Source organism: Bactrocera dorsalis, chromosome 3 (assembly GCF_023373825.1).
Source record: "Bactrocera dorsalis isolate Fly_Bdor chromosome 3, ASM2337382v1, whole genome shotgun sequence".
Classification (NCBI taxonomy): Eukaryota; Metazoa; Arthropoda; class Insecta; order Diptera; family Tephritidae; genus Bactrocera; species Bactrocera dorsalis.
Window position 1 is genome coordinate 32939944 of NC_064305.1, and position 144179 is coordinate 33084122.

General features: G+C 37.7%; 1 protein-coding gene across 2 annotated transcripts; it reads right to left on the bottom strand.

The window, feature by feature from the left end:
* Nucleotides 1-30177: 30177 nt before the first annotated feature.
* LOC125777356 (uncharacterized) lies at nt 30178-115731 on the bottom strand. Of its 2 annotated transcripts, XM_049452114.1 has the most exons (4): nt 112668-115731; nt 31305-31471; nt 31081-31246; nt 30178-30962 (listed from the first exon to the last, which is right to left on the bottom strand). In XM_049452114.1, the coding sequence occupies exon 1, from the start codon at nt 114691-114693 to the stop codon at nt 113251-113253; it is 1443 nt and encodes a 480-aa protein (XP_049308071.1). In that variant the 5' UTR covers nt 114694-115731; the 3' UTR covers nt 30178-30962; nt 31081-31246; nt 31305-31471; nt 112668-113250. The 2 variants fall into 2 exon arrangements, with proteins under 2 accessions (XP_049308071.1, XP_049308070.1); XM_049452113.1 differs by lacking the exons at nt 30178-30962; nt 31081-31246; nt 31305-31471 and adding exons at nt 111807-112439; nt 112521-112595.
* Nucleotides 115732-144179: the final 28448 nt, after the last annotated feature.

The window sequence follows — 144179 nt, forward strand, 5'->3', positions numbered from 1 at the left end:
CAACAGTCGGAAAGCGCTACAAAGTGCTTTAGTGCAGTTCACGTATCAACCGTATCGTTCAAGACCAATAACCGCCATGTTGCTTCCTTTGGTCATGTACTTACAAACGTATTTTATCGATTACACCAAACTGCGATACTCAACATTGGCATGACTTTTGAATGTGAATTAGAAAACAGTGGTGAATATAGTACGATCCGTGTGTTGTCAACTTCGATATTCACTCTTCTAAATTGAAAGCTAAATGTTCTGCCATTGTCGTGTGGTGAGCAACACCGGTAAAGTACAGTACAGTACAGCCATCATTTCTTGTTTGTGTTTCCGAAAGAAAATCACGTGGATAGTGTTTGGTGGATTTATTGTCAGACATACAAATCTAAGTGGGATTGTGATGTCCGCAAGGCCCGAGAACCATAGTGGTTTTCATCACTTCGTATAATACTGGATCTTTTTCTGCATCAGGTATTTCAGCAGAAATGATTTCATCAATTTCATCTGGTGTAACCACCATCCAAAAAGGAATGTGTGCGTGGGGCAAACCTCTCTTTCGCCACTCAACAGAGTACATCTAGTATCTGATCGCCACATATATACGTTGCTTCTAGATAAAGTCCATCGAAGCTGTTACTTGAAAAGTCTTGATGTGACATCGTGACGATCGCTTGCTGATTCACCGCGATCCATAATACCGCACGTATGTATCATCGCATCTTGGGAGTACTCGGTCAAGTGAATTGCGCTGCTAATGTACTTATGTTGATGCCAAAAGAACAACGACCGATATTACAAATTTCAATCTGTAATTGAACGCTTTGTGTGCAACACACATACCAACACATTTTGCGATTCATTTTTATATATTAGATGAAATGTATATTTTTCAATCTTTCTGCGAGATTTTCTTAATATTTTTTTCCATAAGAACCTTGTACAGAGTATTAGAAAACTACAAAAAAAAAAAAAAAATCAGTCAAAGCGGTTCAGCCATTCACGCGTGATGCCGTGACAACCAATGCGTTGTCCTGCGTGAAATTATGTGTTTTGAAATGAAAAAAAGTTGAATTTACGTTGTGTTAAAAATCATTTATTTTCGATTTTTCTAAATTTTTTTCAATGTAACGCAGTTTGATAAACAACATTTTTTGGTTTCTATTCCGGTGCGTAAATGTACAGAGAAGATGGTTTTCCAACTCGGGAAAACGCCACGTATAATTGGCGCGCACCCATGCAATCGTAGTTACGATAATTTGGCCAATTTGGCATAAACATTCGTGATGAGTTCATATTTCGTTGAAGTAAATTGACAAAAGGGAGGTGGAATTGATATCAAACCACTGGAACCGAAATTTGCCTATTTCCAATTCTTAACGAATACGATGTAAAATGTCTTCGGCAATATACTTTTGTTCGTGTTCCATAATTGACGCGGATTTGAAGGCTGAAATGTCGAAATGACCATCGCGAAAAGTGTGCGCAATGACTCAAATCAAACTGAACGACGTACATTTATTTATAGCAACCGAAGGTATTAGCAATCTTAGTTTTTCGAGTGGATTATGTAAATTCGTTCTAAGAAATTAGTTGAGAACACACCTGGATGTCAATCTATTGGTTGGCCTTGCTTTCTGCGTACCTATTTCTTCGGCGATGCATTCCATGCATAATATCAAGGCATCTCCAAATAGAGCAATGTTCTCACAAACGAATCACTGACGCAAGTTGAGAAATGTCAATTATGTTGTTGGAAGTGTTTCCTCTGGCTGTACTGTATTCTCTGGGTTGAAAAATACTCTTTAGCCATTCTCCAAATGAACTGCGAAACGCACAATAGTCGGAAAAGTCGATTTCACCAAACTACAATATCAAACATTGGCATGAGTTTTGAATGTGAATTAGACAATAGTGACGAATATGGTACGATCCATATGTTGTTGACTTCGATATTCACTACTCTAAGTTGAATGGTAAATGTCCTGCCATTGTCGTCTGATGAGCTATGACGATAGAGTGGATATCCTTCATTTCCAGTTTGCGTTTCCGAAAGAAAAGCACGTGGATAGTGTTTCGTGCATTTATTGCAAGTGGGATTGTGGTGTCCGCAAAGTCCATGCACCATATTGGTTTTCAACCCTTTGTAGAATAATGGATCTTTCTCTGCATGAGGAATTTCCACAGAAATGATTTCACCAATTTGATCTGGTGTAACCACCATCCATCATTCAAAGAAGAATGTGTGCGTGCGGAAAACCTCTTTTTTGTAACTCAGCAGAGTACATCCAGCATCTGACTGCACCATACTTGTATTTAGTACATACGTTGCCTCAAGATGAACTCCATCAAACATCGTAGCTGTTGTTTGAAAAGTCTTGATGTGACATCGTGACGATCGCTTGCTGATTGACAGCGATCCATAATTCCACACATATGTCATCGCATCCTGGAAGTCTCATGTAGTTCATGTGTCTTGGGCTGCCATACGTTGATGGCAAAAAAAATGCCGACCGATATTAGCGCGATGTCTTCGTTGCTTCGTAACAAATTTCAATCTGTAATTGATCACTTCGTTTGAAACACACATAAAGTTTTCACTGAATAATTTTCAATAATTTTTCTTTTAAATAGCCGGAATAAAAAAGCAAGCGACCGAAATTGAACGATTCAGATAATTTACCAATCAAAATATTGAAAAACAAAACAAACAAGTAAGGAAGGGCTAAGTTCGGGTGTCACCGAACATTTTATACTCTCGCATGATAAAGTGATAATCGAGATTTCATTATCCGTCATTTACATATTTTTTTAAACGTCAGCTCAAATACCGTATTTGTGTAAAGTTTTATTCCGCTATCATCATTGGTTCCTAATGTATATATTATACAGAGAAGACATCAGATGGAATTCAAAATAGCGTTATATTGGAAGAAGGCGTGGTTGTGAACCGATTGCACCCATATTTCGTACATATCATCAGGGTGCTAAGAAAATATTATGTACCGAATTTCATTGAAATCGGTTGAGTAGTTCCTGAGATATGGTTTTTGGTCCATAAGTGGGCGACGCCACGCCCATTTTCAATTTTGAAAAAAAGCCTGGATGCAGCTTCCTTCTGCCAATTCTTCCGTAAAATTTTGTGTTTCTGACGTTTTTTGTTAGTCGGTTAACGCACTTTTAGTGATTTTCAACATAACCTTTGTATGGGAGGTGGGCGTGGTTATTATCCGATTTCTTCCATTTTTGAACTGTATATGGAAATGCTTAAAGAAAACGATTCTGTAGAGTTTGGTTGACATAACTATAGTAGTTTCCGAGATATATACAAAAAACTTAGTAGGGGGCGGGGCCACGCCCACTTTTCCAAAAAAATTACGTCCAAATATGCCCCTCCCTAATGCGATCCTTTGTGCCAAATTTCACTTTAATATCTTTATTTATGGCTTAGTTATGACACTTTATAGGTTTTCGGTTTCCGCCATTTTGTGGGCGTGGCAGTGGGCCGATTTTGCCCATCTTCGAACTTAACCTTCTTATGGAGCCAAGAAATACGTGTACCAAGTTTCATCACGATATCTCAATTTTTACTCAAGTTACAGCTTGCACGGACGGACGGACAGACGGACGGACGGACAGACGGACGGACGGACAGACAGACATCCGGATTTCAACTCTACTCGTCATCCTGATCACTTTGGTATATATAACCCTATATCTGACTCTTTTAGTTTTAGGACTTACAAACAACCGTTATGTGAACAAAACTATAATACTCTCTTTAGCAACTTTGTTGCAAGAGTATAAAAAGAATTGTATGAAAAGTCACTTTTTTGGAAATTTCCACTTTTTGGACTTTTCCTTAGGAAAAGTATATGGTTTTTTTTATATCTAACCCTTTCCAGATCCCCAGCGAACAACTTCTGATTTCATGGAGATTGGTTCCGCCGTTCTCGAGCGTTAGCGTTCCTAACAAACAAACAATCATTTTTACTTACATATGTATGTACATATGTATGTATGTATGTACATATATACAAAATAAAACGTTTGTATGGGAAAAAGAAAAGGGCTGTTTTCAGGGGTTTTCCGGAAACTTTTGTAATTTTTTCTTACATAAGAACCTTCTCCTAATAATAACAAATACAACAAAAAAAAGATCAGCCAAATCGGTTCAGCCATTCACGCGTGATGCCGTGACAACGAAAACGGTTTCATTTTTATAAAGGGTGATTTTTTAAGAGCTTGATAACTTTAAAAAAAAAAAAACGCATAAAATTTGCAAAATCTCATCGGTTCTTTATTTGAAACGTTAGATTGGTTCATGACATTTACTTTTTGAAGATAATTTCATTTAAATGTTGACCGCGGCTGCGTCTTAGGTGGTCCATTCGGAAAGTCCAATTTTGGGCAACTTTTTCGAGCATTTCGGCCGGAATAGCCCGAATTTCTTCGGAAATGTTGTCTTCCAAAGCTGGAATAGTTGCTGGCTTATTTCTGTAGACTTTAGACTTGACGTAGCCCCACAAAAAATAGTCTAAAGGCGTTAAATCGCATGATCTTGGTGGCCAACTTACGGGTCCATTTCTTGAGATGAATTGTTGTCCGAAGTTTTCCCTCAAAATGGCCATAGAATCGCGAGCTGTGTGGCATGTAGCGCCATCTTGTTGAAACCACATGTCAACCAAGTTCAGTTCTTCCATTTTTGGCAACAAAAAGTTTGTTAGCATCGAACGATAGCGATCGCCATTCACCGTAACGTTGCGTCCAACAGCATCTTTGAAAAAATACGGTCCAATGATTCCACCAGCGTACAAACCACACCAAACAGTGCATTTTTCGGGATGCATGGGCAGTTCTTGAACGGCTTCTGGTTGCTCTTCACCCCAAATGCGGCAATTTTGCTTATTTACGTAGCCATTCAACCAGAAATGAGCCTCATCGCTGAACAAAATTAAAGCGCGAAACACATTTCGAACCGAACACTGATTTTGGTAATAAAATTCAATGATTTGCAAGCGTTGCTCGTTAGTAAGTCTATTCATGATGAAATGTCAAAGCATACTGAGCATCTTTCTCTTTGACACCATGTCTGAAATCCCACGTGATCTGTCAAATACTAATGCATGAAAATCCTAACCTCAAAAAAATCACCCGTTACATATACTAGAGGACCCGTCCACGCTTCACTGTGGCTGATACATAGATAATACTACTACTACCATCTATACGATTTCTATTAGTTGTATTATAACTATTAATTAATGAGATATACCATTTTTGTGAATCAACTTGTGTTAGTTTACAAAAAATGGATCATAAAGCATTTTGTGTGTCAATAAAGCATTGTTTTTTTGTGAAAAATACTGTTGAATTTGGGCTCAGGGAAATCCACCGTTGAGTTGCAAATAGGTGCTCGCAAGTTCATAATCCAACAAAAACAACTCATTCTGAGAAGTGTTTAAGTACTCTCTAATCGCAATAAATAAAGAAATATAGCTCCATCATTTCCCGCTGGAGTCCAGTCGACAGTCATTCTAGTGGACTGCACATGATGAAGTTGGTGGTGATGGTTTTCAGGCGCGGAAAAACGAAAAAGGCGGCTGGAAAGGTTGTGACATCAGTCTTTAGGGATGCACGTGGTATAATACATACTCAACGACTGATTACTGAACCATTTATAATCTATTTCACGGCGTATTTGGTTGCAGTTCTTTTCTTCTATTCCAAATACTTAGCAATTGTATTATGGAAAATGTCAATGTTATTGGAAGTGTTTCCGCTGGCTGTACTGTATTCTCTGGGTTGAAAAACACTCTTTACCCATTCTTCAAATAAACTGCGAGACGCACAACAGTCAAAAAACGTTCATGAATTGCAGAAGTAAATACCCTACAAAGCGCTTTATTGCAGTTCACGTATCGACCGTATCGTTCAAGACCAATAACCGCCATATTGGTTCCTTTGATGACGTACTTACAAACGTATTTTATAGATTACACCAAACTGCAATACTAAACATTGATATGAGTTTTGAATGTGAATTAGACAACAGTGGAGAATATAGTACGATCAATATGTTCTCAACTTCGATATTCACTACTCTAAGTTGAATGGTAAATGTCCTGCCATTGTCGTCTGATGAGCTACGACGATAGAGTGGATATCCATCATTTCCAGTTTGCGTTTCCGAAAGAAAAGCACGTGGATAGTGTTTCGTGCATTTATTGCAAGTGGGATGTCTGCAAGGTCCATGCACCATATTGGTTTTCATCGCTTCGTAGAATAATGGATCTTTCTCTGCATGAGGAATTTCGGCAGAAATGATTTCATCAATTTGATCTAGTGTAACCACCATCCACCATTCAAAGAAAAATGTGTGCCTGGGGCAAACCTCTTTTTTGCAACTCAACAGAGTACATCCAGCATCTGACTGCACCATACTTGTATGTATATACATACGTTGCTTCAAGATAAAGTTCATCAAACACCGTAGCTGTTGTTTGAAAAGTCTTGCTGTATTATCGTGATGATCGCTTGCTGATTGACAGCGATCCATAATTCCACACATATGTCATCGCATCGTGGGAGTCTCATGAAGTTCTTGTGTCTTGAGCTGCCATACGTTGATGGCAAAAAGAACGCCGACCGATATTAGCGCGATGTCTTCGTTGCTTCGTAACAAATTTCAATCTGTAATTGATCACTTCGTTTGAAACACACATAAAGTTTTCACTGAATAATTTTCAATAATTTTTCCGGAATAAAAAAGTAAGCGACCGAAATTGAACGATTCAAATAATTTACAAATCAAAATATTGGAAAACAAAACAAAAAAGAAGTGTATGAAAAGTCACTTTTTGGAAATTTCCAATTTTTCGACTTTTCCTTATGAAAAGTATATGGTTTTTTTATATCTAACCCTTTCCAGATCCACAGCGAACAACTTCTGATTTCATGAAGATTGGTTCCGCCGTTCTCGAGCGTTAGCGTTACTAACAAACGAACAATCATTTTTACTTACATATGTATGTATGTATGTATATACAAAATAAAACGTTTGTATGGGAAAAAGAAAAGGGCTGTTTTTAGGGGTTTCCGGCAACTTTCGTAATTTTTTCTTACATAAGAACCTTCTCCTAATAATAACAAATACAACAAAAAAAAATCAGCCAAATCGGTTCAGCCGTTTATGAGTGATGAAATTACAAAGAAAGTGGCATTGATTTTTATATATATAGATAAGATTTGTTATTTTTTGTTTTTTTTTTATATCTTATGTAATAATGAAAATAAACCTGCATACCCAGAAATATTTTGCAATTTTGTAATCTTTTCTTTTTTTTTGCAAAAAGTTGATGCACATATAATTATTTCTATGAGGTAGAGTATTTAAATGCTGAATAAACAAGAGAGCAAAAATCATCTAACCCTGAATAGATATTTTTAGGAATGTAGTAAAGATTTTAAGAAAAAATATTCAACCGGTTTGAGATACAAATTACAGCAGAGTTCATTTGAATGGAAAAAACGAGAGACAACCGATGCAATAAACGTTTCGTATGTGGGGAATGCCGCACATCGCTGATGTGAAGGCAGGTGGTGCTTTTAGGAGCAGAGAAAGTCGAGGTAGCCAGCTTGGACTTAATTCGTACTCCTCACTGGGTTTAATATCAACTTTATCAAATGGTGGTCATGTTGAATATTCCTAATGTGTTGGACTTTGAATCTTTGTAAATGGATGATTGAAAAGCAATGTCTATGCGTAAGAATTTCGTATATTAGAGTCTTAAGAACGCAGTTGATTTTTTTAAATGTTAACTCTCGTATCTTTGTTATAAGCCCAGTCGTAGACTGACATAAATCTATCATTTTAGATAGATTAACGAGATTTCGTTACTGATCGGTTACTATTCGTGAAAATAACTTATAAGACACGCATTTTTGCTTTCAGAAGTTTGGTTAGAATGTATCCGATTAAAGATTTACCTGGACCAGGGCGACTAAGTAAATGATGGTGTCATCGTACTAATAGTCTGTGTCCTTATGAACCAAGCACTTTTACGGAGAAGATCTTTGCCTCTATAGACGAAAGGCTTACATAAACTATACTGTTTCCCAGCCGGTCGGCCTGATCAGATTCACGGCAATTAAACATAAAGGAGCAATACGAGGTGTGTTCAAAAAGTATCGCGAATTTTGTGTTTTTTCAAAAATTATTTATTTATTCATGAATATCTATTTTGTCCCCTTCAAAGTAATCCCCATGAGATATTATACACTTGTTCCAACGGTTTTTCCAATCTTGGAAGCACTTCAAAAATTTTTTTTTTTTTTTATCTTCTTCAGCTCCTCCTTCGATGCCGTCTTTATCTCGTCAAGAGAAGCGTAACTTCGTCCTTTTATGGGACTCTTCAGTTTAGGGAACAAGAAGAAGTCACAGGAGGCCAGATCTGGGGAATACGGTGGCTGCGGCATCATTAGTGTGTTGTTTTTGGCCAAAAAGTCGCGCACAATCAACGATGTGTGTGAGCAGGGGCGTTATCGTGGTGCAGTTTTTTTGTCAACAATTAAATGAACATTCAAAATGGCCGAGCTTGTCGGCATAAGTGAGAGACATGAGTACCAATATAACGCCATAAAAAATTCGAATATACGTAACCCGCGAAAATTCAAAATTCGCGATACTTTTTGAACACACCTCGTATATGACATATGAAATTTCCAACCGTCGCACATAAGATCATTTTCCTTCAAAAACCGGAAAAAAAGTGAAAATTACAAACTCCAGCGATGATACTCAAAATTAATTTTTTTAGTACCTAAGTAACCGTACTAAAGGGTGATTTTTTAAGAGCTTGATAACTTTTTTTAAAAAAAAAAACGCATAAAATTTGCAAAATCTCATCGGTTCTTTATTTGAAACGTTAGATTGGTTCATGACATTTACTTTTTGAAGATAATTTCATTTAAATGTTGACCGCGGCTGCGTCTTAGGTGGTCCATTCGGAAAGTCCAATTTTGGGCAACTTTTTCGAGCATTTCGGCCGGAATAGCCCGAATTTCTTCGGAAATGTTGTCTTCCAAAGCTGGAATAGTTGCTGGCTTATTTCTGTAGACTTTAGACTTGACGTAGCCCCACAAAAAATAGTCTAAAGGCGTTAAATCGCATGATCTTGGTGGCCAACTTACGGGTCCATTTCTTGAGATGAATTGTTGTCCGAAGTTTTCCCTCAAAATGGCCATAGAATCGCGAGCTGTGTGGCATGTAGCGCCATCTTGTTGAAACCACATGTCAACCAAGTTCAGTTCTTCCATTTTTGGCAACAAAAAGTTTGTTAGCATCGAACGATAGCCATCGCGATTCACCGTAACGTTGCGTCCAACAGCATCTTTGAAAAAATACGGTCCAATGATTCCACCAGCGTACAAACCACACCAAACAGTGCATTTTTCGGGATGCATGGGCAGTTCTTGAACGGCTTCTGGTTGCTCTTCACCCCAAATGCGGCAATTTTGCTTATTGACGTAGCCATTCAACCAGAAATGAGCCTCATCGCTGAACAAAATTTGTCGATAAAAAAGCGGATTTTCACATTTCGAACCGAACACTGATTTTGGTAATAAAATTCAATGATTTGCAAGCGTTGCTCGTTAGTAAGTCTATTCATGATGAAATGTCAAAGCATACTGAGCATCTTTCTCTTTGACACCATGTCTGAAATCCCACGTGATCTGTCAAATACTAATGCATGAAAATCCTAACCTCAAAAAAATCACCCGTTACAATTAACCGATTGAATTATTGACCTTCAGCACGCTATAATGCCACACACGCCTAAACTTCGTTCAGTACGCACGTCTTTATTTTCGATACTCTCTATTGTTCTCGAAATTGCAAGTCGTTTTTGTGTTGCGTGAATTCTGGAAAATACTAAACTAGAAAGTTTCTACTTAACATATAAGCTTAAACATTTTCCTCATCTTTCCCCTCTTTAAAAAAAGTGCATTGAATTAGGTTGGTCACTTGCATAAAATGAGTACTGCTTTATTTTTTTTTTAATTAAATACTCAAATCCTGCTAAATTATTCTAAACGGTTGGTATATAAATGATATAAGGGGACTCTATCGAAACCGGTATGAAAATTGGGCAATGGGCATAGCAACGCCCACTTTCTGGTGAAATCCCATATCTCGGGACCCGACTGACCGATTTCGACAAAATTTGGAACGTAACATTCTTTTCCTATATTCCTATTTCACTCTGTGATAATAAGCGAAATCGGACTAAAACCTCGTCTACTTCCCATATAACACAATTTAATATTCAATTTGATTCTTTATCTTTCCAGTACATAAATTAAGAAGTTATTTGATAAAACGGAATACAATTTTGCGCTAATAATTCCCTTAAAGTATGCCACCTTTTGACAAAAAATTGTCCAAATCTAAGTCGAGAAGAAAATCGTTTGGATATCTGTAGTGATTGCAGCTTCTCGACGTCGAATCTTCCTTGTGTTTGTTGGCGTAGGTTTTTTGCTGCACAGAAACGTGTGGGAATCTTGACTGCAACAAGATAGTGGTCCGAGTCGATGTTAGAATCTCGGAGCGTACGCACGTCTAGAAGAGTGGAGACGTGTCTTCCGTCTATCAAAATATGATCGAGCTGGTTGTTGGTGTTTCGATTCGGAGACAGCTGGGTGTATTTTTTATGCTGGAATCTAGTACTACAGATAACCATATTTCGAGTCCCGGCAAAGTTGATCAGCCTCAACCTATTTGGAGATGTTTCCTTGTGGAGGCTGAAATTACCGACCGTAGTGCCAAAGATAACTTTTTTGCTCACCCTGGCGTTAAAATCGAAAAGCCGATGTGTTGAAGAACCTCACTTTGATGCGGATTGTGGCTAATCATTCATTCACCGGAGTGAATGATAGTACTCGGCGACTCTCTCTCCCACCACGAATCCCACACCAAACTTACACTCCTTTATATGGCCACTGTAGTAAATGCCACAAACCTACTTGTCTCAGTCCTTGTCCCGTCCATCGCATTTCGTGGACGGTGGTGATGTCAGCCTTCACTCTAACGAGTACAACAACCAGCTGTGCAGCGGCACCGTCCCAATTAAGGGACCGAACATTCCAGGTGCATGCCATCAATTCATAGTCCTTAATTCGTTTGCCATGGTCGTCATCAAAAGGGGGGTCACTCATCCGAGGCTTGTTGTTTCTTTTCATTGGGGATGTTTTTTTACGTGGCGGGTCCCAAACCCAGCGCACAACCCTGCAGAGGGAATGTTTCGCCTTCTCACTTTAGCTCACCTTCAAACGGATGTTCTTGGCTACCCAGAGGATACTTGGTCAAAGACCGGAAGTCGTGGGCTACTTGAGCCATATGTAAAAGAATCGTTTCTGGCCACTCCCAAGTGAATGGCGATCACACAACTTTCCTCACTTGCGTGAACTTCTACACATGACTCCATCCTCTTAATTAGCCATTCCTTACTCGTTTTATTTTAATATATTGCCTTATTATATTCAATCATGCATTTTTATAAATTTTCATTCATAAAATCACTTTAAATAATTTTGTCCGGCTTCAGAGACCAAATGCTCCTATGTGCGGTGTCAGGCTTCTATGTATAGTTATGATCACTTTATAATTAGCGTGTTATAAATCTAGAAAATTACGACGTAACACTGATATCTCTTAAGGCAGCTAGTTTTGTGGCCAGAACCTCCTCGGCCGGCTGATGACTTTCAGATAATGTAGATGAGCGTTGCCAGAGTGAAATAGTACTAGAAGCAACTTCGGGCTGAAAAAACGTGTTGCAATAGATGATTGCTTTTAGTCTGTTATATATGGTAAAATCTTCCCAAAGTGGTCTATGAGAACCATTTCACCATTTCAGTATGGGCAAGAAGGATTCATAATCGTCGATCTACCTCGACAGATGACCACCATTTTGATTATATACTCATTTAGTAAAAACATTTATCATACATAGATAACATTGCACATCGACTGCAACCCATCTTAAGTTTTCTCATAGTACCTTGGTCTCTCTCCGTTTACAATAAAATAAACAAATATTTCATATGTTCTTTTTCAAACTTAAATTTTCTTAATAAACACAAACACACACTTACTCCAACATATGTAATACAATATATCATTCGTATTACCGCATATAAAGTGTTTTTCTGCTCCTTCATCAATACACAGCAACAAGAATTCAATCTGTAAAAAGTAAACAATCATAAAACAAAAGCAATCCTTTCGTACTCGAGCACATGCTTATCCTTACTAACTCCTAACTTTTGAATACACAGCTCAACGCAAAACTCTAAAGGCTTTTCAAAGCGAAGTGGGAGCGAAACGAAAAAATCATACAATAAAATACTAGATATTTGTGCGTAAATATTGTATGAAACGCATGCACAGATTATAAAAACCGGCAGCAGCAACAAGAACAACAAACAATCTGCTTTGTTTATGGGCTTAACCGAGTTTCGCTTGTAGACTTGTTGACCTATTGCGACAAGGCTTGGCCGCTGAATTGCTGTGTTTTTGACGCAAGCATTACACATGAGTTGCCGCTTGCAACAACAACAACAACCATAACAGCGACAATGTCACCCAATTCAATATCGACTTATTCCTTTCGACTCGCAAAAGCATTGTTGCCCACTTTGACGGCAATTCAGTGCATTCCTTTGGGCCACTCAACGGTTCACCAGCTGTTTTGGGTGTTCTTTTGTTTTTTGATAAGTCATACTTGCGTTGGTTTATTCGTGTCTGTGCATATGCTTATGTATGTGGGTGCTGTAGAAAAACAAAACCAAAAAACAAGGTTTCGGTCGGACAGTGCGTGTACGTAACTTTAAGCAGGGCGAGTCGGTCTGATCTCTGCGAGAATCAACACTTATTCTTATAGGAAATTTACCGATCTACAAAAGAGGTCCAGAACATTTTTTGGCTGAGTCAACTCATTCAAAGTTATTCGTAGTTAAAGTCCAACAAAAAATTATAAAAAATGATTTCCGCAATTTTTCATCTTATATTACAAATTAATGGCTAATAAACATAACAAATCATATTTTTCGTAAAACTTATATCGTAGAGTGTTTAGCAATGTAACCATAGAATTTTCACAAAATATCGATAATCGTTTAATAAAATTAATTTTTTAAGTACTTAATTTAAACAAAAACTTTGAACTCTACTCTGTGTGAGCGATGACTTAGAAACATTAATCGTAATTATTATCTTGGTATTCACCTACATATGTATATAGAAGGCTCATGTGGAGAAAACACATCTCTAGTAAAATAGCGTGTATGAAGATTTATCTCATTTTTATTTAATTAATTCATAAAAGAAATTCATGCAATCTTGTCATGCTGAACTTAATTGTTAATTTTCATTACTATTTTTGAATTTTACCGCTTAAGTCATTGTAACTATCGATCTTAGCGACACCTATATATTTTTTGTGGTGGTTATGGTGCGATGCGCACGCGGTGGCTGTCAGCAGGAGAAGAGAACTGCTCGTATGATGCGTAGTCCTATATAGTAATAACCGCGGGCGTCCTCAAGCCTAACGGTTAACTATGTATTCCTTGTTTCGTTTTGTGTTGTATTCGTTTCAGCGTTGCTTGTAAGCCAGGCGCAGCTGACTTGCTGACTTGCTGACATGATGTTGCCATGTTGTATTAAACGTTGACATGTAATATAGGGTGATTTTTTAAGAGCTTGATAACTTTTTAAAAAAAAAAACGCATAAAATTTGCAAAATCTCATCGGTTCTTTATTTGAAACGTTAGATTGGTTCATGACATTTACTTTTTGAAGATAATTTCATTTAAATGTTGACCGCGGCTGCGTCTTAGGTGGTCCATTCGGAAAGTCCAATTTTGGGCAACTTTTTCGAGCATTTCGGCCGGAATAGCCCGAATTTCTTCGGAAATGTTGTCTTCCAAAGCTGGAATAGTTGCTGGCTTATTTCTGTAGACTTTAGACTTGACGTAGCCCCACAAAAAATAGTCTAAAGGCGTTAAATCGCATGATCTTGGTGGCCAACTTACGGGTCCATTTCTTGAGATGATTGTTGTCCGAAGTTTTCCCTCAAAATGGCCATAGAATCGCGAGCTGTGTGGCATGTAGCGCCATCTTGTTGAAACCACATGTCAACCAAGTTCAGTTCTTCCATTTTTGGCAACAAAAAGTTTGTTAGCATCGAACGATAGCGATCGCCATTCACCGTAACGTTGCGTCCAACAGCATCTTTGAAAAAATACGGTCCAATGATTCCACCAGCGTACAAACCACACCAAACAGTGCATTTTTCGGGATGCATGGGCAGTTCTTGAACCGATAAACACATTTCGAACCGAACACTGATTTTGGTAATAAAATTCAATGATTTGCAAGCGTTGCTCGTTAGTAAGTCTATTCATGATGAAATGTCAAAGCATACTGAGCATCTTTCTCTTTGACACCATGTCTGAAATCCCACGTGATCTGTCAAATACTAATGCATGAAAATCCTAACCTCAAAAAAATCACCCGTTATTATAATCTATTGTGGCTCGTCCCACAAGTACTCCCCTTCTTGGAGTACGTTATCAAAATTATTGATAATTTAGGAAAATGATTAAAAGTTCAGCGGAATCTAACGCGTCTCTTGGGTGACGGTGTAGATAAGTTGGAATCGGATTCAGATGGGCGGTATGATGGCGACGAAGATCGAGATGTCCTAGGTTCAGATAACTCTGGTGAAGTTAATGTAGTATGCGTAGTATTGTTGTCATCGTCGTTGTGCTGCTCATTCTCGTTGAGCTTATCGTCGGGAAGTACATAAACAGGCTTTAGTCGGTCGATCGAAACTGTAGTGTTTTCGCCTTTGACGTTTACGATAAAATATTTCTCATGCTTTGAAATGACTCGGTGAGGTCCTTCATAAGGTGAAGTGAATGCGTGGTGTGGAGCGTCGCGACGAATAAAAACATGTGAACATGTAGATAGTTCTTTGAAAATAAATGTTTTCCTCTGACCATGTCGGACGATGGGTTGTGGTGCAAGGTCTGCGAAGTAATTTCTCAAGCGTAATGCCAAATCAGATGGTGGCAAACCAGATCATGGCGAAGGCGCTAGGAATTCACCTGGTAAACGAATTGGCTCTCCATAAACAAGATCGGCAGGAGTTGCGCCAAGATCTTCCTTCCAAGCGGCGCGAATTCCAAGGAGAACGATGGGTAGCATGTCGACCCATGAGCTGTTTTCGTGGCAACGAATGGCATCCTTCAAGTGACGGTGAAGGCGTTCCACCATTCCATTCGACTGCGGATGGAAAGTGGTGGTATTTATATGTTTACTGCCGAGGAGACGAGCGAGAGCGTTAAAGAGTTGGCTCTTAAACTGTGTTCCTTGGTCCGTTGTGATTTGTAATGGTACTCCGTAGCGGCATATCCATCCAGCAAAAAGTGTGCGGGCAACACATTCGGCGTCGATACTTTCGATGGGAAATGCCTCTGGAAACCTGGTGAAACGATCGATGATTGTCAAGCAGTAGCGATACCCTTTTGAAGGTACGTATGGACCAATGATGTCCACATGGATATGTTCGAAACGTCTTGTGCGGCTTGGAAAGTTTTGGATTGGTGATAAAACGTGGCGAGATACTTTATTTCGTTGGCAAGCTAGGCATGTTCGGGCCCACAAACGGCAGTCGCGGTTAATGCTGGGCCAAACGTATCGTTGCGTTAACAATTTGGCGGAAGCTCGTGCTCCGGGATGACTAATGCTGTGAAGAGCGTCGAATATTTTCTTCCTCAGTGCGATGGGAACGTACGGACGAATAATATCGGTCGAAACGTCGCAGTATATCGGTTTATTGCAGCCTGGAATGTTGACAGGTCGCAAGTTTAGTGAATCGTGGTGTTCCCTTTGTATTCTTTGCTGAAGTTCCTCGTCCTCAGCTTGTGCTTGTGCAAGTTCGTTTGAAGATACTGCCATTGAAATTTCTTCGATGCGAGAAAGAGCATCTGCGACGATGTTGTCTTTTCCGGCTATATGTTGGATATCGGTTGTAAACTGGCTGATGAAATCTAGGCGGTGGAATTGCCAGGGTGTCGCTCGATCGGGGTCCTGAGAAAAAGCATGTAGCAAGGGTTTGTGATCCGTGAATATCGTGATGTGGCGTGCTTCGAAAATATAACGAAATTTTCGTAAAGCTGCGTAGATAGCGTGAAGTTCACGGTCGTACGGACAGTGTTTTCTAAGAGCAGGTTGAAGCTTTTGGCTGAAGAAGGCCAAGGGTTCCCAGTGTTGTCCTCGCCGTTGTTGGAGGACGGCGCCGATAGCATATTCTGAGGCATCAGTAAATATTGCCCACGGGAGCGTTGTATCAGGGTATGCTAATATTGTTGCTTTACGAAGCTCTTCTTTGCATTGAACGAACGCTGCATCTCCTTCTGGTGTCCAGGGGACCGGATGAGAACCTTTTATTGAAGTTCCTTGAATGTACTCGTGCAGGGGTGTCTGTAACTTAGCAGCGTTTTTAAGAAATTTACGATAAAAATTGATCATGCCAAGAAACTCACGCAGTTTTCGGATCGTTTTTGGTCGTGGAAAGTTAACTATCGCGTCTACTTTACCAGAAAGAGGTAAGATTCCTTTGGCTGAAATGCGGTGTCCCAAAAAGTCCACTTCGGACTGACCAAAACGGCACTTAGCGGTGTTAATTACGACACCATACTTAGTGAGTCGTTCGAAAAGTAAGCGAAGATGACTGCGGTGTTGCGTAACATCCTTGGAAGCGATTAGGATGTCGTCTATGTATGGAAATAAGAAGTCGTCTAGTCCCCGTGTTACCTCGTCGATAAATCGTTGAAATGTTTGTGCGGCATTCCGAAGTCCGAACGTCATGAACGGAAATTCGAAAAGACCAAACGGTGTTATAATAGCAGTTTTGTCGACATCTTCTTTGGAAACAGGTATTTGATTAAAAGCGCGTACTAAATCAATTGTTGAAAATACTGTTTTGCCGGTTAGATTGGCAGTAAAGTCTTCGAGAACACGAAGAGGATATCGGTCTGGCAATGTACGGGCGTTAAGTCGTCGATAATCTCCACAAGGTCGCCATTCGCCAGACTTTTTTGGAACCAGGTGGAGCGGAGATGACCAGGAGCTCTTCGAACGTTGAGCGATTCCTAGTTGTAACATTTTCTCGAACTCGGTCTCGGCAATTTTAAGTTTGTCGGGAACAAGTCTTCGAGCTTTACAGGAAACTGGAGGGCCCGGTGTTGTAGATATGTGGTGCTGCGTCGTATGTTTTGTTGGCTGACAGATTCCTTCGGGCTTTGTCAGGTTAGGAAACTCCTTTAGTGCATCTGCCCATATAGGATCGACGGGCAGTACTTTAATTTCCGAAATGATTTTTGATGGAGATAACTTACATGCGGCTTTTAGTCCAGTTATCGAGTCGATAAGGCAGCTATTCTTGAGGTCGGGTAAGATGCCGAAATGAGCCAAAAAATCTGCGCCAATAATAGGTTTCGTTATGTCCGCTACCACGAAGCGCCATGTAAAATTTCGTCTGCGGCCAAGGTTTAATGTTAGAGTTATGCAACCATAGGTATTAATCGTAGACCCATTTGCTGCTGTGAGATTATAGTTGATTCGTTCTGACGGCCACGGTGCGAGAGATTTAGGAAAAGTGCAGAGATCGGCGCCAGTATCCACCAGGAATTGGATTTTGGTTGCGCGATCTGTTATGAAAAGGCGGTTTGATTCGCGTGAGGAGCCGTTAACCGCCACTAACGGTCCGACGGTAGGTTTCCCTGGAATGAGCACGGCGATCGGCAACGTTTTGCTTTATTGCCGAAATTTTGGTGGTACCAGCATGTGTCGTTGCTCAATGCTGGTGAAGATGTGCGCGAACGAAAGCGCTGACGAGAACGGGTACGAGATATGCTCTGCCGCTTAAAACTGGAAGCTAGCTCGTTAATCGAAGCTTCGAGACGGGAAATGCGTGATTCGACTGCTGATGTTGTTGTTGATTCTTGGAGCGAATTAATTTCTGCTGGTAGTGCGATGTCGTGTATTTTGTCTGCCAGAGACGCGAGTTTCTCAAGATTCATGTCCGCTTGGGATGCAAGTATAGATTGCGTTGACATCGGAAGTCTGCTTAGCCACTTAGTTCGAAGAATGTTGTCCGGAACGGTGTTGTCGAGGCTTCTGAGATGGCGTAGAAATTGCGACGGTTTTCTATCACCCAAGGTTTCTCGATCGAGAAGCTGTTGTAGCCGTGCTTCTCGAGAGAGCGTAAGGCGTTCGATCAGTGTCCCTTTTAGGCGAGTGTAGGGCGTTTCTGTGGGAACGTTCAAAAGAAGATCTTCCACTTCTGCGGCGGCCTTGGCGTCAAGGTGTGAGGAAGCATAGTGGTATTGCGTAATTTCATCGAAAATTCCGGCGAGATGAAATTGTCCCTCGAGTTGGGCGAACCACAAGGCTGGTCGTTCGGAATTGAAGAGCGGACATCGTATAGAAACACGTTGGAGTGGCGTTATACTGTCTGCCACTTGCATGTTTGCGCTATCTGGCATAGCGATTTAGCGAAAAAATGATGAGTTGAAAAGTTGTATATGCTGCTCTCGAGGTTGTACTGATCAGCACTACGGGAAAACTCCAGTTGTCCTCCAATCGGTCGTATGCGTGAGCAGCCACGTACGCAGATGAGCACAAAAACCACTACACAAAGTGCACTGTAGTCGAAAAGTGTTTGCGTACTTTTAATTAATAAACGAGATGCACTGTAGCCGAAATAGTTAACGAATTTAAAAAAAAATACAATATATTAATGAATCGCGGTATAACTATCGATCACGTCAGGCTATCAATCACGTCGGGGTCACCAGTTGTGGTGGTTATGGTGTGATGCGCACGCGGTGGCTGTCAGCAGGAGAAGAGAACTGCTCGTATGATGCGTAGTCCTATATAGTAATAACCGCGGGCGTCCTCAAGCCTAACGGTTAACTATGTATTCCTTGTTTCGTTTTGTGTTGTATTCGTTTCAGCGTTGCTTGTAAGCCAGGCGCAGCTGACTTGCTGACTTGCTGACATGATGTTGCCATGTTGTATTAAACGTTGACATGTAATATTATAATATATTGTGGCTCGTCCCACATTTTTTTTAATTATTTTATTTATTGGATCTGCTTTTTCTTAAAGCCTAACAATAAGTTATAAAATCTTAAATCTATTTAAAAAGTAAGTGATTGAGCTTTTTTGGTGATGCGTCGCTGTTTAATACGCAGGCATATCTCTTCTTTTAAGTCGTGTTTGATCACCGGAATGTACCAAAGCATTAGCCAAAGAGTTTAGGTGTGTCAAGAATGTCCAAATTATGTATTTCAAATCATCAAACGAATACAAAATTTATTTAAAAGTTATTATTGAACGAATTCACAATTTATTTCAAAGAAAATTAAATTAATTATTAAACGCCTGCTTGCGACTGCTCCATTTGCTTGTTCACTAACGAATGCCTCTCACTCGATAAAACTGTCTGTGATAGATGATCTCAAAGCTTAGATATATATTTAATTCTGCTGTCTTCTACTTCTTTCTTTACCATAGGGATACCAAGGTCTTTATGGCTATTTTCGTTACGCATGTACCATGGTGAACACGTGATTGTTCTAAGCATTTTCGATTGAAACCTTTGTAATATGTCAAACTTAGTTGCACAGGTCGTACCTCACAGTTGAATGCCATACATCCAAATCGGCTTTATGACCGCATTATATAAAAGCACTTTGTTGTCTAGGATAAGTTTTGAGTTTTTATTTAAAAGCCAATTTAAATTTGCAGCTCTAATCTTCATACATGTTATTTTACTAGAGATGTGTTTTCTCCACATGAGCCTTCTATATACATATGTAGGTGAATACCAAGATAATAATTACGATTAATGTTTCTAAGTCATCGCTCACACAGAGTAGAGTTCAAAGTTTTTGTTTAAATTAAGTACTTAAAAAATTGATTTTAATAAACGATTATCGATATTTTGTGAAAATTCTATGGTTACATCGCTAAACACTCTATAAGTTTTACGAAAAATATGATTTGTTATGTTTATTAGCCATTAGTTTGTAATATAAGATGAAAAATTGCAGAAATCATTTTTTATAATTATTTGTTGGACTTTAACTACGAATAACTTTGAATGAGTTGACTCAGCCAAAAATTATTCTGGACGTTTTTTGTAGATCGGTAAATTTCCTATAAGAATAAGTGTTGATTCTCGTTTACCAATTATTTGTTTGTGTACATTAAAAATCCAAGCAAAATAAACAAAATTTCCTGTGTTATTTATATGGGAAATCAAAACTGTCGATGAGGCACCTCTTAATATTAATATTAAGAGCTCAGGTCTTACCAGAATTTGTTTTTAGTCATGTCGGATGAGATTTTCATGGTAACTAAGAAAAATAAAAATAAAAAATATTTTTGGCCCACCTTAATGTCTCATGCGCTTGCCTCTTTAGTCGCACGATTGAAAATGGGTTTAGGTGTGCTTATTTTAAATGCTGCTGATCCACTCAGACGCACTAGCGTGCTGGTGTGTGCGATTGTGTTGGGAGAATCAATAAAAAAATACTAAAATTTTACTAGCATAACAAAGGCAGTAAGTGATCGCAGTTGAGCCGGAAAATATGCGCGAAATGGAGGCACAAAGGATCGCGATTAGAGTGTAGAAAGTAATGCAAAGGTATTGCGAAGAGAAAAGAGAGAGAAAGAGAAGTAGGGAACAACTTTTTCGCATATTTGTTTGCATATTTCTGGTGAACACTGAGTGCCACTTGTAGATATTGAGGGCATTTTTTGCATGTGAATCATTTTTTAAGTTTAAATACTCGTAATAGAAACAGCTGAATATTGGGGTTCTAGGAAGTCAGTTTGGGGTATTAAGTGGTAGGGTTCTTTTTGTGTATGAGACGAATTCTGTCAATATTCCCTCTGAAATAGATACAGCTTTAGTGTCTAGTTAAGAGTTAGTACATGAGTTAAGATCCGAAGTCCGAAGACAGCAGCAGTTATCCGCGAGTTATTTGTCTTGAAACTCACCATAGATTCACTAAAGAGTTGATCAAATATGTCAGATACGTTATAACATTTAAGCCTTCACGTTATTTTCAATATGGAGCCTACTTATGTGAAATTATGACCTTCTGGTTCTCTAATGACCGTATTGCTCAACACCCGTTTGTTCAAAGATCGTTAGGTACAAAACATAGTGTTTTAAAAACGAGGCGAAGAGCTAGAAAACTTTTTCAGCTCTGCGATGTCCAAAGAGTTTTAGGATTACAAGAAGCTCAGACCGATAAGGTGTAGAAGTTCCAACTACCTGCGATTTGCTGTAAATTCTGATGTGAACCAGTTATAGCCTCGGTTACTTCATGGCCCGAACACTAGGACTCGCAATAAGTCGCCCAAGTATAAATTTCCTATAAGATACTAAAGAAAACTTATAAAACGGTAAGGTGCTACTAAAAAGCGGGCTTGTGCAGGCTTTAAAGATGAATATATATTCAAAATCGGAGCAGCACACTCCAATGTAGTCTAAGACGTCAAAACTAGGTACATATATTTGGGTGCTTTTTACAATGCGCAGGGCTGTCCATAATTTTGAGAATCTCATATACCTGTTATCTCATAACCGTCGGCTCTACGTAATCGGAACAGTCTCGAATTCTCAACTCGGCGGCATTTCTCCAAATTTCTTCAGGTATTTTTTCTAACGCTGCAACAACAAAATATTGAGAATCTTATCTATATATAATCCCAAAAGAGTCGGGTCTACATAACAAGAACAGATCCGGATTTTTATCCACCCAAGGACTGTCAACTCGGCAGCTTCCTAAAAATTACTTCATGGATGGTTTTTGTCGCTGTAACAAGAACAGCTTGGGAAGGGAAAGGCTATTAGGAAATCCCCTAAATGCATAGTTTAAATATGGGAAAAATGATGGTTCTAGATCAAGCTGAAGCTTTTTTCCAACTCATTATATGTTCCGTACCTTCAAAATAACTACAATAGAGGTTATGCAAAATTGCTTCCAGGTTTCTATTGGAGAAGCTAAAATTCCGCTATGACCCGACACCCAAAGAAGTCTCAAGATGAAGTAGCCTACAAGTAAAATTGACGAAGAGTTCCTTACAGAAAACCGCAATGATGGCAAAAAATAAATTTTATTATACCAAGACCAGTGCTGCCACATTTCGTTTAAAAAATATATATATGTTTATTCTTCAATCCGATACACCTCCTATCCTGAATTATTCATTCGCCCAACGTCAGTTGTTCGATTGATTTCACATAATGCAGGCATAAATATATAAACCGACAGCAGTGGCTTGCCCCCAAACGCAAAAAATACCCCAATGAAACCATTACAAAAATAAAAATAGCAATAAATATGAAAGCATGTAAAAAAAGAAAAAAAAATACAAATTTTGAAAAAATTCGAATGAAACTTTTACTCACACAGTTAATTTGATATTTAAGGATATTTTTACGCATTTGTATTCGTATTTTATGTGTGTGCTATGAGGCATGCAACATAAATGTTATACATGGTAGTTCAACTTTATTTATATATAAAATAAAGTGTGTTTGTATAAATGAATGTACATAAACTTATATGAATATACACGAACACGGGTTATTCTTTGTAAATCGGTTAATGTTTCCAATTTGTTTGTACAATGTCAATTACGACACACTTGAAAGTTTGCGGCTTAAAAAGTTGTTATATAGTATTTATTTAAATAAAAGAAAACAATTATTGAAATTAAAGAATCAAGAAGTTTTCAGCTTTTATTGTACATTTGAATGCTGATAAGACGCTCTTCAGATTCATTTCTACTCACATATATTGAACTCCCTCTAAAATGTAACAGCTCTGTAAAAATACATGTATGTTTGTTTGTTCAAGATGTTTTCCTGTTTTAAGTTTTCTCGAGGAAACAAAATCAACTTCATGCTCTAGTTCGTTTAGTACGGGCTCTTTAGACTTCGATAACTTTTATATATATCTTGAAATATCATATTCAATGTCCCTCCTGTGTTACCAAGCTTTTCTTTATTTGCTTCATTCTCCGAAGAGTACCACAACGTGGTATCCAACTGCGCGTTTAGAAACGGCTTAACTGTCAACCCAAGTAAAACTGAAATGATTTTTGTTTACCAGGAGGTATAAGATCCGAGACGTGCCTCTTTTGTTGTTGTGCTCCAACAACTTTCTTTCTAACACTGTATTGATGCAAAGTATAATCACCGTTACCGAATAAGAGCCTACCAATTGCAAAAAAAAAAACACACACACAAAATTGAGAAGTATGTAGTCAAACGAGATGACACACAACCGAACATGAAAAGGTCTCTTTATCTGGGCAATTTTCAATTCTCCACTCAAGCACAGATACACTCATGAACTGGTTGACTTTTTGACTGTTCGCCTGGATGTTTGTCACCGACTTTTGCCGGTTTATGTACATGAATGGAAGAGTAACTACGATGGCTATTTCGAATTCAGATGCAAATTGATTTTTGTGCTTTGCGCGCTTCAGTGCTGATGGCGCCTTCTGCACGCCTTCCCATTACATGCTTTTTAGGCAGTAGCGGCGTTACGTGTCACTTCCATACTTGACTTTTAGAGTACTAACACCTATATTTAACATCTATTTATTGGCTTGTCCGATGGGTCGTCCATCCTTTTGGGGTAATTTGTATCCGAAATGACACGCAGAGCTGGTGATAAGTTTGAAAAATAATGCTTGTGACAGGGGCGTTGAGTACGTATATAATGAGTAGAGCTTGTGATGGATTTTCACAACGCGAAAAGCAGTTGCATTCATATCCCATACCCAATATATACTAAGAACGCTTTGGGTTTCGGTTAGGTTATATTGGCTGGCTCTCACGCCATAGACCCAAATGTCCTTCATAATGTCAGGTGAACAGTCGTCAAAGATTTTTTAAAAGTTTAGTAAAGATTTGATATCTAATTATGATCTGTGATGATCCTAGATTTCTAATATGGATTCTAGAAAATTTCGGCAGAAGCTGTTTTAGCGTATCTCTCATGACTACTTCCCTGCTCATCCGTCGCGATACTACAAACCTGAAGTATGTATGTTCCTTCCTTCCTTTCCTCCCTTTCATATGCTCTTGGCGATCATGCATGTCTTTAAGGCAGTCCACCCCGCCCTGATCCGTCTGTCAGCATTTCAAGCGGATGCCTTTCTTGGCAATCTAACCATGGATTCACGTCCCGAAATACCCTTGTAACCTGAGATCCAGTATATATGCAGTCACTTCTCGACAGTATCTATATCTATCGCCTTCCTGTTGCTAAGGATATTCTCCGATACATTGCCCTTCGAGATTATTGCTTTAATTTCTGCGACATTGCGACAGCTTGAAGCGTTCATCTGCAATTTTTGATCTGTCCGTGTGGATGTTAAGAGTTATGCTGGTTGGTCGCGTTTCCTTGCGCCATCCACCCAGCCTCTTTTAGTGTAACTTCAGACCTTTTCTAATCCCAGATAAAACGAGAGAATCTTATCAATATATGTCCGATGGTTCACCCAACACTGCATATCTTTCGCTACCGATTTCAATTTGAATTTTGTGAAAATCTTTCTGTTGAAGGCATTAGCGACCGATTACAGACATACTCTGGTAAGCCTTAAAATACGATTCAAAACATATAACGCAAAGAAGTTCGAACAGAAAGGAGATCATGTCAGAATCTTACGCAAAGGAATATTACAGTTCGAAAGCGATCCTAGAACTTTGAACTCTTTTATTAACACAGAGCTAAGACCAAATGGACATAAGCAGAGATTCAAAGAGGTTAAATCAATATCAATATATCATCTATATTTCTTTGGCAGGACTAGATGAATATTTCAACTGCGATCGTCACAGTTTTGTAAGTTCAAAAATTCATTAGTCTTCAATAATTTCCATAGATTCTTTCCATAAGTTGACGCTTTATCCCTTTCCTCAACGGCATTCAAACGCCGACACTGGTCAATACCCATTTTTTCTGTTGCTATTTTCGCACTTTTGCTGCAAAGTAACACTCAGGACTCCGCCAACCGGCCAGCAGACGTCAAAATGATTGTCAAAAAAAAATTAAAAGAAAGAGAGAAACACACACAAATAAAAGTAGAAGAAGACCAAGTTAAAAATTGCTCCCAAAGCGGATTCATGCAAATCAAACGCCACTGACAACAATAGTAGCTGGCCTATGTGTCAGAAGCTTGAAACTTGCATAGAAAATAACATTTTGAATACGAAGTGCAATAAAGATTGGACTGGCAACCCGCTTAACCAAGCCTGAGGGCCAGCGCGACACATGAGTTGTACGGCTTGAGCTCGTACTCGTACTAGTATGAAGTGCGGCGGACCGTTGCTTCAATGCGATTTTAGGTAGTACTTTGTGTTGAAAGCACAAATAGTAGCGCTTTTTGTACCAAAAATAAACATGGCAGCGCACAGCTGTTGGCAGCTGCCTCCTCTGGAGTGAGTGCGAAAGTAAACGGAGTAGCAAAAAACCAACCAACTCCCATTTGGCAGTACGACGCGCTGCGGGTTACTTTGCGCGTACGCAAATAGATTTTAGTGACTCTTTAACAAGAGTGGACAATAGACCTCGGGTATGAGAAATAGTAGGACAATGACCGGCGTCTATAGATTTCATGTAGCAACATGCCAAGTGCAATGAGATTCGTGAATTGATATTTATGATGGGTCGTATGGGGTGGTGCAATAGAATGAGGGTGGTTCAGGCGGTTGAGTTATTGTGATTATGATGATCGCTTGCTAGTGGCGCGAGTGGGTTCTTTGAGTTGAGTTGAATGCTAAAAGATTCGTCATCATCAAAATCGGTCGGGTCCGAATCGGCAGCGCGATTGTTCATCTAAAATGATATATATATATATTGGTAAGGTTTAAAAGTTAGATTTTAACCATGATGAATAGGAAAAAAAAATTTTGTTTGGATTGAGATACGGATAGTTTTAGACTACGCTGTGGAATATATGAGTTATAAACTCTAAATATATAGTTACCGAAACCGGAACTCAGTGTTATCTGCAATAAACCTCTATGTATCTCTTCCAATTGTACTGTGGGATTTCTTATAAACGGGACAATACTTCAGAGTTCCATTTTAGAGCCGACCTCATACAACAAGCATGGATGGATCAAGTTACATCAGCTGAATTGTTTCTGCATGAACCCGACAGTCGAATTTGTTCAGATTCTCTAGCTCTGTCAGTTTTTAAAACGGAATAAAAAAGGAACTCCACTGCATTGTAAAGATTAAGATGGAAATGAGAATAAACGCTAACTGACGAAGCGAGATAAGCCCCGGAACGTATGTGTGTACGGAAGTTGAGTAGTTTTAGGAACACTTATTCAGTTCTGGTTGTGGAATGGCACTCGAATAAATCTCTACTAAGGTAAGACCTACCTACAAAATCTTTATAAATATTGTTGTTTCTATTTAAAAATTAACTCGATACACTTGTTTATATGGTTCGAACTCTTAGCTCAAAGGTAAAACTGAGCAACGCCACCACTTTGATTGTCAGCCAAAAATTTACTTAACGATCTTGAAAATTAACTTTAGTATATTTAAGAACTTATTCATGCACCCCCAAGCAAATTTGATGTTTTAGATTCCACAAGTTTTACGCCGCAGAACTGCCTGCAACTTTGAACTCTATCCAAGTCGACAAGCGCAGGCGACAAACTCAGACCAAGAATCTAACCAAAGCTGCAAACAAGCGGCAAGGGGTGGATGAGAAGCGCTAGTTTCAAGTTTCATCGACAGCATTTGCCAGTTTGAAGTGAGTTTTCTGCATTAATTCAGCATCTTTTTGCGAAAGGGCAGGAGGAGGAGAGCAGCCACAGCACTTAGCATAGAAAAACACAAACAATGCAAAAAACAACAAAGTACTAATAGAGGCAGGGAAAAAGCAACAACTGAGCAAAAGCAAATAAAAAACGACAACGCGAGGATAACCATTATTTGGAATGCAACAGCTTTTAGGGACGAGCTGTCAGTGTGGAATATGGGTGGTGGTTGTTGTTTGTGAGGAGTCGCGCGCTTGCATCAGCAGACGATGTGGAAATATCAAACAAGTTATCTTCGCATGCAAAAAGGTTTTCAATGTTCTTGCTAACACCGCGGGGCGATACTAAAGGAGAGCGACAGGAAACAGCTGAGCAAAGATTCCCATATAAGTGACGCGCTCCGGCTGACGTAGCGGAAGAGGAATATTGATGAAGTAATGTACTGATGGAATCCACCTTAAGATTTGTTGTTGCTTAGTAACTCTTTGGAATTATGGAAATTACGACGACGGCGAAGGCGTCAACAGCGACGCCCACTAACTGACTGCCTGGCAGCAAGCCCGATAAGGAAAATTACAAAAGGAAGACATGAGAAAGCATACTTATTTCAGATATATATTTCATAAAGGGACGCCCCTGCAGTTCTGTAGTTTACAGGGGCAGACGATTGACATTGCGTAGAAGTGCATCAGAATTACAGGAACTAAATTTAGCTTGCTGTTCACAGTTATTTTGATCATGTCATTAGGAGGCACTAAGTTCAAAGGAGGAAGGAATAAAAAAAAAGTTTGTGAAAAAAGTGTTGGTGTGGAATTGAGTTAGTACTCGAATCAATCTCATTTTACTTTTTAGCGCGGTTTCATCATTATACTCGTATTTAGTACAAAAGTTTGGGCGACGGCGAAATTGCGGGTTAGCTGCAGGTTTTATTGAAAGTAAAATCTTATGTTATTCATTACTACGTCTGATTAATACTTATACGGCTAGCTATATTGAAGAAAGTCTTGCAGGTGATAGTGGGAAACGAAACATACTTCCATTACGGGTTAAAGATACAGTGAAGAAATTGTTTTACCTGTCAGCTCGTACCCGTTAGTTATTTAATCCAATTCCATTTAAAAGCCAGTGTGTTATGATCCAAGAGGCAATAGCTGAGAAATACCCTAACGTTGGTTTTCAACAATATGAACTGGAAAATGCTTTGATACGACAGCAACAATATTTCATTTTGTTCCATCTGAAGATATATGGAGATTTTTGTTAATGAGATTAACTTAAAAGGACTCAATATCAAAAAATAATCGCTAATAAATTATGTCTCAAAGTCAAGCTTACGTACTAGTTTAGAAACTAGGACAACAAATTGGTTAAGTTAACATAAACCGTACATACTACTAGTGAATAAAACATAGTTTCGAAATGTATTGATTCGGTCTTTCAGAGATCTGAGCAGTTAGGAGGAGTACGGATTAGACTTCAACTACCAATAAGCTAGTAGTTTCATGAGAATAAAAATAAATGGCTTTGAACTTTAAGGGCTAACTAAGGCTTTAAGGGCTTAACTCACTCATATTGAGATCAGAAAGCTTAGGATGAGTAGGAATCAGATTTTAATACTACAAAGATAGTGGCTCCAGGAAAATACAAACAATTTATGTAGTCCCTCTTTGAGTTGCGATTTACGAGTTCTGAAGTCATCAGACATGAATAGTGTCTTGACTCCGTCTGTGAAGAACTAGAGAGGTTAAGATTTCTACTACTAATAAGCAGAGCGTGGTAGACAGAAGTTGAAGTGAGTACTCGTTGGCTTCCAAACGCGACGCCGAAAAAAACTGTTCCCGACTTATAATTGTTCTGATTTTAATATTTTGTTCTAAAGAGTGATAAAAATTCTAAAAAAAATATTTAAATTACTTAAAAAGTAAAATGTTCTCATATTTTTTAATTTTGCTGCTGTGAGAAAATATATTTGCACGCAACTTATAATTGCTTTAGCATATTTGTCCGTTTTGTTAAATAAAAACTGTTCCCAATTATTAAAAATTAGTTTTAATGTTTTTGCTAGTATATTCGTTAAAATGCTAAATAATTGATATTACTTACAAGTGTTCCCAATTTATTAACTTTATTACTGCAAGAACATTTATTCACATGCAATTATAATTGTTTTATTTTTATATATGTAGTTTTGCTTACAAGTTCATAACATTTGTAATCTCTTTTGAAATGGTAAACCGTTCTCAATATCTTTTAAGTATATTTGAGTTTAATACTACGAGAAAAATTATTGTGAATTAATTAATTTTCTTATTGAAAGAATATTAATGCTCTAAATGAGCTACAGGTAATTCCTTCAAGAATTCAATTCTAAAGGTTAAAAAAAAAACCTGAAAATACCTATTTTGTTTTTTGTAACTATCACATATTGCAAACACTGTTTTTTGATTAACTTTAATAGAGCATAAAGATTAACAAATTTAAGAAGCTTTAGAAGGTCTGAGTGTCGATTAAAATAACAGAAAATCTTGACATTGATGTGAGGGATCACTCATTCTCAAACTATATAAATTAAACTTCAGCCGCTTTAGTTTTTTGACCCTGAATAAGAAATAAATAATGAGCGTATAAACACTTCAAGAAGAATTTTTCCCATATGTCCCATGATTTTTGTGCCAGTTTTACTTTCCACTCAGTTCTCCTATGCTGGATAGAAGGTAAAAGAAGGGATCTTTTGAAGTCGTTATAAACTGAATAATAACCCCTTTAGCAACACCGCTAAACTTTGTTGCGGTAAAAATGCCACTCACCTGGCACAAAGGTTTGTTATTTATTCCATTCACTGAGTCAATGCGCACACAGAGCGAAATGGCCCGTTAAAATGCCCTGTAAATTAGAACAAAGTTTAGAAGATTTCTCTTCAATTTCTCTCCAATAAGATGTCCATCTTATTATTATTGGATATCTCCTTTTAATAAAAATGTGCAGATAAGACGTGAAACTAAGGTGAATACCTTTTCAATATAATTTAGAAGATGACGCGTAGAATTTAGATGAAATCCTTTTCACTGAAATGTAATAGATAACCTATAAAACTAAGGTGAAAACCTTTTCGATATTATCAAGAAGGTGACCCTTAGAATTAAGAGGAAACGCTTCTTAATAAAATCAAGTAGCTAAAAAAACTTATAATTCTTATAACACTAACAGAAAATTAACGGTATTTTTACCAATATTTTTTGATTTTACTAAGAATGTCTTTTCTCGAAAAATGTGGATGATTGTGCAGTTCAAGTGTAAATTCAAGGACTGAATGCTTGTGGTTTGCAAGACATGGAAGTGGATATTCATCACGATACTGTAATTGTGTAAGTGGCTGTTGTGAAACTAAAGATTGACCTAAATCATTATTTACCGAGGAAAAACTCACAGTTTTATGCTTTTCTAAGTGTTTTCGGAACCTATACACATTGTGAAATATTTGATTGCAATTTTCCTCATTTCAAACATATTTTGCTATGGACTGAAGCCCATGATCTTCCTTTAAATGATTTATAAGTAAACATGGAGTTAAGTGGGGTTTGTGACATAAATAGCAAGGAAATTTGGACATTTTGAACAATTAAAAAGAAAAGAAAGAAAATAAAAAAATTAGTTATCTAACTTGCTGAAACTGAATGAAAATCTTCAGACTTAAGCCCAAAAAAGTATTGTTCCAAAAATACCCAAACTTGCTTGCTATTATGGCAATATTCAATTTGGAATACATATGTAGCTTAACTTAATAATACAGTCGACGCATTTCATTAAAATGGGACACTTCCACTTAAGCCCGTCGGAAAATATAAAAAATTCTGATATACTTGTATAGTCCTCACCTACTGCAATGATGTGAGGCTGCAATTGCTGTTTTTTAAACGCGTATTGCTCAATTTTGGACGAAATCTTTGGTAATATATCATTTGGTATAGTTGCTAGTGTTATAAACTCTGATTGAGCGTCACCAATCGTTGGTTTGTGGGTTTTACTCTAACGCTGTGGTTGAAGAACCGCATGGAGCAGTAACAACACAATGCAATATTTAGAATCTGAAATTATAAATTAATTCAATATATGGATATTTTAATATTGTATACTTTTCATGTTTTCTTACTATTTGATAAATCTTTGTAAAGGAGTTACGAAAGTAGTAATTCTCGGCTGGCTTGGTCCTTTACTTCAGCAATTAAGATAGGAAGGATAACTTTATAAAACTTGTCAAGTTTTAAGAACAGCTCGTTTCCAATATCTGGATTCAGGGCATTAAAATCAATATCAACCTGTTAAAATTGAATAATGTTTAATTTGAAAATAAATACTTTGTTCTTTTTTTCTTACCAATTCGTAACCGTTAAAATCATTGTAGCGCGGCCAGTCTGCTAGCAAATCCGATAGCGATCCCTTATATTTATTTCTAAACGTGCATGTATCTACCCAAAACTTTTTAACTTTTTTCCAAGATGTGCAGTTATGTGCCAACCAACACTTTTTTTCCAAAACGTTATCTGCAGTGCAAGAAGTTAACTTAAATATTGTTAAAACAACAAATTATTTTATAAAGTAGGAGTACAAAGTATTGCATACCGTCAAAAACATCTTCATGAGCTTACTGGGTAACATAATTGGTTTTGTTTTCCAACTTTATGACATTAGCCCAACGCGAGAACAATTTACCACTCGGATTCTTTTTTCCCATTTTTCTTTCCAAAAAGTAAAATTCCTGATGTAACGGGTGATTTTTTTGAGGTTAGGATTTTCATGCATTAGTATTTGACAGATCACGTGGGATTTCAGACATGGTGTCAAAGAGAAAGATGCTCAGTATGCTTTGACATTTCATCATGAATAGACTTACTAACGAGCAACGCTTGCAAATCATTGAATTTTATTACCAAAATCAGTGTTCGGTTCGAAATGTGTTTCGCGCGCGTGTTTGGGGTGAAGAGCAACCAGAAGCCGTTCAAGAACTGCCCATGCATCCCGAAAAATGCACTGTTTGGTGTGGTTTGTACGCTGGTGGAATCATTGGACCGTATTTTTTCAAAGATGCTGTTGGACGCAACGTTACGGTGAATGGCGATCGCTATCGTTCGATGCTAACAAACTTTTTGTTGCCAAAAATGGAAGAACTGAACTTGGTTGACATGTGGTTTCAACAAGATGGCGCTACATGCCACACAGCTCGCGATTCTATGGCCATTTTGAGGGAAAACTTCGGACAACAATTCATCTCAAGAAATGGACCCGTAAGTTGGCCACCAAGATCATGCGATTTAACGCCTTTAGACTATTTTTTGTGGGGCTACGTCAAGTCTAAAGTCTACAGAAATAAGCCAGCAACTATTCCAGCTTTGGAAGACAACATTTCCGAAGAAATTCGGGCTATTCCGGCCGAAATGCTCGAAAAAGTTGCCCAAAATTGGACTTTCCGAATGGACCACCTAAGACGCAGCCGCGGTCAACATTTAAATGAAATTATCTTCAAAAAGTAAATGTCATGAACCAATCTAACGTTTCAAGCTCTTAAAAAATCACCCTTTAATAGTGAAGCCACAAACTAGGCAGATGTTATTTTTAGATTAAGACTTTGATGCTCTGAAGAGCGTTGTTCAGTCCTCTAATGTTATACGAGGTATGACAATTAAGTAATGAGACTGATTCCATAAAATCCGTATAGTATTTAAAAATTATTCTACAACTCTACCATCCTCTTCAAAGTAGTCCCCTTGGGCAGCTATACAGCGATTCCAGCGCGTTTTCCATGCTTCGTAACATTTCTGGAACGCTTTGACTGGGATGTCCGCGAGCATCCGCCTGGATGCCCGTAATCGACTCAAAAGGGGTTCCATTGATGACCGATTTTATTTTAGGAAAGAAAAAAAGTCATAGGGTGACATGTCGGGCGAATAAGGCGGCTGTTGCAACACGGCGATCCCTTTAGAGGCCAAATACTGGGACACGCTGAGGTGTGGCACGGCGCGTTGGCGTGATGAAGCATCCAGTTACGAGCGATATCTGGGCGCACTCTGTTGACTCGTTTTCGCAATCTTTCGAGTACTTGGCAACAGTAGACTTGATTCACAGTTTTCCCCGGTGGAACAAATTCTTTGTGGACGATTCCAAGGCTATCAAAAAAGGCAATAATCATCGTTTTCACCTTCGATTTGCTCATGCGAGCTTTTTTCGGGCGGGTGGCGCGAATTTTGTTATTTACTGCCGAAAACGGGTTTAAAAAAAAAAAAAAGAAAAACAAATGCTTATTTTTATTACAGCGAAGTGACGCTGAAGGAGTGCAGAAACAGACTGATTTTATTGAAAAGTATTTCTTAAAATGAAAGTTTACAATTTACCATAAGAAATGCTTACTAAGTTCTTTACATTATTTGCTTTTACAATTGTATCAATACCAAGAATTGGTATGGAACTAATTTTATGTTGTTTACATTTCGTTAATAACATTTACAAGTGACAGGAAATAGTATCAAATTACAATTTAGTGAAATACTTATTTCATTGTTTTATTTATTATAGCAATGAATTCGTCTATACCGTCAGCATTTTTATATGTTGACTTTGGAGTGGCTGTATAATTAACGTTGTAAGAAAGTGTATTTGGATTGGTAGTGTTTAAATATGTAACTACTTCCCCCTTTAGATCAGAATTCTCCTGAATTCGTTCATTTAATTTGACAATTACATGTTTGTGTTTCCATATAGCCACAATCGCTATTGTTACAATTATTATTATACATAAGAAATTGCAAATATGTAATATTTTACTATGGATTTTTAATTTAAAAATACTTTCTACGTTTGCTTTATTTTCCTCTACTATTTCTTCTATTGTAATTTTCTTTGTGAAATTTCCCATATCTTTATATTTTTTATTTACAATATTTTCTTTTATGTTTTCGATATAATTTGAAAAATAATAGTCACTAATTTTAATGGAACAATTATTGTATTGTATTAAATAGTTTCCATTTATAATTGGTTGTTCCTGGTTACATGTTTGATTAATTTGTAAATTTATGGCATTTTTAACTATAATAGTTTCTATATCTAGTGCTAATATCTCAAGTTCATTATTTTTTATGAGTTTACAATTTTTTCTTAAAATACAGTGGTTACTTGGTTTTAATCCTTTCAATGATTTATTTTCTTCATATGTAAACGTTTTATTTTCATAAGTAAATATTTCTTAAATTTTTGCTTCTATTTCATTTTGGTCTTTGTTTGGGATTGCAATAATTGTTCTTGTTTTTATATGTTCAAAATTTTTAGGTATTTTAATACCGAATATTAAATAAGTATTATTTAAAATTGCTGTTCCCAATTGTATATATTTAAGTTTATTAAAATCAATATTATATTTTAAAATTTGTTCACTTGTTAATATATTAGGATGTAATATCCCATATTTGGCTGATACTATATTGTCTTGTATATGATCTATTTTACTTTTTAATAATTGGATTTTTGTGTATTGGTCTAAGTATAGATTTGGTTTATCATCATCATATTTATAGAATTAAGTTCTTTTTCAATTTTTTTCCTATCACTTTTAATAATTTTCTTAAGATACTCCAGAGCTGAATTAAAATATGTAGTCATTTACTTCAATTTGTTGATTTATTGTTTCATTAGTTTGTAAAAGGTGTGTTTGTATGTTTTGTCTATCGTCTTCGTCCATTGTACCAAAGAGCCATTTCGACATTGTGCCTATTGCGTTAACTAAACCTTTTTTATTTCTGTTTTTGTTTGGCATGAGTGTCATTAGCTTATTCCTAACTTCTAGTAACTCCCTTTGTAATATTTCTTTATTTTCTACTTTCATTAAAATTACATTATCTGTCATATCATTCATGATATTTTCTATTTGTTGAAGATCTATCATATGTATAACTATGTCGCTGTCTTTAGGTATTTCTTGATTTCTAATTTCTAAATCTATGAATCCAGTTTGGTCAGTTAGTTCTGTCATCCACATTTTTCCATTAGTCGCCTGTATCCATGTCGTTACTATTATAATTACGGATAGAATCTGAAAATTTGTATGGTCGTTTTATGTTACATGTATGTATATTTTTTAAAAGTTCTCTCTTAAATTTTGGTTGCTCCTTATGTCTTACTGCTTTATAATTTTTAATGTATCCTTCCCTTCTTATTTCTTTATAATCTTCTCTATTGATATTTCGTTTGTCTATCATGTTGCGTTTATAATTTTCAATGTTTTGCTTAACTTTGCCAAGGTCTACTTTATTATTTTGTACATCGATAGGAGTACTTCTAATGGTCGTATGATATCTGTTATTATAATTCCTAATAGCTTTTTGCATAATTTGTTTTACTGACAATGTTTTATCGCACTTGTATATTATTCTAAATTTTTCTGCAATTGCATTATGCATCCTTTCAATGTCTGCATTACCCGTGTGACTATTTGGTTTTGTTAAATGTAGATCTATTCCTTCTTTATTTAGGAATTCTTTGAGCCTTGTCGATTTGAACTCATTATCTGCTATTATTTTCTGTGGTTTTCCTAACTTAGCAAAATGGTCTTCTAATTGTTCAATTATTGTTACGTGGTTTCTATCGTTCAGTGGATAGGCTGCACCGAATTTAGAAAATTTATTTATTATTGTCAAAAAATGAAAATTCTTTATAACATATGTATCTGCATGTACTATTTGATTTTTATCTGACGGTATTTCAGTATATTTGAATTTTTCTGTTATTGGTTTCCTATCATATTTTACTTCTTTGCATATCTCGCATTGATTAACAACTATTTGAATCAGTTCCATTAATTTTGGATAATATATTTTATTTTTTAACTGATTATATGTTTCTTATATACCTGAGTGCACACTTTCTCTAATATGATAAAATAAAATCAATATCCTGCGCTCGCATCGTGCATTTAGTGAATTTTATTTGGTTGTCGTTTGAGTACATTTCTATAAGTTTCTCTTGTACGATATTATAATTGTGTTCGGATATTTCCGAAAATATGCCTACTTTCCCTTTTGAAATATATCTTCTAAAAATGTCTGCCATTATATCGAAATCATTTCTGCGATCCTTTTTCCATGTATTGCCTTAAATTCTCCGATTTTGTTATTAGTTAAAATTATCTGCGTTTTATACTTGTTCACTATTTCCTCTTTAATATAAAAATGGTCTTCTAAATCTTCTTCAGCTGAGTGCATTGTTTCAACTGAGTCTCCTTCTTCTTCTATATTATTAACATTATTAATATTATTGAATAAAATCTTTTTTTGTGTTATTTCACTCCCCATCTTTTTTGAAATAGTGTCTTCCCTATTTTCTAATCTACTCAAAAACTCAGCCACTCTATTCTCCTTTCCTTTTAAATAATCTATTTCGAATTGATATTCGCCTAGCTTTAATAACCATCTTTGGTGTCGTGGTGACATATCTTTACCTCTGTACTTTGAATGTAAAAATTTTATTGGTTGGTGATCTGTTAAAATTTTGAATTTTCTACCATAAAGGTACGGTCTGAAATAGTTTGTGCACCACAATATTGCTAAAAATTCTTTGTCTGTTGCGGAGTAATTGCGTTCGTGGTTGTTTAATGTTCTTGATGCATAACATACCGGGTACCCTTCCTGTGATAACACTGCCCCTACTGCATAATTAGATGCATCAGTTGTTAGAGTAAATTGTTTTTCAAAATCTGGGAATCGTAAAATAGGATGTGTAATTATTAAAGTTTTTAATTTTTCAAACGCTTCGATATATGTGGGGTCTTTTATATTGACCTTAGCTCCCTTTCTGAAATACTTTGTAATTGGTTGGGCTACTTTTGCTTAATCTTTGATAAACTTCCTATAGTATCCTGTAGCGCCCAAAAAACTTTTAATTTGTTCCTCTGTTCGTGGTAACTCCAAATTGTTTATTACCTTAATTTTGTTTGGATTCGGCTTCATTTCTTCTTTTGTTAGGATGTGCCCCAAAAATTCAGTTTCCTTTTTCATGAAGTTACATTTGTCTATTTGAATTTTTAAATTTTCACTTTCAAGAACTTTGAAAATATCTGTTATGGCTTTAATATGTTCACTTAAGGATGTGCTAAAAATCAAAATATCGTCTAAGTAGACAACGCATGTTTTATTGATATAATTTCTTAATATTTCATTCATCAGCCGTTGAAATGTGGCTGGCGCATTTTTTAGTCCAAATGGCATCCTTACAAATTCATATAAACCATGTGGCGTTACGAATGCCGTTTTTTCTCTATCTTCTTTTCTTACTAGAATTTGGTGATACCCTTGTGCTAAATCTACTGTTGTAAAATACTGTGCCCTGCTTAGTTTATCTAAAATTGAATCCATGTTCGGAAGCGGATATTTATCGTCTATTGTAACCTCATTTAATTTTCTGTAATCTATTACTATGCGAGATTTATTTTCACCTGAGTTATCTATCTTTTTGGGTACTACTATTAGTGGACTTGAATATCTAGAAAAACTTTTTTGTATAATTCCTTGATCCTCCATTTCTTTGATCTGTTTTCTAACTTCCATTTCATGTTGAGGGGGGTATCTATATAATTTTGCATTAATTTGATGTTGTACAATAGTTTTTATTTCGTGTTGAATTTCAGTTGTATTTATTAATTTGTCACCTTCCTTAAGCAGAAGTATCGTTTTAATAATTTAAGAACTTCTCTATGTTATTCTTCATTTATATGGTCCAATTTTAACCTGTCTAAGTTCAAATCTCTGGTTTCGAGAGTACAAATATTATTAAATTGATAGGGATTATTTAAAAATTTACTCTGCTTTCCATTAAGTATTATTTCCTTTTTTCAATATTTATTTGTGCATTTAAAAAGTTTAGTATATCGATGCCTATTATAAAATCATACATCCTTCCTTTTAATGGTGCTATTTTCCAACGAACCATTGCATTTTTGGCTAGATTAAATTCTTCCAGTGCTTCTGAATGCACTTCATAGTTTATCACATCTTTGTTTGTTAATGTGCTAAATGTTATGGGATGTTTTAATTTGACTTTTGCGAAATCGAATATTTCATTGTTAATTAGGCTAAAGCTAGCTCCTGTGTCTAGTAGAGCAATATATGCTTTATTTTTAATCATTATTTTTAATTTTGGTAAACATTCCGAGGCACTTTCATAAAAAAAACGCTATTAGTGGTTTCTTCCCATAAAGTATAATTTACTTCTGATTCCTTCTGGCTTTGCCTACCGTAGTCTAAGCTATTTTGGCTAAACTGCGTGTTAGGGTTTCCTGCCGTTTGAGGATTATTAAAGTCTCTTTCAATATTATCTATTTCCATTGGTTCGACCTGCCCTTGCCTATGGTGATTCAAGCGATTTTGGCCTGAATATTGTATAGGGTTTCCTGGCATTTGACTTTGTTCATTGTTAAAATGATTTCGATTATTATTAAAATTGTTATTTCTATTTTGCCTTGAATAATTGTCTCTGTACTCTTTATGTTGATTACCATACCGCATTTGGCCTGAAAAGTTATCTTTATTTCCTCTATTATAATAATAATTGTTATTATTTTGTTTAAATTGCCCTGATCTGTCTCTATTTATGAATTTATCAACTTGCTTGTCTTCGTAATAATTTTTATTCTGCATAAATAGTCCATCTGTCCTTCTGTATTTTTTAAATTCCGTCCTGATACAGGTATCTTCGAATCGTCTTCTTGTCATGATTTGTATAATATAGTACAGGTCTTGTTCTTCATATATTTTGTTGAGTAGCGTCCCCTGCGTCATTTCTTTTATTGTGTTTACTAATAAGCTGTCTATATTACTTAAATCTATGCCGACGTCGTCTTTATAGTATATTTTAATTATATCGGTCTAATATTTAATTTTTTTGAATTTCAATAGTTAATTCGCTTACCGTGTTTGCTTTTATGTTACAAATTCGTCTGTACAGCTCATGCGGTTCCACGTCTGGTGTATATCTCAATTTCAGAGTCCTTTTTATCTCTGTCCAGTTAACGGGGTTTGGTAGATTTATTACGACATCCTTTGCTTCTCCTTGGATTATCCTATAGTACACTGCTTTTGTTGCTTCGGCTTTGGTTTCTTCGTCTCTTATAGTGAGTTTATAGTGACATCATCTCTCCCAGTGAATGTAGGTAAATGCGTAATATTTTTTTATTATACGCTGTAAATTATTATCGTTGACTGTCTGCCTATGTTGTAAATCTATGTATGCTTGTCTTAACTGTTCTAGTTGTTGCTCTTTCCTGTTGAGTTCTTCTATCAACTCCACATTGGGTATTTGGGTCTGCTCCAGCGCCATCCTTCTTCTTTGATCGAACGTCTGCTATCTTGTAAGCGAAATTTTGTCAAATTATTACTTTGCTTCACTTCTTTGGTTATGATGTGGTGATAATTCGCCTTTTTATATTTCACTAGGTCGAATTCACTTCACTTCACTTTAATTTTTCATTTGTATTATTTTATACAATTTTTTTTTTTATTATTCCGAAGGTTTTCGTATCACTATCCTTTAAATCTAAAGATTGAAAGGACAACCGACTGCGTCAATTTTGTTAAAAAAAAAAGAAAAACAAATGCTTATTTTTATTACAGCGAAGTGGCGCTCAAGGAGTGCAGAAACAGACTGATTTTATTGAAAAGCATTTCTTAAAATGAAAGTTTACAATTTACCATAAGAAATGCTTACTAAGTACTTTACATTATTTGCTTTTACAATTGTATCAATACCAAGAATTGGTGTGGGAATTAATTTTATTTATTTATTTGTTTACATTTCGTTAGTAACATTTTCAAGTGTCAGGAAATAGTATCAAATTACAATGTAGTGAAATACTTATTTCGTTGTTTAAAAAATGCTTATTAAGTACTTTACATTATTTGTTTTTACAATTGTATCAATACCAAGAATTGGTATGGAACTAATTTTATTTTGTTTACATTTCGTTAATAACATTTACAAGTGACAGGAAATAGTATCAAATTACAATAGTAAAATACTTATTTCATTGTTTTATTTATTGTAGCAATGAATTCGTCTATGTCGTCAGCATTTTTATATGTTGACTTTGGAGTGGCTGTATAATTAACATTGTAAGAAAGTGTATTTGAGTTGGTAGTGTTTAAATATGTAACTCGCGTGGAGACAACCATTGTGAGCTTTGGCGTTTGGTTTGGCACTATCACCATACAGTCTTACAATTTTAGCGAACGTTTCCGAAGCTGTTTCGCCCAATTTGGCGCGACGCGTTGCTCTTGATTTCGTTTTTCCAATTTCGTGACGAGCACTAGAAATACACATCTACTTGACGCAGCAGGCGATCAATAGAGAGGGGAGGGATGTCGGAAAAAAAGAAAGGGAATTTCATGGTCACAGATTTACCACAAGCGCGGCAATAAAATCAGTCTCATTACTTAATTGTCCAACCTTCTACTTTTTATAGAAGCTTAGACTCATTATATTTTCAGTTTCAGGTTTGGTAGGCTTCAATAAGATGGGTTATAAAATCTTATTGAAGCTGGAAGCCAAATAACTAAATTATAGGGTTTGTCTGGGAATTAATAGGACTGAGTCGATTAAAAAAAAATTTACCCAATCGTTACAGTTCTTTCAAAACTTTCAAAATACGCTCCATCTGCGTCCAAGCATTGAAGGCGTTACGGTAGGCATTCTCCGTAAAAGCCTTGAGAGCCGAAGTGCATGCTCTTTGTCTCGGGATCATACTCAAAGATCCATGACTCGTGACCTGTGATTACGTTATTCAAAAATTGGGGGTCACTTCCCCCAATTCCAATTTTCTTTGCAAAATTTTACTCGCCGCATTTTCTGGTCGTCAGTGAGCACTTTTGGGACCATCTTCGCGCACACCTTGCGCCTATTTCAGTGCTCCGTCACAATGCCATGATTTTGATAAATTTAACATCTAGGCAAATAAACAAATACCTAGTCAACGGTTTGAGCTCAAAACTTTGCGCCCACGAGTCAAATTGTCGGTGTTTGTCGAAGTAGCAGGTCTCTTAGCACGGTCTTCATCAGGGACCTTTTCCTGGCCCTCCAAAAAGGCCTGGTGCCACCGAAGCACACCACTTCTTGCTAAAACAACATCTGGGTAAGCCTGCTTGATCATATCAAACGTCTCTGTTACAGATTTACCGAGTTTCATACAGAATTTAATCACGTACCTCTACTCTAACGAACGCTGGCGAAAGACACAACTGACGGAGACAACTGACCAGCCATTCGTTCGTTAAGTAGGAGCGCCCTCTACCAAATCTAGTCGGTGCACATACTCTCCAAAGTACAGTCGCGACGGAATCATAAGCATCTTTTCGGACAACCGTCGACATTAGGTCTAATCTTTTCAATGAATGCTTTCACAATATTCATCTTCGTCCGTGGGTAGTAGAATAGCACTGAACTTAGAGCCGCACTACCTTGTATCAAGGAAAATGTTGAGATCGAATAATCATAGAATAGCTCTTCATCCATTTCCATACCAGAATACCAGAAGAAAGGCCAGCTTTCAATATGGATTAGTCAGAAAGAAGATATATCCTTCTAAACAGTTTATCATGCGGTTCTCAAAAGTATCGAGCTATGATCGCAATTGTTTTTAGTCTCATATATGGTGCTTATTTGCTTAGGCTTGTCGACATCGCATCGAAAATGACACGACTTTCGTGAAGACATCTTGTTAACTAAACAAGATTTGCATACAAGAACTCGATTCCGCTTGTTCAGCTTCATATATGCTCTAGTGGTCAAATGTCGGCGATTCCGATAAATAAGCAGCTTCTTGAAAAGAAATTTATGTGTGCAAAAATCCTCTTTATATCTCAAAACTATGTACTAGACTAGTTTGCGTATATACTCGTATAAGTAGGCGGACATGACAAAATCGGCTCAGCTCTTCCTGCTTAGCGTAATAAATTTTCCGACCTTACAATTGGGTGCTACAAACTTCTTGATAAGCTACATATAACGTAGTTAGGGTATACATATTTCTAATACACTTAACGCTTCTCGAAGGAAGATTCCGTGGTAATCCCAGTTTAATATTGTCTCTATGAAAAGTTTCAATCTCTCCGAAATTAGTTACATATAATGCCAACACGGTTCTTATTTCAACATCTTACTTTTTCTGTCTCTCTTTCCCCATATCTCTCTCCCATTCTCTTAAATCACTTCACTATCGATTTATCTGTCGCCATGTCTCCCGCCTCGCCTCACCGAACTTCATCGCATCACCTTGTATGCTTATAACTGTTATTGGTTTATATTTTACTATTATTTATATATTTACTTAACACTACGAAAAATATCAACCTAAACTTACCACACATCTCCGCATCGGCTCCTCCATCTTGCACCATTTCAATTCGCTTTATCGATTGGCTTGCGGGGTGAGGCAGTGCACTTTGTTGTTTTCTCTACAACATACTAGTTTCAATTTCAATATTTTACGTAAATTTTAAGCGTTCTGTCCTTATGGGTTAAAACCATAAAAATATAAAATGAAAATGCTCCTATTCCCTTAAGTTTTTATACCCTGAACAGGGTATATTAAGCTTGTCACGAAGTTTGTAACACCCAGAAGGAAGCGTCGGAGGCCCTATAATGTATATATATGTATAAATGGTCAGTATGTTGAGCTGAGTCGATTTAGCCATGTCCGTCTGTCTGTCTGTTCGTCTGTCTATCCGTCCGTCTGTCTGTATATATACGAACTAGTCCCTCAGTTTTTAAGACATCATTTTGAAATTTTGTAAACGTCCTTTTCTCTTCAAGAAGCTTCTCATTTGTTGGATCTGCCGATATATAAGGATTTACTGTATTATTAAAATATTACTTAATTTAACAAAAGAAATATTTACTACTAAAACTACTAATATTTATTTTTTATAAAAATTGTACCTTTCTAAATTTTTTTTACTAGTTTTTTCATGTATTATTTTTTTTTTCTAAAGCTTAATATCCAGCGCTCAAGAAATTTAAAAATTTCATATAAAAGACTTCAAAGTAAGTCTGGCAACCTTGGAGCGAAGTCAAGAGAATTGAAGTGTGATAGAATAATATTCAATAAATTCAAAATTTTTAAGATTTACAACAACTGAAAAGCTTGTTTCTACACGGAAGTGCATTTTACGTAGATTGCCTGGAAGTTCCGGTGAGATGATCGAGTGGATAGGCTGTTGCACCTGCTAAAAGTTTTTAAGTGAATGTAAGACAACCTATTATCGTTTTTTTTCTTATTGGACTTTGACCAGCAAAAGGGAATCTGAAAAGTCACTACCTAGTATAAGCTTTATTTATCTAATACAAGAACCAATTATATTTGCATTATTTATAGTTAAGATTTTATCTGTATTAGATCAGCCTAGAAAACCGAAATTGGTAAATGTTTTATCTAATAGTTACGACATAGTAATTTTTACTAAATATTGGCTCATTATGAAAAATGTCCGAACGTCTCCACCTAATGGTGGCAAACCATCTGAAAACCCAGAAACTACGGCAAATAAACTAAATCATTATGAAACAATTATAAACCAACAATCCAGGCAGTTAGAAACAATAGAGCAATTATGCGCCGAATTAAAGAAAGAGATAGCGTTTCTCAAAGCCGAAAATAAAACCTAAAAACAAAGAATTCAAATAACGAAATAAATGCTGAATTGTATGCAACAGATCAAGAAGAGCTTGCCCGAGTTAATACCTTCACCTATATATATAATATATATATGTATGTAACAATATCGCCTAACAACAGCATATCACGCACATACAACGTGAACATTCAAACAAAGAGAGATAACATCATGCCACAAGAATCAACAGCAAATATCATGCCACCTAAAACAACGAATCACAACACGCCACGCTACATCAGTATAAAGCTATAAATACAGTGTATCGGACGCACTGTGTGTTCTTCAACTTAGTTTAGTATAAACCATAGACATAGTTAGATGTATTTTATAATACCTTTATATTAAATAAAGAGAAACCCAGGAGTAATATCCTGGTAAAATATATATTTTAGAATTGCCTAAATAGCATTCTTAATTGGCGCCCGAGCAGGGACCCACTGCTAAAAGGAATCAAAATAAATTCCTTCAAAGTGAGAATACGAGTAGAAAACAAAAAATGTTTCAAAAAGTATTCAAGTGTCTCAAACTGAAAACAAAGATGGCTCAATCACCAGAATTCTTAGCTCTCCAAGCTATCGTGGTAGATTTACAACGCAGATTCGCCGAAGCTCACCTAGGACCAGCTCCAATAGAGGAAGCCAAGGACGAAGTTTGTATCTACAATGATCCAAAGGAGGTAGACTTAAAACTCTTCAAATCAGCCGTAAACGTATTCAGCGGAGACTATCAGGAATATTGTAACTGGAGAAGATTAGCTATTACATTAATGAATAATGTAAAACAATTCCGTGGACAAAATATCTACACGGAAGCATTAATATTAATTCGAGGAAAGATAACTGGGAAAGCGGCCCAGATACTCATCAACAATAACACAAAGTTAAACTTTGATGAAATAATAGACAGACTGGATGACTCCTATGCAGATCAGCGACCACTGTATGCCCTGGAGGAAGACATGATGAAGATACGTCAAGAAAACAAACCTCTTCACGTGTACTTCGATCACCTTAATCAGGCATTAAACACCGTCTTATCCAAAATAGAAATGCAGCACAAAAATGAGAACGTGATCAATGCGTTATCACAAGAGATACAACTGAAAGCAGTGAGGACATTCATCGCGGGACTAAGAAGTGCAGCAACTAAAAACGCACTGTACTCCAGAGCCTGCACCAACATCATGGAAGCATACGGTATCGCGAGAACTATGCAACATGACTCACAATATCATCAGCTAGAATATATACCACGGGTATCACAGATGAGGCAACCCATGATGCAAGGATACCAACAGTTACAGCAGTATCAACAGCAAAGACAACCACCAGTCGAACCAATGGATGTAGACTCATCAGGACGATTTCGTAGGCATGCGCAGCATACGCAAAGAAATCAGCAACAAGAATATCCTCAGCGACAGCTGCCGCCTCAGCAAAGACCCAATAATCCATTCAGGCAAGTTGTACAAAACTTTGGCCAACAGTTCAAGCGATCACGGGATGAGACATCACTCGCACCACAAAGTAAGGCCCAACGAGTGAACCAGATCAAAGAAGGTGAAGACGAGGATGCAGGATCTTTATATAATGAGGTATCTAGCGTTAATTATACTAGTAACAAACAGAAACATTTTTTATAAGGCATCACGGTCTTCCAACACTCCGACGTACTGCACCAGACGGAAGATACGTGTATATACTAATAGATACAGGTGCCATTTGCAGAAAGGATAAGACTAGATAAACCAATAAAATTTAATACACTAAATCGAACTTCAGTAGGAACACATAAAAGAGAAATTAACTTAGTAGGGTTTGATTTGGATTTTTATGAAACTGCAGATCTAAAAGAATTCGACATACTATTAGGGGGAGACGCCTTACGTAAAATGAAAGCTAGAATAGATCTGTTTGACTACTCGGCAACATTTGAACAGGAGAATACTCTACAGAAAAAAAATCAAGAAAGAGTTAATTATACGATAGGGAATAAAACCTATGAAAAAGAAATACACGAGCTAATGAAGAATAATTATAATAATGAGATATTACCGTTTACAACAACGATACAAGCAGAAATTAGGACAGAGACTAAAGAGCCAGTCTGGGTTCGTCAATATCCATACCCTTATGCAGACCAAGATTTCATAAAGCAATAAATAGAAAAATTATTAAAAAACAACATTATTAAAGAAAGCAAGTGTCCATACAACTCACCAATATGGACAGTTTCAAAGAAAGGACTAGACGAAGAGGGAAAACCAAAGAAACGAATGGTGATAGACTTTCAGAAACTAAATAAGCAAACGATCGCAGATAGATATCCAATTCCAGATATAACAATGACGTTACAGAATTTAGGGAAAGCAAGATATTTTACAACACTAGATTTGAAATCAGGATTCCACCAAATATTAATTAAACCAGAAGATAGAGAAAAATGTAAATGGAGCTAAATATGAATTCCTTCGATTACCGTTTGGATTAAAGAATGCTCCGGCAACATTTCAGAGATGTGTGGATGATATTCTCCGAACATATATTGGCAAGTGTGCAAGTAATATTTTTATAATAATTATTTGGTTTTTTATTAATTAATATTCCGTAACAATTAATAGTTTTATTAAACGACACTTATATATATAACGCAACGAACTAAGTTATTTATTTCTTATTGAACCTTCGGGTTGGAAAGATGAAAAATGAGTGTGGCGTGACAAACGCGATTTTACCAATGGTGCCGCTTAATGTGCGGGACCGCTTTCAATGGCGAAAGTGCTGAATTGAAGCAATATTGCATTCGAGACTTTTGCTGACTAAAGTCTCCAATGCGACATTAGGATATGTCACTTGCTTATGTCTATATCGACGACGTCTTGATCTACTCTGCTGACCCAGAGCAACATATCAAAGATGTTACAAATATAGTACAAACACTACACTTATTATTAAAGGAGGGGGGAGTTAATACCTTCACCTATATATATAATATATGTAACAATATCACCTAACAACAGCATATCACGCACATACAACGTGAACATTCAAACAAAGGGAGATAACATCATGCCACAAGAATCAACAGCAAATATCATGCCACCTAAAACAACGAATCACAGCACGCCACGCTACATCAGTATAAAGCTATAAATACAGTGTATCGGACGCACTGTGTGTTCTTCAACTTAGTTTAATATAAACCATAGACATAGATAGATGTATTTTATAATACCTTTATATTAAATAAAGAGAAACCCAGGAGTAATATCCTGGTAAAATATATATTTTAGAATTGCCTAAATAGCATTCTTAATTCCCACGAAACAGATTGGATTTTAAAAAAGGCCCAGTAAAAAAAGGAAAGCTGAACTATCTCCTCAGATTGTGGTTCCAGCGACATCAAATACCATAAGAGAAGTCGGAAGAAATCAGACAGAAAAGAAAATCTCACTACCTCCTCCAATAATGATATCGGGTGACTGTGAATACCAAAAAATATATAAAACTAACTGACCCCGCAGCCGTTGTCCTGCGTGAAAATATGTGTTTTGAAATGAAAAGCAAGTTAAATTTATCATTTCATTTTGTTTTTCAAAGCAACAATAACATTTTTTTGGTTTCTGTTCCGGTGTACAGGAAAGATGGTTTTCCAACTTGTGAGCACGCCACGTACATCTATCTGGGCGTGTGAAAAACATAGCATTTCCAAATTAATGCCACACACTATGCGAATATCCTTGGTTCCTGTCATCTCAAATGCAATTATCACTGGAAACGGAATACGTTTGAACTGAAATGGCAAATCAATAGAACTCAAAGGAATTCGTAGAATCAAGCATTCTGCCTCTTGTATTCGATAGGTGCGTTACAATCAGTCAGGTTCCATTACACAGTTTCGGCGCATGCAGATTGCGAAACATAATAACGACATATCCAACATTGACACACAAATGATGCGGTGGCATACCAAACCTCTCCAAAGAATTTAGAAATTCCACTGAATAATTCACGACATCGTCTTCATTGTCAAGATGAACCATTGATTTGTATGAGCGCAAGTCTCCCGGAATTTGACTTTGAACCTTGCAGTTTAAGTCAACAATGTCGGTATTTTTGGCAGCTAACATTGCGCCCCAGGCCCGTAGCCAGCTTTTCATTTCGGGGGGGGGCTGAAGTAAAAACATATCGCTCATTTGCTGCAAGACCGGCACAAATCAAAAAACGTGATTTTTGAGTTAATGCTGCAGAATTGTTCGTTATATCATACTTCATGTTGAGTGAAAAATTCATATGAATACCTCTTATATGCTCCGCTTGAGAAGAGGTGTAAGGTTGGAGTCACCATGTAAGGTTGTAGTCAGTTGAAAACTTTAAACGCGTTTTCTGGAGAATCGATTTTTTTGACTTATGCCGGTCTTGCAGCAAATGAGCGATATATAAACTTTAAATTTTCTGTTTATTAAAAAAAAAAACAATATAAATTCATATACATATTACTTAAATTATTTGGTAGTTGTAACTTAAATAAGTAATATTTTTATTTTCTTCTTGCTTGCTATATCATTAATTACTTCATCTGGATCTATTTTAATATCCCAGTGCACTGCAATAATAGTAAGTGCACTCAGCCGCTCATTGCCCATCACACTGCGTGGTAAAGTTTTTATTCTTTTTAAGGTTGAAGAAGTTCTTTCGAAGGAAGCGGTCGTCACTGGAAGAGTTGGTAAAATTGTAAGCAGGTAGTGAATATTTTTAAAGTACGTTGCATCGCAATGTTGCAGTAATTTCAACACTTCTATGGTTGGATCTATTGTTGATAAGCTGGCACACCACAATCGATACTCTGATTTTAATGCTGTCATTGATATTTGCTCCTCGAAGTAAATAGTTAAATTTTTTAATTCTTCGGCATTATCAATTGCAGCAAAACCTGGGAGTAGAATTTGAAATGACGACGTATATGAGTATATCCTCATTCACTAATAAACGTTCTGTCATGTTTTGAATCAGAGCATCAACGCATGGAATAAATATTGTAACTCTGAAGTGGCTTTCAGGGGTTGTGCAAGGTGGATTAGCACGAGTAGTTTGACACGCAGTCACTCTAGGCACTACAAGATCTATGTCAAAAAGATCTTTAGACATTTGTGATGCTGTTTGGAAAATATCGTTGAAAAAACCATCCGCTGTTTCTCTTATCTGGTGCAGAGTTCTTATTAATTCTTTGGCTCGGTTCATTGCTGATACAAAATCCATAGATTTTTCGTGGAGTTGCACAGACAGTGGCAGCGTTAAGCTGAACAATTGTTCACAGACGAATAGACTAAGCAAAAAATCGCTTTATTCTACCGCTGCTAAGAAGGCTGATGCTTTAGACGAAATGGACCATGTCTTACTCGAAATTATTTCCAAACTTAGTACAATGAATTTGAAAAGCTCCACAAAGCTTATAATGCTTTCATGCCTTTCTATAAACCTTGTTTCACAAAAGCGAACAAGTCGTCTTTTTTTTGCTTTCTGGTGCGTGCTTCTGTATAACGTCCTGGAAAGTTGTGTTTGCATTTGAATGGTTTCTAAATAAATTTGCTATTTCATTGACAATACCAAGGCAGTTCCGTATTGAAGGTAATGACATAGTATTAGTAAGCGCAAGGTTCAATCGGTGACTAGCGCAATGAACATATCGTGCTTTTGGATACAGTTGTCTTATCCTGGTTTGCACTCCACTTAAATGCCCTGACATGTTTGCTGCTCCGTCATATCCCTGTCCAACCAACTTCGCCATATCAAGATGGAGATCTGTACAACGCTTAAGTATGACTTTTGATAAGTTTTCAGCCCTCGACGTAAATTCGTCCCAATGCATTAGTTGATAACACACCTGGATGTCAATCTACTGGCTGGCCTTGCCTTCTGCGTAATTATTTCTTGAACGATGCATTCCATGTATAATATCAAGGTATTTCCGAATGTCCTCGCAAACGGATCTCTGACAAAAGTTGAGCAAAAACTCGTAAATGTTAATTTTGTTGCTGGCGGTGTTTCCACTGGCTGTACTCTATTCTCTGGGTCGAAGTACACACTTTGGCCTTCTCCAAATTAACTGCGCGACGCACAACAGTCGGAAAAGGCAAAAGTAAATATCCTACAAAGCGCTTTAGTTCACGTATCGACCGTATCGTTCAAGACCAATAACCGCCATGATGCTTCCTTTGATGACGTATTTACAAACGAATTTTATCGATTACACCAAACTGCAATACTCAACATTGATATGAGTTTTGAATGTGAGTTAGACAATAAAGGTGAATATAGTACGAATGTTCTGCCATTGTCGTCTGGTGGGCGACGCCGATAGAGTGGACATCCATCATTTCTAGTTAGTGTTTTCGAAAGAAAAGCATGTGGATACTGTTTCGTGCATTTATTGTCAGACATACAATCCGAAGTGGGATTGTGGTGTCCGCATGTCCATGAACCATATTAGTTTTCATCACTTCGTATAATACTGTGTCTTTCTTTGCATCAGGAATTTCCGCATGATTGAATGATTTCATCAATTTGATCAGGTGTAACCACCATCCACAATCCAAAGAAGAATGTGTGCGTGCGCAAATCTTTCTTTTGCCACTCAACAGAGTACATCTAGCATCTAACAGCACCATATATATGTAGATAAAGTCCATCGAAGCTGTTGCTGGAAAAGTCTTGCTGTGACGTCGTGACGATCGCTTGCTGATTAACCGCGTGCCTTGAGCTGCTAATGTATGTTGATGCCAAAAAGAACGCCGACCGATATTAGCGGGACCTCTTCGTGGCATCGTAGCAATTTTCAATGTGTAATTAATCACTTTGTATGCAACACACATAACAATTTCACTGAATAATTTTCAAAAATTTTTGAAGTAAACGACAAATTTGAACGATTGAAATAATTGAAAAACAAAACAAAAAATTTTGAAAAAAAATTTTGTATGGAAAAAATTAACTTTTTGGAATAAACCAATTTTCCGACTTTTCCTCACGAAAAGCATACAGGTTTTTTTATTTCTAAACCTTCCCCAATTCACACAGAACATTCTCTTGAAAATTTCATCAATATTGGTTCAGCCGTTCTCTTAGCGTTACTAACGAACAAACATTCATTCGTTTGTATGAGAAAAAGAAAAGGGCTGGTTTTAGGGGGTTTCCGGCAATTATTCGAATCCGCAGAAACCATCTCTGAACCTCAACGAACATTTTAAAAAAAGAATTATCGAATTTGGTTCAGTCGTATGAAAGTTATGAGCGTACATATGTACATACATTTTGGCGATTCGTTTTTATTTATATACTAGTTGACCCCGCAGCCGTTGTTCTGGGTGAATTTACATATGTGTTTTGAAATGAAAAGAAAGTTGAATTTAACGTTGCATTTTTTTTTTCAATGTAACGCAGCTGGGTAAACAAAATTTTTTGGTTTTTGTTCCGGTATACAGTAAAGATGGGTTTCCAATTCGTGAGTACGCCACGTATATCTGACCGTGTGAAAAACAGAGCATTTCCAAATTTATGCCATACATCTCTAGCGACTATCCTTGTGTCCTGATGATTGTCATCTCAAATGCAATTTTTACTGGAAACGGAATCCGTTTGAACTGAAATGGCAAATCGTTAGAACTCAAAGGAATTATTAGAATCAAGTATTCTGCTCCCTTGTATTCGATAGCGCAGATTGCGGAACATAATAACGACAGATCCAACTTTGAGACGCAAATGTTGCGGTGGCATACTATCAAGCCTCTCCATAAAATTTAGAAATTCCACTGGATAACTCACGGCGTCGTCTTCATTATCAAAACGATCGATCGATTTGTATGAGCGCAAGTCTCCCGGAATTTGACTTTGAAACTTCCAGTTTAAGTCAACAACATCGGTATTTTTGGCAGTTAACATTGCGCGTGCACTTAAGGAAGTAGTTACGATATTTTGGCATTGGCCGAACATTCGTGATGAGTTCATCTTTGGAATTGATATCAAACCAGCGGAAGTATCAACTGGAATTGACCCATTTCCAAGTTTTAGCGAAGACGATGTAAAATGTCTTCGGCAATGTTATTTTTGTTCGTATCCCATAATAGGTGCGGATTTGAAGACTGATATGTCGAAATGATTATCACGAAAAGTGTGCGAATTTCATTTGCATTCCAGTGATTGACATTTTCCAGCAATTGTAATTGCTGGCTTACTCCTCCAAAACTCGCAGACACCGTACCATTCACAGTACACAATGACTCAAATAAAGTTGAACTGCGTTCATTAATCAATAGTAACCGAAGGTAGAAACAATCGTCGTTTTTCGGATAGATTGTGTAAGTTCGTTCTAATGCATTAGTTGATAACACACCTGGATGCCCATCTACTGGTTGGCCTTGCTTTCTGCGCAACTATTTCTTGGACGATGCATTCCAGGTATAATATCAAGGTATTTCCGAATAGAGCAATGTTCTCGCAAGCGAAAGTTGAGAAAAAACTCGTAAATGTTAATTGTGTTGCTGGCGGTGTTTCTACTGGCTGTACTGTATTATCTGGGTTGAAATACACTCTTCCGCCATTCTCCTAATCAAAAGCGAGACGCACAACAGTCGGAAAACGTTCTTGAATTGCAAAAGTAAATATTCTACAAAGCGCTTTATTGCAGTTCACGTATCGACCGTACCGTTCAAGACCAATAATCGCCATGTTGCTTCCTCTGGTGACGTACTTACAAACGCATTTTATAGGTTTCACTAAACTGCAATACTCAATATTGATATGAGTTTTGAATGTGAATTAAACAACAATGGGGAATATAGTACAATCCATATGTTCTCAATTTCGATATTCACTCTTCTAAATTGAATGCTGAATGTTCTGGCATTGTTATCTGGTGGGCGATGCCGATAGAGTGGATATTTTCAGTTTGTGTTTCCGAGAGAAAAGCACATGGATAGTGTTTCGTGCATTTATTGTCAGATATACAATACAAACTGAAAAGGGATTGTAGTGGATGCAAGGTCCATGAACCATATTGGTTTCCCCACTTCGTATAATAATGGATCTTTCTCTGGATCAGGAATTTCCGCAGAAATGGTTTCATCAATTTTATCTGGTGTAACCACCATCCACCATCCAAAGAAGAATGTATGCGTGCGGCAAACCTTTCTTTTGCCACTCAAAAGAGTACATATAGCATCTAACAGCACCACATATGTATACGTTGCTTCAAGATAAAGTCCATCAAACATCATAGCTGTTGTTTGAAAGGTCGTGGTGTGACATCGTGACGATCGCTTGCTAATTGACCGCGATCCATAATACCGCACGTATGGCATCGCATCCTGGAAGTAAATGGTCATGTGCCTTGGGCTGCTAATGTAAGTTGATGCCAAAAAGAACGCCGACCGTAGCAAATTTCAATCTGTAATTGATCACTCTGTGTGCAACACACATAACATTTTCACCGAATAATTTTCAAACAAATTTGAAACAAACGACAAATTTGAACGATTCAAATAATTGAAAAATGGGAAAAATTAACTTTTTGGAATTGTCCAATTTTCCGGCTTTTCCTCACAAAAAGCATACAGGTTTTTTTATTTCTAAACCTTCCCCGATCCCCACAGAACATTCTCTGAAAATTTCACCAAGATTGGTTCAGTCGTTCTCTCAGCGTTACTAATAAACAAACATTCATTCGTTTGTATGGGAAAAAGAAGAGGGCTGGTTTAAGGCGTTTTCCGGCAATTATTCGAATTTCTTGCCGTAAAAACCTTCCTTGAACCTCAAAGAATATTTTAAAAAAAGAATTGGCAAAATTGGTTCAGGCGTTGTTGAGTTATGCGCTTACCAACACATTTTGCTATTCATTTTTATATACATATAAGATGTACATACATACGTACATATGTATGTAGATTACGAATGATGAGGTAAAAAAAGCATTTACTATTAAGCCTCTAAATAATAATACATACAAAATCAATACATCAGACTCTGATGATTATAGAAAGTTAACCAAGCTCTGTCTACACAAAATTTACCGTGGTTTTCTTATGAAAGTAAGCAATTTCGTCCAATTAAGGTAATGGTTAAAAATTTACATCACTTAAACGTGCCAGAAGCTATAATATCAGACCTTCATAAGAAGGGATTCAAAGCCATAAACGCAGTCAACAAACTGAAGTGGAAAACGAAAGAGTCGTTAGATATGTTTCTTCTTACTTTCGATGCAACAGAAAATACAAATAACATATGTATATGCAATAAAAAAAAAATATTGCATTCAGTTGTTGTCATTGAGGCCGTAAAGCAGTCAAAGCTCATACCATAATGCAAATTGTGTCAATCATATGGACATACTCAAAACTATTGTGATAAGCAAGCAAGATGTGTGAAGTGTGCGGGAAAGCATAAGACCATAGAGTGTCAAAAACCTAATCACAATCAACCAAAATGTTGTAACTGTGGTGAGGCTCACCCTGCTAACTACAGAGGATGCGTAGTTGCGAAAAAACTGCAAAAGATTCGTGACCAAAGAACTGGTACAAAGAAAAACGACCTACGTCCTAAAAGATCGGTTGTAAAAAGTACCAAAAGCCTCCAAAAAACGCAATACGCCAACCAATAGCTGAAAATAAAATTTCAACAGCAAATGAGCTGGCTTATTCGCAAGTTGTAAAAGAGAACACTTGTTTAAATGATGCTAGCATTCTTCAACAAATCTTAGAAAAGCTTACAAAACAAAATGAGTTTACCATTGCACTTGAGAAGAGGCTTCAGAAGAATCAGTACAAAAAAATAAATAAATATGACAAAACTCTTAAAAATAATGCTATGGAACGCAAACGGCCGTACTAAACAATGAACTAGAAACAATACTCGCTACTAAAAAAGTTGACGTATGCTTAATATCTGAGACCCATTTTGGCAATTCAGAATTCAGAAACTTCGAAGTATATCATGCAACACATCCGAAAAATTCTGCACGTGGAGGAGCTGTTATTATAATAAGAAGCAACATAAAACACCAAAAAGAAAACCGCATATCTACAGATGAATTTCAAGCAATAACGGTCGTCATAGCTATCTAGAACTTATCAATAGCCATAAAAACCGATTTATAATGGGTGGTGATTATAATGCGAAACATACTATCTGGCGCTCGAGGCTTATAACCACAAAGGGCAGAGAGTTATTGAAAGCTTTTCAATTGACTGGGTGCAGTATCATGTCTACTGGAACACCAACTCATTGGCCAACAGATCCACTTAAAACACCAGATCTTATTGATTTTTTCATTACAAAACAAATCTCCTCAAATTATATGTGCATAGAAAGCAGTTTGGATATGACCTCTGACCATTCAGTATATTTAACATTACACGAAAGTGTTGTTATTAAGGAACCTCCACTTTCGCTATCAAATAAAAATACTGACTGGGAATACTTTAAGCAAATGCTATCCAATGTTGATAGTCACGTAAGTATAAGTTGTAATTCCGAGCTAGATAACGGAATCATGAATTTGACAAATACAATTCAATATGCAGCCTGGAGTAGTACACCAATTAAAAGAAACGTCACAGCAGGTCATAAGTATATCAAAGAAATGGTAGCAGAAAAACGCCGATTATGCCGAAAGTGGAAAGATCTTCATCTGACAAAAGTTGTCTAAACAAATTGTGTAAAAAACTTACCAATAAGATAAAGGCATTTAAAAATATAACTCTCAGCTATTATCTGAAAAGTTTATCTAACGACCATAGGAATGATTATTCACTTTGGAAGTGTACAAAAAATTTTCTCGACCCTTAACTGGGTATCATCTAATCAGAAAAGCAGACCAGACATGGGCCAAGAGCGATATCGAGAAAGCAAATGTTTTTGCGGCATACCTTGAAAGTGTCTTCAAACCATATGACACATCCAATACAGCAGAAATGGAACCTCATACTTACGAGAATTATACCGAGATCCCTAAAATTGCTCTAATAACTACCGATGAAGTATGTGCAGAAATAAAAAAACTGAAGTCTAAAAAATTGCCTGGGTTTCATCTTATTACCAGTGAAATACTAAAACAGCTTCCTCACAACTTTATATGTAAAATTACCATAATGAATACTACTATAAATCTTCAATACGTATCCATTTATAGGAAAACTGCAGAGGTATTTATGTTCAATAAACCTGATAAGCCAGCGCATGAAATTACTTCGTATCGGTCAATATCTCTCCTGCCAATACTCTCAAAACTATTAGAAAAACTGCTTACTGTGCGTATTAACAACATAATTGAAGAGAGGAAGCTGATATCAGCGAATCAGTTTGGCTTTCGAAAAAATCACTCCACTATGAAAAAAAATATTAGAATATTTTAAAATCATACCTCTCGGACCGTTTTTTTCGCTCAAGCCCTAGCATTGTTGCACAAATCCAACGATTTCCAAACAAAGTTTTAAGATGCACCGTCAATGCGGCTTGGTACGTTCACAGTCACGATGTTGAACGCGATCTCGGAATTGACTCAGTTGCTGCATCAATTAAAAAATGTGCAAAGTCTCATATGGAAAGACTATCTGAGCATGTAAACACTGTAGCCTGGGCTCTAGTTACTCAAAGTGAATGGAAAGAAAGGCTTAAGCGCAAAAAACCGTATCACCTTATACAGTAACCAGATTCTCTGCAATTTAAACGCAGAGCGCCATTAATTATTTTGTATTATACAATTAGCAAAACAAATTGTTCGTTAGTTTATCTTATGTTAACTAGTTACAATGACATTGAAATAAATATATATATATACGTATATATTAGGGTGATTCAAAAAAAATTTTTATTTTTCTAAGAAAGCCTCTCCAAATATGAGTTTTTAATTGTAACTGGAAGGTGCTCCGCCTAACGGTTTTCTATTTTTTCTTATTATCAGATAGAAAAATTTATATCTCGCTTTTACGAGGTATTCATCGTCAAACATCAATGCATATTAGGTGGGATTTTCGTTTGGTACTCCGAAAAATAGGTTCCTAGACACCTCTAAGAAAGCCTCTCCAAAAACCTATTCATAATGATTTTTTTTCCATTGAGTTATAAAATTAATAAGAAATAAAAAATGTTCCCAAAAATTATCAAACTTTAACTGTTAATATCTTTTAAACGGTTGGGTTTACGAAAAAATCATACGAGTCCATATTTTAGAGCATTCAATTTCCTACAAAACCTAATTAACAAGATATTTTTTCAAGTAGTTGGAAGCGAGATATAAATTTTTCTATCTGATAATAAGAAAAAATAGAAAACCGTTAGCCGGAGGACCTTCCCGTTACAATTAAAAACTCATATTTGGAGAGGCTTTCTTAGAGGTGTCTAGGAACCTATTTTTGCGAGTGCCAATTGAAAAAAAAATTAAAAAATTTTTTTGAATCACCCTAGTATATATATATATATATATAACACTTAAGAAATGGTCATGAAAATTTCCTGCGGTTACTCTCTTCTACATATCCAAGCAAATCAAAAGCTAAGGAAAAAGCAATCGTAACATGACCCGAAAATTCGCCACTCTCTGCGCGGAAACGACGTTACAACAAACTGAGGAGGAGAGAAAAGCTCTCTAAGCGGAAGCTCTGGAGGCAATGCGGGGCGGCACAATGATTACTTTAAGCAATCCATATCTAAATATATGTAATATACGCCGCGTCCCAGAAAACAACTTTCAAAACATTTAACAAAAAACAAAAAGGCGCTGCATGAACAAACGGGAAAAGGCGTTTCCGCATGGGCGATGAGCGTCTATATGCTTGATGGCGGCTACAAAATCAATGATTCGGAATGAATAAATGAATTTATCCGCTAGGGATCTGTTTGTCGAGGTGGACGTGCAGCAAACTTGGAAAGGCGCCAAGTCAACGGCGTGTCGTGATTGCATTAAGAAGAGTTATTTTTATCATGAGGCGGAAGAAGAAAATCAATGCGCAAGAACGTGTATTTTTAACTTAAGCATTGGAAAGTTAGAAAAGAAGAAATTACTTTTTATTTCGCGAAATTTTTTGTCAATATGGCAACCATGTTTTACTACAGTTACTATAAGTTTCTAATTTTTTAATACCCATGAAGATTGTAAAACCCAGAACGAAGCGTCGTCTTATAAAATATGTATCTTCTTCTTCTTTATTTGCCAATTCGTATTCGAATATTGGTGATCATATAACATTTAATAATATATACAACATTAATAAACTTAATAATAACTAGCTGACCCCGCAGCCGTTTTCCTGCGTGAAGATATGTGTTTTTAAATAAAAAAAGACAGAAATTCATATTGCGTTGATAATCATTTATTTGCGTTTTTTCTACATTTTTTTCAATGTAACGCAGCTTGATAAACAACATTTTTTGGTTTCTGTTCCAGTGCGTAAATGTTCAGACAAGATGGGTTTCGAACTCGTGAACACGCCACGTATTTTTGGCCGTGTTCCAAATTTATGCCACACATTTCTAGCAATTATCCTTTTGTCCTGGTGATTGTCATCTCAAATGCAATTTTTATTGGAAACGGAATCCGCTTGAACTGAAATGGCAAATCGATAGAACTCAAAGGAATTCGTAGAATCAAGCATTCTGCCCCCTTGTATTCGATAGGTGCGTCACAATCAGTCGGGTTCTATTACACAGTTTCGATGCATGAAGATTGGGAAACATAATAATGACAGATCCAACTTTGAGATGCAAATGATGCGCGGTATACCAAGCCTCTCCAAAGAATTTAGAAATTCCATTGGATAATTCACGGCGTCGTCTTCATAGTCAAGACGATCGATCGATTTGTATGAGCGCAAGTCTCCCGGAACTTGACTTTGAATCTTCCAGTTAAAGTCAACAACATCGGTATTTTTGGCAGCTAACATTGCACGTGCACTTAAGAAATCGTAGTTATGATAATTTGGCTAATGTTCTGACAAACATTCGTGATGAGTCGATCTTTCGTGAATCGATAAACGGCAGATGAAATTGATATCAAATCACCGCAAATTACGCAATGACTCAAATGAAGATAGAGTCAATCGTCGTTTTTCGGGTGGATTACATACGTAAATTCGACGTAAATTCGTCCCAATGCATTAGTTGATAACACACCTGGATGTCAATCTACTGGCTGGCCTTGCCTTCTGCGTAATTCTTTCTTGAACGATGCATTCCATGTATAATATCAAGGTATTTCCGAATGTCCTCGCAAACGGATCTCTGACAAAAGTTGAGCAAAAACTCGTAAATGTCAATTTTGTTGCTGGCGGTGTTTCCACCAGCTCTATTGTATTCTCTGGGTTGAAATACACTATTTGGCCATTCTCCAAATTAACTGCTAGATGTACAACAGTCGGAAAACGTTCATGAATTGCAAAAGTAAATACAAAGCGCTTTAGTGCAGTTCCAGTATCGACCGTATCGTTCAAGACTAATAACCGCCATGTTGCTTCCTTTGGTGATGTACATACAAACGTATTTTATCGATTACACCAAACTGCAATACTCACCATTGATATGAGTTTTGAATGTGAATTAGACAACAGTGGCGAGTATGGTACGATCCATGTGTTGTCAACTTCGATACTCACGCCTCTAAATTGAATGCTAAATGTTCTGCCATTGTCGTCTGGTGAGCGACGCCGATAGAGTGGATATCCATCATTTCTAGTTTGTGTTTCCGAAAGAAATGTACGTGGATAGTGGTTCATGCATTTATTGTAAGACATACAAACCGAAGTGGGGTTGTGGTGTCCGCAAGGTCCATGAACCTTATTGGTTTTCATCACTTCGTATAATACTGGATCTTTCTTTGCATCAGGAATTGCCGCATTAGTGAATGATTTCATCAATTTGATCTGGTGAAACCACCTTCCACCATCCAAAGAAGAATGTGTGCGTGCAGCAAACCTCTCTTTTGCCACTCAACAGAGTACATCTAACACCTAACAGCACCATATATGCGTTGCTTCAAGATAATGTCCATCGAAGCTGTTGCTTGAAAAGTCTTGCTGTGACATCGTGACGATCGCTGAAAATATTGAGTCTTTTTTTCAGATTTATTTATGCTTTCGTGCTTCCTTTCTTATATCAGTTAACGCTTTTCCCCATTAGCTTCCTAAGTACTGAAATAGGTCATGACTTTTCATTGGACATTTCAATATAGTCGGTGTACACCGACTATTTGGCGAGAACCACGAAATCATCTCGTAGACTGTTATTTTTGTAGTATGAACATAAACGGTTTAAACACTAAAAATCGAGCTAAAAGGCAGTACCCAAGTACTAGTTGTGTTCAACGTCCAGCAACGCAGCGTTCACCTACATAACTCTTCAGAGCCTAAAAATATATCTGAACCATTAGAGCAAGACATTGAAGGACCAAGCTCATCACAAAATGATGCTGTTTTTTAAGGTATGTCTAATGAGCCAAACGCTTTTCCCAAAAAGGGTTGAATGATCTTGTAAGAGATTTAAGTCTTTTTAAACAAGCTTCAGAATTGTTAGCTTCAAGACTAAAAGAAAAAAACTTGCTATCCTCGGATCATAAAATAAGTTTTGATCGTGAAAGTGATGCAGAATTACGGCGTTATTTTTCCGAAGAAAACGGCATTACCTTTTGTTCAGATATTAAAACTTATTGATAAAAATGGGCTTGAAGCGATACGAACCAAACGACTGGCGTTTATTCATTGACAGCTCAAAATGTAGCCTAAAATGTACGAGGTGTGTTCAAAAAGTATCGCGAATTTTTTGTTTTTTCAAAAATTATTTATTTATTCATGAATATCTATTTTGTCCCCTTCAAAGTAATCCCCATGAGATATTATACACTTGTGCCAACGGTTTTTCCAATCTTCGAAGCACTTCAAAAAAATATTTTTTTTTTATCTTCTTCAGCTCCTCCTTCGATGCCGTCTTTATCTCGTCAAGAGAAGCGTAACGTCGTCCTTTCATGGGCCTCTTCAGTTTAGGGAGCAAGATAAAGACACAGGGGGCCAGATCTGGGGAATCCGGTGGCTGCGGCATCATTAGTGTGTTGTTTTTGGCCAAAAAGTCGCGTACAAGCAACGATGTGTGTGAGCAGTGGCGTTATCGTGGTGCAAAAGCCAATTTTTGTTCTTCCACAAATCCGGGCGTTTCTGCGGATTGCTTCGCGCAAATTGCGCATAACATGCAAGTAATATTCCTTATTGACCGTTCTTCCCTGTGGCAAGACCTCATGATGCACCACGCCCCTGCAATCGAAGAAAACTGTCAGTTACGATTCGCGATACTTTTTGAACACACCTCGTATTCTATTACATAATGGAAATAAATACGCTGGGGTACCTATTGCCCACAGTACAAAGTAAAACGAGGAATAGTGTAACATTTCGCTAGTCTTGAACAAAATAAAATACAAGGACCATGAGTGGAAAATTTGTGTCGATTTCAAAATGTCAACATTCTTCTCGGTCAACAAAGTGGTTATACCAAGTTTCCGTGTTTTATATGTCTTTGGGACAGTAAAGCTAAACAAGAGCATTGGGTGAGAAAAAACTGGCCCTTGAGAGAAAAAATGGAGCCTGGAAAGCACAATATAGTCCACAATTCATTAGTAGCTCGTAACAAAATTATCCTTCCACCATTACATATAAATCACTAGATAAAGATAAGAACTGCTTTTCTTTCATTTGCCAAAAATTTCCTCAGCTCACTATGGAAAAGATTAAAGCCGGAATTTTTGATGGCTCCCAAATTAGACAACTTACGAAAGATACTCAGTTTAGAAATTCTATGACTGAGTCAGAACTAAAGACTTGGACAGCATTCGTATCTGTGATGCAGAAATTAAAAATCTGAAAATTATTTATATTGAACTTGTAGAACACCTTCTGCTACAATTAAAAAATATGGCATGCAATATGAGTATAAAACTCCACTTCCTCCATATTCACCTAGAGAGGTTTCCGGAAAATTTAGGAGATGTGGGCGAAGAGCAGGGAGAGCGTATGCATCAAGACTTACGCGTCATGGAAAAGCGCAATCAGGGTTTCTGAAATAAAAATATGATATGGTCTCTAATACGTCATTTTCCAAAGTCTACACATCGGAGAAGAGCTTTAAAACGAAGTTTTTTAGAACTTAATGATTAATTAGTTTTCTTAATAAATACATGTTTTTTCTGTGTAATACCTACATAGCTGAAACTCTGAAACTAGAGCTGATAAAAATATTTAAATTATATTTTTGGAAATGGCATATTTATGTAGTCAGCAACAGCTAAAATTTTTTCGTCAACAAATGTACTGTAAACTAGTGTTATAAAACAATGTGCAAAATATTCATTTGTTTATAAAGACATAAGTTTATATGTCATAAAATTTCATATGTATATGTATAAAATGCATTCGATATGCATACCAGTAAGCGCTTGCTATGTATGTGCATGTAATAGGCACTAAATTGTGCGCTTATCTGGCATTGTCCTGTGGCACATTCTTTGCATAATTGTTGCCACAAATGCTTGATTTAATCAAATTATATGCGAAAATAATTTTGCTAATATCTTATTGTGTGTATATTTGTCTAATGGTTCTATGTTCGTATACCAACTGAACAAATGTAAGAATTAAACAATGTTATGTAACAATTTCCTGTGAAATTAGTTTTATTTAAAAAATATGTATGACTAAATATTTATTTGATCTCGTGAATATAACAAATTTACAATTTCATGAAGATATCTCGTCAAATAAAGAGTTTTCCATACCATCACTTGATTCCGGTAGTTCAGTTTGTATGACAATTATATACTATAGTGGTCCAATGACGGCGGTTCCGCCAAATGAACCGCGTCTTAGGTAGAAAAAGATGTAAGCAAATTTTTAGATCGAAATCTCAAACACAGAAGGACAAGCTTGCATATATGGTATACAGACGGACATGGCTAAATCGGTTCAGTTCACGCTAATCTTTTTTATATACATTGTGACAAGTACCCGGAAATTTTAATTTAAATTCTCAGAGTAAATGATATTTCAAAAACATGCATTTTACTAAGTTGGGAGAGCTGTTCTTAATTACTATTCTAAATGTGAGAGCGCTCTGTAAATTAGTTTTTTTACAGCAGCTGCAGTCAGTACACCTCGGTAGTAACAGACATTCCTCGTTCTGGTCGACCTTCGACCTCTTCAACTGATTAAAATATTAAAGAAGAATATGGCGCTTGAAAATCGCCAAGCAAGTGATAGAGATGTGGCAAGAGAGCTCGACGTCTCTTCCGAGTCCGTTCGAATGATTTTGGTGGATATTTTGGGTATAACATGCGTTATTGCAAGACTTGTCCAGAATTGATTTTTTTTTTCAAAAAGAGTAGCATAGGTCTCTTTGGACATTATCGATCGTACGAATTCCGGTACCACATTAAAGAAGAGCTTTATAACGGACACTGAGACATGAGTTTCTGGGCTTGACATATTGTATAAACAAGTCAACAATTATCGGAATGGAAGGGAAAAACGAGCCGAAACCAAAAAACCGCACTAAATCTGTAAAAAAAAAAACAAGATTATACTCAATGTTTTTCAATATTCGTAGTTCGATGCCTCATAAATTTTTTCCACAGAGGCAGACCGAAATTGTGGAAGAACAATTCATGGATTTTACACGATGAAAATGCACCATATTATCGAGCTACGATTGTGACCAAATTTAAAGCCAAAAACGCAATGAATACCATCGTAATCATCAGATTTGGCTCCGTGTGATGTTTTCTTGTTCCCCAAACTGAAATTGCCATTCCGTGGGACCCACTTTCAGATGATCGAAGAGATAAAATAAGTTCATTCAAGTTCAACAAGTTTGTTATGATATAAGACAAAAAAAAAACCGTTCCTGCGACAGTCGGAACGGACCCAAATTATTATCTGACCAAGGATATTTGCATAATTCCTCCGAATTTTTTCAGTAATGTTGTCCGCGTCTGCAACACCAATAGATATAAAAAAAATCAAATTCCCACATTAGATTGTTAAATAGTCTAAAAGATACTGATTTTATGACGCCAAACCTGATTGATTGGATATGAAGGTTTTTTTAATTTTTAGAGACCTTTATAATCAAAGCTCTTCGCCAATTCTAAAATTTTTTTCTTAACTTACATTGCTCCCGATGAGCACAGATAGGGTTTTATCCACAGAAATGAAAGACTAACCCTTTTTATAACTTAACTCGAAAAGTAAACGAAGATTCACAGATTGTTTAAACAATTTCCGCTTGAGCGAACTGGAAATATTTGTCAGCATACTTTTTGCGAAGCACATTGTAGCCGAGCGCTTTGCGGTGCGAATTTCGACCCTAAAATGGTGCGAGGGGGACAAGCTACAATTAGTAGCGTGGTAAAAGAGCGCACTAGCACCGCGGGCAGTGTGCTTCGCGCATGACAGTGGACGTAGTGTGCTTAAGTGGTAGACCATTTATTATGAAAATTGCCTATTAAATTATTGACTTTTGCGTGTCGTCGTTTTAACGCAAATTTCATTTCGCCACACGAACATACACACGCACACAGTGCGACTATACGGCACTCAATAATGTTGCTCCTTTAAGTTAAAGCCTTGCAACCGCTTCACTTGCCATCATAATCGATATTGTTTGTTGTTCACTTCAAATCGCTTAAATTATTATTCTGTCATAAGTTGAGTCCATTCTATTATTTAATTATCAAGATGGTAATACCGCAATAAATCGGCTGCTGCCAATGATTTTAATTAGCTATGTAAGTCGTCAACGTTATTTGTGTACATACTTGTTTGTGTGCGCTTCAACGTTGGCCCAGTGAATCAAGGGCCGGTTAACGAATACGACTTTATAGAAAACAAGAAAAATATATTTTTTAATTTCGTTCGATCTATACAATATATTCATAGATTATATCATTGCCTTTCATAATAATCCATACAAAATTTCATGAAAATATCTTGACAAATAAAAAATGTCAAATTGATTGGGTTGTCAAAAAAGTCTTGCGGTATTTTCGCTAGTTGGCGCTGAAAGCGTGTCGGGTCATGCTATACCTTTTTGGAAAGCTCATTTCACGCGCTAACATGTGTTTGATTGATTGTCGTTTCTTTTAAGTCATTCGTGAGTTATGGCGTCGCAAACATGGAGCAAAATAAAGAGAAAATACGGCATATTTTACAGTACTACTACGATAAAAGCAAAAATGCATCTCAAGCCGCCAATAAAGCAGTGCAGTTTATGGACCCGATACAGTTTCCATTTCCACCGCACAACGATGGTTTCAACGTTTTCGTTCTGCTGTAGAGGTGGTCGAAGATGCGCCACGCTTCGGAAGGCCTGTCGTCGAAAATTGCGATAAAATCGCTGAATTGGTCGAAAGAGACCGGCATAGTAGTCATCAAACCGTTATAAACCCTTTGAAGAAGATTGGAGTCACTAAGAAGCTCGATGTATGGGTGCCACACGAATTGATTCAATACAAATACCACAAGACTTTTTTGACAACCCAAATATCAAAAACTAAAGGACACGTTGCCATATGGACGAACATGACTAAAACGATTCAGCTAGTCGTATACCCGATTCCTGGTATAAGAATATACATTAAATGCTCTTAGATGAGGTAAGACTTGAAACTACTTTCTGATCAATGAAAGTACCAAATTTTTTAAAAATTACTTTCATTTTGTGAGTGGAAACTTAAACTGAAGCGTTACATAACCTAGCATTTCTCAAGAGGCAACTCTGTTTATAAGTTTCTGCTGAATAGCTTAACGGTCTCATAGCAATGGCTTGCCGAGGGCTTTTAATTTGTTCATTGAACTGTGCAGCGCTTTTGTCGTCTCATACATGCAAGGTGCGTTCCAAAAAAAAACGGGACCTTAAAAAACAAAAAAAACAGAACTGTTGCTTTTTAGCAAAATCAGTTTATTTTATTCAAAATGGTCTCCTTCTGCTTCAATACAGTTTTTTGCACGGTCCAAAAGCATGTCGAACGAGTGTTTTAATTCGCTGGCCGGTATGGCCGCCAGTATGCTATTGGAAGTCTACGTCTGCATAACGCTTTCCTGTGATAGGCAAATGCATTTTTTCCGAAAAAAAAAAGAAGTCGCGAAGTATCAATGTTGAATTTAGGCACAGTTTCGATGGAATTCCCGGTTATCACAGATTTTGATTGGCCCACAGGTTGATCGTCGGGTATGTCCTGACGCCCGCTTTGAAAACGTTGAAACCACTCGTGCACTCTGCTTCGGGATAGGCAATCATCGCTATTAACTTGTTTGAAGCGTTTCGGTAAAATTTTTTCCAATTTTAAAACAAAATTTACATACTGACACTTAAAACGCAATAATTTCACTTTCATCAGTCGATGAAATGTTATGAAATTCTCACTGAGCAATCGCTGAAGATTGCAGATTCTAACTCACCAGTCGACATATAGATGTCGCCACCAGGTGGTTTCAAAAAGTTGTTTACTTTGGAACGCACGTAGATGTATGTAGACTTGCGTCTTCGTAAATTATTACTTTTTAAATAAGTAGCTACTCATAATAAACTACTTACCCACCCCTACCAGAGTTCTATCAACATCCGGCCTCTGCTACCTTCATGCCACGTTTGCCTGTTTGTTGCGCAAATCAGAGATTGACTCCATTGGAATTCAGCTAATTGTATAGTAATATATTCGTCGATTAAATATCTATAAATTTAAAGCTCCTTTTCGGATTCTAACTGTAGGTTGATGATTGTTCTGGCTATTTCATCTGCTTCACATTTACCAGGAAAATCACAATGTCTATAACCCATTGCAAGTTTATAGTGAAATATGATGTTAGGTGTTATGATCAAGGCATTATTTCACTAACTTTGACGAGATCCCAGGAGATATATGTATATATATGTAAATATATTCCTTGTTTTGAGTACGCTCTTTGTCAGAACAACAAGATTTTCTTTGATTACTGCAATCTCCGCTAGTAACACACCACTTCAACTACTTAAAAATCTAATGTTCAAAATCATTGAAATTTGTACAATTATTTGTCAACACAAGACTGATTGCATAAACTTCGGACGTTCGCTTGACATTAGAAATTTAGTCTTCATGAAGAAGCCAAATTTATAGAAGTAAAAAAACTAAATAAATATTCTGTGCCCCCCGCCAAAGTTAAGACTATTTCTTTGCTTAATCTCACCTTAGTACTTTTTTTACTGGTAAGCACAATTCTCCCTAACATCGATTTGGACTACTATCTTGCTGCAGCCAAGATTCGCACCCGCGTCTGTGCAGCAAAAAACGCACGCCAACAAACACAAGGAAGGTTCAACGTCGAGAAGTTGCAATCACAAGAGACAGCCGAACGATTTTCTACACGGCTTGCACTCCTGCTCTCTGAGAGCACTCGTCAATAACTCGGTATAAGGGAACTGTGGGACGGCATTTCAAACTCCTTACGTACAGCTGCAACCGAAACCATTGGTTTTCGAAAAATGCAAATGAACAGCTAGCTCGACGAGGAGTGCCGTGTCGCAGCGGAGAGAAAACAGGCTGCCTACCTCGCAACGTTACGATCGACCACAACGCGTGCGGGATGGGATAGATACCTAGAGTTGAAGAGGGACACGAGACGCATTTGCAACAGAAACAGAAAAAGGCCGAAATGCGTGAGTACGAAGAGCTTAATAAGCTGGCCGACAGAGGTAATACTCGAAAATTCTACAAAAAAATGCGGCGGCTTACAGAATGTTTCAAGACCGGAGCATACACACGTATGCTCACCCAAGGTGATCTAGTCACCGATGCCCAGAGCATACTTAAATTATGGAGGGAACACTTCTCCAGCCTGCTGAATGGCAGTGAGCGCACAACGCCAGAAGAAGGCGAATCGATAACGATGGAGCAGACGTTCCATTACCCGACCATCAAGAAGTTAAAATAGCAATTGTCTGCCTGAAAATTAACAAAGCGGCAGGGACCGACGGATTGCCGGCCGAGCTATTCAAACACGGCAGCGAAGAACTGATAAGGAGCATACATCAGTTTTTTTGTAAAATATGGTCGGACGAAAGCATGGCCAATGATTGGAATTTAAGTGTGCTATGCCCAATCCATAAAAAAGGAGACCCCACAATCTGCGCCAACTACCGTGGGATTAGCCTTCTCAACATTGCATATAAGGTTCTATCGAGCGTATTGTGTGAAAGATTAAAGCCCACCGTCAACAAACTGATTGGACCTTATCAGTGTGGCTTCAGACCTGGTAAATCAACCACCGACCAGATATTCAACATGCGCCAAATTTTGGAAAAGACCCGTGAAAGGAGAATCGACACTCACCACCTCTTCGTCGATTTCAAAGCTGCTTTCGACAGCACGAAAAGGAGCTGCCTTTATGCCGCGATGTCTGAATTTGGTATCCCCGCAAAACTAATACGGCTGTGTAAGCTGACGTTGAGCAACACAAAAAGCTCCGAGCCGTTCGATACCAAACGAGATTTCAGACAAGGCGATTCCCTATCGTGCGACTTTTTCAACCTGCTTCTGGAGAAAATAGTTCGAGCTGCAGAACTAAATAGAGAAGGTACCATCTTCTATAAGAGTGTACAACTGCTGGCGTATGCCGATGATATTAATATCATAGTTGTAGAAAATTTGGTCTATCTTGGAACTAGGGTAAACACCACCAGCAATGTCAGCCTAGAAATCCAACGCAGGATAACTCTTGCCAACAGGTGCTACTTCGGACTGAGTAGGCAATTGAGAAGCAAAGTCCTCTCTCGACAAACAAAAACCAAACTCTATAAGTCACTCAAAACTCCCGTCCTGCTATATGGTGCAGAGGCTTGGACGATGTCAACAACGGATGAGTCGACGTTGCGCGTTTTCGAGAGAAAATTTCTGCGAAAGATGTGTGGTCCTTTGGGCGACATTGACATAGTTCAGTGAATTAAAAGACAGCGGCTACGCTGGCTAAGTCATGTTGTCCGGACGGACGAAAACACTCCAGCTCTGAAAGCCGCCGTGAGAAGCCGGGGAAGAGGAAGATCTCCACTCCGTTGGAAGGACCAAGGGAGAAGGACCAGGCTTCGCTTGGAATATCCAATTGGCACCATGTAGCGAAAAGAAAGATCTTCTGGCGCGCGGTTGTTAACTCGGCTACAATCGGATATAAGCGGTGTCTACGCTAATTAATAAGAAGAAGAAGCACAATTCTCGAAATTCAGAGTAAAAGTAGTAGTGATTAACATTTAATGTCTTCAATTTACTCAAACCGGAGTGGTCGTTTGAGTTTACTGTATAGCCAGAAATCACACGGAGCTAAGTTAGGTGAAAACTGTGGTTGCGGCACGATATTGGTTGAAAATTTGGCGAAAAACTCTCGAAGAATCAATGCAGTGTGTGACGGTAGATTATCATGGTAAAAAAGCCAAGAGTTGGCGACCCATAATTGCAGCATTTTGCTAGTAGCTTCGCGCACACGACGCATAACAAATAGTATTCCTTATTGACAGTTTGACCGGTCGGAATTCGGAGCGCACCAAACTGTCATCATAACGTTGGTTTGTAACCAGTTTTGACACCCAGATAGTCGAAAGACATTGTTTCAAAATACGTTTAGTGATTTCGAAAGCAATGGTGCTTTCACTTTTCTTAGGCCCAAATGATCTTGCAAAATGGCTCTCAATGATTCTTCCAATATTCCAACGATGCTAATAAAAACTCTGGCAATTAATCGTCGCTTCTCAAGTACCAACTGTTTTATTTTATTGACAACTATCATCGAAGGCTATGCTTCAGAAACACAAGCGAGAACTATATTATACTATATGATTGTTTTAGTATGACTTTTGGCACAGATGTCGTGGACCTGCAAAATTTTTATTTCGACGAGACACAGAAGAAAATAAAGCAGCCGTAACTAAGACTTTGATTTTTCTTTAAAAATGTAGGGAAGCCCGAATCGGGTCAGCCTATATATTTGTATATAACGGGTGATTTTTTTGAGGTTAGGATTTTCATGCATTAGTATTTGACAGATCACATGGGATTTCAGACATGGTGTCAAAGAGAAAGATGCTCAGTATGCTTTGACATTTCATCATGAATAGACTTACTAACGAGCAACGCTTGCAAATCATTGAATTTTATTACCAAAATCAGTGTTCGGTTCGAAATGTGTTTATCGACAAATTTTGTTCAGCGATGAGGCTCATTTCTGGTTGAATGGCTACGTAAATAAGCAAAATTGCCGCATTTGGGGTGAAGAGCAACCAGAAGCCGTTCAAGAACTGCCCATGCATCCCGAAAAATGCACTGTTTGGTGTGGTTTGTACGCTGGTGGAATCATTGGACCGTATTTTTTCAAAGATGCTGTTGGACGCAACGTTACGGTGAATGGCGATCGCTATCGTTCGATGCTAACAAACTTTTTGTTGCCAAAAATGGAAGAACTGAACTTGGTTGACATGTGGTTTCAACAAGATGGCGCTACATGCCACACAGCTCGCGATTCTATGGCCATTTTGAGGGAAAACTTCGGACAACAATTCATCTCAAGAAATGGACCCGTAAGTTGGCCACCAAGATCATGCGATTTAACGCCTTTAGACTATTTTTTGTGGGGCTACGTCAAGTCTAAAGTCTACAGAAATAAGCCAGCAAATTCCAGCTTGGAAGACAACATTTCCGAAGAAATTTATATATATATATATATATCTTGCACTCTAAATTTAAAGGAATATGGGAGACAAGTTTTAAATTACATATACATATACATATGCCATATTCTTCTCCCATATTTTTTTAAATTTAGATTGCAAAACAAAATAGATCACATATTTTCTTTAGTGCACATCCGAGCTTCCAATTCGTAGAAAACTTAAGAACTCCCAACTCGCCGCATTTCCACACCATAATAGTAGGGGAGCCGGAGTGCTAAATTTGTAGTTACTGGAGCGTCATGGAGACTTACTAGATTGTCAAGATAACGTTTAAAAAAAAGAAAGTCTAGGTGAAGTTTTCCATTTTAGTGGGGAGAAGAGCAGATAATTGGTTTCAAAAATGTAAAAAAAACTGTCACATGAAAATACTCAAGCGCGTCAGTCATTTATGGTATATACACGCATTGTATTTCTGATAGTCGATATATATTAATCTGACAATCAATTCAAGGTTGAAGGCCGCAATGAGAGGTTAAAAAAAAAAAAATAAGTTACTCGAGCGCGTCAGATTTTTGTGCAGGGGGATGAACTTGATGTCAGAGTCTTCCCAAAAGATAATCTGACAATTATATAGAGGCATATCGTTAATCTGACGATTTAAAAGTGGAAGAATTCTGTTTGGTTCTTGTTTTTGTTACAGGATGTAATAAAAACAGTGTATACATAACGCGTATTGTATATGTATACAATATTATATGTATTCTGTATTCTGTATATTGTATACATATACATATGTATATGTATAGAAAATTGAATAATTTATTAATATGAAAATATTCATTTTGACAATGTATGTAAAACTGATCGCTGTAAACGAACGAAACAAACAAAAGTGTCAAGCGTTTACTAACAACAACCACGCTATGGTGATCAGTACACTTGACCTTTTGTCGACGATTTTACCTGTATCGCCCCACGGAAACTGTCAGATTATATGATTTTCGTGATTCTGACAGAATTACCTTTAAAATGAAAAAAAAAATCTATCGCGCTCGAGTATTTCAAGGTGACGTTTTTTTTTTACAGATTTGTCACCCTGCTATTTCTCTAAGCCACCCTCAAACTGACAGAATATTGAAATATACACTCGTCTTCATGCATTTAACTTACCATCTCTTAATCGTACGCGCTCGAGTTTCCCGAAGGACCGATTTTTTTCTCTAATCTGATCGCATGTGAATTGGCGTTAGCCATTGGCAGCAAATGACGACACTTGAAAAGTAAACCAAATTCCAAGGTAATAGAGAAACAACATCAGCAGCTGAATGTGTTTTGCGGAAAAAGCTCACACAAATCATTGAACTGTTATTATACTACTTCGCACAAGCACTTTTCACTTAACTACCATGTAGAACGCTATGCTCACTACTCAACAGTAATCAGGCACTTTGTATTATTATAATTCAGATTCTCAATGAACCAGTTGATATTTCGTAGCAAATAGATTTTCAACTGGTGGAGCAGGTCTAGTTGGCAGAGAAGCAAACATTGGGTCTGCAATTCTTCGGATATTTTAAACCAAAACTACAGCTACAACTGCGCTAAATTTAATTGTCATTGATATGAGTGTGAAATTCAGTGGTTTTGTGGCAGGTAGGAGATACCAGAAAGTCGGCTGACAGCTCAGTAGCAAGATAGTGAAGTGGATTAAGTAACGCGTATTGAATGATGAACAAGGTTTTCGTTACGTCCCACAAGGACAGGCAATACAGGAGACAATACATTGGATGATGGAAAACGCGCTGGAATCGCTGTATAGTTGCCCAAGGTGACTACCTTGAAGGGGATGGTAGAGTTGGATTTTATGGAATCAGTCTCATTACTTAATTGTCATACCTCGTATATACATAGTTAAGTACCAGCGCCACTCAAAATTGATGTGGTGGAGGTTTCGAGCTCCGCAGGAACGTTCTCCGTGGACATTCATTGGTTTTGATAAGCTTTAGTATCTTAGAGGGCAGATATGTAGAATTTATAGTATACGAGTATATTTAGAACTCGCTGACCCCGCAGCCGTTGTCCTGCGTGAATTATATAGTTTGAAATGAAAAGAAAGTTAAACTTATCATTTCATTCCTTTTTTCAATGTAACGCAGCTTTATAAACAACAATTTTCGGTTTCTGCTCCGGTGTACAGAAAATATGGTTTTCAAACTCGTGAGCACGCTACGGCCGTGTGAAAAACATAGTATTTCCAAATTTATGCCACACACTATCCTTATGTCCTGTTGATTGTCATCTCAAACGCAATTTTCACTGGAAACGGAATACGTTTGAACTGAAATGGCAAATCAACAGAACTTAAAGGAACTCGTAGAATCAAGCAAGGGGCAGACCCCTTGTATTCGATAGGTGCATCACACAGTTCCATTACACAGTTTCGGTGCTTGCAGATTGCGAAACATAATAATGGCAGATCCAACTTTGAGGCGCAAATGATACGGTGGCATATTAAACCTTTACAAAGTATTTAGAAATTCCACTGGACCGATCGATTTGTATAAGCGCAAGTCTGCCGGAATTTGACTTTGAATCTTCCAGTTTAAGTCACCAACATCGGTATTTTGGGCAGCTATCATTGCACGTGCACTCAAGGAATCGTAGTTATGATAATTCGACCAATGTCTGAATATTGGTGATGAGTTCATCTTTCGTGAATTGATAAAAGGCAGATGGAATTGATATCAAACCACTGGAAGTATCAACCGGAATTGATCCCTTTCCAATTTTTAGCGAAGATGATGTAAAATGTCTTCGACAATGCCATTTTTGTTCGTATCCCATAATAGACGCGGATTTGAAGGCATTTGCATTCCAGTGATTATCATTTTCCCGCAATTGTAATTGCTGGCTTGCTTCTCAAAAAGTTGCACACACCGTATCATTCACGATACGCAATGACTCAAATGAAGTTGAACCGCGTACATTTATCAATAGCAACCGCAGGTAAAAACAATCGTCGTTTTTCGGTTGGATTGTATAAATTCGTCCTAATTCATTAGTTGAAAACACATCTGGATGTCCATCTACTGCTTGCCCTTGCTTTTTGCGTAATTATTTCTTCGACGATGCATTCTATGTATAATATCAAGGTATTTCCGAGCGTCCTCGGAAACGGATCACTGAGGAAAGTTAAGCAAAAACTCATAAATGTTAATTTTGTTGCTGGCGATGTTTCCACTGGCTATACTGTATTCTTTGGGTTGAAATACACTATTTGGCCATTCTCCAAATTAACTGCGATACGCACAACAGTCGGAAAACGTTCATGAAGTGCAAAATTAAATATCCTACAAAGCGCTTTATTGCAGTTCACGTATCGACGGTATATTTATCGATTACACCAAACTGCAATACTCACCATTGATAAGAGTTTTGAATGTGAATTAGACAACAGTGGCGAATATGGTACGATCCATGTGTTGTCAACTTCGATATTCACTCTTCTAAATTGGATGCTGAATATTCTGCCATTGTCGTCTGGTTAGCAACGCCGATAGAGTGGATATCCATCATTTCTACATAGTTTGTGTTTTCGAAAGAAAAGTACGTGGATACTGTTTCGTGCATTTATTGTGAGACATACAAACCGAAGTGGGATTGTGGTGTCCGCAAGGTCCATAAACCTTATTGGTTTTTCTCACTTCGTATAATACTGGATCTTTCTTTGCATCAGGAATTTCCGCATGATTGAATGATTTCATCAATTTGATCTGGTGTAACCACCATCCACAATCCAAAGAAGAATGTGTGCGAGCGCAAACCTTTCTTTTGCCACTCAACAGAATACATCTAGCATCTAACAGCATCATATATATATTCACGTTGCTTCAAGATAGAGTCCATCGAAACTGTTGCTTGAAAAGTCTTGCTGTGACATCGTGACGATCGCTTGCTGATTGACCGTGATCCATAATACCGCACGTATGTCATCGCATCCTGGGAGTACTTGGTCATGTGCCTTGGGCTGCTAGTGTATGTTGATGCCAAAAAGAACGCCGACCGATTTTAGCGCGACCTCTTCTTGGCATCGTAACAAATTTCAATTTGTAATTGATCACTTTATGTGCAACACACATAAAATTTTTACTGAATAATTTTCAAAAAATTTTGAAGCAAACGAAAAATTTGAACGATTCAAATAATTGAAAAACAAAACAAAAAAATTGAAAAGAAAATTTGTATGGAAAAAATTAACTTTTTGGAATAATCAAATTTCCCGACTTTTCCTCACAAAAAGCATACAGGTTTTTTATTTCTAAACCTTCCCCGATTCACACAGAACATTCTCTTGAAAATTTCATCAATATTGGTTCAGCCGTTCTCTTAGCGTTACTAACGAACAAACATTCATTCGTTTGTATGAGAAAAAGAAAAGGGCTGTTTTTAGGGGTTTTCCGGCAATCATTTTTGTGTGCAACAACTGCCTCCCAGTCACACAAACACACACCCAGGCAAAGTACCCTATATAGACATGTACAAGTATATACATTTGTAGAAAATATGCATATAAGCATAATATAAATTTATATTACACACTAGATGACCCCGCAGCCGTTGTCCTGCGTGAAATAATGTGTTTTGAAATGAAAAGAAAGTTGAATTTATCATTTAATTTTTTTTTTCAATGTAAGGTAGCTTGATAAGCCACATTTTTTGGTTTCTGTTCCGGTGTACAGAAAAGATAGTTTTCAAACTCGTGAGCACGCCACGTATATCTGGCCGTGTGATAAATACAGCATTTCCAAATTTATGCCACACCCTATGCGACTATCTTTGTGTCCTGTTGATTGCCATCTCAAATGCAATTTCCACTGGAAACGGAATACGTTTGAACTGAAATGGCAAATCGTTAGAACTCAAAGGATACCTTAGAATCAAGCATTCTGCCCCTTGCATTCGATAGCACAGATTGCGAAACATTATAACGAAAGATCCAATTTTGAGACGCAAATGATGCGGTGGCATAGCAAGCCTGTCCAAAGAATTTAGAAATTCCACTGGAAAATTCATGGCGTCGTCTTCATTGTCAAGATGATCGATCGATTTTTATGAGCGCAAGTCTCCGGAGTTTGACTTTGAGTATTCCAGTTTAAGTCAACAACATCGGTATTTTTGGCAGTTATCGTAGTATAGTAACTACAACGAACATTCGTGATGAGTTTATGTTTCGTGAATTGATAAACGGCATATGGAATTGATATCAAATCACCAGAAGTATCAACCGGAATTTACCCATTTCCAATTTTTAGCGAAGACGATGTAAAATGTCTTCGATAATGTCATTTTTTTCCTATCCCATAGTTGATGCGGATTTAAAGGCTGATATGTCGAAATGATTATCGGGAAAAGTGTGCGAACTCCATTTTCATTCCAGTGATTAACATGTTCCAGCATTTGTAATTGCCGGCTTAGTTCTCCAAAACTTTCACACACCGTGTCATTCACAGTACGCAATGACTCAAATAAAGTTTAATAGCGTACATTAACTCAATAAAGACTCGAATAAAGTTTAATAGGGTACATTAACCAATAGCAACCGAGACAGACTTAATTCCTTTTTTTTCTTCTCTCGACGAATAAAAACCAAACTCCATAAATCACACATAATTCCCGTCCTGCTATATGGTGCAGAGGCTTGAACGATGACAACAACCGATGAGTTGACGTTGCGAGTTTCCGAGAGAAAAGTTCTGCGAAAGATTTACGGCCCTTTGCGCGTTGGCCACGACGAATATAGCATTCGATGGAACGATAAGCTGTATGGGATATGTGACGACATTGACATACTTCAGCGAATTAAAAGACAGCGGCTACGCTGATAGGTCACGTTGTCCAAATGGACGAAAACATTCCAGCTTTGAAAGTATTCGGCGCTGTAGCCGCCGGGGGAAGCAGTGGAACAGGAAGACCTCCACTCCGTCGGAAAGACCAGGTGGAGAAGGACCTGGCTACGCTTGGAATATCCAATTGGTGCCACCTAGCGAAAAAAAGAAACGACTGGGGCGCTGTTGTTAACTCGGCTATAATCGCGTAAGCGGTGCCTACGCCAATTAAGAAGAAGAAGAACTGAAACAATTCTCGTTTTTCGGTGGATTGTGGAAATTCTTCCTAATGAATTAGTTGATAACACACCTAGATGCCTATCTACTGGTTGGGCTTGCTTTCCGAACAACTATTTCTTCGACGATGCATTCCATGTATAATATCAAGGTCGAAAGTTGAGAAAAAACTCGTAAATGTTAATTTTGTTGCTGGCGGTGGTTTCACTGGCTGTACTGTATTCTCTGGGTTGAAATATACTCTTTGGCCTTCTCCGAATGAACTGCGAGATGCACAACAGTAGGAAAAGTTTCACGAATTGCAAAAGTAAATACCCTACAAAGCGCTTTATTGCAGTTCACGTATCGACCATTTGGTACTCGCTGATCTCATCTCGTCCAAGACCAATAATCGTCATGTTGCTTCCTTTCGTGACGTACTTACAAACGTATTTGATCGATTTCACCAAACTGCAATACTCAACATTAATATGAGTTTTGAATGTGAATAAGACAATAGTGGTGAATATAGTACGATCCATGAGTTGTCAACTTCGATACTCATTATTCTAAATTGAATGCTGAATGTTCTGCCATTGGCGTCTGGTGAGCGACGCCGATAGAGTGGATATCCATCATTTCCAATTTGTGTTTCCGAAAGAAAAGCACGTGAATAGTGTTTCGTGCATTTATTGTCCGCAAGGTCCAAAAAGAATGTGACGTGCAGCAAACCCCTCTTTTGCCACTCAACAGAGTACATCTAGCATCCAAGAGCACCATCAAACATCTGTGTTGTTGATATGACATCGTGACGTTCGATTGCTGATTGACCGCGATCCATAATTCCGCACGTATGTCATCGTATCCTGGCAGTGCTTCTTGCCTTGCCTTGGTCTGCCATACGTTGCTCGCAAAAAAAAACGCCGACCGATATTAGGGCGACCTCTTCGTGGCTTCGTATCGAATTTCAATCTGCAATTGATCACTTTGCGTGAAGCACACATATGTAAAGTTTTCAGTGAATAATTTTCAATAATTTTTCTTTTGAATAGCCGGAATAAAAAAGCAAGCGATCGAATTTGAACGATTCAAATAATTTACAAATATTGAAAAACAAAACAAACAAAAATTTAAAAAAAATTTGTATGGAAAAAAGTTACTTTTCGGAACTGTTCAATTTTCCGACTTTTCCTTAGGAAAAGTATAAGGTATTTTTATTTTTGAACCTTCCCCGATCAACAACGAACAACCTCTGAAAATTTCATCAATATTGGTGCAGCTGTTCTCATAACGTTACTAGCAAACAAACATTCATTCGTTTGTATGGGAAAAATAGAAGGGCTGTCTTTAGGGGTTTCCCAGAAATCATTTGAAATAAAACCGTAGAAACCATCCTTGAACCTCAACGAACATTTAGAAAAAATTGGTCCAGGCGTTGTTGAGTTATGCGCTTACCAACACATTTTGTGATTCATTTTCGTGTTTTTTGTTTGGTGTCTTCGTTTCAGCCACAAATGTAATGCCTTATTGCTTCTTAGTTCTTTGTATACTTCCGCATTTCAGTTCATACATTTATCGTAATTGCAACCGGCGGAAAATCAAAAAGACATTTCTGGTGCTTACTTCCTTTTTGGTCCTTTCTGATTTATGTGCAAACATCAGTTCGTATGTGTTTGATTTCATGCATTTTTCATTTCTCATTTTTCTCTTTTCCTTCACACATGAAAATAAATGGTTTATGCATGCCTCGCAACCACTCGCTCGTTATTCCATCGAGATTTTGCGGATTATGAATGCGTTTGTGGCTGTTTTGATCGCATTGTGTTGTTGTTCCTTCCGCTACTTTTTCAATTCTAACTACTTCGTTCAACTTCATCAACATCATGTGTCTTCTCGGCTGCACTTTATTCTCCAAATGTTCAGAGGATATGTGAAGCCTGAAATTGATAGTTTGAATGTCATAAAAAGCGAGATTGTATGCAAGCGACGAAGGGATACACATACATATAATTTTTTATTCCGCTAATAGAGTAATAAGAGTATCTTTGCGAAGGAAAATCACTTGCTGAGTAGCTATGAAGAATTAATTTTGTGAAAGTATGTGTAAAGTGCAAAGATAATGGCAGCGGAATTACGCCTTCTAAATATTTAGAAAACCCACAACAAAGCTTTGGATTAGATATTTCTAGAGAAGGTGGAGTCAGGTGTAGAAGGTCATAAAAGTGATGAAAGTTCTCTCATCGCGCCCAATGAAAAGGAACAAATAGCTATGGCAAAGGAACAAGAATTATGATTTGACAACATGTACTTAGAATGTTCGGTCCCTCAATTGGGAAGGTGCCGTTGCCCAGCTGCTTGATGTTCTCGTTAGAGAGAAGGCTGACATCACAGCCATCCAAGAAGGACGATGCGACCAAAGATGCCTTTTATAAGTGCTGAACGATGTCAATATCGTGCTTGGCGACTTTAACGCAAGGGTGAGCAAGGAAGGTATCTTTGGCACTAAGGTCGGTAAATTCTGCCTCCAACATCCTCAAATGGGTTGAGGCTGATCGACTTCACCGGAGCCCGAAATATGGTTATCTGTAGCAATAGATTTCAGCATAAGAAAAAGCATCAACTAGATCGATCATTTTGTGATAGACGAAAGAAACGTCTCCAGTGTTTTAGATGTGCGTAATTACCTACTACTTCCTTGTTGCAGCCAAGATTCGCGCCCACATCTGTGCAGCAAAAAACACATGTCAACAAACACAAGAAAGATTCAACGTCGAGAACTTGCAATAAAAACAGACAGCCGAACCATTTTCTACTCGACTAGCATTACTGATATCTGAGAGCACTCGTCAACAACTCGGTATAAGGGAACTGTGGGACGGCATTTCAAACTCCTTACGTACAGCTGCAAAAGAACAGTTGGTACGACGAGGAGTGCCGTGTCGCAGCGGAGAGAAAACAGACTGTCTACCTCGCAACGTTACGATCGACCACAACACGTGCAGGATAAGATAGATACCGAGAGTTGAAGAGGGACGCGAGATGCATTTGCAGACGAAAAAATAGAGAATCCGAAATGGGCATGTATGAAGAGCTTGCGGCGACTTACAGAAGATTTGAGGACCGGAGTATCCTCTGAAAGAACTCCCCCAGAGGTGATCTGGTAACCGATGCCCAGATCACTCTAAAATTATGGAGGGAACACTTCTCCAGCAAACTAAATGGCAGTGAAAGTATAACGCCAGAAGATGTCGAACCCGATTTACCAATCGACGGCAATGGAGCAGACGTTCCATTGCCCGACCATGAAGAAGTTCGAGTAGCAATTACCTATCTGAAGAACAACAAAGCGGTGGGGTCCGATGAGTTGCCGGCCGAGCTATTCTAACATGGCGGCGAAGAACTAATAAGGAGTATCATCAGCTTCTTTGTAAAATATAGTCGGGCTAAAGCATGCAAGAATTTAAGTGTGCTCTCCCAATCTACAACAAAAGAGACCCCATAATCGGCGCCAACAATCGTGTGATAAGTCTCCTTTACATCGCGTGTAAGGTTCCATCGAGCGCATTGTGTAAAAGTCCACCGTTATCAAACACTTTGGACTTTATGAGTGAGGCTTTAGACCTAGCAAATCAACAACCGACCAAATATTCACCATGCGCCAAGTTTTGGAAAAAACCGTGAAAGGAGAATCGGCACACATCACCTCTTCGTCGATTTCAAAGCTGCTTTCGACAGCACGAAAAGGAGTTGCCTTCATGCCGCGATGTCTGAATTTGGTATCTCCGCAAAACTAATACGGCTATGTAAACTGATGTTGAACAACACCAAAAGCTCCATCAGGATCGAGAAAGACCTTTCCGAGCCATTTGATACTAAACGAGATTTCAGACAAGGCAATTCCTATCGTGCGACATCTTTAATCTGCTGCTGGAGAAAATAATTCGAGCTGTAGAACATAATCGAGCAGGTACAATATTCTAAAAGATTGTACAGCTGCTGACGTATCTACGAAATTGATACCTCAACACCCGCGCTGTGAGGTTCTGCTCTCTCCAGACTGGACAAGGAAGCAAAGTAAATGGGGTGGCAGTGAACTAGAGCAAGAAGAAATATCTCCTGTCATCAAACAAACAGACTTCGCACTCGCGCCTATGCATCGCCGTCAGTGTTGACAGTCATAACTTCGAAGTTGTATATAATTTCGTCTATCTTAGAACCAGCATTAACAGCAACCATAATGTCAGCCTGGAAATCCAACGCAGAATAATTCTTGCCATCACGTGCTACTTTGGACTGAGTAGGCAATTGAGATATTAAGTCCTCCTTCGACGAACAAAAAACCAAACTCTATGAGTCACTCATTATTACCGTCCTGCTATATGGTACAGAGACATGGACGATAACAACTTCTGCTGAGTCGACGTTACGAGTTTTCGAGAGAAAGGTTCTGCGGAAGATTTATGGTCCTTTGCGTGTTGGCCACGACGAATATCGCATTCGATGAAACAATGAGCTGTAAGCGATATGTGACGACATTGCTATAGTTCAGCCAATTAAATGACAGCAGCTACGCTGCCTAGGAAGAGGAAGACCTCCAGTCTGTTGGAAAGACCAGGTGGAGAAGGACCTGGCTTCGCTTGTAATCTCTAATTGGCGTCACTTTTTGAAATGAAAAAGCGATCAGCACGTTGTTTTTAACTCGGTTATAACCGAGTAAGCGGTTTCTACCCCAGTACAGAAGAATAAGGTTACAACTAACCAATATTTCTGCACTTGTGTGTAGCTGTTCCACATGTTCACAAAACAAACCCCTTTAGGTTATGGTAGGGTATAGCATAATATCCAGGCCTTTGTGAAGACATAAATATAGAACTCCTGTGCTCCGAACTTATAACTCAGCAAGTTGCCTTGTGACCAATTAAATTTTGCCTTTGCGTTTGATTTGTATTCCCACCAATTCGGTGGTATATCTTCCATCTGTTTAAGCCTTGATCTAGAAATTGTTTCCAACTCGTCTTATACCATTTGCAGTCCGGTAAGATTTTCAACCTTACAGCAAGAACGCCGACAGGGCCATGGAACTGGATAATCTTACGGAAGAGAAATAACTCACCAACTCTTTAAATGTCCAGCTATATGCCAAACCTTCGAATATATGGTAATTTTTTTATTGTTCCATTGAAAATTCTTAATTGTCATAAAAATGAGCAACTTTGGCAAAGCTCGAAGTATGCATTAAAAATTTTAAAATTACTTGAAAAAGAAATCTGATTGCGGCGATGTACGAATATGCGGGAACTCGACCCAGTGTTGAAATGCTCTTCGAATAACCTACTAAGCTGTAAGACATCAGATAGAAGACGACCCTTCTATCTAATTGCCAACCTATATCAATACAACTTCCATCCAGCTGTGGACGGACTCATTTGGGAACCAGAAGCAATAAATTTGAATTGAAACGATTTCCATTATTGAAGTATTTGTATAGTAATTGCTTTAGAAAATTGCAAAGTAGCAATGCCTAAAATAAAAGGCGGACATCCAAAGAAAGCAGTTTACTGGTGGACGGACGAAATCCGCAACCTTAGACAAACTTGCCTGCGCAAAAGACGACGATATACAAGAGCTAGAAGAAGAGGAAGAAACGGAACGGAAGAACATAAGGAATATAAAGCTGCGAAAACTGAGCTGAAAGACGCAATAACAAGGACAAAGAAAGATAGATGGGAAGAGCTACGTAACGATATAAACAAAAATCCGTGGGGTCTCGGGTACAAGATTGTGATGAAAAAACTCGGAGCAAAACAGGCCACCCCTGAGTTAAACGCCGCAGCTATGGAGAACATCGTAAACACCCTGTTCCCAACCCATGATCTGGGAAGAGACCCACAAGAACATACACAAGAGAGCTCATGTCCGCCTTTCACATTGGAGGAAATGAACACTGCAGCAAACACTCTAAAGACCAGAAAAGCCCCTGGGCCTGATGGGATACCGGTGGAAGTGCTAAAGCTAATCGCTACTGAACGCCCGCACTTACTGCTATCCATGTATAATGCATGTCTAAACGAGGGAATCTTCCCAGAAATATGGAAGAGGCAGCACCTGACCCTAATAAGCAAAGGCAAAGGAGACCCAGGAACACCATCAGCATACCGACCCCTATGCATGCTAGATACAGCAGGAAAATTGCTAGAAAGACTGCTGAAACCCCGCATCATATCCGCCATAAACGACGCTGGAGGCCTATCAGAGCGACAACACGGATTCAGACCAGGCAGGTCCACCATCGGAGCTGTGGAAGACGTCGTGCGCAGCGTGGAGGAAGCTCATCGAAAAAACAACTTCTCGAGACCAATAGTCCTCCTCGCAACAATTGACATAAGGAATGCTTTCAATAGCGCAAAATGGGCAAATATGATCGACGCGCTAGAAAGCCGCTTCAAAACGCCCCTTTACTTGATGAAAATGATACGAAGCTATCTTAAAGACAGGAAACTACTGTACGACACGAGTGACGGCCTACGAAGTAAGGAAATAACCTCTGGAGCAGCGCAGGGATCTATACTTGGACCAGATTTATGGAACGCCAGCTACGACGGAATTTTAAACGTTGAGATGCCTGACGATTGCTATCTCGTAGGCTATGCAGACGACATCGCCGCCGTCATAACCGCGCGTAATACAGACATGGCCAGGCGCAGACTAACACAAGTTATGCTGCGAACACAGGCATGGTTGGACTCACACGGCCTCAGCCTAGCTGCAGAAAAAACAGAACTGATCCTGCTTACTAGGAAACACATCCCGCTGGAGGTAAACATGCAAGTCCATTCAGAAACTATCCAAACGACGAAAACCCTAAAATATCTAGGAATAAGAATGGACAACAAATTGACGTACTGGGCTCAAATCCAGCACGCTGCAAAAAAGTCAGCCAACATAACAATGGCGCTATCAAGACTCATGGCAAACACCGGAGGCCCACTTGCAAGCAGAAGGAAATTGCTAATGGACACAACACAGTCAGTACTATTATACGGGAGCGAAATATGGGCCGACACATTAAAGGTAGAACATAGAAGGAAAGTACTAGCTAAAGTGCAGAGGACAGCAGCCCTAAGAGTCGCCTCGGCGTACCGCACTGTATCCGAACCCGCAGTACTAGTGATAAGCGGCGTCATCCCAATAGACCTTCTCGCAAAGGAGAGAAGACAACTCTGGCTATGGAAGAAAGACGGAACAGAAATACACATGGCCACAAGACAACAGGCGAGGAAGCAAACTTTTGAACTCTGGCAAGATCGGTGGACAAAAGAGAGCAAAGGAAGATGGACGGCCAAACTGATTAAGGAAATAGAGACGTGGCACAGTAGAAAACACGGCGAAGTAAACTACTACATAACACAGATGCTGTCTGGTCACGGGTATTTCCGAAAATACCTGTACAACATGGGAAAAACAGAAAGTCCAGCATGTATTTATGGAGACGAACCGCTAGATGATGCACACCATACCTTTTTCAAGTGCCACCGATGGAAAGAAGCCCGAAGAACTGTAGAAAACAAGCTCGGAGAACTAAGTACGGAAAATATTGCAGGAAAAATGATAGCAAGCAAGGAAAACTGGGAAACAATTGCCGGGTACGTGGAACATGTTTTGCGCACAAAAAAAAGAGACATGGATGCGGACTCCCAATAGAAGATGAACCAATAGCTTGATGCTGGCTAGAAAACCGTAGGCATCCCTGGACGCAGGGAGAGTAGAAACTGACCTGTAATGGGTCCATCTTGGAAACCTTGCCCTGAAGTAATGCGAAAGCGGTCCCGGGGTAGGGAAAAATCCATGATAGAAGGGGGGAGTGTTTTAGTGGGTACACCACTCACATAGGATGACGATCCCTATACGGTGCGAAGGCATTTTAAACCCTCCTTACGGCCTAAAAAAAAAAAAAAAAAAAAAATTGCTTTAGAAATCTTACTATTATTTTATATCGAAATAACCGGGACTATACTGCTGCTTTGTTAGTATAATAAGTACTTTCCAAAACACAAGACTATATGTTATTTTAGTATAGTTAGGATGAAAAGTATCTCACATGATGATTAGTATTCACATGATGATTTGATCGATGAGAAGCTTTTAAAACTAGAAAGACCTAGTTTGCATTATGGAGAAGTAGTGGTCAGTCTCGGTTTCAATAGAGATAGAAATGATGTATTGCCCCGGTTTGGTTCTCGTAAAAAATCCGAGCCCTTGAGCACAGGTGTTGGAAAGGTAAATAGCACAACAGATATCAAGTATAGGATCGATGAAGGTTCCTTTAATGGCCCCTGAGCCAAAAATATTCGAAAGCTTTAACAATTTAGAAGTTCGCTGATCATGATAGTCATTATTCATTTGTGGACGATATTTCCCTGTGAAAGCCTCCAGTAGATCAACATCATGAATCCTCGGTATCTTTATTTAAGAACATAATGGGTCAAGCGTTCTGATGTTCATTTGAGTGATCATATCTTCTACTAAAGAATCCGATTTCAATATCATCTGATTTTTCTCCAAAAGTGATTATTAATAGAGCTCCGGCAACAACCAAACCAATTTAACGCCACAAATTGCCACACATTTATAAATTTTATTTTTGGTTTTATCCTTTCATCATAAATGCACGCGCTGTTCTCAATTTGCAACATTCATTTGCCCATTAATTTATTAAAACATTTCGCTTTTTATAATGAGAGACTTCAGTAAGGTGATATCAACAATTGACTGACGTAGCCGACAGACGAAATTATTATTTAAATGATTGCTTTGCCAATAGTTGGCAGCACTGTTGCGGCCGTGTGTTGCCTTTTGCTGATGTGACATGTAGGACAGTGTACCTTCGGTAGTGAAATGCGTGCATTTTTTAATACACTTTTATATAAGTTATAAATATATTAGGCATATTTTATTATTAATGATACTTTGTTGTCAGTGACAGAATTTCTGCGATGTGACGATCGAACTGTCATTTGTTTTGGGAAATCAAATTGAAATACAATATTCGTACAAAAAGAGCTTTGAGGTTAAGAAATGGAAGATTGTGATAAAAATTACACAATTTTCAGTAACACTAAATGTTGTTGTGTACCAGAAAGGTGAAGATAAGTCAACAAAAGGCAGTAGGTTAGAAAAGCTGATGGTTTGTAATATGAACAGGGTATATGAAGTTTGTCTCGAAGTTTGTAACACCTTAAAGGAAATGTCGGAATCATCATCAGTGTGATGAACTGAGACGATTTAGCCATGCAACATGTTCTTTTCTCCTCATAAAGCCGGTATCAGACTACTATAGCATTTAGTTGCCATACAAACTGAATGATCGGAATCAAGTGCTTGAATGAAAAGCCTTTTCATTTCACCACATGCCTTCACGAAATTTCGCATGGGTGCAATTTCCAAACAAATTGTTCTGATTGGATCGCTAAAGCAAACAAACCGGCCGATCAAAATAAAGTTCTTGCCAAGAATTCGTGTTTCATTCTTGAAGTGGTATTATAAGTAACAAAAAAGACCTTCAATAATTTGGTCAAACAGTTTCTGTACTCAGGACAAAAATATTATACACAGTTCCGTGAAGGACGAAAATGTACTGTGAAAGATCTAGGAGAGTTTGATAGTCACTTTACATATCTTAGTACGTGCAATTGATGCAAGAATATACGAATACGGATTCACGTACCTCGGATTCGTGAAGCTCAAATGACTGAAGCTCCATGACTTCCGAATCATGATATCTTGATGAAAAATATAATAAAGTCTCTGAGATATTTTGATAAGAATTCTTAATCTTTTAGAACAGGTTCTAGAATAAGCTAGCTGTGATCAAATCTTTTACTATATTACTTCAACTTCACTAACTTACTTTTGGTAACCAATCGGTTATTTACTCATGAGAAGGATATACTTATATACATTAAAGTTTTTTTCAGATTTTAAGCGTTAGGACTTTATTTCTATTATTTATGTGATATTTCATTTTCAACTTTTGTTGTGTTATAGCATAGAAATAGATTATCTTTTATAAAATAATGGAAATTTCATATAAATGGAGGAGGAGCAGATTAAAAGTTAGGCCTTGTCTATTTTTTTAATCTTTTCGTCTTTCATTCCTTTCATGCTCTCCTAAAAAAGTATCTCTCTCAAAATACAATAATTTTACTGTTATAAACCTTAAATGTAAATGTACAACTATTTTGTATACTTTCACACATATTTACCTATGTACATTACCTCTTCATAATGCCGATGCGACAAAAACTCTAAAAACACTGGTACAAGTTTTTAAACCATTTGCCGCATTTGGTCAATGATATAGAAAGTAATTTTGCGCGAAACGAAGTGGTCATGATTGATGGCGCATTGCAATTGAAATCTAAATGCCAGTCAATTTTTGTAAATATGCATATGTATGTGTTTTTTTCCCGGCTCCCACCGTTCGAATGGATGACGCTATAGAGTGGTAATTTACTGCCAGCGGATGCTGCAGCTGTGCGAAAGGAACCGGTAATATATGTACATATATATCTCAATATAAATTTTGAAATACATTCAAAGATTTTTAACAAACATTGCTAAAATAAATTTAAACTTGTTAAATTTGTTGCTGGCAACGCTGTTCAGTTTTTCTTTTATTTTAATTTATTCTCCGATTTAATTTTGAATTGATGTTACAGATTTTTCAATTTACATATTTAAAATAAGCTAAAACTTTTTAATCTGATAGTTGGCAACACTGTTGATTAAAAATTGTAGATTTTTCAATTTTCAATTCTCTACACTTTGTGCGATTTTAATTTTTGTTTTGATCTGACTTTGGATATCTTAATATTAATTTATAAAATACATTTATGATCCAATAAACAATTCAAAAGTAAGTTTAATTTTCTTAATTTTTCTTTCTAATAGTTGGCAAGACTATTCACTATATGTATAATTTTAGGCTTTTTTAATCTGATCTATATCTGATTTAAAATTATAGGCGTTTCAATTTGCATTTCTAAAATAAGTTTAACCAATTTTTTTTGCTTGAAACTCTGTTAAGAGGGTATTCCGGTCTAGACGCATGAAGTTTAGGCATTTTTTAAACTAAGATAAAAGAATATTAAAAACATTTTTACTACGCATTTTTTATATGTTTTTATTGACATTTTAATAATATAAAAAAAAATTGCAAGAAGAAAACAAAATTCGTCGATATACGGGCCGGTGGAGTAAGGTCTGCAAAAAAAAAATCGGTGCGTCCTGGTTGACGTGATTTCAACCCTTGTAGAGATCTAAAACTCAAAAAACAACAAGATTCTTCATTAGTAAGGATGTCCTTATCGGGTTGACCATTAAAAAAAAATTAACAAAATGGCATCGACTTGAAAAAAAAAATTTTTTTGACTCGATTTTTTTGACCCTTTCGAATTTTTTAAAAATACTTTAAATCAACATTTTTAGAAATCCAAGATAGAGCATTGTATAAAGAAGATATATATCTAATTTCAAAGGAATCGGTGCAGTAGAATTTGAGATATCATGTCAACCACCTCAAAAAAAGTGGTTTCGAGAAAAACGGGTTTAAAGTTTAGGAGACAATTCTAGTGAACACGGACGCCACGTCACAAAATTGGCTGTATCTCCGAAAATAAGTCGAATTTTGAAAATCATTCCAAGGTGAAATTTTTGAAAGTCTAAACTTTCAAAATATGCAAAAAAAATCGATTTTTTCAAAATCCTAGACCAGAATAACTTTTGCTTTTTTTCTTTTTTTTTCTTGATATGATCTAAATTTGATTCGAGATGATGGATTTTTCAATTTACACATCAAAAATAAGTTTGATCAATGTTTTTTGCTTTCGGATAGTTGGTAATTCGTATCAAAATTGCAGCAAACAAAAAATACATCATTCAATGTCCGGACATACACACACACACTCGTACAACGTCCGGTGTGTTTAACGTGGGTACCTGCTCCTTACTCCACGGCGCTCAAAAGCACAGCGGATCAACTCTCAGCACCCTGAGAATGCCAGGCATTTTCAGTACCAATTGGCAGTGTGGAATGGACACACTAACCACCTTGGTCGGGTTCGAGGCCCATCTAAAACCTCTGCCGTACTTTGGGTCCGGCACCTTGTTGCAATACAACTCCACATTCAACTGACAAAGCCAGTTCTTCCCGCATTTGGGTTTTAACCACAACCACCACGATACTCCCCGAGGGGCCAGACCGCATAAGCAGGTTGGACAACCCTAACTGTTCGGTATTCCGACTAGTTGAGATCATACCACTAACGTCTAACCGTCCATCAGTTCAGATAATCCCCATACCACCCAGATCCCTAATGTCCGAGTACATCGGGCACTCCGCAATTAAATGCGACCAGTTTTCTGAAACCGCCCCACAAAAACACTCCGACGTATCCAATAGGGGCCTCTGATGCAAAAATGCATTCAGAGACCCATGCCTCGTAAGCAGAAAACCCAGACTCAGACAAAATCTGAAGTCTGGGTTATCCTCAACGAACCCAACGTCCCGAATGTATTCGTACGTCACTCGGCTGTTAGGACTATTGTCCCAACGTTGTTGCCACCTACACCTGACCCTATCACCTAGAAGCCTCTTGTTCCCTAGATATTCCTCCCCCTCCACATCATCGTCGGAAATCCAATCGTTCCGCAGCAATGACACATTCAAACCCCTTCTTAATCTGAACGCAAGAGCACGCTGTATGACAATCAGGTCAAGAGGGGGTGCACCTAATAACACCTGCATCGCATCCGTTGAGACAGTGCGACATACAGGCAAACAAGCAAGCATCATACAACGCTGTATTGAGTGGAGTTTTTGAGACCCCAAGACAGTCGTGGCTGCCTCCCACCGTACAGGGGATCCATATGTGGCACAGGCCACGAACAAGCCACGATATATGGTGCGGACAGCACGACGTCCGAGACCCCAATTGCTCCTCAAAATACGTCGTATTTTGCCTGCGGTTGCCTGCAGTCGCTCCTTCACATTCGCCAAGTGTGGAGTAAAACAAATCCTTTCTCTTACGGTCAACCCCAGATATTTGACGTGCGTCACATATCTGATGCTGACCTCGTTCACACGGACAATCGGTGGACGAACCGGCGACACTCTACCTTTCAGCAGCATTGCCAACGTTTTGTCCATCGATATGTCATCCTCCACACCTAAACCCCAAGAATTAACGATTTCTAAGAGATCTCCTTCCGCCCGTTCTAATTCAGACCTTGAGCGACCTTCAAGAGTAACTTCCGGACAGCCCAGCTCCTCTAGCCGTTGCACCACTCGATCCCAGCTGAGGTAATTAAACGCCCCCTTGAAGTCAACAAATATGCCAAGGACATACTTGTTGACATTCTCCCTAACGACATCCTGTACAAAAAACCACACATCCTCTATACTGCGTCCTTTCCTGAACCCAAACTGCCTATCCGACCACATGCCCCGCGTTAGCTCCTGAAGCCGTTCCACCATCCCGCGTCGACAGTCAACTAACGAATGATACACACACATACTATACATACATATAAACATATATTCAAACGTGTCTCCTAGAAAATTTTCATGCAATGAAACCTTCAAAATCTGACTGATTTCTACAGAAACGCCAAGTGAAAGAATGCAGGAAAGTGAAATTCAGCAAATTGAGGAGTGAAAAAAGAAATAAAAAAACGTGGTTGAAAAGTTAAGAAGTTATTATTAGTAAATGTGACAGAAAAATATTTGCAATTTTCACGCTTAATATGTGAACAAATATTCTCATTCCACTGTGTTATTGTTTTGAAGTGTTTTTCTACGCCTGTTTCCCTACTTTGGCCGATTGTTTTTGCAATTTTTTGATTTCTTTTTTTGCAGAGCATACAGACGCTTAACATGATTTATGCCCAACAAATCCAAACAAGCATAAAAAAATTTGTTGGCACGGTCAATAGCACACTGGCACCCTGTCGCGTAGTCAGAGAGTAATCTTTTTTGATGTGATAAAATGTAAAAATGTAGTTCTAAACATATATTTTATGTCAGTGCGTGTGAATGCATGCAAATATATCACCTGATCCGTATGCATATCAGTTTCGGAAATCCATTTGCTGGCCTCACTCACTCATTTTATTTTATTTTATTTTGTTTACTTTTGTTAAAAATAAAGTATAATCCCGTTGATTTAGTTAAACAAATGTTGAAATTGATGTTGACCAATCAGCTGGCATTCCAAAGCAAATGGCTTGAAGTTAATTTTAACCGTTACTAATACACCAAACAACGCGTTAAAGGGTATAATAAATTTGAGGCGCAGCTATACGTAGGGTTCTTGGTAGACTTGTGCTATATATTAATGGAAAAGATAAATCTTATGCTAATACAGTCCACAAAATGGATACACAAAGTGCACTCAAACCTTTTCTATTGTAGGCGATGGATTTCAAAATGGTTAGGTGTCGCAGTGCAACCCGAAAAAAGGACTTGTGATTTCAACCGAGTCAGCACTAGAGGAGGAGCGCTTTTTTGAAGTATTAATTATCCTTTTTCCTTATCCGCTTTAATTTTTTGTATGTGTTTTTTCTATGTGTTCTTTTTGCTCTGTAGCTTCGCCACTCATTTGCCATATCATTTTGCTCTAACGACTAGCTGAGCAGCTGGATAGATGGCAAGCTAGGGACCTGATGGGAAGCTGATGAGTTGCAAGAGAGCATTTTCACTCACCTTGTCCCTTACCGCTTCTCCGTTGCCACTAAGTTGTCAAATATTTTAAGAAATATAAATTTCAAATATTGTTTTTTTTTTTTATTTCAAATGGCTCGGAGCGGAAAGGTAGTGTGAGGACGCGTGGGAAGAGCAAATATCAATCAATTTTGGATATGAATGCTTGGCATGGAAGTGTGATGAAATCGGTTATGAACTAAATTTTAAATTACAGTTGGATTGCTTTCAATATATGTATATATGTAGTTATATCTATAATATAAAAATGAATTGCAAAATGTTTTGCTAAGCGCATAACTCAACAACGCCTAGACCAATTTGGCCAATTTTTTTTAATGTTCGTTGAATTTCAAAGATGCGTTTTACGGCGAGGGAGGATGGAGTCATGTGTAGAAGTTCACGCAAGTGAGGAAAGTTCTCTGATCGCCATTCACTTGGGAGTGGCCAGAAACGATTCCTTTACGTATGACTCAAGCAGCTCACGACTTTCGGTCTTTGACTAAGTATCCTCTGGGTATCCTTTGAAGGCGAGCTAAAGTGAGAAGGCGAAACATCCCCTGCATAGGGTTGCGCGCTGGGTTTGGGACCCGCCACGTAAAAAACACCCCCAATGAAAAGGAAAACACAGTCTCGGATGAGAGACTCCCCTTTTGATGACGACCATGGCAAACGAAATAAGGACTACAATTTGAGGGCATGCACCTGGAATGTCCGGTCCCTTAATTGGGAAGGTGCCGCTGCCCAGCTGGTAGATGTCCTCATAAAGATAAAGGCTGACATCACCGCCGTCCAAGAAATGCGATGGACGGGACATGGACAGAGACAAATAGGTCCTTGTGGCGTTTAGTACAGTGGCCATGTAAAGGAGCGAAAGTTTGGCGTTGGATTCGTGGTGGGAGAGAGACTCCGTCGCCGAGCACAAACCGCATCAAAGCGAGGTTCTTCAACATATCGCTGATTTGCGCCCACGCCCCGACGGAAGAGAAGGACGATGTGACCAAAGATGCTTTTTATGAGTGCTTGGAGCGCACTTATGAGAGATGCCCCCGCCACGATGTCAAAATCGTGCTGGGCGACTTCAACGCCAGGGTGGGCAAAGAAGGTATCTTTGGCATTACGGTCGGTAAATTCAGCCTCCACGAGGAAACATCCCCAAATGGGTTGAGGCTGATCGACTTCGCCGGGGCCCGAAATATGGTTATCTGTAGTACTAGATTCCAGCATAAGAAGATACATCAAGCTACCTGGCTGTCTCCGGATCGAAAAACTACCAACCAGATCGATCATGTTGTGATAGACGGAAGACACGTCTCCAGTGTTTTAGATGTGCGTGCGCTCCGAGGTCCTAACATCGACTCGGACCACTATATTGTTGCAGCCAAAATTCGCACCCGCCTCTGTGCAGCAAAAAACGCACGCCAACAAACACAAGGAAGGTTCGACGTCGAGAAGCTGCAATCACAACAGACAGCCGAACGATTTTCTACTCGGCTTGCATTCCTGCTCTCTGAGAGCTCTCGTCAACAGCTCGGTATAAGGGAACTGTGGGACGGCATTTCAAACTCCTTACGTACAGCTGCCACCGAAACCATTGGTTTTCAGAAAGTGCCAAAGAACAGCTGGTACGACGAGGAGTGCCGTGTCGCAGCGGAGAGAAAACAGGCTGCCTACCTCGCAACGTTACGATCGACCACAACACGTGCGGGATGGGATAGATACCGAGAGTTGAAGAGGGAAGCGAGACGCATTTGCAGACAGAAGAAGAAAGAGGCCGAAATGTGTGAGTACGAAGAGCTGGATAAGCTGGCCGACAGGGGTAATGCTCGAAAATTCTACGAAAAGATGCGGCGGCTTACAGAAGGTTTCAAAACCGGAGAATACTCTTGTAGAACCCCCCAAGGTGATCTAGCCACCGATGCCCAGAGCATACTTAAATTATGGAGGGAACACTTCTCCAGCCTGCTGAATGGCAGTGAACGCACTACACCAGGAAAAGGCGAACCCGATACCCCAATCGATGACGATGGAGCAGACGTTCCATTGCCCGACCATGAAGAAGTTCGAATAGCAATTACCCGCCTGAAAAACAACAAAGTGGCAGGGGCCGATGGATTGCCGACCCAGCTATTCAAACACGGCGGCGAAGAGCTGATAAGGAGCATGCATCAGCTTCTTTGTAAAATATGATCGGACGAAAGTATGCCCAACGATTGAAATTTAAGTGTGCTATGCCCAATCCATAAAAAAGGAGACCCCACAATCTGCGCCAACTACCATGGGATAAGCCTCCTCAACATCGCATATAAGGTTCTGGCGAGCGTATTGTGTGAAAGATTAAGCCCACCGTCAACGATCTGATTGGACCTTATCAGTGTGGCTTTAGACCTGGGGTGAATCAACAACCGACCAGATATTCACGATGTGCCAAATTTTGGAAAAGACCCGTGAAAGGAGAATCGACACGCACCACCTCTTCGTCGATTTCAAAGCTGCTTTCGACAGCACGAAAAGGAGCTGCCTTAATGCCGCGATGTCTGAATTTGGTATCCCCGCAAAACTAATACGGCTGTGTAAACTGACGTTGAGCAACACGAAAAGCTCCGTCAGGATCGGGAAGGACCTCTCCGAGCCGTTCGATACCAAACGAGGTTTCAGACATGGCGACTCCCTATCGTGCGACTTCTTCAATCTGCTGCTGGAGAAAATAATTCGAGCTGCAGAACTTAATCGAGCAGGTACAATCTTAATAAGAGTGTACAGCTGCTGGCATATGCCGATGATATTGATATCGTCGGCCTCAACACCCGCGCCGTTAGTTCTGATTTCTCCAGACTGGACAAGGAAGCAAAGCAAATGGGTCTGGCAGTGAACGAGGGCAAGACGAAATATCTTCTGTCATCAAACAAACAGTCGTCGCACTCGCGACTTGGCACTCACGTCACTGTTGACAGTCATAACTTTGAAGTTGTAGATAATTTCGTCTATTTAGGAACCAGCATTAACACCACCAACAATGTCAGCCTGGAAATCCAACGCAGGATTACACTTGCCAACAGGTGCTACTTCGGACTGAGTAGGCAATTGAAAAGTAAAGTCCTCTCTCGACGAACAAAAGACAAACTCTATAAGTCGCTCATAATTTCCGTCCTGCTATATGGTGCAGAGGCTTGGACGATGACAACAACCGATGAGTCGACGTTGCGAGTTTTCGAGAGAAAAGTTCTGCGAAAGATTTATGGTCCTTTGCACGTTGGACACAGCGAATACCGCATTCGATGGAACGATGTGCTGTACGAGGTATACGACGACATTGACATGGTTCAGCGAATTAAAAGACAGCGGCTACGCTGGCTAGGTCATGTTGTCCGGATGGATGAAAACACTCCAGCTCTGAAAGTATTCGACGCAGTACCCGTCGTGAGAAGCAGAGGAGGAGGAAGACCTCCACTCCGTTGGAAGGACCAAGTGGAAAAGGACCTGGTTTCGCTTGGAATATCCAATTGGCGCCACGTTGCGAAGAGAAGAAACGACTGGCGCGCTGTTATTAACTCGGGTATAATCGCGTAAGTGGTGTCTACGCCAGTAAAGAAGAAGAAGAACGATAATAGTGGACGAATTTTGTATAATTTGTCATAATTGTTATCGCTTTTAGATGGTTGTTTCGACTTATCAGAAAAATGGATAAAGTTCTTTTTTTTTTCAAATTTATTTCTCGGCATCGAATATGTTATTGCTGTTAATTTGAATTCTTGCGACCATGCTATTCTAAAAATCGGCAACTGAACTACGCCCAAGTCCATTAAAACTCCAAGAAATCAACGAATGTCATCATTTGAGCAATTGAAATATATTAATCTTTTCCACAATCAATTTGATTAAAACATCATCAAAAATATTGGTTGAAATATTGCATCGGCTTATTACTATGTTAATGTTTTCTTCCGACTCTTTCCAAGTAACGTCTTGAAAGTCGTTTGGTTTTTTTCTTCATTTCAATTGGGAAACATCAATTTTTTCAATGACAAATTCATCCATATTTTCTGATCTTTTAGAAATTTCTTGGTTGGCAGTACGTTTTAGTATATCGATTTCTACGAGGTATTAGACTGATTCCATAAAAACCGTATATTTGAAAATTATTCTACAACTCTGCGATCCGTAACGACCGCCTGGATGTCCGTAATCAACTCAAAATGGGTTCCTTTGACCACCGATTTTGTTTTTGGGAAACAAAAAAAAGTCACAGGGTGACATGTCGGGCGAATAAGGCGGCTTTTGCAACACGGTGATCCCTTTAGAGGCCAAATACTGGGACACGCTGAGGGCGTTTTGGGGCGGCGCGTTGTCGTGATGAAGGATCCAGTTACGAGCGATGTCTGGGCGCACCCAGACGAGGGGGCGCACCCTCGTTCTCGCAATCTTTCGCGTACTTGTCAATAGTAGACCTGATTTACAGTTTTCCCCGGTGGAACGTTTTCTTTGTGGACGATTCCACGGCTATCAAGAAGGGCAATAATCATCGTTTTCTCCGTCGACTTGCTTTCTTGCGAGCTTTTTCAGGCGGGGGGCACCCTCCTTAAACTCTTTGTGCCATCGCAACACCTGGGCACGACTAAGAACACTATCACCATATACTTTTACAATTTTATCGTACATTTCCGAAGCTGTTCGCCCAATCTGGCGCAAAATTTTATCGCGACGCGTTGCTCTTGATTTCGGTTTTCCATTTTCGTGACGAGCACTACAAACACACGTCTACTTAACTTGATGCAGCAGGCGAACTAAACAAGCTAGAGCGATGGTACATATATCAGTGGTGAGGGGAGAGATGCCGGAAATATAGAGAGCAAATTTCACAGGTTTACCACAAGTGCGGCAATAAAATCAGACTCATTTCTTAATTGTCAAAGCTCGGAATTCTTCATCATTTTCTAAAAGCTCTTTCAAATCCTTCTCCAAAAACTCTTCATCGTCTTCATCACACTCTTCGTCAGAAGATTTTTCCCAGTCTATCTTCAAAATCTGTCTTTATTACACAGCCCTTTTCGTGCTATAGTCATTTTAACATTTGTATGACCTAAATGCCCAAAGTTGCTTATAAGCAATTTGCACAAGCAAAAAAATCTAGTAGTAAAATAGAAAAATATTTTCTAATTTTTTCACTCTGTTTGTGTTTCACAAATTTATCTTTTAAGTATTTTAATTATTTTAATATAATAACAATATAACTAATATCAAGATTTTGGAGTATCCGGCTAACTTTACTCTATATGATTGGTTTTACACTTTAAAGTATTTTCCTGACTTTGATTCTTGTAAGTTGAAAGAGTATAAAATGTTCGGTTGCACCCGAACTTAGCCCTTCCTTACTTGTTATGTATAATATCATTTTTGTTTCGAAAAATAGGAAAATAGGGATCCGTTGAGGTAAACAGAGAGACAAATGTCGAGAACAATTGAGCTCTTCCTTTATAATTTTTCAGTTCACAATCTTTTTTTAAGTGTCAGCAATAATTTGCCATAATGCGACATCCCACCAAACTTGCTATCTTTTTTTTTACTATTTTCAGATCGTAGTGGAACTGCTTTCTCTGTTTTTGCTATAACCTCCAAAATAATCCGAAAATTTATGTAGATTGTTGTGTATGTAGTAACTTGATATTCATATCTGTACTTAAAACCTTTAAGTTTGCATATGGTACACAACTCGAATTGGCTAATATTTCAAAACTTGGTGCTTCATTATATAGAAAAATTTCGACTTTCTGTTGAAAACTTTCCAAGTTTCACATGTCGGGGTATTCCAACGATGTTTGTTCCTCTATTAAATATTTTAAAATATGGTACCAAAAACCAATATTAAAATTATACCGTCTTCCAACGTTTCTGTATACCTTTGAAACGCAAAGGGGGACCTTCCTTATAATTTTTCATATATTTACGATAAAGAGACTGAGTGAAGAGCTCAAGTGAGTCTTGCACGTAAAAGGGTTGCAGAACACTAATCATGACTGAAAAAATAAATTTTCTAATAAGTGATCAAAATGGAAGGAATATTATATATATGCATAAAAAAAAACAGAAAATCGCATTCAATATACATAACAACAATATATATAAGTTTTGTCGTTGGATAAGAGAGGGCATTGCTACTAGACCAATTTTTTCTTTTATTTCGTTCGTATACTCTTTATATGAACGTATGTGAAGTTTCATTTCAATCTGTGAATTCATTCTTTGTTTACAAGCGATTTAGTGACGCCGTGTCACAGTATTTTTTTACAATGGAAAAAATTGGATATCGTGCAGTGATAAAATTCTTATTTTTGGAAGGTGTAACACTAAAAGAAAAGAAAGAATGTTGAAAGTGTATACTGATTGTTCACCTATAATTAGAACAGTAGAAAGATGGGTGGCTGAATTATGACCACGTTACAAGCTTTGAAGACGATCCACGTGAAGGACGTCCAAAAAGCGCATTAACACCAGAAATCATAGCCAAAATACAGGATTTGGTTTTGGAAGATCATTGATTGACAGAGAGAGATTTAGTAGAGGCGTTTCACATTTCATTAGGCATTGTGACACATATTTGAAGTGAAATTTTGGGTTTTAGAAAGCTGTGTGTACAATGGGTGCTGCATTCTCTAAAAATGGAACAAAAACACATTCGCATGCGACTTTCTTAGCAACATTTGGAGCGTGTTTAAAGAATCAAAACAAGAGGCTAAAAAGTGATGTGAGTGAGTGGTTTTTGGCCGATTTCCGGACATTAGTGGTTTGGGATGCGAGAGGAATTGGTGTTGTATATTACTTGCAAATTGGTAAACAGTTAATTCTAAATAATATTGCAACCTTTTCGACCAGTTGAAGGAAAAAATTGCGAAAAAGAACCGGTTTGCAGAAGAAAAAATCGTTTTTCATCAGGACAATGCACCGTGTGTCACAAGAGCATTTTGACAATGGCTAAAATACATGAATTAAAGTTCGAATTGTTGGAGCATCCACCGTATTAACCAGATTTGCCCCCCAGGGACTTCCATTTGTTTCCAGAACTCAAACAATGTATAAGCGGCAAGCGTTTTTCATCAAATGAAGAGGTCATAACAACTGTTGAAGCGTATCTTGCAGATCTTCCGGATTCTCACTTTCGTTGGAGCAACTGAATAATAAAGTGTATTTTGAATCATAAAATTGAGTTTCTCTTATCAAAACTCATTGAATAACCTGATATTCATGAATAAATTGGTAATCTGGACATTACAAACCATCAAAATTTATTAAAATATCCAGGACAGGAAAAAATTTATGTTTTGTGGTTGTAGTTTTTATATTTCATTGATTTTGTTAATAATTTGTATCTTTTGCTTTAAATAACAGCAAATAGTATAATTGCATTGTAATAAAAGACCATTTTATGCGAACTTCATCGTTTTGTAAAAAATGCCGTGGAAGCGGCCGGTAACAGCTGATAGAACATATGTTGTGTTGCAAGAATTTGCTCCATGACTGCTAATTATCACTAGACAGCTATCAGTTGCTAATAAAATTTCTTTTGGCAGGAAATAGCTACTGATATATGAAGAAACAGCTATCAAAACACATATCCAAACAAGTATTGTTTTATATTTTTTAATAGTTTAAATTTGTGAAAATATAAATGCTTTTTATTAGTTTTCAAGTTTTGTTTTGATTATTAACACTAAGCAACATTTTCACCTTTCCTTGCTAATTTCTTAATGTCTGCTAGTTTCTGGTAGTTTTCTACTTTTGACAGTAAATTGCATTCTTGCTCTTCCTTATAGCTAACAGTTATGAAACAAATATATTACAGTTATGCGAATATTCAGGAAAAAGCGTAATGAAATGTGTTGTCTACTATGGATATATTAGTAATCGATAATGAAATAATAATAACGCCAAAATAAATTAATTTAATTAATCGAAGCTAAATCAACCATTTTTCCCACTGTGTGCTGTAGGCATACAAAGTAAACAAGGTGAAACATACACAATTCCTAATCATTTTATAAAAATTAATCATATTAGTAGTATTAGGAAATTAATTATTTAAAGTGTGCTGGCTTATATTGATAAATACAGTTACGTCTACAAATTTATTTATATACACTTAAAGTCAAAAAAAACGCAGACGGCAACACTTTTCCTGTTACGGAGCTTTTCTCCTCATTTGAAATGCGTAACGGAACTTTTTCGTTTCCTTTATTAGTGTTGCTTTAATTAGATTTTTTTTTTTTGTAATATTTCGTACCGATGAATACATTAAGTGCCCAGCAATCGGTGTGAAAACAACGGAAGCCAACAAAAAATGGTATTATCCGAGAAAGAAAAAGTTGATATAATTGCGTATAAGCGGCAAAACTTATCAAATGTAAAATTTCGGGTATGGTTCACTGCAATGAATCTGCCGTAGGACGATTCTGGAAGAAATATTTGGAAACGGAGAGCTTATCACGCCGTCCTGGAAGTGGGCGTCCATGAAAAACAACTGAGCGTGACGATAGAGATATCGTCAAAATAGCTCTTCGTGACCGATTTAAAACTGCTCCAGAAATTGCTGCGGAATTAAAGAATGGTCATAACATGGAGATTAGCACCTCAACTGTGCAGCGTCGCTTGAAAGAAGTAGATTTATTGGCTCACAGACCCGCTAAAAAGCCACTTCTCACAGCGAAAATGCGTTCCACCCGTTTAAACTGGTGTCTGGAAAGGAGAAATTGGACCACCAACGATTGGGCACAAGTAATCTTTTCAGACGAGTGCAAAATAAATCTTTTTAGCTCAGATGCAGGATGCGTAGTGCGCCGCAGAAAAAATGAAAGATTTAGTCACAACTGCGTGCAGAGTACGGTGAAGCATACCCCATACCAAATGGTCTGGGGAGCGATAACCAGTTATGGAGTTGGAAAATTTTTTTTTATTGAACGCTACGTTAACTCTTCTGTCTATATTGAAATCATTAAACAAGGTGTTATGCCAACGATTGAGCAGCTGTCAGAGCACGAAATAAAAATTATATTTCAGGACGATTCTGCACCTTGTCACCGGTCGAAGTTGGTAGGTTTACCATCGAATCTAGAAATTTTAACTAATTTCTTTTAACAAAATTATAATAATACAACAATAACCTTTTTATAGGTAAAGGAATATAAGACTCTTTTGGGAATTGACTCACTGGTATGGCCGGGAAATAGTCCGGACCTGAATCCCATTGAAAATATGTGGTCAATTTTAAAAAGAAAAATACGCCAGCAGAAGCCGACTAACATCAGTACTTTGAAGAAAGTAATCGAAACTACTTGGTATGATGATGTTTCAACAGAAATTGTTAAAAAACTGTTTGAGAGCATGACATCTCGAGTAGAATGTGTCATAAAAGCAAGAGGAGGTCATACCCTTACCCATTCGCTTAAAACATTTTTATCTTAATGAACATTTTTAAAAACTTATTAACTCGCTAATAAAATAATAAATCAAGCATAAAAATGTATATGTTTTTAATACAACTACCGATATTTGCCACATAAATGGGGGAATTCGTACTGACCAAAATGGGCATTTGCATGTGTTACACATAAGCTCCGTATTATTTTTGTTGTTGTTGGATGAATAGCCTTAAAACTGATAACAGCTTATGGAAGGAGAACATATATAATCATTTAGTAGCAGCTTAATGTAAACGGACCTTGTTTTTATACTACAAATACTATTTCCATTAGTAATACACAAATCGGCGTTTTTTTTTTGACTTTAAGTGTATCTACTAGAGGACCCGTAACCGCCTCACTGTGGTTGATACCATCTATATGATTTCTATTAGTTGGATTATAACTATTAGTTAATGAGATATATCATTTTTTTAAGCAGCTTGTGTTAGTTTACAAAAAAATGGATCATAAAGCATTTCGTGTGTTAATAAAGCATTGATTTTTGGGGGACTGCTGTTGAATTTGGGCTCAGGAAAATCTACCGTTGAAAAGATATTTGCTAAGCTGAAAACAGGTGAAATGAGCACCGAGGACAATGATGCTTTAAAGAGACGAAAGCTCTGTGCAAAGTGGTTGCCTCGCAAGTTCATAATCCAACAAAAATAACGAATAACTGATTCTGAAAAGTGTTTGAGTGCTCATTAATCGTAATAAAACCGAATTTTTGCGTCGGTGATAGAAACATAGCTCCATCATTTCCCACTGGAGTCCAACCGACAATCATTCAGACAGTGGATTGCACATGATGAACCGGTTCTCAGGGGTGGAATGACGAAAAAGGCGTCTGACATGACATCAGTCGTTTAGAATGCACGTGGTATAACATATACTCAACGACTGATTACTGAGCCAGTTATAATCTATTTAACTGCGTATTTGATTGCAGTTCTTTTCTTCTATTCCAAATACTTAGCAATTGTATTATTTTTGAGGAAGAATCTGTTTAAAATTCTACGCATATATTCAAGTGATTCCTACAAACATGAATTTTAAACAAATGAATATGATATGAAATATAATTTTTGTGAGTTGTATTAAATTTTGACATAAAGAGATAAAATGTATCATATGTCCTTACCCTGATTCTGAGCTACCTCCCCACCAATTTTCAGCGAAACCGGTTCAGCCGTTCGTGAGTTATAAATGGTGTAACTAATACAACTTCCTTTTATTGTATGTATATATAATATATAGATAGATATCTACATACTATATGCAAATACAGCTAAATATTTTTGTATCACGCTCGATGCTACATTACTTTGGAAAGAACATATTTAAATAAAAGGGATTGAACTTAATCTGAAATTGTCAAAAATGAAATGGCTAATTGGGCGAAGGTCAAACCTGTCCATACACAACGAATTACTTCTTTATAAGCAAATAATTAAGCCGGTATTGTCATATGGTGCGCAAATGTGGCGATGTGCCAATGATAGCAGTATTAATATTATACAACGTTTTCAAAAAAAGGTGCTAAGAGTCATTGCAGATGCTCTTTGGTACTGCAGAAATGCTGATATTAATCGAAACCTACGTATGAATACTGTCGCCGAAGAAATGAGGAGTCAGGAGGATGCCTACTACAAGACGCTTAATGCACATGTGAACGAGAAAGTGAAAAATCTTCTTTTAGACACATAACCTTCTAGTCGATTATGTCGAAAAAAACCATATACTTTAGTTGGAAGCTAAAATATAAAGGAATTAATTATACATATATCATACTAGCTGGCCCCGCAGCCGCTGTCCTGCGTGAAAATATGTGTTTGAAATGAAAAAAAAGTTAAATTTAACTTTGCATTTTTTCAATGTAACGCAGCTTGATAAACAAAATTTTTTGGTTTTTGTTCCGGTATACAGAAAAGATGGTTTTCCAACTCGTGAGTACGCCACTTATATCTGACCGTGTGAAAAACAGAGCATTTCCAAATTTGTTGATTGTCATCTCAAATGCAATTTTCACTGGAAACGGAATACGTTCAAACTGAAATGGAAAATCGTTAGAAATCAAAGGAATTATTAGAATTAAGCATTCTGCCCCCTTGTATTCGATAGCGCAGATTGCGGAACATAATAACGACAGATCAAACTTTGAGACGCAAATGATGCGGTGGCATACTACCAAGCCTCTCCAAAAAATTTAGAAATTCCACTGGATAATTCACGGCGTCGTCTTCATTGTCAAAACGATCGATCGATTTGTATGAGCGCAAGTCTCTCGGAATTTGACTTTGAATCTTCCAGTTTAAGTCATTAACATCGGTATTTTTGGCAGTTAACATTGCGCGTGCGCTTAAGGAATCGTAGTTACGATATTTTGGCAATGGCCGAACATTTGTGATGAGTCCATCTTTCGTTAATTGATAAGCGGTGAATGAAATTGATATCAAACCACCGAAAGTATCAACCGGAATTGACCCATTTCCAAGTTTTAGCGAAGATCATGTAAAATGTTTTCGGCAATGTTATTTTTGTTCGTATCCCATAACAGATGCGGATTTGAAGGCTGATATGTCGAAATGATTATCGCGAACTTCATTTGCATTCCAGTGATTGATATTTTCCAGTTGATCCCAAAAAGAACGCCGACCGTAGCAAATTTCAATCTGTAATTGATCAATTTGTGTGCAACACACAACATTTTCATTGAATAATTTTTAAAAATTTTTGAAACAAACGACAAATTTGAACGATTCAAATAATTGAAAAACAAAACAAAAAAATTGAAAAAAAAAAAATTGTAATGAAAAAATTAACTTTTTGGAATTTTCCGACTTTTCCTCACAAAAAGCATACAGGTTTTTTTATTTCTAAACCTTTCCCGATCCCAACAGAACATTCTCTGAAAATTTCATCAAGATTGATTGATCAAGATTGATTGATTCAGTCGTTCTCTCAGCGTTACTAATAAACAAACATTCATTCGTTTGTATGTGAAAAAGAAAAGGGCTATTTTTAGGGGTTTTCCGGCAATTATTCGAACTTTTTTCTCCGCAAAAACCATCTCTGAACCTCAACGAACATTTTAAAAAAAGAATTATCAAATTAGGTTCAGTCGTTTGAAAGTTATGAGCGTACATACATTTTGGCGATTTATTTTTATTTATATAGTAGGCTAGCTGGCCCCGCAGCCGTTTTCCTGGGTGAAATTCTGGGTTTTGAAATGAAAAGAAAGTTTAATTTATCATTTCTATTTTTTTTTTTCAATGTAACGCAGCTTCGTAAACAACATTTTTTGGTTTCTGTTCCGGTGCTTAAATGTACAGAGAAGATAGTTTTCCAACTCGTGAGCACGCCACGTATTTTTGGCCGTGTGAAAAACATAGCATTTCCAGATTTATGCCATACACCTCTAGCGACTATCCTGTCCTGTTGATTGTAATGCAAATAAAATTTTCCCTGGAAACTGAATATGTTCGACTGAAATGGCAAATCGTTGGAACTCAAAGGAACTCGTAGAATCAAGCAATCTGCCCCTAGTACTTATTCGATAGCTGCGTCACAATCAGTCGGGTTCCATTTGACAGTTTCGGCGCATGCAGATTGTGAAACATAATAAGGACAAATCATACTTTGAGACGTATATGATGCGGTGGCATACCAAGTCTCTCCAAAGAATTTAGAAATTCCACTGGATAATTCACGGCGTCGTCTTCATTGTCAAGACGATCGATCGATTTGTATGAATGCAAGTCTCCCGGAATTTGAGTTTGAATCTTCCAGTTTAAGTCATCAACATCGGTATCTTTGGCAGCTAACATTTCGCGTGCACTTAAGGAATTATAGTTGCGATAATTTGGCCAATGTCCGAACATTCGTAATGAGTTCATCTTTCGTGAATTGATAAGAGGCAGATGGAATTGATAGCAAACTACCGGAAGTATCAACCGGAATTAACCCATTGAATTGACGCTAATAATTACAGCGAATACGATGTAAAATGTCTTCTGCAATGCCATTTTTGTTCGTATCCCATAATAGAGGCAGATTTGAAAGCATTTGCATTCCAGTGATTATCATTTTCAAGCAATTGTAATTGCTGGCTTACTTCTCAAAAAGTTGCACACACCGTATCATTCACAGTACGCAATGACCCAAATGAAGTTGAACCGCGTACATTTATTAATAGCAACCGCAGGTAGAAAGAATCGTCGTATTTCGGTTGGACTGTGTAAATTCGTTCTGATGCATTAATTGATAACACACCTGGATGTCCATCTACTGCTTGCTCTTGCTTTTTGCGTAATTATTTCTTCGACGATGCATTTTATGTATAATATCAAGGTATTTCCGAGTGTCCTCGCAAACGGATCACTGACGAAAGTTGAGCAAAACCTCATAAATGTTAATTGGGTTGAAATACACTCTTTGGCCATTCTCCAAATTAACTGCGATACGCACAACAGTCGGAAAACGTTCATGAAGTGCAAAATTACAAAGCGCTTTATTGCAGTTCACTTATCGACCGTATCGTTCAAAACCAATAACCGCCATGTTGCTTCCTTTGGTGACGTATTTACAAACGTATTTTATCGATCACACTAAACTGCAATACTCACCATTGATATGAGTTTAGAATGTGAATTAGACAATAATGGTGAATATACTACGATCCATGTGTTGTCAACTTCGATATTCACTCTTCTAAATTGGATGCTGAATGTTCTGCCATTGTCGTTTGGTGAGCAACGCCGATGGAGTGGATATCCACCATTTCTAGTTTGTGTTTCCGAAAGAAAAGCACGTGGATACTGTTTCGTTATTGTGAGACATACAAACCGAAGTGGGATTGTGGTGTCTGCAAAGTCCATGAACCTTATTGGTTTTTATCACTTCGTATAATTCTGGATCTTTCTTTGCATCAGGAATTTCCGCATGATTGAATGATTTCATCAATTTTATCTGGTGTAACCACTATTCACCATCCACAATCCAAAGAAGAATGTGTGCGAGCGCAAACCTTTCTTTTGCCACTCAACAGAGTACATCTAGCATCTAATAGCACCATATATATATATTCGCGTTGCTTCAAGATAAAGTCCATCGAAACTGTTGCTTGAAAAGCCTTGCTGTGACATCGTGACGATCGCTTGCTGATTGACCGTGATCTATAATACCGCACGTATGACATCGCATCCTGGGAGTACTCGGTCATGTGCCTTGGGCTGCTAATGTATGTTGATACCAAAAAGAACGCCGACCGATATTAGCGCGACCTCTTCTTGGCATCGTAACATATTTTAATTTGTAATTGATCACTTTATGTGCAACACACATAAAATTTTCACTGAATAATTTTCAAAAAATGTTGAAGCAAACGACAAATTTGAACGATTCAAATAATTGAAAAACAAAACAAAAAAATTGAAAAAAAAAAAAATGTATGGAAAAAATTAACTTTTTGGAATTTTCCGACTTTTCCTCACAAAAAGCATGCAGGCTTTTTATTTCTAAACCTTCCCCGATTCACACAGAACATTCTCTTGAAAATTTCATCAATATTGGTTCAGCCGTTCTCTTAGCGTTACTAACGAACAAACATTCATTCGTTTGTATGAGAAAAAGAAAAGGGCCGTTTTTAGGGGTTTTCCGGCAATCATTCGAACTTTTTTCTCCGCCGCAGAAACCATCTCTGAACCTCAACGAACATTTTAAAAAAAGAATTATCAAATTTGGTTCAGTCGTATGAAAGTTATGAGCGTACATACATTTTGGCGATTCATTTTTAAATATTTATATAGTAGACTAGCTGACCCCGCAGCAGTGTTCCTGCGTGAAATTATTTGTTTTGAAATGATGGGAAAGTTAAATTTGTCATTTCTTTTTTTTCCAATGTAATGCATTTTTTGGTTTCTGTTCCGGTGCGCAAATGTACAGAGAAAGTTTTCCAACTCGTGAGCACGCCACGTATTTTTGGCAGTGTGAAAACCATAGTAGTTCCAAATTTATGCCACACATTTCTACCGACTATCCTTGTGTCCTGATGATTGTCATCCCAAATTCAATTTTTACTGGAAACGGAATTCGTTTGAACTGAAATAGCAAATCGATACAACTCAAATGAATTCGAAGATTCCCCCTTGTATTCGATAGGTCACAATCAATCGGTTTCCATAACACAGTTACGACAGATCCAACTGAGATATCTGGATTGCTTTCTCAACCATATTTTTTTTCTCCGGTTTCTCGGATTTTTTATATAGACTCATTATGCTACTCAGTAAATTCTCAAAATTTTAGAACTCCTCCGGAAAGGATTCTCTAGTATACGCCCCATACTATTCTCAGAGGCCATGCCTCAGTGAGAGAATAGTCTGGCTACACCTGTCAATCAGTATGTTCAATCCCTACCGCTAAAACCTTGCTAATATTTTCAATGATTGGCAACGCCTAACACAAAAGCAAAACGAAAAGACAGAAAGCGAAAACGGATAACAGCTGATTAATCGAAACAAAACGGCAGATTAAAAAAATATGTGCACGTTTTGCTATGATTTGCTGTTAGTAGGGGAAATGGAAAAAAAAACATAAAACTAAAAATTTGCAAGTTTTCCAATTTTTATTTAAAACAAATTGTACTTAGCTATTCCTCTAGGCTTATTATCCACTTGAATCCTCCGGATTTCCGGTAGGTACCAAGACAAAATCTATGTGCTGTCACTGTGAAAACTGGGATTATTCCAAAAAAAATCAAGAGCGTAAAACAACACTTGTACTTCACTCAACACTGTGTGTTTGTTGTACTGTACATTTGTATTTACTGTATATTTGACGCATAAGTTTGACTGCATATAACTGTTGAAAAAACGTTTGTACGCAAAAAATTGTCTTAACCTTTTTTGTAGCGCGGAAAAATTTCTTTTAAGATATTAATTTTTAAAAGTTGTAGACTTATTTGTTTTGGAAATAAAAATTATGGCAATAGAACAAATAATCCTATATAAAAATAGTAAAATGATTTAGACAAGGTCGCTGATGCGTTTGCAATAACGCATAGTTTTAGTCAAAACAAGGAACTTCTCTCGATACCTTCCCTTTCTTACAATAACCCTTTAACCTTCCTCGGTTCCTCAAATACTACGCCAACTTAAGGTCTTCGGGTCATATTGACCCGATTTAAAAAAAAAAACTCGGTGTTATTTTTATAAATTAAATACAGATGGAATTATTTATGTTATATATTTATTCAAATAAAAAAGACACAATTTATTATATTTGTTACTCTTGACAACATGAGAGGCACATAATTTCCGAATATCTTGGACATAAGGGCTTCTTAAATTTTTTTACAGATTTTCGAAGTTTTGACATCTTTTGATGACGGACATATGTACATTACACCTTTTTTTTTATTACAACTCTGTGCACTGGAAGTAACTGTTGCCTCAGTAACACCTGTCTTCACTCGTTGTACTAATTCCAGCGACGCATTTGTCCGAGGAAGAGTTTTCCTACGCTCAATGTGATCATTGACCAATTCCATGCCCAGTTTTTCTAAAAACAGACGTCTTTGTACTGTCCTCTTCTATTTCCAATCAGGATTGGTATCACAATATAATACGTAAGCATTGAAACATTAGATATCAATCATATTATGTAATATGGCTACAGGCCACCTTCTTTTCATACGTTTGCAACTATAGGCCGAAACCATTTTGTCTAGAAAATCAACAGCTCCCTTAGTTGTGTTATAATCCATGGTAATTTTAGGTTTTTTCTGCTCTGAATCATGTATTTCAATCTTATTGTGGTTTGTACTGAGTAAAATTACGTTTTTGTTCTTTTTCGGAATATATGAGAAAAGAACCATTTTTGAATTGAATGCAAATGTGGATGAAAACACTGGTTCCTTCGTATTCAAAAGATCTAATGGTATCTGTCGTTTATTTTTACGTAAAGTTCCAAGAACGGTAAACTTACGGCCTAAAAGTGTTGCGGCTTATTCATATGATGTAAAAAAATTATCACATGTCAGATTGTAGCCCTGTAAGCCCTCTGTCAGATCTAAAACAACACGCATTCCTTGAGTTTTTCTGGAGCATTTCCTTGAAGTTTTCCGGTATAGCATTGAATTGAACGAACATATCCTGTTTCACTGTCACACAAAATCCAAAATTTTATGCCGTATTTACTCGGTTTACTTGGCATATATTGGCGAAAGGGACACCGACCTCTGAATGAAAATAACTGTTCGTCAATTGTGATATTTGTATTCGGATTATAGTTCATAGCAATAGTGTCGCCCATTCATTCCATATATCTCTTATAGCTGCTAATTTATCACTCTGTCTCCTTGCTTCTCGATCCGAACGTTTATCAAAACGCAAAATGGCGGTAATTTTTTTAAACCGTTTTAGGGACATTGTTGCTCGAAATATAGGTCGTCCATAAACTTCAGACCACAAGCTATCGAGGCTTTCATCGTTAGACTTAAAAACGCCAGCAAATATAAGAAGACCTAGATATGCATCTAACTCTATTTCATCCAAAAAGCGCTTCTAAATGTATTGATGCGATTAGAAGCATATCTGGTAATTCCTGGTGTAAGTTTTATTAGGTTTGCGCTGCCCAAACGACCTCTTCCTTCTAATGGGATTTTCGACCACACAAATTCACCATTTTTTGATCGCATTTCATTTTCACTAACACTATTATTGGTCATATATCTTGAAAGAGGTACTTCAACGCTACTAGATTCGTCACTAATATTTCCAATGTTCCAATTAGGTTGAATAATGTCCGTAGGATTTCCGTCGGAATTATTCTCTGTTTCACTTATTATTTCATCTTCAGAACTTATATCGTAGTTTAAAAATTGAGAAATCATGGAATCACTCAATTTGTGAGCCATTGAGGAAAACAACCCAACGCGACGAGTACAAATAACTAGTGAAACAAAAAACTGTCAACGCTTGTAAGGGGGCGACGAAAGCAATATCATTCTACCCACTTAGAAACAATATTTCTAAGATTACCATCAACAATGAATCGCTTAGTGACTTGGGTATAATTGATATTCAACAATAATAAATATATTCTTAGAAGCTGTATGTTTGAGTCAAAGCATTGTACTTCACCGAAGACGGGTATTTCTGACCCGAGGATTTTTTCATACTCGGGTCAAAATTACCCGAGGATCCTAAGAGCAAAAAATGCGTATTTCCTTAATTTAGCAGACATCACCATAAATTCACAATACTAATTTACAATAAATGCATAATTAATAATTGTCACGAAGCCGTTATGAAATCTATTAGATATTACTACTTTTATAATAAAGTAAACTTTAGATTCGGGTCAATATGACCCGAAGAACCGAGGAAGGTTAAGTACTGTGAAAAAATCTGAATCTTTCTTCGGTAAAATTCAATTTTTTTCAACCCTTGCCAGAATATATGAGCTGATGTTAAATTAGAAAAAAAGCAAACGCTACAGCTATAAAGATTCTACCACGCAGATCGGTCTGACTTTAAAATCAGCCGAAATCATCATTGAAATTCATGGAAATTGAACATCTCCAAAACATCGATTTATCGCATTTTGACCGAACATTTGGGTTTACGAAAGGTATGTGCACGATTTGTTCCGCACAAATTGACTGACGACCCTTCGCTCAGAATCCAACATTCGAAGGGCACCATTAAAGAGGTCAAAAATGACAAAATCACATTTTAATCATTAACCACTCCCCATATTCACCCGATATGGCACCGTGCGGCTTCTTCGTTTTCGGAAAAATGCATTTGCTCATGAAAGGAAAGCGTTGTGCAGACGTAGAAGCTATTCAAAAGGCTTGCACCGGCATACTGGAAGCCATACCGGTCAACGAGCCATTCGTTCGACATGCTTTGGATCTTGCAAAAACCTATATTGAAGCAGAAGGATACTATTTAGAATAAAATAAATTGATTTTGCCGAAAAATAATTTGTGCTGTTTTTTATACCCTGAGCAGAGTATATTAAGTTTGTCACGATGTTTGTAACACCCAGAAGGAAGCGTCGGAGACCCTATAAAGTATATATATAAATGATCAGTATGTTGAGCTGAGTCGATTTAGCCATGTCCGTCTGTCTGTCCGTCCGTCTGTCTGTCTGTCTGTCTGTCTGTATATATACGAACTAGTCCCTCAGTTTTTAAGATATCCTTTTGAAATTTTGCAAACGTCATTTTCTCTTCATTTGTCGGAACGGCCGATATCGGACCACTATATAGCTGCCATATAAACTGAACAATCGGAATCAAGTTCTTGTATGGAAAACTTTGACATTTGACAATGTATCTTCACCAAATTTGGTATAGATTATCTAGAGCAACAATGTATTCTCCGAAGAAATTGTTCAGATCGGTTAACTATAGCATATAGCTGTCTTACAAACTGAACGATCGGAATCAAGTTCTTGTATGGAAAACTTTTACATTTGACAAGATATATTCACGAAATTTGGTGTAGATTATTTTTTAAGGCAATAATGTAATTTCCGAAGAAATTGTTCAGATCGAATTACTATAGCATATAGCTGCCATACAAACTGAACAGATAGTTACTAACGTAAATGCACCTGTGAAGGGTATTTAGCTTCGGTGCAACCGAAGTTAACGTTTTTTCTTGTTTTTAAGTTATGTTTACTTTGGAACGCACCTAGTATTTACGTTGTTGTGAAATGTCCCTGCAAAAAACAGGACTACATTATGTACTAGGACAGGACCACGATACTTAGTAACCAACACTAGTTACCGACGTGGTCCAAACATATGGAAAAAATATAGTTACATTAACATTGCGATGTCATTGGACATGACCACATCTGGTCCAACGCTGCATAACATAGGACCACCTACCAAACTACCTCCTTTGGTCCAACATATATTATGCTTACACAAGACCATTGCGTTCTCGACCACCTACGAAACTACTTCGTCTAGTCCAACATATATTCTAATTACACTAGACCATGGCATACTCTACTTACTATTATTGTGGTCCAAATGGTCCACATTTTTGAGCTAAGCAATCCACCTTACTCTATTTCCAATAAAAATTTTTAAACGCTGTTTTTATTATTATTTTTTTTATTAAAAAATTTTAAGTTTACACAAGTATATTAAACTTAAAATACTTTCTTTGGATGCTGCAATTCATTTTTTATAAAAAAAAATTTATTTACATATATTACACTTAAATTATTATTAAAAACTTAACTCTATTTTGGGAGAGGTACGTATGTGTAACGCAAAAAAATCAGTTTTTATATTAGGTATGATTTTTGATCGAAGAAACCTGCCGGAAATGCCTCTTTTTTACGACCTGAAAAGCCCTCCTCATTTCATATATATATTGTTTTGTCGTTAGTGAATAATTCAATTGTCCATACTTTTAAGTATGGTATACACCTTAAAGCTCTTTTTGGTGCCAATTCCATTAATGTTGTATTCAAGGCAAAATTTACGCGCCAAAACCTTTTCGAAATTTTTTACAACCTCTCCTTGTAAAGTATTGCACTGCTGAAATCTAAAATGTTTAAAATGAAATTGGATTAGGCTCTTAATCATCATTTATTTCCGCCTCTAATTTCACGATATCATCATCTGTTTTGATAGGAAATTTGGAAATAGCTCCAACAGTTCCCTTCTCCTTTTGAGTTAGATTTTGTAACAAAGCGGTATGTTCCGCCAAAAGATATTAATGATCACTTTGTTTTGTTTTTCAATTAATTCTGGAAAAATAAAAGAATGTGGGTATGTTAATGATATTCCATTTGATTACAATTATGTATATGTATATATTTTTAACATACCTCCCAATTCTGTAATTTTGTCCACAAATAATTTTTGAAGGTTGTTGCACTTATCGCAACCATCATTGAAGCTATCTAAATATTAAAAATTGTCAATGAAAGTAAAAACACAAACAATATAAATTAAAAAAACAGCAGTTCACTTACCTAAAAATGATTGGGGTATTCCAGCGTTCATCCGGCGAAGCTTTCCAGCTGTTTCCACATTTTTTCCTTATGTAGCAACTCCAAATATTTACATATGTATGTAAGTATGTATATGAAAACAAAATTAAAAACGTTAATTAGTGCAGCCATGTAATATTGGTATAAAAAGTAATTGGTCGTTATGTGGCAAACATAACATTTTGCAAGTTATGTTTTCAATTGAAAACACTTCATTTTCAGTTCTGGGTACAGCATCAGCTAAGCATATACCCAAAGCTGAAAAAGAGTCTAAGGGTTCTTTGAAAAAACTAATAATATTAACATATCGTCTTCCAATTATTACCCTAGAGCCGGAATCCGATTTTTCAAAAGCTCGAATATTTATAATAATAAAAGGGTAGATTAAACAGATATTATTTGGACTTTTTGTGCTAAAAAAATAATGCAGATTGGTATATGCTTTAATATTTGAATTTGTTTCTATAAATCTTGTTATTTTAGATTTAACATGAAAGTCAGAATATGTATTTATATTAGTTAGTTGCTTTAAAATTTTAGTAGGTTTTCTAACGTTTTTTTTTTTTTAATTTTGTAAATAATTTTCAAAGTCATACGCAGAAAAATTCTGAATAGCTCCTAACGTTTTTACACTATCAGCTAGGTGCAATAGACTGTGAACGTTGTATGAAACACTATCATCTCCAAATATTTTTGGAAAATTTTCAACGAATAATTTCAAGGTGTCTTCCGCGTTTTTTAAGTTTGAATGAACATTTTTTGAACAGGAGAGCAATCTACAAGCGCAATGTAATAATAAAAACTCATAGTATACATCTTCATGCACTTTATCTTTTAGAACTAAAATGCCTGTGTAAAGCAAAAATTGTCTGAATTCTGTAGCTTTCCAGTGTGCAACTTGCTCAATACTTCGAGGTAGACGAACGAATTTCTTTGGAATGTGAATTTTAAGCGATTCCAAATGATCGGATATTTGTTTTTTGTTTGCTACACATAGTCGCTTTTCATAACTTAATTTATTTTTTAAAATTCTAACTAAAAACTTTTTCATAACTCCAAGATCGATTAAATGCATTGGATCTAAAGGTACCTGTGTTATCATTTTTAAATTTACTTTTTCAAATGGTGTTTTAACTGTGCGAAATCCTATTTGGTGATGATCAATGTGTCTTCGGAGATCGAAATCTTCATCACTTACAATTTTTCCAACTTTCGTGGGATACACAAGGGTATTTCTAAATTTGTTTGCTTCTGCTGTGCACTTTGAGCACCCATGAGCTGATGTGTGATGCGGAATACCACAGGCAAATGCTCTAGCTGGTGCATCACATATTAAAGATCTAATTTTTAATTCACATATTTTACCGCCTGGTTCTAACCCATTTACCTTTAGAAACTGAAACTCATTGACAAAATAGCTCAAAAACTTATCAATATCACTTGGCTTTTGCTTGCCTTTATATATACCCACAGGAAATACCGATATATTTGGAATATTAACAATGCGTATTAAAATTGGCCAAAGTTGAGTTCTTGAACTATTGAATAATGGCAGACCATCAAAATTAATATCAAATACAATTTCATTAAATTCTAACACACTACTTTCAATTTTCTTAATTTGATTTTTAAGGCCGAGATGAACATACTTTCCCGGAACATGTTCGATAACCACTTCTTCATTTTTTAAGTCCAATAGAACTAAGGGACTTAACGGTACGTCTAAATTTTCCTCTTTTAATATAAATAAAAGCTCACGTAAGCTTTTGTGACCGATTCTATTTTTAATCTGCCAGGCTTTAATTTTGTCCCGAAAAAAATTCTTTAATGGAAGCTTTTCCCTAGTGGCATTAGTACTATGAAAAGAATTACAATGCGCAATATTCTCGGTAGCGGCATCGTTTCCCCGAACTCGTACTGATGCCTCATTTTTAACGGCTAATTGCTCTGTATAAAACTCTTTTTTAGCTTTAAAAAGGCGTTTCAAATGCCTCTTTGAGCAACTCATTTTATTTAATCACTAATTAATTTATTATTAAATTTTTCACACACTATACTCACCAAAATCCTTGAAATTTCTCCAATTATGTCGCAGTAAATTTTTCCAATCCATCCAATCCGTCTGACAATTTCAAAATGAGTAAATGTAGGGGTGGGCGATACACAATATATGAATACAACGACTTATCGATACTTTAAAAGGATTAAGCGCGCATTGACACACTACGCCTTTTATCGCCCAAACTGTAGGCGAGGGCACGTCGAGGAAAATTTAATTTAATTATAAACTTTTTAAATAGAATATAAAAATTTCGGTGCAAATATGTTTATTATAATGGAAGTGTTTTCGAAAATTAAGAATAAAGATAAAAATTATCTAAAGAAAAATATTTTTGTGCACATTTTAAATGAAGCGTACAAAAATTTGATAATATGATATCAAAAAGATTGCAGAACACCAGACGAGAATATTCCGAAAACGAGCAACAAAAGTTTTCGGGTGTAAACTCGTTCTAAGTAAAAAATTTTATGCAAATCGATTTATTTTGTTATTCTCGATAATGAATAGTTCACTTTTAGACTAAAATATTCAATGTTTTTTATAATTTGCTTCAATTTGTTTTAAACTAATATGAGAAATGTTCCAAATTCTTAAAAGACACGGTTCGTAAAATTGTATTTCAAAGATCTTCTTGAATTAAATGTTTGCTCTAATTCTTACACATACATATGTGATTGATGAAAGCAACCGCAAATACAGAAAAAGTTTAAGTGGGGTAAAAATTAACCAATTCTTCAACGTGGTAATAAATAAGAAATATTTACGAGGGCTGTCCGATAAATAACCGTCCTCAACGTGAAGCTAGCGGCACATCTGAAAAAAAAGTTTCTACTTCAAATTGTGCATATTATAATAGCTACTCGCCAAAATTTCAGAAATTTATCTTGCGCAATTATCTGTTGACAGTCGTTTTTGTGAGTCTATTTCGGTGATTTCCCCAAAATGGAAAAAATTTAATATCGAGCTGTAATTAAATTTTTATTTTTGAAAGGCAATACGCCTTCACAAATCAAAGATGAGTTGGACTCTGTGTATGGTGACTCTGCACCATCGTTTACCACCGTAAAATTTTGGGCAGCTGAATTTAAAGGTGGTCGCAGGAGCTTGGAAGATGATGAACGTCCTGGGCGTCCAAAAACTGTAACCACTAACGATAACATCGCTAAAGTTCATCAATTGGTACTAGACGACCGCCGGATTAAAGTTAGGGAAATAGCTGAGATTATGAAGATGTCAAAAGAAACTGTTTGCCACATATTAAACCAAGATTTGGGCATGAGAAAGCTGTCCGCGCGTTGGGTGCCGCGTTTGCTTACGCTAGACCACAAACGTGCGCGCATGAACATTTCCAGCGCTCTGTTGGCTCAGTTAAGAGGCAATAAGACTGAGTTTTGGCGCCGATTGATAACTGTAGACGAAACTTGGATTCATCATTATACGCCCGAAACAAAAATCCAATCTAAAAAGTGGATTGAAAAGGGGGAACCAGCCCCAAAAAAACCTAAAGCTGTGTATTCGGCTGGGAAAGTGATGTCGAGTGTTTTTTGGGACAGCCATGGAATTATTTTTATGGACTATCTTGAAAAAGGAAAAACTATAACAGGAGCATACTACGCATCATTATTGGACAAGCTAAAGGAAGAAATTTCGAAAAATCGGCCACATTTGCAAAAAAAAGAAAGTCTTGTTCCACCCGGACAACGCACCATCTCACACCTCAACAGTCGCCATGGCGAAAATCCACGAATTGCGGTTCGAACTGCTTGACCATCCACCTTATTCACCGGATCTAGCACCAAGCGACTTTTTTTTGTTTCCTCAACTTAAAACTGCGCTCGGCGGCCAGAGATTTTCGTCAAATGAGGAGGCAATCTCTTTCGTGAACTCGTATTTTGCAGACAAAGACGCCAAGTACTATTTGGAAGGGTTGCAGAGATGGGAGCATCGCTGGGAGAAGTGTGTGGAGTTACAAGGAGACTATGTAGAATAATAAAAAAAAAAAATTTTGAAAAAGTCGCGTGCATCATGGTTAGGTCGGTTATTTATCGGACAGCCCTCGTACGTTAATAAAGGTTTTTTGAAATGTATTAAATAATTTTCAATGACTTTTTAGGAAAAATAAATCGATATCTCGTTACGATTTATTTAAAATTATCGTTATTTTTATGATGTCCATTGCTAAATATACCTGCATACGAGTATAACCGAATCAAATTGCCGAACAAGCACGAAAAAGACGATGTTCAATTTCGGGCATGGTCCAGTGCTGCATAACATATGGTTAGGTATGTAACCAGATCTCATCGCCTCTACTTCGAAGCATTACCCAATTGGACTACGTGGTCCTCAAATTTTTGCAGGGGTTATTCATGTATGTATACGTATGTATTTGATTATAAAATTTAACCCTAGAATGGTAAATATCGCCTGTGAGGCGAAGAATTTTTTTTTTTTTTGCAATATTTCCTGATCGTTCACTCGTATTAAGGCGTGCGCTCGTGCCAACTCAGTTAAGTATTGTACGAGCTTGGGCACAGACGTATTTTGTTTTGCTGCGTTGCGTTGGTTATATATAGATATGTACGCGTGTCGCCTCTGAGGCGAAGTTTACCAATAAAGGTACTTTTTGTGCACATATTCGTTTGCGCATTTGTTTTGTTTTTTTTTTGCTAAAATTTTGAGTTTTTGCATAATTTTTATAGTTTTTAGAGATGGCTCCTCCTGATGTGCCGTTACTCAAATTGCTGGAGGAGATATCGCTTGATGGAAGTGAACTTGATGGCGATTTGGGTGTAGATATCGATTCAGATGATAGTGTGGCTGATCCCACTTAGTCGATGATTTCGACGGTGACATGCAGTATATTGATGTATCTAATGAAAATGATGTCAATACCGACTCATGTTCATGAAGCTGTAGACACGTCGCAAAATGGCGATCAATTGGCTTGTGAGAACTGGATAATTACGCCATCGGCATCGGTTATAAGAGGTTATAAGAGGAACAGAACTCCTTGGAGAAACATAGTTCATATTATGCCAGGACCAAAAGAAGGAGCCAATGGTATAGTAGATCGCTTGAAGTGTTTTGAACTGTTTTTTACTACAGAATTGAGGGATGAAGTACTCTTACGCACTAATGAATATATTGACCAAGCAGCTACCAAGTATACAATTCAGAATACCACTACATCACAGGTAACAATAGAAGAGCTTCGTGCTCTTATCGGTATATTTATCATCAGTGGTGCGTTAAAAAATAATCACTTGTCAACTGTTGAACTGTTTGGCCCTACTATTTGTGGATCCCAAAATTTAGCTGCAATGAGCTGTAAACGATTTGAGTTCCTTGTCAAGTGTCTACATTTCGATGATCGTAGCACTCGAGACGACAAAAAAAAAAAACAGATAAGTTTGCGCCTATCCGATATATTTGGGAAATTTTTGTCAAGCAGTGTAGAGATCTATATAAGCCAGGATCGTACGTGACAATAGGTGAACAACTTTTGGCGTTCAGGGGACGTTGTCCATTCCGTATGTATATTCCTAATAAACCGGCAAAATACGGAATAAAGATTGTTTTAGTATGTGATGTAAGATCGAAATATATGATTGATGCGTCACCGTATTTGGGAAAAAACGTAGGCACGATTATAAGTGAACCATTGGGATCTTACTATTGTAAGCTGTTGACAAAGACTATACATGGAACGAATCGTAATTTAACTGCTGATAACTGGTTTACTTCTATTCCGCTAGCTGAGCAGTTGTTTCAACCACCATACAATCTTACTTTTATTGGAGCGGTTCGGAATAATAAGCAAGAAATTCCTGCGGAGTTCAAACATAGTTCATCACGTAAAGTTGGGACATCTCTTTTTGGATTCCACGAAAAGCTCACTCTAGTCAGCTACAAGCCAAAGCCTAAAAAAACTGTTCTTTTTCTCTCTACGATGCACGACAAGCCTTCCGTTGACTCCGCTTCGGGTAAGCCAGTAATAATTCATAAATATAATGAAACAAAAGGTGCTGTGGATACTTTTGATCAAATGTGTGGCCACTCAAACTGTAGCCGTAAAACCAAGCGTTGGCCACTTTGTATGTTCTATGGTATGTAGAATATGGCTTTACTCAACAGCTATGTAATTTATATATCCTACTGTGAAGTTTTAAAAATAAAGCCAATGTCAAGAAGAGAATTCCTCAATAAACTAAGCAAGGACCTTGTAGTGACTGGTGCGCCATTCGTTTAAGAGAAAGGACACGTATGCAAAAAAGGGTTTTTGCAGCAATAAATGACGCGATTGGTGATAATACTGATGACGATACAGACGAACCAAATATAAAAAAGGGCAAAAGATCAATGTGCAATTTTTGTCCTCCAAAATTGAAGCGTATGAGCGTACATTTCTGCGCAAAATGCAAGAAAACTTATTGCTTAGAGGACAGATCACCAAATTGTTGGCAATGTGATGTGAAAGAGTAGGTGGAAAACCCACAAACTTTACTTTGTCTTGCAGAATTTATTTTAAGTTTTAAGATTTATATTATTTTTTAATATGTTAATTAGATATAAAGTTTACAAGACACTGAAGTTTATTTTTTGATCTCAAACTGTTTTTTAATTTTGTATATTTTTTTTTGTAAAAGATCTATTCATACTACTGATAAAATATGTGATCTATAAATGCTGCCAATAATATATTTAAGATATTTAAAAAATAAATTGTTTTTTGTTTATTTTTATTACCAAGCATGTAATATATACGTTTTTGTTTTTGTTTTAATAAATTTTTGTTTTGTTAAAGGTAAAATGTGGGTTTTTTATAAAAGTCGCCTCACAGCCGAAGATTAACATTAAAGAGCAAAAAAATATGTTTACCATTCTAGGGTTAAAGATCACAAGTGTGGTCGAAAAATGTGTAACCTGTTGTTTATAACAACAACAAACTAGCTTTTATAGGTATTGGCATTAATCTAGTTAGTATGAATTTTGAAATGCATACGTACGAGGGCTGCTATATATAATATGAAAATAGGCATATTTATCAACGAAAATGGTTTTTATTTATTTTTTTTTTGTTGGATTTGGCTCGTCTTGCTGTTTTGTTTCGGGCTCATATGCATGGATCCATGATTCGTCACCTGTGATGATCTTATAAACGTCTTTTGAAGCACCGCGATCGTATTTTTTCAGCATTTCTTTATACCAATCCACACGAGCCTTTTTTTGAGCGATTGTCAAATTGTGCAGGATCCAATAAGAACAAACCTTTTTTACGACGAGGTGTTCATGCAATATCGAATGTATGCTGGTGGGAGAAATGCATAGGCATGCCTCTATCTGAAGGTATGTTACATGACGGTCTTGCATTATCAGTTCACGTACGGCATCGATGTTTTCTGGCACAGCGGCTGTTTTTGGACGACCTTCACGGAATTCGTTTTTGAGCGAGCGTCGGCCACGATTGAATTCGTTTTCGGCGATCTAACCCCGTTTGGATCGGTGAGCATTAATCTGTGTTTGTCGTCATTTGAGCAACGCCTTGCAGCAGGTTTGCTCCGTATCCTCCTGACTCGTGCTGGCATTGAGTCCAACCCGGGCCCGGAGGAATTTTTCTGCTGCGTCTGCGCTAAAAGGCTCCATCCAAACTCCACCTCGGTCAGGTGCAATACATGCAATGGATGGAGCCATCTTAAGACCTGCTCAGGCCTTAAGACCCACAGAGAGTGGACCACGCGTTACGTGGCCCCGTGTTGTCTGCGCAATACTGCGATACAAGCCTCCACGGCTGTGCAACCTGCACACTGTTCGCGCGCCGCGCCGCCACTCAGTCAGAGTGGCCAACAAAGGACCTCTACGGTCAGGAGCTCAAACAGGCAACACAGCTCCCACTCTGACTTGTCCCCCCCCCCCAACCTTCATCCCGCTCCAATCCTCGTGCGAGAACCAATCAGCAACTCTTGGTTCCTCGCACAGTCTGTTCCGTGTGTCAGGCCGTCATACGTCGGAACGTCGCATCAGTTAAGTGCAATTCCTGCACTGGCTGGTGCCACTTCCCGACGTGTTCCGGCCTGCGCACCACACGTGAGTGGAGTGTCACCTACGTTGCCCCATGCTGCAGGAGTCTGCCCCCGCAACTCACAACAGTGGCGTCGCCAACCAACACCCCAGTGCGACAACCGCCCCCGCGGGTTCTGCAGCTGCAACAAATACCACCAACACGTCACTCCCTCACCCCCAGGATCACCCACGGACACCCGCGACAAACCCGACTCCTTCAATTTAACTGCAACGGACTCCAGAGCAAGATCGAGGAGATAGTTGCACTTATGAATCGGGAACGTGTATCGATAGCTGCGGTCCAAGAAACCAAGCTAAACAGCCGCTCAGATCTTCTGAGTTGTGCAGGTTTCAACGTTTTACGTAAAGATCGCGAGCGAGATGGTGGTGGTGGCCTAGCCTTCATATTGCACAACACCGTGCAGTATCGTTTAATCGAAGAAGACATCGACCCCAGGGATACTACCCTAGAATGTCAGGGCATAGCTATCCGGTCAGGCGATGTCGAGCTCGAAATATTTAATATATACATCCCCCAAGTTACATGTTGCCCTACAGGATATCACCCGAATATAGGTGCGCTACTTCGTGGTGAAAACCGTATGGTACTAGGCGACTTTAACGCGCACCACGATCTTTGGCATTCCTGCCTGTCAAATGATCGTAGGGGGATGGAGCTGGCGGAACAGATTGACGATTCGACATTCTGCACAATGAATGACGAAGCCCCCACCAGAGTTATGGGCACCTGTAATAGCTCGCCGGATATTACCATTGCTAGCGGTGGCCTGATAAACAGCACAACCTGGCGACCTATGCTAACTCTTGCATCAGACCATCTGCCCATAATTATCTCGATCGAGAAGCCTCCCGATTTCGTTTCTGTGGACAACCGTACCTTCATTAACTTCAAAAAAGCTAATTGGGTCGGCTTCACAGAATTCACTGAGAGCACCTTCAACGCTCTACCCATTCCTACGGACGTATGCGTTGGCGAACGTCAATTCCGCAAGGTGATCGCAGCAGCTACTGCTCGCTTCATCCCGGCTGGAAGAATAGCGGAAATCCGCCCCAATTTCCCAGCCGAAGCAGCTGTCTTAGCTAATGAGCGCGACACCTTACGCCATGCCGATCCCGGGGATCCCCGAATAAGGGATCTCAATTTGGAGACTCGGCGAGTGGTAAATCAACATAAGCGGACGAAATGGATAGAGCACCTGAAGTCCTGCAACCTCTCCACCGGTGTGAGTAAGCTTTTGGGCTACTGTCAAAGCTTTGTCTAATCCGAAGAGACACGACGACCGAGTTGAAGTTCAATTCAATGGTCATGCCTCTTCGGACCCGAAGAAGTGCGCGAGCTATTTTAGCCGGCAGTTTACACTGCACCCTTCGGTAGACAAAGCTAAGAGATGTGTTAACCGGCGGCTGCGCAAAATGCCAAACAACTGCGCGCCACTTACTTTCACCGGTGAGGAGGTTCAGAGTGTCATCACAAAAGCTAAATCATCCAAATCCATTGGCCCTGATGGAATCAACATGCTAATGTTAAAGCATCTAGGCTCGGCGGGAGTAGGTTATCTCACCAGTGTCCTCAACTTGTCACTAACCACCCTTCAAATACCCGATGTGTGGAAAATCGGAAGAGTGGTGCCACTACTGAAACCTGGGAAACCCGCCAACAAAGGGGAATCTTATCGCCCGATAACTCTCCTCTCCCCAGTAGTGAAGACACTTGAGGCTCTGCTACTCCCGACTTTCACTCACCACCTGAGCCTAGCCAGCCACCAGCATGGATTCCGAAAAGTGCACAGCACCACCACAGCACTTAGCGTCATAAACACCCAGATAGTCCGTGGCCTCAACCAGAAGCCACCCTGTGAGAGAACGATCCTCGTAGCGTTGGACTTGTCAAAAGCCTTTGACACAGTCAACCACACAACGCTATTGCAGGACATAGAAAAAACAACGCTTCCTCCAGGGTTAAAGAGGTGGACCATGAACTACCTGAGTGGTCGCCAGTCATCCGTACTATTTCGAGGCGAAACATCTAAACTGAGAAGAATTAAACAGGGTGTTCCGCAGGGTGGTGTCCTCTCCCCACTACTGTTTAACTTCTATATCTCGAAACTCCCACAACCACCAGAGGGGGTCTCCATAACCTCGTACGCTGATGACTGCACGATATTGACGTCGGGCAATGGAATCGATGGCATGTGTTCGAAAGTGAACAGCTACCTCTCCGACCTTTCTCGTTTCCTCACTGCACGGAATCTCCAACTTTCCCCCACCAAATCCACAGCGACTATATTCACAAACTGGACGAAGGAGTATAGACTTGAGCTTGATATTGCAGTCGATGGCGTCAAAATTCCGACTGTCAATAACCCTAAAATTTTAGGCGTAACCTTTGATAGTCTATGCTCCTTCTCTCCCCATACGACCGCGATTATCGCCAAAGTACAGAGCCGCAACAAGATCCTCAAGTCGCTAGCCGGCAGCACATGGGGAAAAGACAAAGAAACGTTGTTGGCAACTTACAAGGCAATCGGCCGGCCGGTCCTCAACTATACAGCACCGATATGGTCGCCTGGATGCAGTGGCACGCAGATGAGGAAACTACAGACCTGCTAGAACACAGCACTCCTGACTACGCCGGGATGTCTCTTGATGTCTCCCATCGAACACCTCCATAGTGAGACGCGCATGCTTCCTGTAAAGGAGCATAATGAACTCCTCTCCAGGCAGTTCCTGCTGGGATGTTTCCGTAGGAATCACCCTTGCAGCCATCTGCTTGGAGCGGAGCCGCCTCCTAGGAGCATCAAGAGGTCATTCCTCGACTACGTCGACGACGTCGTACAGTACGCCGACCGAACTTCGCCATTCACAGTGGAGCCATTAACACCTTCACCGACTCCCTTCCCGTGAATGGCGTTCTTGGAGTCAAAGCACCACCTATTGCAGATGAAGAGCTCCAGTTGCCGCGAGAAACGCGAGTGACCCTAGCGCAACTTCGTTCTGGGTATTGTAGCAGGTTAAACTCCTACTTATCCAGAATCGACCCCGACATATCCAATATATGTCCTGCATGCAACGAGTCTCCGCATGACACTGGCCACCTCTTTGCATGCCCCACAAACCCAACTCATCTAACACCTTCCTCCCTTTGGTCCGACCCCGTCGAAACAGCGCGTTTCCTGGGCCTACCGTTAGATGACCTCGACGACAACACAGATGACCCTTACCATCCTAACGGGGATTAGCATATCCGTTAAAACAACAACATTGAATTCGTTGTACCAGTTTTTCACAGTGCTATAGGATGGTGCTTCATAGCCATACAAAAATTTTAGTTCATCGATGCACTCTTGTCGTGATAATCCACGTCGAAAGTTGTGAAAAATAATCGCACGAAAACGTTCACGAGTTAATTCCATTTTTTGGCAGAAATTATTTTTTTAATTCCTTGTAAATAAAACAATTCACGATTAAATGACAAAACGTTCTGAGTTATGTTATGCTAAAAAATGTCAGATTGCACCTGGCAACACTTAGTGTTGCCTACGTCAGAGTTATAAATAGCAGCCTACGTAGCAACCGAAGGTAAGCAATCGTGGTTTTTCGGTTGAATTGACTAAATTCGTCCTAATGTATTAATTAAGAACACACCTAGATGTCAATATACTGGTTGGTCTTGCTTTCTGCGTAAATATCTCTTCGACGATGCATTCTATGTAAAAGGTGATTTTTTAAGAGCTTGATAACTTTTTTTTAAAAAAAAACGCATAAAATTTGCAAAATCTCATCGGTTCTTTATTTTAAACGTTAGATTGGTTCATTTACTTTTTGAAGATAATTTCATTTAAATGTTGACCGCGGCTGCGTCTTAGGTGGTCCATTCGGAAAGTCCAATTTTGGGCAACTTTTTCGAGCATTTCGGCCGGAATAGCCCGAATTTCTTCGGAAATGTTGTCTTCCAAAGCTGGAATAGTTGCTGGCTTATTTCTGTAGACTTTAGACTTGACGTAGTCCCACAAAAAATAGTCTAAAGGCGTTAAATCGCATGATCTTGGTGGCCAACTTACGGGTCCATTTCTTGAGATGAATTGTTGTCCGAAGTTTTCCCTCAAAATGGCCATAGAATCGCGAGCTGTGTGGCATGTAGCGCCATCTTGTTGAAACCACATGTCAACCAAGTTCAGTTCTTCCATTTTTGGCAACAAAAAGTTTGTTAGCATCGAACGATAGCGATCGCCATTCACCGTAACGTTGCGTCCAACAGCATCTTTGAAAAAATACGGTCCAATGATTCCACCAGCGTACAAACCACACCAAACAGTGCATTTTTCGGGATGCATGGGCAGTTCTTGAACGGCTTCTGGTTGCTCTTCACCCCAAATGCGGCAATTTTGCTTATTTACGTAGCCATTCAACCAGAAATGAGCCTCATCGCTGAACAAAACACGCGCGCGAAACACATTTCGAACCGAACACTGATTTTGGTAATAAAATTCAATGATTTGCAAGCGTTGCTCGTTAGTAAGTCTATTCATGATGAAATGTCAAAGCATACTGAGCATCTTTCTCTTTGACACCATGTCTGAAATCCCACGTGATCTGTCAAATACTAATGCATGAAAATCCTAACCTCAAAAAAATCACCCGTTTATATATAAGATAAGATATGTATGAATATTAAAAAAATATATATATACACTAGAGGACCCGCCTACGTTTTAATGTGGCTGATACATACATAGGTAGTACTACTAATACCATCTATATGATTTCTATTAGTTAGATTATAAGTATTAGTTAAGGAATAATCGCATTTTTGATGAAGCAACAAAAATGAATCAAAAAGCATTTCGTGCGTTAAGAAAGAATTGGTTTTTGGAGTAAAAATACTATTGAATTTGGGCTGTGCATCAGTGAAATCAATCGAGTCCAATCGATTGTTAGCCTGGTGGACTGCATATTAAGAAACGGTTCTCAAGCGTGGAAAGACAAAAAAATCAGCTGGCAAGGTTATGGCATCAGTCGTTTGGGATGCCCGTGGTATATTATTCATCGAATGATAAATGAGCCAGTTTTAATTTATTGCATTGTGTATTTGATTGCAGTTCTATTCTACCATTCCCAATATTTTGCAATTTTATTATTTTTCAGGAAGGATCAGTTTGAAATTATACGCATATACATATGTATTCATCGTTCCCGTTTAAATATTGTATTGCTCTGTGCAATGCTTCGAAAAGATTTCTGTATATCTCAAATTTTTTATCAACACTTCAGTTATGCCGCTATTTTTTTATGCCAGACCTTTTGCAATTTTAAATTGCTGTCAAGATACCCCATCCAATAGTTAGCAGGTATGAAAAAATGTTATAGCTACCCATAGATATATTGAATCACCCAATTTATTACTTAAGAACGAACTCTGTCCTCAATATAAAAACTTGATCCACAGATGTAGCCTTTTACTTTGGCATCGTTTTGTTTAATACAAGTTTACGCCAATTTAAGGTTTGAATATTGGATACTGTGATGATAGCGCCATCTAGCGGCCAAACATTCCAAAATTAACAATTGATTAAAAATGAAAAAATAATTTAAAAAACATTTTCCAGTGGACCAAATTGTAAATCTAAACCATTCTCGAATCTCCTTGAACATACACACAAAATTTCATCAAAATCAGTCCATCCGTTTAGGAGCAGTTCAAATGCAAACACACGGCCAGAAGATTTATATATATAAAAATATGTACACTCTTTTCCACGATCGGATCCGAAACATTTCCAAACTGCCATAAAACCCAGCTAAAATGAAAGAGAAAGCGGGTTGATACCACCCTACATGTCACTACTACGACAATCGAAAGTTCCTTAGATAAACACAAATTCACCCTAACGACATTCATTAACGTAACGGGTGATTTTTTTGAGGTTAGGATTTTCATGCATTAGTATTTGACAGATCACGTGGGATTTCAGACATGGTGTCAAAGAGAAAGATGCTCAGTATGCTTTGACATTTCATCATGAATAGACTTACTAACGAGCAACGCTTGCAAATCATTGAATTTTATTACCAAAATCAGTGTTCCGTAATCCGCTTTTTTATCGACAAATTTTGTTCAGCGATGAGGCTCATTTCTGGTTGAATGGCTACGTAAATAAGCAAAATTGCCGCATTTGGGGTGAAGAGCAACCAGAAGCCGTTCAAGAACTGCCCATGCATCCCGAAAAATGCACTGTTTGGTGTGGTTTGTACGCTGGTGGAATCATTGGACCGTATTTTTTCAAAGATGCTGTTGGACGCAACGTTACGGTGAATGGCGATCGCTATCGTTCGATGCTAACAAACTTTTTGTTGCCAAAAATGGAAGAACTGAACTTGGTTGACATGTGGTTTCAACAAGATGGCGCTACATGCCACACAGCTCGCGATTCTATGGCCATTTTGAGGGAAAACTTCGGACAACAATTCATCTCAAGAAATGGACCCGTAAGTTGGCCACCAAGATCATGCGATTTAACGCCTTTAGACTATTTTTTGTGGGGCTACGTCAAGTCTAAAGTCTACAGAAATAAGCCAGCAACTATTCCAGCTTTGGAAGACAACATTTCCGAAGAAATTCGGGCTATTCCGGCCGAAATGCTCGAAAAAGTTGCCCAAAATTGGACTTTCCGAATGTCATGAACCAATCTAACGTTTCAAATAAAGAACCGATGAGATTTTGCAAATTTTATGCGTTTTTTTTTTAAAAAAAGTTATCAAGCTCTTAAAAAATCACCCTTTAGAAGGTGCATTTAATAACGCCAGTATGACTTACTGATGCGGCTATCATTTCATTTTACACTAATCAAAACCTTCTGGCCTGGTTAAGTTACATGCTAAGAAAACGATAAGCTGTATACGATGGGGAACTAAAGCTATGGAGGTTATTCTTGATATCCGGCTCAAAAATACACAAGGGAAGTATGAAACAATGCTTATGATCAACCAGCTCAGGAGCGGGATTCTTCTGCAGTAATCCATACACAGAAGATAGCTTAAAACTAAATGACTACAATTCAGTTTTTAGACCATTACAGATGTTTTGCTATAACCTGCAATTCGATAAATATTTTAGTCTGTAGCCAAGCGACGGTTAAAGCTATCTTTACTGTCAATACTAAGTCCCATTGCATTAAGTTATACAAACAGGTTATTACTAAACTCTCAGTAAGTAACTTGGTTAATACAATCTGGGTCCTATCAAAATAACTTGGAATATACATATATATATTTATATATGTGGGGTTTGCTACCCTTTTCTGTCCACAATATCCAAAATAAGTATACTCTTTTACAATACAATATGTAGATTTATTCTTTCACTTTTAGTTAAAACGTACAATAATCTTATTCTTTTCACTCCTTCTTTATTACAAAACGTTATTTTTTCACTTTCAGTTAAACGTAAAATAATCTTATCTTTTTACTTCATCTTAACTACAAAACCTTATTCTTTCACTTTCAGTTTAAACGTACAATAATCTTCTTCTTTTCACTTCTTCTTAACTACAAAACGTTATAATATATTTCTTAACTTTTAACTCTATTTGCCGCGCGCGTCCGTCTAGTTTAGTGGCTGACTTCTAACTCAAACTCCTTTTGCTCATCGCAATCGAAGCAACCCACGCTATGTCATTTCTGTGTTGTCCCTTTTCCTTTTTTCCCTTTCTGCCAGGGATGCCATCCCACATTCGACCCTCCTGACTCTGCATTCACCCTCGAATGAATGCCATTCTTTTCATATTTTCAACTACAGTCGTCGTGTGCCCGGGGCCCTCGTGATCTCCTACCTTTTCTACTTCGTACCGAGAAACTTGGGTCTCAATTTTAAAGCAGTACCATATTGGGTACGCTTAATTGCAACTAGCTCGTTAATTTTATACTGTACGCCTTCTTTCCTGTTTTTGTTAAAAGATCTCTTATTTTCTTCCTGAATTTTTGCAATATTTCCCTGCGCTTCCTTTCATTGTGTCTCTCTTTCTTTATCTAAATCTTCAATAGTTATCTTGTCTAACATCTCGGCTAGTGCTGGCACAGCATTTACGGTGTATTGTTTATGGTTTGCTGAGCTGGATGGTATAAGTATTTAGTTATACCACGACTTTGGATTTTCAATACACATCTTTGCTAGCATCGGAATTACGATCTTTTGCATGCGTTATACCTGGCCATTTCTACGGAACACCAGTGGCGATTAGTAAATGTTGTATTCCCTCACCTACACAGTAATCCTTAAACATTTTTGATGTAAATGCCGTTCCCCTATCTGATACAATTCGTGTGGGGTTACCGAACAGGGCTGACTTAAGGTTTGCCACTACGCTATCGGTACCTGTATTTCGCGTGGGGTACAGCCATACAAACTTTGAAAAAGCGTCGACTGCTACGAGAATATAATTATAAGACTTACTTGTGGCTTCCATGGTGCCGACGTGATCTATGATGGTTTGTTGCCCGATCTATATTCTATTTCGTAGTTGTAATCTTGTAATAAAAGTGCCCACCGCATAACGCGTAAAATAATATATTTTTTCTGCATGGTCATAGTGAACGCATTGCAGTCTGTAACAATTTTGAACATAATACCCAAGAGATACAGCCGCCACTTTTTGAGGGATTCCACTATAGTATTGGCGATATCCAACTCATAGGCGTGGTATTTCTCCTCAGCCGGTTTGGTTTTCCGCCTCATATATAGTATAGGGTGATACAATTGATCGTCTACGTCTTTTTGGAGCAAAACACCCCCATACCCATGCATGGAAACATCGGTATGTACCTCTGTTGTCGCATTCCGGTTATAAAGCCGAAGAACTGGTGCACTTATAAGAGCGGTTTTTAATTGCTGAAAAGCTGCGACTTGTTCATCGTTTATAGTAAACTTCGTACCCTGGAGAAGTATGTCTGATAGAGGTTTAGCTAATCTTGCATATCCTTCAATGAAACGCCTAAAATATGACGTTAACCCTAAATAACGCGACACAAATTTGCGATCATGTGGCAGAGGAAAGTTGTTTACTGTCTTTAGCCTCTGATGGCCTAATCGTACCTTTCTCTATTACGTATCCCAAAAATTCCACGGTCTCCATGAGAAACTGACACTTTCTCCATTTTATATGTAAATTAAATTCTGCTGCTCGCCCTAGAACACGACGTAACTTATACATTCCTTCCTTTTCATTTTTAGAGGAAATGATCAGGTCGTCCATGAAAGCCACGCATGTACCATCTTGTATGTACTCTCTGAAAATTGCAAAACTAAATCTCGAAAAAACCGCTAGAGAGTTTGATATCCCAAATGGGACAAAACGAAACTCGTATTGACTACTATGACTAACAAAAGATGTAAACTTTCTCGAATTCCTCTCAACTGGTACATGGAAGAAGTCGTTTTCCAAATCTAATGTAGTAAATACCCTGGCACTTTGCAATCGTTCGAGTACGTCATCAATGATAGGCATTGGAAAGTTATCCCTCATTATTTTTAAGTTAAGGCGTCGATAGTCGCAACAGAGCCTCTTGCTCCCCTCCTTTTTTTGAACTAGTACTACCGTTGACTCGGCTATAATCGCATAAGCGGTGTCTACGCCAATTAAGAAGAAGAAGAAGTACTACCGTTTTTTCGTTTTCTACCCCCACGTCGATTGGGGTCTGTCTGCTGTCGACTTGACCGAATATTTTCGTAAACGATTATTTCATCCTTAAGCTGTTCGATGTTTCTAGCTAGATACAAATTACTTTCCCCTACCGAGTTCCATTAACTTATACAAATATTCGCGGTAACCCTCATAACTTCGATTGCGCCGATTACGTCACTGTCTATGCACCTCCGCTGATGAAATCCTTTCTCCGAATTCTTTAAACTGTAGATCCTTTAACCCTGCATAACCAATCATATTTTTTATGCGTTATAACCAATGTTAGTCGATACGGCTAATGTACCCTAAAAATCGATTCTATTGAACCGGTTCTTCATTAAATATTATAAAAGATATCAAAAGAAGAAAATAATACAGTTTTTTGTTTTTAAAAATAAAAAATCATTCATATTTAGTTTATTTTTGATTAATTTTGGTATAAAATTACTTGCTATTCTTATTCAGTCTTAGTAGTATCATATGGTACTAAGAAAAGAAAAATAAAAATAGAACGTAACTTAAAAACATAAAAGGCTTTCTGCCGTTATAAAATTAAAGCATTACTTTAAGTAACTAAACTAGAAAAAAACTTTTAAACTGTCACAATATTAAATGAGAGGACGATAGATAAAAAGAAAAAAAATTGCGAGAGCAAAAAGAAACAATGTTAGACGAAACGACTAACATTGGTGAGCCAGGGTTAAGGAAGACCAACTGCTGATATCCCTCTGACGTCTTACAGAAACTTTTGCCGCTCCTTTTAAAAGTTGCTTGGCATATAAAAACTTTTGGATGTCCGACCACTTAACTGCGAGTGCCTTTTCCTCGAATTCTGTAACCCAATCTTTTACTGCCGGCTGACCTACTCCACTGAAATGACTCAACGATTCCTCGATGTCACGTAACGTGGGAGACGTGTGATATACCAGTGTCTGTCTTGCCCCATCGTCCAATAAAGAATATGGATCCTCAAAATCTGAAACATCATCTACACCCAATCCAAAATGTTCGCACAATCTGTCCTGTAAAGTGGCCTTGTGCCCTCTTATAGGAAGCCCCAGCTCTACATGCTTTTCCTTCAGTTCGTTCATTGTCCAACTAAAAATTTGTTCACGGTCCATGTTAGTCAGTTACGCGTGCAGCAATTACAAACTCAAAATGTTTTATAAACGTATAAATACAAAATGTGTGCTTATGTGACTGGCTTATGAATAACTTTAAATTTAATTATTTAATGAAAATTATTTTACAGCAGTTTCATAAAGTTAGAACTAACTACTCTTGGTAACATATCTTTATAATGAACTCCAAAGCTTAACGCCACCTCTACTTGGGCTAAGTCCAGCGATGTCCCTCGTAGCTACCACGTTGTATGGATCTATTTGGCCGCCACTTGTTGCCTAGACATATGCAGCTTCGCACTCAGAACTTCCCAAACGGATTTTGCAGACACCACTGCTCTGCACTGTTCGAGTCGCGCGCAGATTTTGCAGCCACCACTGCTTTGCACTTCTGAGTCGCACTCAGATTACTCAAAATGAATTTTTCTGTCTTGCTACTTCGCACTGCTCGAATCGCGCGCAGGTTTTATAAAACGAATTTTCTGTCACCACTGCTTTGCGCTCTTCGAGTCGCTCTCAGATTGCATAAAACGAATTTTCTGTCACCACTTCTTTGCGCTCTTCGAGCGATCAAACGGAGCCGCATTCTGATTAAAAAAAAAACGAATTTGCAGCCACCACTGCTTTACTCTTCTGAGTCGCACTCAGATTACTCAAAATGAAATTTTCTGCGTCTGCGTTACTTTATAGCGGTACTTAAATAACGGGTCCACTGCGCGGCTGTACAGTTTTCCAGAAATTTCGGAACTTCTAAGGACTGTACTTTTCACCACGCGCCTGCACAACAGTTTGTCTTTTCTGAACTTTTGAAAAAAGTTTTAACGCAATTATAGTTATAGTTTTCCTTCAAAAGGAAAAGCCCACACATCCCACTTCTGACACCAATTTGTGGGGTTCACTACCCTCTTCTGTCCATAATATCCAAAATAAGTATGATTTAAGTATAGATTTATTCTTTCACTTTTAGTTAAAACGTACAATAATCTTATTCTTTTCACTTCTTCTTAACTACAAAACGTTATAATGTATTTCTTAACTTTTAACTTTATTTGCCGCGCGCGTCCGTCTAGTTCAGTGGCTGACTTCTAACTCAAACTCTTTTTGCTCATCGCAATCGGAGCAACTCACGCTATGTCATTTCTGTGTTGTCCCTTTTCCTATTTTCCCTTTCTGCCATGGATGCCATCCTACACATATATATATAAAGGGTGGGTTATCTAACGTTTTAAATTTGAATTATCTACGAGTATGTTTCGACATTGGAAACGTCAACTACCATTCGAACTGTAGAATAAGAAATTTACGAAATGGGTCGCTATTCACTATTCTACAGTTAGCAGATTGGGCAGAAGATCGTTTGATCGAGGATGGTCACTTTTACCTAAAAATCATCTTTTCGGACGAGGCTCATTTCCACCTCGATGGTTACGTTAACAAGCAGAATTGTCGCATTTAGGGCACAGAAAACCCACACGTAATCGTCGGGAAGCCAATGCACCCAGCACGAATCACTGTATGGTGCGGATTTTGGTCTTGCGGAATCATCGGCCCACTTTTCTTCGAAAATGAAGAAGGAACCGCCGTTCGTCGTGGTGAGCGATATCAAGCAATGTTAACTGAATTTTGCTTCGAGCAAATTGAAGAGGAAGACTTAGACAACATTTGGTTCCAGCAGGACGTCGCTTCGTGCCATACAGCACGCGCTACACTCAATCTTTTACGCCCTATCTTCGAAATTTAAAATTTTATATGGACCACCCTAATATAGCCAGACGTGTTGAATCGCTCAAATTCTTCTCAGCTGCCGCAGACCATTCAGTGCCTTCAAGGGTTGTGTGAAGCAATGGTCCCTAAAGAAGATCTCATGTCTTGGAACACAGGTAACATCGGGCATACCACAAAGTTACTTTTGGGTAGTGTTGATGCTTGATAGATCGGAAAGCTACTACGAGTACTTCTAGGTAAAAGGAAGCTTATTAAGGGGCACACCTAGTGTGAAATTTTCAAAAAATCGATTTTTTTCATATTCCGATAGGTTATACCCTTAAAAATAACTTACGAAAATTTCAAATCGATATCTGAAACAGTTTTTGAGTTACGGCCATTTAAATTAGTAGTCACTCGGCAGTTAGATAGTTGCGTTGGATACGGGACATTTTTTAATGCGTTTTTCTCGAAACAGCATTTTTCGAATTTGCTGGAGTGATTACTCCGAGGCAAATGATCTGATCGCTATCAAAATTGCATCTTCTCTATATAGTTCTCCATACGTTGACCCTCCAGTTTTTTGATCTAATCAAAAATCGAATTTTGGCAGGCCAAAAACGACCAGAATTTTGGGTGAAATTTAACTTCTCTTTCAAAATGCCGCCACTTTGTCAATTTTTGATTTTCTTATTAGCCCGAAGGTCGTCGTACAGACAACATGTTTAAAGGCTAGCCAGCGAAAAACGCTACTCCCTTCCTTCCTTTTCCTTCCCTATCGGCAAAATGTGTGCACAGTGAAGAACGTGGTAAAAACGCAGAAATCAGCCATCTTTGCTTTGTTTTCATTTGAACAATGTTGCCATTGCCCAATACGCATATATAGTTTTGAGCACATCTTTGTTTTCAATTACAATTTTTTTCAATATAAAATATCAAAACTGAAAATAAACTATTAAAAATAGTTTATATATTTATAAAAAATAGCATTCGACTGATTTTGAGTTATTTTAAGAAAATTTCAAACATATTGAACAGATTGAATTATAAAAGTTGATAATTACTGCAGTATATCGATATTGGTAACCCTGCGTTGTGAGAGAGCAATCAGCTGCGACGTTTGCTGCGGCAAAATCCAAATGTCGTGAATTTTCACGTCATCCCACGTCAAGGAGAGAAGGGAGTAGCGTTTTTCACTGTGCTGTTACATTGCGTAAGATAGGTTGTGCCAGCTGACTCGGGCCACGATTCTGCGTTTTTGACTGGCTAGCCTTTTAGCTTATCAAGAATTTTTTTTTAGGTCTTATCAGCAGAGAAGGCTGCAATCATGGCAGCAGTGGAGGACCTTTTTTTTGGCGCCGCCGGGGATCGCTTGTCATTTCAAAAATATTTCATATTTTCTTTCAAAAATATTTTTGTGTACTCTTAAATCATGTATAAATATACTCTCAAAATTTTAAAACGATTGATTGATTTGTGTTTTTTTTTTTTTTTGAGCCCAAAAAATGCCTTTTTTTACGCTGTCACACTATGTGTGCCCCTTAACTTTGTAGGGGTTATCACAGGACACCTAATTTTAAGATTCCACTTTCCGAAAATGGAAGGAGGATGATGGGACACAGGAATATTATCTAAGCCAGTGTCCCGCCTTTAGTCGTATGAGACAGGACATATTTCACGACTCCCAACGTTTCAACTTAAGAGACATTGAAAAGTTAGGGTGGGAAAGATTCAGCACTGAGTTGCTGGATAAGGCTTAATCTGGTTACCTCCCGGTGGCACAACCAACGACCATTAGACTGCTTCGGACTGAATCAATTCGTCAGCTTTCTCATTTTATTATTAATTTGTATTCTCTGGTGACGCTGATGAGAGAAATGTAGGGATGTGAGGCATATTGAATTGTAATGTGCTCATCATCAGAGCCTATCACTAGTATTATAGAAAATAATGCTCATTTAAAATCAGTTATAAAAGGTCAACCTCTTGGATGATAATTCCCGTTAAATATCAAAGCTCCAATAAAATTTCCGCGAAAAGATCTCTCAGTTTGATGAAACGAATTTGAAATCGTGCAATCTTTCAGTTATAGTACAAAGTAAATACGCATAAACTTATTCTAGAAAGAGATTCCAATTTTTGAATATAATTTTTTCAAGCTAATTTTTAATAGTTGAAGCCCGGTTTTTATGCATATCAAATTGCATAAGAACCGTTATATAAATGAAAATGGCAAATAAGCCGTTCAGACACTCTTATCGATTGAATTCGAAAAGACCGAAAACTTTATAACGCAGAGGATGACAACTGAGACGCAGAGCCAAAGATTCCAGCTGAAAATTACGAAAGTTAAAAATCTAAACTTTTCAAATATAAAATAAATTCAACACACCTGCTGCTTCAGCACTTCTTGATGTTTACAGCCACTGATTAGTGTGGTACATTCACGTAGCAGCTCCGCGGATACATTACATTCATGCACAACCCCGTTGACCCACGAAATCAGCAACAGAGCATCCGTAAAGAAGAGAACAATCAATAGTGTACCAATAATATCATCCGCTGTACCGACTTTTATGCGATTGTTAATGAATTGTACGGCAGTGAAGAGCATATTAATGCTGATGCCAAATTGTCGCAACAAGAAGCCCGCAAAGGGTATGGAGAACAGCTCGAAAACGCACACAGTCAAATATTGATAATCCGAATGCATTAAATCCAGTTCCAACAAGCGCGCGCTCAGCTCTCTGTTCAGCTCTTTGGAGGATTGCGCTAGAAATTTATGCTTAATACATGTATTTTGTAATGACAGCACTTCGCACAGCCAAAGGCGTATCAACTCGTTGACACATGCAAATTGTTGCCGCAGCAAGTAGAGCGCGTACACAAATTGATGTACACAGGCAATAAGAGATGAATTTGAGAGAAATTGAGCAAGCACTAGTAATTTAAAAGCATTTGTATTAGTCTTGCCGTAGACAAAATAAATGCGCGCCGTAAGGACGATTCCTATGTTGGCGCTAAAGAATTTCGCCAAGAGCTGATACTCCAACTGCGCTTGATTGTGACGCGTTTGTCCCTTTAGGTGGCGATAACGTTGACGTAATGCGCGATAACGGCGAAGTGCTTCAACTGCGCGTCGTTGACCAAACCATATGTATATACACATTGTGACGAGCGCAACTGTTTTGCTGAGTACGGCAACGCTCATCGAGAACATTACGGACAACCAGTCTCGAATTTGCCCCAAATGGATTGTTAAATGCGACATTATGACGAGATACGTAAACCAGCAGAACAAATTTAACGTGACAGTGTACAGCCGGTAAAATAGCTTATGAAGCGGTCTCCGCAGCGGTCGCTTGTAGCTAATAAACGTGGGTAGCAGACCGAAACCGAACGCGTGGTAATATGAAAAGCGCAGCACCCAACGTAACGCGGCATGTCGCAAATGCGTCGACAACATGGCGCTTCGACGTGTCAAAAGCATTGTGTTGAGTGGCTCAAGCTTTCCGTAATTAGACGGCAACATAAATGGGAATTATTTGGAGTGAAATAAAATTACATTGATAAATGTAATCGATTACTTAAATAATAATTTCTAAATTATTGAATACCGTACCAAAAGATAAAACTTGTGCTGTCCATTTAGATAAATTAGTTTTGGGTAGCAAAAGAGTAGCCAGAATATTCGTGGCCCAGCAGTCGAGTATATAGTATTTAACTCTGAAGTGAAAAGCAAATATAATGCTTTATAAAAAAACATAAAATCAACCTAATATCGAAAGAGGAAGGTTATGTGTTGTGTGTGTCAATGATATAAAACCTCCCGACTACGTAGTCGAAGTAATTTCATTGGATTAAATTCGTCGGATTGCACATTCAAGTTTTGGTTTTCAATGCAGATATAGAAATGAAAGAGGGAGATTCCTTTTTGGCAACTGGTGACCAAGCAGAAGAAGGTTTAGCTCGTTCCGGCTTTGCATATCTTCTACTTAATTCAGGCATTTAAAATATCACAGAGTCACTTGGATTTAAGAGATAAGTTTTAAATTTGGATCCACATACGAAAAAAACTATAAATTGGCGTATGGAAAGAAACAAACTGTGTATGTTATGTTTTAAAAGCTTTTTGAAATGCCTTTCCTCATTACTGGTTTAATATTTGGCAATCGGTAGCTTTCTTCGGTCAAATATCGGATACAATAATTTTCAGTTAAAATAAGAGTTTTAAGTTTTATTCTGCATTTACTGATAGAAAAGTGATTGTCGACGTATAATACTAATTTCGTCGTTATTCAGCCACAGGCATCTACGAGTATAACTCGAAAGATTTCTCTGCTGAAGGCTTATTCATAAAACTCTAAATGGAGAACGTACTTACCATACGTTGCTGTGTAATCTCTGATCGCAGTAAAATGTATTACGAGTATAATACTATCTTATTGCCGGTGACCATAACTTGGTAGGTAAAATTGAACTTATCGGAAATAGAGTCCCATGAAATCTAGCAACTGCTCAAAACAATAAGGATATTTCCATTCATTCATTCAACAGTTTACCTTTAACTTTATATTTATATAACTTATATTTTGCTCAATATGCATGGTATCGCGAAAAAGTAGATTCTCAAGATACATGAGTTGAATGCTTTCCGTACTTTTGCAGGGTGCAAAAAGATTTTGAACCTACGTCTGACTCGATTCCATACATATTAAATGAAATAGCTTATTGAAAAAAGTGGTCATGCTCTCTCAAACATAGTTTGGTATTGATTTTTACCCAACGCCAATTTGTCCTCTCTCAAATAATCTTAGCGACTGAATAGCTCTCGCTGGTCCTGCCGCGGCAATGCTAAAACGCTGCGAAAGTTGATTTTCTTCCTCTAAGAAATATGTATGTTAATGGCAATTCAAGATGACAGTGAACAGATATTTACATCTATCTGAGAAGTCCAACTCGAGGACTGTTATCTTTTGGCATGACATTTTTGTTTAATTCGAGTATCAAATCTCTGTAAAGTCCTACTATTATACTACAAATTGCTGTTAACTGTTAGTTATATTTCCAATCATTCATTAAATATTAGAGAGATGAGTTCGAGATATACGAAAAAACTGCCAGAGAACTATTTGAGACTCCGTTCAAACGATGAACAAAATTCGCATGAAAACTTTTCTTCCGCTTTCGAGTGAGTTTCCTAGCAATTTAGTTTTATTGATGAGCTAATATACTTGAAATCAGATAATAGAGGATTGAACGCAGAACAAAAACTTATGGAAATCAACTTAAGATACTTTGAAAGCTCTTTGGAGAATGAGAACTCAAAACTTTTGCAAATATTTTTCTAAGTCTACGTTCGTCAATTCCGAAATTATTCTACAACTATACTTGTCAATGATAGTAAAAAATCACATGAGTAAAACATTCTTATCCAAGATAAAATTGATGAAAAATTGTCTCTTTACGTGTATGGTTGTTTAATCAGATGATCATATGGCCATGATGATAACCATGTTGAAACAAATTGATGAGTAATTTTTTTATGAAAAAGTGGCCCACATTCTTAATCCGACCCTGGAAGCAACAGTTAACTGGCATTTAAAGTGAAAAAGCGTTATAAATTTTTGTGTGTTTGTGGGGCGACATTGCGTGTATGGGCGTTTGCCGTAACGATTAAGATCATTTGTTTGTTCCATGTAAGCAATAAATTAATTTTATCTTTCCCTTCCCTATTCACATACTCATCCACCGACCACAGCAATGGTGTGCTCATTATGCCCTTCCACTCTTGTAGCACAGACATTGTTTTGTAATAATTTCATTGCCTATGTACAAGTATACTTATTAATATTTATTTGTATGTGTGGGCATGTGTGTACACACATTAGTCCGCACAAGTTATTACAGCCAAATAACCATTTGTTTTCATGTTCCTATATTAAGATTTTCTGAGAGGTATTCGTAATCCTAATTAAGTTGATAAATTATAGATTGACAGTTTTCTAAGCGAGTGTATGGTATACGCATCCGTACGTGCAGAAATACACAAATGTATATATACTATATGTATATCTACATTTATATACGAGTATAACCTCTTCTATGCGCGTGCTTGCCACGAGTGGCATAAGTCACCTTAGCAGCCTGTTTACCTATTTTAATATTTTGCTGTGTTTTTATTTGCTTCTTCATTAAAACCTGCTTGTTGGGCGCCTTCTGCCCAGCTTCCATACATATGTATGTACGTAGAGCAAAATTCTTAAGCAAAACATAATTAACGCCATCAGCTAATTGAATTAGTGATTGGAGAACAAGTGAGACTTGTTGAAAACATGAAAATGCTTTACGACTTCCGAACACTATCTTGCTGCTAGGGCACTCAGTGGCTCCTAGACATTTAGATTCATTAAAAAATCTATGTGTGTGTCAATAAAACCCTTTAAAATTGTGAATACTCAACCTTTATGTAAAAGGTAAGCGGTATTGCAAACTTGTAAAAGCTACGGTAGGAGGATATTGATATCATCGGCCTCAACACCCGTGCCGTTAGTTCTGCTTTCTCCAGACTGAACAAGGAAGCAACGCAAATGAGTCTGGCAGTGAACGAGGGCAAGACGAAATATCTCCTGTCATCAAACAAACAGTCGTCGCACTCGCGACTTGGCTCTCACGTCACTGTAGACAGTCATAACTTTGAAGTTGTAGATAATTTCGTCTATCTTGGAACCAGCGCAAACACCACCAACAATGTCAACCTGGAAATCCAACGCAGGATTACTCTTGCCAACAGGTGCTACTTCGGGCTGAGGAGGCAATTGAAAAGTAAAGTCCTCTCTCGACGAACAAAAACCAAACTCTATAAGTCGCTCATAATTCCCGTCCTGCTATATGGTGCAGAGGCTTGGACGATGACAACAACCGATGAGTCGACGTTGCGAGTTTTCGAAAGAAAAGTTCTGCGAAAGATTTATGGTCCTTTGCGCGTTAGCCACGCCGAATATCGCATTACGAGATATACGACGACATTGACATAGTTCAGCGAATTAAAAGACAGCGGCTACGCTGGCTAGGTCATGTTTTCCGGATGGATGAAAACACTCCGGCTCTGAAAGTATTCGAGTTGTTTTATTCATTGCGTTACTGCTGGTACTTGGTTGCTCGGAAGAAGGTGGAGTAGACTCATTAGGTTCATCTACACTTATATTAATTGTCGATGACAAAAGATCTATTGCACTTGCATTATATAAATGCTTAATATAATGATCGATTTCTTCAAAATCTTCATTTGCTAATTGCATGTTAACTTCTTGAGCGCTATCATCGCTGTCAAAGTCTTCTTCATTCACGCTTTTATCATCTCCTGAATCATCATCATCAGCAACAGAATTCATAAATTGTTGAATATCTTCTTCGCTCATAAGCGACAAATTGTAACGCTTCCGATTATTTGACATGCTTACGACTACGAAACACAATACAAATTATTAAAAAAAAATATATAATGTATAAAATATGTTATAATAGTTACATGTTTTGCTTTCAACTACAAAACATAATTTTATAAATTACTATTTACTTTTAAACATCTTAAAATAATTACGAATAGAATTTACATACTTACAACGAAAAAATTTTTTTGAGCGGGCGCCGGCAAGTGTGCTTTTAGGAGTAGTGAACTTTTGGCTTGCTAGAAGCCTGTCTGTACAAATTTTTTCACAAAAAACTTTATACTAGTAAACCAAAATATTGTATCTATACAGTGATATTTTTTTAAGAACAATTGTAGCACAATTATTATTTTTTTACATTTTCTGAAAATGCGCTTTGCATTAAAATAATTTTTTGCTGATCTTCACACCAACTTTTGACATTGAGTGATCACTGGCGCCTGAACTCATAAGAAAAGAGGATGCAAATGCTTGTTTTATGCAGCTGTGACATTTTACAACAGAAATTTACAAAGGTAACGGTAAAAACTTTTCGGGCTGTTGCGCTATTGCAATTGTGCTTAACTATACCTTTTGGTAGCATTGCCGGATAGAGGGTTAACTTCGGCTATACCCTTCACAGGTGCAGTCCTTTTTGAAACTATATGTTCAGTTTGTATGGAAGCTGAAGGTATCACGTCAAATGCGAAAGTTTTCCATACAAGCATTTGATTTCGATCGTTCGGTTTGTATGGCTATAAGCTATAGTGACCCGATCTGAATAATTTCTTCTAATATTACATTATTTCTACAAACAATATCTGATACCAAATTTCGTGAAGATATAACGTCAAATGAGAAAGTTTCTCATGCAAGCGTTTCATTGCGATCTGTCGATTTGTATGGCAGCTATATGTTATAGTAATCCGATCTGAACAATTTCTTTGGATATTACATTGTTGCCTTAGAAAATAATCTATAAAAAATTTCGTGAATATATCTTGTCAAATTCAAAAGTTTTCATTCCAGCACAACATTCTGATCGTTCAGTTTGTATAGCAGCTATATGCTATAGTAAGCCGATCTGAACAATTTCTTCTTATATTACATTATTATCTTAGAAAATAACCAGTGCCAACTTTTGTGAAGATACATTTTCAAATGCGAAAGTTTTCCATACAAGCATTTGATTCCGATCGTTCGGTTTGTATGGCAGCTATACGTTATAGTGGTCCGATGTCGGCAGTTCTGACAAATGAGCAGCTTCTTAAAGAGAAAATGACGTTTGCAAAATTTCAAAACGAAATCTTAAAAACTGAGGGACTAGTTCGTGTATATACAGACAGACGGACATGGCTAAATCGACTCATGGTATAAAAATGACTCGTGAGAATAATTAAACTGAATCATTTTAAAAAACTATGAGGCTTAGTAATCGAATAACAGCTATTTTCTCTAGCTCGGCCAAAAACTAAGACATCAAGGATGTGAGCATAAAAAATGTAATTGAACATTTTATTTTAGAGACCAGATGGTGTACATATCGATTTCATCGTCTAATATTGACGCTGGTTCCTATAAACGCCTCTGCGTGTTGTGGGTGTGGTTATCATCCGATTCCATCGATTTTTGTAGTACCGGTAGAGGCGCTTAAGGGATTTGTCCTGAACGAATTTAACTATTTTAACTTCTACGGTTTGGGAGATATTAAGTCTAATGGAAAGCTGGGTCACGTACAGATTTTGAACATTTTTAACCTGCAGGTGCCCCGTGATTCTGCAAACCCCTTTACCAAATTACAGTTATGTTTTGTGGGCGTGGCAGTTATTTATTATGATATCTCAATTTCACTCAAGTTACCGATTGCACATCCGGATTTCATCTATTCTCCCCATCCAGATAATTTATGTATACATTGCGACAAGCACCCAGAAATTGTAAATAGAACACAACATTTTTAATTACTCATAAATATTTATTTTATCACCTTCGAAGTAATCCCCACCAGATGTAATACACTCATGCCATAAATTTGTCCAGTCCTCCAAACACGTTTCTTAAGCACTGTTTGATATGGCCTTCAGCTCTTTCAGAGAATTTTGTTATATCTCTTCGATCGACTGAAAACGGGTTCCACGAAGCGGCAATTTCAGTATGGGGAACAAGAAAAGTATTCATTGCGCTTTTAGCTTTAAATTCGGTCACAATCGTGGTACAAAGCGATGATACATTAGCCTCCGGAAAAATGAACATCAGCATGATTTTCGAGCGATTTTGGCATGTGTTTTTTTTTTATTTGGCCTTTTTTTGACTTGTTTGCATGCCAATTCATAACCCTATGTCTCATCAGCAGTTGTAATGCTCTCGACGAATGTGGGATTAAAATTCAAACGACCAATCATGTGTAAAAAAACCTGTTTACGGGACTATTTAAAACAAAAATTAGCTTTATAGGGAGGAGTCTAGCAAGAACGTGAGCAACACTTGTCTGATGATTTTCAAATACCATATGCTTCACTTTTTTACTAGTTTCCTCAGTTGAAGAGATCGAAGGTCGTCCAGAACGAGGCATGTCTTCCACGATCTTCCGACAGTTTTTGAAGGCCTTGTACTACTCGTAGGCTTGTGGTATAATATATATACATGTAACTGAATCACTGAATCACCGTAAGTCTTTTCCAACAATCGCAAAGACTCTGCACACGAAATTTGGTTAGAAATTCAAAAGTTAACACAAATTATGTGTTTGATATTTTTACCCATAGTAAAAATCGCAAAGCACTACTGAGGTGTACCGACTTAAGCAGCTGCTGTAAAAAACCTGATTTGACAGATCGCGCATTTATTTGGCAACTTTTAACTTTCGGGGTATTTAGTACAATTTTCTGGTACCTTTTTATCACAATCTATATCTGTCTTGAATAGTTTTAGGTAAAACAAACAAACAATGACCAAAGCTATTATACTCTGTAGCAGAACGTTGTAAGAGTTAAAATTTGATCGAATTGTATGCGTCAGTGATCGCATAGATCTGAATAAATTTGCAACAAAATAAAATCAGTTTTCCGGGACTTGATCGCACAAGGGAAAGAACATTATTTTTTGAACGCACTGTTGAAATCTATCAGGTACCTGATGTCATTGTACGTCAGACCAAATTTATGTCCATTTGTGAGTAAGAATGACAACTATCGCTTCTGTTAAGATACTATTTTGTTGGATAAGTTAAGTGAAAGCAATCCTTTAAATCATAGTTTATTTAAACTTCTACGTAAATAAGAGAATTTCTTTAAACTATTTTGCCGAAAAAAACACACTTTCAAATAAAATCTTCAGAACGACTGTTTGTTTACCAGGCGCTAAAGAGTCAAGAATCAAATGGCGGACGGATTACATATGTCATTGATTATCACCAT

Excerpts from the sequence above, each read along its gene's own strand:
- LOC125777356 (XM_049452114.1), bottom strand. The coding sequence starts at position 114,693 with ATGAGTTGCTCAAAGAGGCATTTGAAACGCCTTTTTAAAGCTAAAAAA.